A 144,179-nucleotide genomic window follows, 5' to 3' on the forward strand; every position below is an offset into this window, starting at 1 on the left:
TAGACTACATGGAATCTCAGACTAAATGACGGTCTGGTACATATTTTGACAATCTACAGGCGTTTAGGGTATTAATTTAAACTCAAAGTGCTGCTAGACTAAAACATGTTTAGACACAGACAGCATTTATCTGGGTTAAAGGACAGCGACGTATAGACGCAATTTAAACCACCACTTCCGCATGAATAACTATGCTAGACTACATGGAATCTCAGACTATATGACGGTCTGGTACATATTTTGACAATCTACAGGCGTTTAGGGTATTAATTTAAACTCAAAGTGCTGCTAGACTAAAACAGGTTTAGACACAGACCGCATTTATCTGGGTTAAAGGACAGCGACGTATAGACGCAATTTAAACCACCACTTCCGCATGAATAACTATGCTAGACTACATGGAATCTCATACTACATGACGTCTGGGACGTATTCTGACAGTTTAGAGGGGTTTAATAACGGTTTTCATGCATTTAAGATAAGTAGAAAATATAGCCGTAATATAGCTGGTCTATATTGGTTTATATTGTAGACGCGAGGTTGAAAAGACGTCTATTGCTCACTGGGATACAGCCTACCGTATATCAATAATGGGATAATGTAACAATGTTAAACATTCCATGCACATGAGGTTAAAAACAGAACTGGAATAAAAACAAAAATAACAATGAATATTTATTTTAAAAGACTTAGTAGTAAAATAGGATAGTAAAAGATAAAGGATAAAGGAAAAGCTATTGCAACAAGAAAAGCGTTACTTTTTACCAAATGTACTTTTTACCAAATGTTCAAATATAGCCTACCCTGTGTTACAGAATGTCCACCTTGTTACGATGTTGGGAAACTTTCCCGTGAAATGCAGATTTTCTGATGGCTGTATTTAAAAAAAAAAAAAAAAGGATAAAGAAAAATCTACGTAGGATGATGACCATCAATGACAACCAGAAAAACAATGATGTGTTGATGTTACCGCATTCTATACTGTATGGTTCGTTTGGTTTTAACGATCTCCCTATTGGCACAAGGCAGTGAATCAACATCTTTTTACATGTTTATACAATATTTGGATATAGACATTGCATTGCTGCACCATACCATTTTCCGTCATGACCGGCTACAATGATACAACCAACAAAACAATGTTTAAACAAAGTTTTTTTTGACACCGCCTATTTATCTTTTAGGCCAGCATATTCACGAATATATTCATATACTGTATGTTACAGGTAAAATTGTTTAATTGTAAAACCAATGATTGTTTAGGCTACTACTCATCCTTGAAATTGACGAGAACGATTGATCTGATGCGATTGAGGAGATCGTTTGGGAAACACGTCGAGTTGACTCGTTTACATGACGAACTCTTTCTCGTCATCGGCTCTTGGATGTTCTGTAGCCATAAGGACATGGACATTAGGATATGTTAGCCTATAACTGGAAATATCACAGATATCATGAATATGGAAAGGTATTTTTAAGTAAGAAAAACGTGACATAAAATGTGTCAGTGAGCGAGAGGAGGGGGGATGATGAATAGAGGAGAGAGAGAGAGAGAGAGAGAGAGAGAGAGAGAGAGAGAGGGGGGGGGGGGTGATTGAGAGAGAGATTGAGAGAGAGACTGTGTGCGCACGGGACAGCAGCACACCGGCCGTATCTGGGAGTCGCGAGGATGGAGGTCCGACCAGACAGGTTTAAAGCGGTCGCGGGCAAGACTCTGGGAAAGATACACAGGTACTTCCTAACGATATTGATGGTGGTTCTCAATTTGGTTGATTTTAACCCCGTTTGTTGAGAATATTGTCAGATACGGTAGTTCATCCATCACCCCATTCCCAAATCTTATCTCCCATGTTAACTTTCTTGCTGGGTTTCTGACAAGTTGGGTATAGGCTACTTCTTTTGTGAGAGGGACTATAAACAAGCGCAATGTCAGATACTCTACCACACGATCTATACCTGGATATTGGTGAAGCGCACCTGGACGCCCACGGTACGCGCATTGGGCAGGCTACATGTATGTTAACAACTGGTGTGCAGAGAGTGAGAGAAGGAGTAGATATTATGGATCTTCAACTAGAACACTGAGAAATAATGTCATGTTCAAGATAAATATATTCTGCAGTTACATTTGATAATGTATATGGTTTACAGTTTGTTCAGTCTTCGCAGGTGACATGGTGTCACTCATAGAGTGGCTCTGAGAGGTGTGATTGTATAATGTTTCCGTGCGTAATTCGCGCGCCCTGGCTGATTGAGAAGATTGTCCAGATGGAAGGAAACGGAGAGAGTAAGATTAACCTCGTATAGTGTCCCTAAGGCAGTTAGACGGCTCGCACTCGGACGAACTAACCATCACTTCTGATTTAAAGGTTTTCAGCCCTCCATTAGCGCGTTCATTATTTGAACCAACAGTTCGATACAGTTGCTCAAAAACAATACCTTTTAATAATGTTTGGATTTTCACCAACATTTAAGGTAAAGCCCTTACCCTAGGTAAGGTCCTAACTCTAACCCTTCGACACCTTATTTTTTTTACATTATGCAGTGATTCATCCTTAAAAAAATCAAATGAGTTAGTAAAAGAAATGTTGAACGATGAATAATTGTGAACAATTGCATAAAGGCTTCAAAATTAATAGTAGAAATCGACGCATATCCATATGAGAAAATAGCCAACATCTGAGTCAGATAGGCGGATAGGCCTAATTTATGTATTATTTATTTCAGCAATATTGTCCATAGGTCTTTCAAATGACTTCACTTCGTCTAAGCCAGAATAACTCTACTATTTCTCGTGTTGTGTATTCACATGTTATTCACATGATTGAAAGCAATGCGTTTCCAAAGTTGTTACACAAATAGCCTTATTTATAATGGCGATATTGTGGAAAAACATCCATTGGAACCAAAAATCACGATGAGCACGCTTATATGCAAACTTTTAAAATGTCGTTTTTATATTGGCTCATTGCCAGATATGAGTATTACAACGCAAATTAGCAGATTTACAGACAAATAAATGGTTAGGTTTATAATGTAATAGTATTCAATAATAATACTCAATAATAATAATAAGTCAATAATATTCTATCGACTGTAAATTAACATTTCATCGGCAGTGTGATAAGGCAATAATTTAATACAAATTAGGGACACTTAGGGCTACACGCAATAGCAATAATGGCTTCGAGTTTGCGCTGTCTCAGGATTTGGGGTAAAAACCAAACGTATAAATCCTTCCTGAAATAGCACGTTTCTCTGCCCAGCTGTCGGTCCATGTAAATCCCTAAACTCCACCCCTCCCACTCTACTACAGCCCCCTCTACCACCCACTCCACCCTCACCCCCGCCTACATGGTTGTCATCCCATCCGGGACTCCCGGATTAAGAGTGTAAGGCACGAGAGTCAAATATATGTTTTATTGCTCTGCCTGATGGTGTGGTGTCTAATGCGAGGCACTGCGAAATATTTCATTGGATTCAGATCGGCGGGCGGGTGTGGGGCGGAGCGGTGTGGGTGTTTATGCGGGTTTTGCATTTGTGTGTGCGTGTGAGCAGGCATCTCACAGACAAAACCTGGATCCCTCCCACCGAATGCAGCCAGTAGTTCATTTATTATTTAGAGGTTTTCTCCATCAGAATGCGTCCCCTGTTTCTATATTAAACTCTGCTAAGTAAGCAAATACTACAGTATGATAAGGTCAGGAGCACCCCTAACACTTGCATACTTCCCTTATCATTCTCTCTGTATCTGTGCATCCCTCATCATCTCTCAATCATTGGAGGGTGTCCCCAGATTCTCAGCCTACCCACTGTGTGTTCCCCACATACCAACTACGAAAAGACTTTCTAACACTGAAATGATGAGTCATTTGTTTCCTCATATATTCGTCAAAAATCAGGATTTGTCAGCCTGGTCCCTTTAAGACTATTTAAGGCTGTGTAACTCTTATTAATAACGTGGGTATACTCGAAGTAAAGTAGGCTACAACAGTATTTGATTTGGGACATTGGAGTTTCCTTATTCAGAATTAACACTGTTTGTTCTTAAACGTTCACAGAAAGAGCAGTTCTGTTCTGTTTTCTTTGTGTGGTTCTCAAATGGTGGGTCAAGACAGGTAGACAGGTACACTCGATTTCCCATGTAAGTACAATTGATGAGTATAGGGCTTGATGAGTAGAAAGATAGAGCTTTATAGCATAGTATTGTTACTAACCAAGTACTGATGTTGATAGAGTTTGTTTGTGCAGGGTCTCATTTTTCCAAATTACGAAATCAAAGAGAATCTGAATCTCCAGTTTCTAGTGGAAAACGACTGGGAACAAGTGTTGTTTTCATTAATTTGTGCATGCATCTAATGTGCAACCTTCTTGGAAAGAGAACTCAAAAACGATAAACAAAGTGCTTTCATTCTCTTTTATTGTGTATTTTGGAGTAATGTTGATAAATGTTGAAATTATTAGTTTGGAAATTAATGTCACATGTATTTGGAAGGAATGAGGATTATAATGACACAAATGGTCCTTTTTTATGTAAATGGCATACACAATGTTTCTATGTGTGAATAGTCGTGCACAACAGAGTAGTAATGCATGCCAAATATTCATGCGTGCATGCGTTTGTTGAGAGGAGGGTGCCTCTCTAGGTAACACAGTCCCACCGAGAACCAATCTGTTCACTAGAGAGAGAGGAGTGGGAGAGAGAGGGACGGAGGGAGGGAGGGAGGAAGGAAGGAAGGAAGTGAGTGGTAGAGGGCGACACTACTGTTAGCTAAATCCCAATAGCAAAAGCAGCAATTGTTTTAGAGGATCTGATGGGTAATGGGGATTTTTTTTTTTTTTTTATAATATTTTTTATTCCAATATAGAAGATGTCATGTACATTGAAAAAGGGGGTAATGGGGATTTCTGAGATCAATTTCATCAGACAGCGGCTGGCTTTTAAAATGTTGCTAGTTCCATCAAACTAAACCACTTGTGTTAACTGTGGATACGTTTGCCACCTATTCACTTGTTTATAGCAGCATTATACACCAAATGGAGAGACAACAAGCTTTAATAGAGGTTTAATAGAACCTCTAAAATGTCATTGGATAACTGGACAAATATTGACTAGAACGTCTGGGATTACGTAACATTTTTGCCACTATCGACTTTCTCTCTCTCTCTCTCTCTCTCTCTCTCTCTCTCTCTCTCTCTCTCTCTCTCTCTCTCTCTCTCTCTCTCTCTCTCTCTCTCTCCCTCCCCCTCCCCTTTCCCCATTTCATCCTCTTATGGGGGATTATCAGGAACGCTCTGTGAATTGGTGAATTTAATATAAAAGGTAACAAAAGAGTCTCATATCGTCAGCTCATTTACCCTCATCACTCTTACATAGGACTGAAGAGCTGTCTCCATTATGGCGTGCAGTGCTGATTGAATATTAATGGATATTGCTTCTTAGATTATAATCCACAGCAATTATTCCCACATATTGTTCTTCTCAATCAACATACCCAGTAAAAAAAAAGAAAAATCTACAAATTTGATTCCAATTAAATTCCCTCTCCTGGTAATTCCATTAATTCAATTCCCCATTCAATGTCCTCAACAATTACCTTATTTACATTCTTGACCAATTTAGTTATAGTACCTTAAAGGGATCATTATTTTTATGTTTTGATTTGATGTTTTTTATGTTTTTGCTGTTGATATCAGGTTTTTTTAAGAGGAGAGTGGACATCCACCCTCATTCTGTATTCTAATAATGCATTCAGGCAGATAGAACTTGTAGAGATGGGGTTACAGTGAAACAGGGTCGGGAGCAGGATTTGACCTCTGTTGGCCCAGGAAATACAATGTGGTGAAGATACCCATGGTCTGGTGGGGTCAAGGGGTCGCAGACCTCAGGCAGTTATTGCATGTAAAGGATTATCAACCACTAAACATAAGTGCTTTATTTTGACATTTTATGATTTCTTTCCAATACTTTTGGAGCCACTGAGGAAATGTGTATTTGTATCATTTGTTGAGTGCCTTTTACTAGTTTATTGTTGCTGTATCTACCCTAATAATAATAATCATAATCATAATAATCATAATCATAATCATAATCATAATAATAATATATTTTATTTTATAAGCACTTTAAAAAACACAGCAAACAAAAACAGAAATAAAGATACAGAAGATCAAATCGTATTCAAAAACAAAAAGGAAAAAATAGAAAGAGCTCATGCAGCTATGGGTTAGTCAGGGCCATGCCATGCTCTACGAAGGCGAGTCTGAAAAGATGCGTCCTGAGTCTGGTCTTGAATGTGTTGAGAGTATCAGAGAATCGGATGGCTGGTGGAAGGGTGATCCACAGCCTGGGTGCAGCAGCAGGTGAGGAGGAGGATCTTGAAGGAGATTCTATGTTTTATGGGGAGCTAGTGAAGTTGTTGCAGGGTGGGGGTGATGTGCTCCCAGGGTTTAGTGCCAGTGAGGATCCTGGCAGCTGAATTGTGGACATAATTGTAGCTGATTCAGGGCCTTGCTGGAAACACCACAAAGGACCAATAATCCAGGCGGAAGGTGACAAAGGCATGTATTAATGTTTTGGCAGAGGTATCAGAGAGTGAAGGTCGGAGACGGGAGACGGTTTTGAGATGGAAGAAGGCAGACTTGGTGACTGATCGTATGTGGGGTTCAAAGGAAAGGGTTGGGTCCAGCAAGACCCCCAAGTTCCTAACCTCCGAGGAGGGGCAGATGGAACAGCCATCAATGGTGAGGACGAGGTTACTGATCCTTTGAAGGAGGGTCTTGGGCGCAACAACCAGGAGTTCTGTTTTATTGCTGTGGAGTTTGAGAAGATTGGTGGTCATCCATTTTTTTAGGCAGGAGATGAGAGGAGTGAGGGTGGCAGGGGGTTTGGTGTGGCGGTAGAGCTAGGTGTCATCAGCATAACATTATGTGTGGAATTTGAGGCTATGTTTCCAAATGATTTCGCCAAGTGGGAGGAGGTAAATGGTGAACAGTAGCGGGCCAAAAGGGAGCCCTGAGGGACGCCTTGTCTCACTGGTGCTGGGGCGGATCTGGACCCCCCAAGGGACACCTACTGCCACCTGTTGGACAGGTATGATTTGAACCAAACCAGGGGTGTTCCAGTGATGCAGAGGGCCGTCTCAAGTCATTCCAGGAGGATGGTGTGTGAGATAGTATCAAAATCTGCAGAAAAGTCAAGGAGAATGAATATAGTGATATTGCTATCATCAGCAGCCAAGGGGAGATCATTGACCACCTTGACCAGAGCTGTTTTTGTGCTGTACTTGGCCTCTGATCAGGAATGTAGTGGTTCAAATGGTTGGTAGTGTGACATATATTTCTGGAGATGAGAGGCAGCGGCGTTCCACAAGGAAGCATATTGGGACCTTTACTGTTCCTAATATATGTGAATGACATGTCATCAGCATGTGATTGCAATTTGTTCCTGTTCGCGGATGACTCGGCTCTGCTGGTCTCTGACAGGGACATATTGCAGGTGGAAAAAGCGCTAAGCACTGAACTGAGTAGAATCTGCATCTGGCTAGCTGACAATAAACTATCAATACACCTAGGTAAAACTGAAACCATCCTATACGGATCCCCATCTAAACTCAGAAAGGCTGTAAATTACAATATAAAAGTGGGTAACATTACTATCACAAGAAAAGAGGATATTACATACCTGGGCTCCATCTTAGAGGCAAATCTTTCCGGAGATAAAATGGCAGCAAAAGTAATCAAAAAAGTTAACCATAGAACTAGATTATTGTACAGGATATCCTCACTTGTCAGTAAAAACACACTGAGGACCCTATCAGGAGCTCTCATTCAATGTCACTTCGACTATGCCGTAACATCATGGTACTATAGAACCACAAAGGCCCTAAAAACAAGACTCCAGACAGCCCAAAATAAACTGGTTAGGCTTCTGCTAGGCCTCAACCCTAGGACACATCTAACCGCTGCTCATTTTTTGAGCCTTGATTGGCTACGAGTAGTTGACAGAGTGCAGCAGCTTGCACTGGGCCTGGTCTTCAAGATACGCTACACCACAAAGACACCCAAGTACCTGTCAACATACTTCCAAAAAGTGAACAACGTCCACACATACAATACCAGAGGAAGCTCCACGAACCACGTTCAACCGCGTTGCACCACAAACAAGGGGTTAAACTCGTTTGCAAACTATGCAGTAAAAATGTGGAACGCCCTTCCTATAATCTTAAAGGAGTGCAAAACACTGTCCACCTTCAAAACCACTCTCAAAAAACATTTACAGGAGGCTGCAATCCGTAACTGGACCCTCTAAATCAAAAATCAAATTAAAAGACTACACCCCCACCTGGACTACCCTCTATATATTCTTGTTGTTTTGTTGTTATGTCTGTATTGTTCTTCCCATGTTGGATGTATGTTTATCTTGTAGATAGTACTAGTTATTTGTCTGTATTATCTTGTAGATAGTACTCGTTTTTTGTCTGTCTTACATGTAACGATGAATTGAGAATCAAGGACCCCAATTGAAATAAGCCAGTGGCTTTCTTGGGTTTTTATCCTGTTAGTTGACCTTGTATGTAATATGTACTTTCATGTACCTACTTCTGCAAATCTTCTAATAAAGTTTTCAATCAATCAATCAAAGCTACACGTTCTAGAATCTTGCTGAGAAAGGGGAGGTTGGAGATGGGTTTGAAATGACTGAGGTTGTCTGGGTCCAGGACCCGGTTCTTTAAGATGGGTGTGACAGCAGCCAGTTTCAATGCAGTAGGGACAGAACCAGTTAAGATAGATGAGTTGATGATATCTACCATAGGGGGCAGAGGACAGGCAGGCTCGCCTTGACCAGAGAAGTGGGCAAGATGTTAGTTAAGGACGTTAGTGAGGTCAGTGGGGTTGATATTTTCAATATTCCTGTACGTCATGGTGTGCTGCAGGAAGCCAGGGGTGGAGGGAACAGGAATAGAGAATTGTATGGCGAGGTGGTCAGCGATGTGGAAATTGAGGCCACAGAGGTTGGTCATGGTAATGGACTAATGGATGGAGTACACACAAGTACACTTAGGTGTTGAGCAGGAGGAAAGCCATGGATAAGTGGAGGGTCCCAGAGAACTGTGTGCTGGATGGCTGCACTGAAAGAGGCAATCTGTTTGGACTGCCCAGAAGCCACATCTATGAAGCTGGAAAAAAGAGAGTCTTTATTTTGCAATTCATCTGTCTGACTGCAAAAGTAAAACGACCCTAATCACGTCTCCAGACAGATTTCCTGCAGTTCTTTATCAGTTGTTTAATTGATATATTTGACAGAGTATACAGAGTACAATCACGGCTATAACTACTTCATAGGTGTAGCATAAACTAGACCAAGCTCAGTTTTTGGGGAACACGCTCAAAGCAGAGCAAAACAAAAATGTGCAATAGCCCCATCATGTCTTGCACTGTCAGAACACTCTATCTATGTATTTCAGTGTAGTCACTAGTCACCTTTCTGCAGCATCATCTTTGAATTGTATTCCAAAAACAAGTGACAGGCCAGCCATTTGGATTGCAGATTTAAATCACCTTACATCTTACATTATCTGCTGAACTACTGTTTGTATAGATTGTGGTCTTCAACCGGGGGTCCGCGAACCCTAGGGGGTCCGCAGAGGTACTGCAGGGGGTCCGCCAATTTTTGTCATAATAATTCACAATTTTCACCAAAATAATCAGTGAGACAAAAATGATATTGAGTAAAGTACACGCATTAATAGGCAATAATAAACTACTTTTGACAAAAACAATTTACAAAATAAATTATGCCCATCATGCAGAGTCTAACATAAAGTCAGCTGAAAAAAATAACACACCTGTCTAGCAAGCTATGTGTTGGCTAAAACGCTGCAGTTCGGTCTTCATTGCGAAATTAACGTTAATTAATAACTAGCATAACGTTACTAATTTAGTTACTAGTTTGATAATAACAAACCCGCCTCTTTGCTTCTCTATGCGCCGCTCCTTTACCATTCCGAGGTCAGATCCCGTGGATCAGAATGGGCGGGCGTCTTTGAATTACGCACAGCTATCCACGAGATTCTGGTTGGCCAAAACCGCGCGGAGCTGGCTGCGCATTTCAATGCATTTCCGCGGAGCCCTCGCCTGACGTGAAATGCGCAATTGTTGATCACTTGGAGGCACTCGAAAGTCAATTTGAGAAGTACTTTTCTGATGTGCATGTGCCAACGTCTAAGCACAAGACATGGATACGGTTTCCATTCAAAGACAATGCATCCGACCAGGGGCGGCGCTAGGGGGTGGCTACTGGGGCTCAAGCCCCGGATGTTTTCTGAAAAGCCCCGAATGTTTTACAAAAAAAAAAAAAAAAAAAAAAAAAACTCTCGTGAGTAACGTGCAGTACCGGAGTCCAACAGAGAGGCAGCAGCTGCGCGACATTAGCCTGCATACTGCGTAGCCTGCCCTGCCCTGAAGAAGAAGTGATCTCAATCAGTGCCTGACTTGCACAATTGTAAGGAAGGATATCCCAAAGTTGTTTTCAACAAAACAAGCGCCAAGAAGTGTTGCAGCAGCCGTATCAGCAGCTGACAACAATGACTTCACCAGCAGTGATGACATAGATGATGTTTCAGGTTTGTGAATCTTATTAGAAAGGTGACTGACTCACTGACACTACTTTTCCGGTTTGCTAATGCTAGCTGGCTATCATAACATAACGTTATGTTATAATGAAAATGAAACATAGCAAGGTACTGTTACGGTACATGGTAAGAAATCAAACAAAGGATAATACTTATTCAAATAAAGTAATATTATACTTATAATACTTATTCAAATAAAGTGAATAACAGGCTGATAGTCTTTGATATCTGCACTCTGGTTGACTGAGTAACAAGTGAAAAAGAATGATGTAACGTTAATGTTACAGCTAGTAAACATGGAGTAACCACATTAAGTATGCCCTTATGGTAGTATGTATGTATACAGAACATGACTCAAATCTATCCTAAGATGTAACTCTAACTAACTAAGTTTGTTTAATGTCCCAGGGGGGATTTGATTTCACAGTACTATACACAGGCCAACAATACATGTAATATATCGTCATATAACACAGGACAAGACTCTAAATACAATATAAGTGGTGAGCACAGAGTCTGCCCTGATATACATACTGTAACATAACTAGCCTCAGCCCATCAATTATGTAATTCTATACAAATATAAATGATGGTGACTGACAGGGGGAGCTACGTGTGCTGACCTCCCTCTGTGCCCAGAACCACCACAATTAGTTTGCTTCATTAAAGGGTGTGAATGTATATGTGTTCTCCAGTGCCTTTTGTCCGCTTTAAGGTGGTGGTAAGTTGGTTGAAGGTTGAAGGCCAAAAATTTCGGCGCGCTCCGCGCGCACATTATATTCTCCCTCTGGGCTAAGCCCCGGAACTCCTACGATCCTAAATCCGCCCCTGCATCCGACGCCTAAACCTGACAGCCGCTGAGGAAGATCAGCTGATAGACAGTACACACAAGAATGTGTACGAGTCACAGCCTCTCACCCAGTTCTGGATCCATTGCCAGAAATACTTCCCCCAACTGACAGCAAAGGCCATGGTGAGCCTCTTGCGTTTTGCAACAACTTATCTTTGTGAAAGAGGATTCTCCTCCCTCACCTACCTGAAGAGCAAATACAGTTCCAGACTGCAGCCTGAGGATGACATGATGCTCTGCCTGACAACCTCCATCTCCCCCAGAATAGACAGGGTGTGTACCACCCACCAGGGCCAGTCATCTCACTGAGGTAGGCATACCTGGCTTCCTGAAGCTAAAAGTTTCATTGTTGAAAAATTATAATAATAATAGAAAATATAAGCCTGTATATAAACACTGGCGGACTCAAGGGGGGGCAGGGGGGGCGACCGCCCCTCCTGGTGCCCCCACGGTTGAAAAACATCTCTCTTAAGTGCCCTTTTGAGTGGCGAAAATGAGAGGACGTGCTCTATTGGTGCCCCTCCAATGGTCTAAACCTGACCATGAGCCCCCACAGTGGAAAAAAGTCGCACTAAAGTGCCCTTTTGAGTGGCGAAATTAGAGGATGTGCCCTATTGGCTGCCCTTCCAATGGTCTAAACTTGACCATGTGCACTGATGGGGTCCCATGTTGTCCAGTAGCTGCCCTTTTTTTCTTTTCGCCCCTGCCCTTCAAACAGCCTGAGTCCGCCACTGCTCATCAACAACAACAACAACAACAACAACAACAACAACAACAATAATAATAATAATAATAATAATAATAACCAATCATAATTATGCATTAACGGTTTATCAATCATAAACACATATAGGCTAATAACCCAGTTTATAAATAGGTTAATACGGTGAAATAAAAGGTGAATGAAGTAAATATAAAAGTTATTATAGGCTTTAAAATGTGAGACATTTAAAAATATATATTATTACATGTGGGGGTCCCTGTTCCATTTGTCTCTCATCCAAGGGGTCCTTGGGTTGAAAAAGGTTGAAGACCCCTGTATGTTCTATACTATAGAACATAACTCAAGGCAGGCATTAATAGACTACTACTAGCTGCCCTGTATTTGCATAGGCTCCCTCCATCTTCCTTTGTTCTGTTAGGATCATAATGATACTGTACAGTGCCTTAGGTCATCTGACTACCGCCCCCCCCAACTCAAATACTGTTTCAGTCTTAATTGCTGCCAGCTGAGATTATTCAGGTCCTCACTATTCTAATGAGATATGAACCTCGTCAACTGACTGAGAATGCAGTAACCATCGCAGGTGTGTGTGTGTGTGTTTGTTTAAAAATGCGGTATATGGGGATGTATGGATAGCATTAAACAAATGACTACCTATAGTCCACCCACCGGATGGCATTTCATAGGTTATCTGTACTCCTATGTCTGTATTTCAGCAGTGCAATTGTTTTTTTTGCGGTTTTAGCACAAACGTGGGCATTGGGGCGGGGGGGGGGGGGTCATTTCACCTGTTACCACCGACACAAAGTACCAATACGCCAGCCTGCATTTGTGCTGGCTGAAAACATAGCCTCTACTGTCTCTGAGTCATCTTTGGAATCTGTAGAACAACTGGAAAGGAGAGCATGGTGATGATGATGATGATGATGATGATGAAGATGAAGATGATGGCGATGGGGGTGATGGCAGTGGTGATGACGATGATGATGGTGATGATGGTGATGGGGGTGATGGCAGTGGTGATGACGATGACGATGATGATGATGATGATGATGGTGGTGATGATGATGATGGTGATGATTATGATGATGATGATGACGATGGTGATGGCGATGATGATGAAGATGATGATGATGATGATGATCAACATGATGGTGGTTGTAGAAGAGATAGAGAAATGGCAATTCAAGAATTGAGAAGTATCACTTATTTGAATATATTGAATCTATGTACAGTACCAGTCAAAGGTTTGGACACACCTTCTCGTTTAATGGTTTTTCATATTATTTTCTACATTGTAGATTAATACTGAAGACATCAAAACTATGAAAGAACACATATGGAGTTATGTAGTAAGCAAAAACGCGTTAAACAAACCAGAATATGTTTTATATTTTAGATTCTATGGAATGCCAACTATGGCTACGTTCGTAAATTCGCCCTGAGAGCGGCGGAGCGCAGACTGGGTTCAACGTCATAAAGGGACCAAGTCATTTGATTGGACGAGGCATTCCATGAGTGCTGATCAGATTTCCAGAGCGAATTTACGAACGCAGCCTAAATGTTAAAATGTCAGAGCAACAAAATCAAAGAGATGTTGAGGAATTTAAATGTAGTCCATGAATAGATTAGTTAGTCCAAGTCCATGTCCTGAATTAGTGTATGACTGTAAATCGCCATGGAGTCCACCAACCCTTTCAATGACGTAGAACTATGAACATCTTTACAGTCTCTACAGACTACTGGTCCTCACTAGGGCTGTGGAAGGCACACACACACACACACGCACACACACACACACACACACACACACACACACACACACACACACACACACACACACACACACACACACAGACAAAGAAATACACAGTTACACAGTTAAACTAAATGTAACAGTAATTAGCAGTAATTGCTGCCATGGGCTAGTCTCATTAGCAGGTAGCATATGTGCCGATGTCAGGCTGCAATCTGTCTCTTTAGCAGAGGCTGAGGTTTAATGAGGCCCTCCTGCAACATAGGTCCAGTCAACTGTGTTGGAGCTCTTCTCAGGTGTTTAGTCACGGTTTCCCTTTGGCATGTTTTGGTTTGTACTGAGAGCCTACCGGTGTGCGAGTGGTGATGTGGGGGGATGCAGATTATGGCTGCGTTTGTAAATTCGCTCTGAGAGCACCGGAGTGCACATGGGTTCAACGTCATGAAGGGACCAAGTAATTTGATTGGACAAGAGGCATTCCATGAGTGCTCAACAGAATTCCAGAGCGAATTTACGAATGCTGCCTATGATTCAGAAGATTAGCAGTGGGACTACCATCCAGGGATCCACTTGTACAGGTTTGCTGTTTAAGTCTCCATACTGTATTGCGGTAGTCAGTATCAGTTTTCACCAAATTCCAAACATCACTTTTAGCTAAAACTGCAATGCAATGGTTAGGACATCTTTCACCATAATAGAAATATAGGGTGATGGTGAATCAGAATCAGAATTATTTTTATTGTATTTAAATATATTCGCACATACAGGAAATTGACTTGGCTGGTGGTTGTGTGGTTGGTGCATAAGACATAAAGACACAGACAACAATATAATGAAAAACAACAACAATGTAATAAACAACACTATATAAGCAAAAATAGTAACAAAAATAAATTTAAAAAAACAATGACAGAAAGGGGCAGTAGAGCAACAATTATGTAGGTTGTAAATTAGTGTATGTAAAACTAATATAGATAGAAGAGAGAAAGAGAGAGAGAGAGGCAATTGAGAGAGAGAGCGAGAGGGAGAGGGAGAGAGAGACAAGGCAGTATATAATGCACTATAGAAAATCTCATTTGTCAGAGAAACAGTAAAAGATGAATTGATAGCGAAGATGAGTAGAGTTAGTAGAGTTCTACTACTAGAATATAGAGGATGAGTCACTTTGGTAGTCTGGTAACGTCGCATGTGGCGCATTATGTTCCTTCCTCCATATTCATTTCCGGAAGTGTATAATTTTTGTAATCCTAATCTGAATGTTGTGACAGATTAAGAGTGCGTGGGTGGACAGAGTGGAATCACGCCCACAGCACATGTGACACGAGATCAAAAGAGAGAGAGAGAGACAGAGACAGAGAGAGAGAGAGAGAGAGACAGAGGAGGGAGTGAGGGAGGATAGAGAACACGCCGGAAGAGGTGGCAGAGGATGCAGGAGATAGGGAGAGAGAGATGGAGTGAGGGAGGGAGGGACGGTGGACACAACCTTTAATCCCTTTTACAGAGCCCATTGCTTTTCCCAAGAAATATATGATATATTCATCACCACCTTATCAGTACAAGTATAAAACAGTATCTGTTCACAATCACTCTGACTAACAACTGTACTGAATAAAGCTCAAACTTCATTGGGGAGTGTCTTTACACTGTCTTTTCTGTACCAGTCGTCATTCTCAGACTGATTGCGTGTATTTAGTGAGGGGATTACACTGAATACTTCATGTTGAATGGGGGAGGTACAAGCTACAAGATTAACATGAGTGTAGAAGATAGATAGATAGATAGATAGAAAGATAGATCACACAGTCCTTGCTTTTGAACACGTCATAAAAAGTATGTTTGTTTAAATCCTGTATATACTGTATGTATGTATGTATCACCAACCCTTTAGCTTTTTGGTCATTTGTGCGATTTGAGAATTGCCGGGATGCGGACCTTTTCACCAGACCGTGTCAAATATAATAATGATCTTAGTTGATTCTGTGCATTTCAGCAGGAGGCTATGGACACACGTGTGCTCACTGCACAACACTTGAGTGAAGTCTGTGTCTTAAATGTTCTGCTCGAGTTCACGTTGAACATATTTCACATGATTGAAATGAGAGCTTTTGTGAATCAATCAAAAGAAGTTGACATGCCACGTGCAATGACGAGAATTAATCTAAGAAGGGCGTCATGGGATAATGGGAGCAGGCAGGTGGGGCTAGCATGAGCGACGGCGAAGGAGAGGATAACAGAGATCAGCTTGCTATCAACCCTTCTCATCTACTGTGATCAGTGAAAGTTAGCTGCCATAGAAGAATACTGTATATAAAACTCACAGCTGTTAATCTGTAAACAAATTGTAAATATCTTGTACTGCCCATATCCATCGAGTGATTTGTAGTTGCCTAACTGTCGTATTGTATTGTTCTTTTTCGCCCCTGTCCGTTTCATGTATTGTAGCTGATAACAAATGAATAACTTTCATATACAGTACAAGCCAAAGGTTTGGACACACTTTCCCATTCAATTGTAGGTGTCATACCATTGCTGTAGCCCTGGACAATTCTTGATGTAGGCCTATGACATTCATGATCTGTAGGCTACACATTTTGCTGCAGCTTCTGTGTGTGCTTTCTTGAGATCCGTTTACAACAACCTCAAATTGTTTCCCATTAAGAAAAGTGTGAAATTGTATCGAGCCACTGGGGGTACAATTTGAATGATGAGCACAATCCAATCCCACTCCTCCCCTAGAACAGTCAATTTCTTCATTTAACGAATTCTGTTAGAAGACTGACATTGAGAAACATATAGATTTTAATGTAGCCAAAATGTTGCATATTTTAGAGAACTGCTATCCATCCAATCCATTTTACATCACCCAAAAAATGTAATGGTTGTGTTAATTTATGTTTTTTTTAATATGAATGAATGAATGAATGAATGAATGGTCTTTATTGTCATTGATATAGTACAGGTACCATACAACGAAATTTGGGAGGGGGGGCTCCCCTGGTGCTAGGAAAAAAACCTAAAAACAAGAAGGGAAAAGAGCTGGTTTACATAAATAAAGGCTATGAATGAATGAATGAATGGTCTTTATTGTCATTGCTATAGTACAGGTACCAAACAACGAAATTTGGGAGGGGTGGCTCCCCTGGTGCTAGGAAAGAAAAAAAAACTAAAAAAACAAGAAGGGAAAGGAGCTGGTTTACATAAATAAAGGCTATGTACGCTATCCACTATACTATACTGTACAGATAAGACGACTAGGGTTGTCATATTGCACATAGTGTTATTGCACATTCATTTAAAGTGTCGCAGTTTGCAGGCTTGAAATGTACACATTTGTGCCTCAGCACTACACCTGATTTTTTTCAATCCAGCAGCTGCCATCAATCCGTCCAGACTGTCCAGGGCCCAGAACCTAGGTCTTTGCTGTGTTCAGGGCCTGGATGGCCCTGGGGTAGAAGCTGAGCTTCAGTCTGTTTGTCCTTGCGGCCATGGTCCTGTACCGCCTTTTCGAGGGCAGCCGGGCAAAGTGTTCTTACCCAGGGTGGGATGGGTCTCTGGAGATCTTGGAGGCCTTCCTGAGGCAGCGTGTGTTGTACAGCTCTTCCAGAGAGGGGAGGGGGGCGCCGGTGATCTTCTGGGCTGTTCTCACGACTCTCTGTAGCGCATTTCTCTCCGCGGTTGTGCAGCTGGAGAACTAGTTGCAGATGCCGTAGGTGAGGATGCTCTCCACTGCGCCGCGGTAGAAGGCCACCAGTATCTCCTGCTTGTTGTGTTCCTTCCTGAGGACTCTCAGGAAGTAGAGCCGCTGTTGTGCCTTCTTGATGGTGGCTGCTGTGTTGTTCTTACGATGGAGTTGCTGGGGTGGACGGGGGTGAAGTCGTAGGTGTAGAGGTTGTAGAGGATGGGGCTTAGCACGCAGCCCTGGGGGGACCCAGTGCTGAGTCTGAGGGCTGTGGAGGTGTGGGAGTCCACCCGCACCCTCTGGGGGCGGTCGGACAGGAAGTCCTTGATCCATGCACATATAGGGCCCTATTATGCACTTCATAAGTCTTAAGCAATAAGACGAGGCGGTAGATCTAAACTTAAGACGTGGAGGCGTGGTCAAGGCCACTTTGCTATTTTGCGTGCGGTAGTGGAAGCCTAAAACCCGGCGCTAAGCAAAGAAATTAGTCATGGGTGTGTTTTGGGCGTCTTCTCAATCAACCCAATCAGCGTGCCAGGTGCCATTCCCTTTAAGAACCGGCTGCGTTAAGTCATTAGCGCTATGCTATTATGGAAGTCCTAAGAAGGAGGTCAGCGCGCTTCTCTGCCTCTCCCTTCTGAAATAAAGCATTTATACTGTGACCGTAATTGACGTCTTGCCGTGGAGCCACGTGCGTGTTCATGTGTGCCCACATGCATGCGCAAACCGCGGAGGTGCGCTCGTGTTTCAAAACGTGCATGAAGTCTAAACTTAAGAACTTTTCAAACCACTTCTTAGCGCTAGGAGCAAAGTCAGATCGCATAATAGCAGGGGCGCCTAGTGCACTTCATTAACATATGAACACTCCCACAATGAGTAATATATGCACGGGAGTATTACGTCTTATGTGTGGGCGCCTATCGACACCGGCATAATAGCAGTAGCGCGTATGAAGCGCATAATAAGGGTGGCGGTAGGTCTTAACCTGGCGGTGCGTCTTAATTAAGACTTAAGACGGCAAGTTAAGAAGTGCATAATAGGGCCCATAGAGTGTGATAGTCCCAGGTCTAGTAGTTTGGTCACTAGCCTGTCTGGAAGGATGGTGTTGAAGGCAGAGCTGAAGTCCACAAAGAGCAGTCTCGCGTAGCTGTTTCCCCTCTCCAGGTGGGATAGAGTGGCGTGGAGAGTCGTCGCGATGGCGTCCTCTGTGGACCTGTGGGCTCTGTAGGCGAACTGGTATGGATCCAGGTTGGGCGGGAGGCGTGTGAGTATGTGGGCCCGGACTAGTTTCTCGAAGCACTTCATGATGATTGGTGTGAGTGCCACCGGGCGGTAGTCGTTTAGGCAGCTCACCGTGCTATGTACACTATCCACTATACTATACAAATAAAACACTGTGCTGTACTCTATGCTATGCTATACCTATTCTAACATTTCCTATCTCTGAACCTTATGTACCCGAGGGTTGTCATATTGCACATAGTGTTATTGCACATTCATTTAAAGTGTCGCAGTTTGCAGGTTTGAAATGTTCACAGTTGTGTTTCAGTATTGCACTTGATTACAATCTAGTAGCTGCCATCAAATTGTCTAGATTGTCCAGGGCCTAGAACCTAGGTCTTTGCTGTGTTCAGGGCCTGAATGGCCCTGGGGTAGAAGCTGAGCTTCAGTCTATTTGTCCTTGCGAACATGGTCCTGAACCGCCTGTCCGAGGGCAGCCGAACAAAGTGTTCGTTCCCAGGGTGGGATGGGTCTCTGGAGATCTTGGAGGCCTTCCTGAGGCAGCGTGTGTTGTACAGCTCTTCCAGAGAGGGGAGGGGGGCGCCGGTGATCTTCTGGGCCGATCTCACGACTCTCTGTAGCGCTTTCCTCTCTGCGGCTGTGCAGCTGGAGAACCACACGCAGATGCAGTAGGTGAAGATGCTCTCCACTGTGCAGCGGTAGAAGGTCACAAGCAGCTCCTGTCTGATGTGGTATTTCCTGAGGACTCTCAGGAAGTAGAGCCGCTGTTGTGCCTTCTTGATGATGGCTGCTGTGTTGGTCTTCCAGGACAGGTCATCCTGTATGTGCACCCCCAGGAATCGGAGGGTTGAGACTCTCTCCACGCTCCCTCCATCGACGAGCAGGGGCTGGACCTCAGATTTTTTCCTCCTGAAGTCCACGATGATTTCCTGGGTCTTTGACTGGTTCAGCAGCAGGTTGTTAACCTTGCACAGCTTGCCCAGCTGCTCCACCTCATCCCTGTACGCCGCCTCGTCCCCCCCCGAGATGCAGCCCACCACGGTGGTGTCGTCTGCAAACTTTACGATGGAGTTGCTGGGGTGGACGGGGGTGAAGTCGTAGGTGTAGAGGTTGTAGAGGATGGGGCTTAGCACGCAGCCCTGGGGGGACCCAGTGCTGAGTCTGAGGGCTGTGGAGGTGTGGGAGCCCACCCGCACCCTCTGGGGGCGGTCAGACAGGAAGTCCTTGATCCATGCACAGATAGAGTGTGATAGTCCCAGGTCTAGTAGTTTGGTCACTAGCCTGTCTGGAAGGATGGTGTTGAAGGCAGAGCTGAAGTCCACAAAGAGCAGTCTCGCGTAGCTGTTCCCCCTCTCCAGGTGGGATAGAGTGGAGTGGAGAGTCGTCGCGATGGCGTCCTCTGTGGACCTGTGGGCTCTGTAGGCGAACTGGTATGGATCCAGGTTGGGCGGGAGGCGTGTGACTATGTGGGCCCGGACTAGTTTCTCGAAGCACTTCATGATGATTGTTGTGAGTGCCACCGGGCGGTAATCGTTTAGGCAGCTCACCGTGCTTTTCTTCGGGACTGGGATGATAGTTGAGGTTTTCAGGCAGGGTGGGATGGTGGCCTGGGACAGGGACTGGTTGAAGATGTTGGTGAAAACCCCGGCCAGCTGGTCGGCGCAGTCCCTCAGCACCCGTCCCAGGACGCCATCCGGCGCTGAGGCTTTTCTGGGGTCCACCGCCTTCAGCACGCGTCTCACTTCATGCTCTGTGAGGGTGAGGCTGCTGAGAGCTGGAGAGAGTGGTGTTTGTGTTGCGGTTACCTCCGTTCGCCCCTCGTCGAACCGGGCATAGAAGGAGTTCAGCTTTTCCGCCAGCAGGGGGTCGTCCTCCGCGACTGTGAGCCTGTTGGCTCTGAAGTTTGTCATGTGCTGAACCCCCTGCCACACCCGCCTGGAGTCGTTGCTCAGGAAGCATTCCTCAATCTTCTCTCTGTGGTCTGCCTTGGCCTCCCGGATGCCACGCTTTAGGTTAGCCCTGGTTGTGCTGTACAGCAGTATGTCCTTCGCTGAGTAGGCGTTGTCCCTCTCCTTGAGCAGTTTTTGGACCTTCCCAGTCATCCATGGCTTCGTGTTGGGGTAGACCCGGACACGTTTGTCCACGGTGGCTGAGTTGGTGCAGTTCACTATGTGGTTCAGAACCGACGACGTGAACTGTTCCAGGTCCTCATGCTCATATTCCTGCCATGAGGTGTCATTCAGGCAGATCTGCAGTGGAGCGGACCCTGCTGGCCAGGTTCTGACAGTCTTAGTGGTGATGGGAGCACTTTTCCTCATGGGAGTGTAGGCTGGGATCAGGAGGATTGACACGTGGTCAGACATGCCTAGATGAGCTAGCGGTCTAGCCTTGTAAGCAAGCTTGATGTTGGTGTATACCTTGTCCAGTGTTTTTTCTCCTCTTGTTGCACATTTAACATGCTGATAGAACTTGGGTAGTACTACCTTCAGGTCAGCATGATTAAAGTCCCCGGCGATTATATGTACTGCCTGTGGGTCTGCGCTCTGTCCACCACTGATGACGTCATGTAGCCGCGCCAATGCTAAGCTAGCATCTGCGTTAGGTGCGATGTAAACAGATGTTATGTACACCGCGTTGAATTCCCTCGGGAGGTATGTGGGTCGGCATTTAACAGTCAAGTATTCCAGGTCTGGGGAGCAGTGGCTACTTACAGTTTTCGTGTTTAAGCACCAGCTGTCCTTCGTAGAAATAATGAGGCCGCCTCCGCGCGTCTTCTCACTAAGCAGCGTCCAGTCCGCTCTGTGTAGAGTGCGGCCTTCTAGCCCGACCGCGGAGTCGATGATGGAGTCGTTGAGCCAGGTCTCTGTGAGAATAATCACACAGCTATCTCCCACGGTGTTGTTGGAAGCTACCTGCAGTCTCAGTTCGTCCATCTTGTTAGCCAGAGACCTGACGTTGGAGAGGAATATACTCTGCAAAGCAGGCTTATCCGGGCTTCTCCTCAGCCTAGCTAGCAGGCCTCCTCTGCGGCCTCGGCGTTGCTTACGATCTCGACGCCGTCGCTTGCGCCTGAGGGTTGGGATAGCGTACCATTGTTCACCCGGTGTCCGAGCGATATCGTGTGGGATGTTTTGCTGTTTCTAGTAAGTCTAGTCTGCTGTAGGTACTATTTACACAACAGTTCCCTATAAGTACTGACATAAAAATGTACATACAAATGTGTTTAAAAACGCTAAAAAGCACCGACGTCGGTAGCCCCTCCAGCCTCGCGTGTAATCGCGCCGCCATCTTGGAACATTTTTGACATTTATGCTACCCAACATTTATGCTACCCAGCTTGGAAGAGTGGGCTTTAGGAGTAGCCTAACCATTATGATATCTGGGCTACTAGAGCGCAAGTTACTATCAGTATATTAACTTAATATACTATATCTAGTAGCCCAGATATCATAATGGTAAGGCTACTCCTAAAGCCCACACTTCCAAGCTGGGTAGCATAAAAACAATGTCAATGCATAATGGTATGCATGGTAGGGAGGGAGGGAGTCTGGTGGAGTCTGGTCATAATGGTATGCATGGTAGGGAGGGAGGGAGTCTGGTGGAGTCTGGTGCTGATTGGGCGGTTTTCACCACCCGGATGCTCTCAATGGTGCAGCGGTAGAAGTTGGCTAGAATCCTGGGAGACAGCTGGGCTTTCTTCAATCTCCTCAGAAAGTATGGGTGCTGCTGCACCTTTTTGACCAGGGAAGAGGAGTTGAAGGTCCGTGAGAGGTCCTCGGTGATGTGGACACCCAGGAACATGAAGCTGGGTGTGTACGCAGCCCCATGTTTTCCTGAAGTCCACAATGATCTCCTTGGTCTTACAGGTGTTGAGAGCCAGGTGGTTGTTTGCACACAACACTGCCTGTTGTGGACCTCCTCCCTGTAGGCCGACTCATCATTGTTACTTATCAGGCCTACCACCGTGGTGTCATCTGTCTTGATGATAGTGTTAGAGCCATGCATCAGCACGCAGTCGTAGGTGAAGAGGGAGTAGTGAAGAGTGGAGAGGGCTCAGCAGACAGCCGGTCAGGGTGAAGGAGGAGTGGTTGACCAACTTGACAAGCTGGGGTTGGTCGGTTGGTCAGGAAGTCCAAGGTCCAGCTGCAGAGGGAGGTGCAAAGGTCACTGAGCTTAGTGACCAGCTTGCTGGGGATGATGGTGTTGAATGCTGAGCTTCCTTGCATAGGTGCTGCTTGTATCTAGGTGGGTCAAGGTGGAGTGAAGTGCCGCTGAGATGGCATCCTCCATTGACTGTTCTTGCGGTAGGCGAACTGGTAGGGGTCTAGTGTGGGGGGTAGGTGAGTTTGTAATTGGGCCAGGACCAGCCTCTCAAATCGCAATGGGGCAGAAGTCATTCAGGCCTGCTGCAGCAGAGTTCTTTAGCACCGGCACGATGGTTGTTGACTTGAAGCACGTGGAAACAACTGCCTGGGCCAGTGACAGGTTGAAAATGTCAATGAAAACCCAACTGTGCGTGGTATGAGAGTAGATAGGAGTTGGTCACATTGCTTGGTCCTTGCTTGGTCCTCATTAAGATAAACTGATATTTAGTTGCCAGTGAAACCACAGTCAAACAAAACACATCACCCATCATGAACGGGGTTGGATATAGCCTACATCAGGGGTCGGCAATTAAGTTTGGCCTCGGGCCCAAAATGTTTTGACCCACTAGATGACGGGCCCGAACATAATCAAAGGCTAATTTAAGTAATTGATAGTTAAAAAATGTGACACGTTCTAATGCTTTGACTTTTCTTTCGAAAAATGTACACATCGCTAGTCAACTAACACAGCTTGTTTTGTGAGCCTGCTAACAATGTAAAGTAGTGTTCTAGTTAACTAGGTAGCAGTCCAATCCATTACGTTGCAGTATTTTGGCTTGACTAGCGAGTTTGTGTTGTGATTCTCAACAACGTTGAAACGTAGTTTCACCCTTTTCCATATTTTTGAATAATAAATGTGTGGACTGACGATGTAGCGCAGCCTAACTTATTCTAATAATTATTTAACATAGTTTTGTTCTGATAATTATTCCCCCCTCCTCCCAGACAAGGTCACATTATTATTGGATTGGTTGTTTGCGTGTCGGGTGAAGTTAGCTAAACATTTAACCTGCTAGCTAGCAAGAGAAACATAATGTCACTCTCCAAAGGTCTAAAGAGGAAAGTTGACGGTGAAAACAGGGCATTTAAAGAGGAATGGACAGTGAACTATACGTTCATCCTACCTGGTTTCATCAATGCAAAGCCGACTCACATTTTACGTGCTCACAATGTTCCCTTTCTATACATGCGAGTCGTCCTTTTCGTCAATGAATGTGATAAAGACGCACGAGAGGAATCGATTGATGCATAAAAACCTTGAGAACTGCCTGCGGATTAAAGTGACGTCCATATCACCAGATATCAAGCAAATAGTGACCGATGGGAGATGCCACTTTTCACATTAAGTGACTACCAAGCCTGTCGTTATTGTATTTAATAACCTAATTGTATTTTGTATATTTTGAATTAATGGCTCATTGTAATTATTACCCCTAATAGCGTGTTTGCTCTGTCGCTTTAGGAGCATAGGCCTATGCACCACCACCCCTCGCCCTCCAGGATCAAGCGGATTCTGTTTGTTTTTTTGCGCCGATTTTGTTGTCAATGTTTTTCAGAAAATTAAACTGAATTTGCTTTGTTACTGTTCATATGTGTTGCAGTCACATACTGTATACGTAAACATTACGTTTGAATGATTTACTGAGCTGGTGTTATTTTTTTCAAACCACACACCACATGTCAGCTATTTCAGCACCACGCGTTGTCCACCTACTTATGATTCACTATGAGGGGTTCAGCGTCAGTGCGCTTCGGTGCACCCCGCTGCCTGATTGTCTGTCCCTGTGTCATTCACTCTCAACATGGATAAAAGTACAATAAGCATTATTCAGGTGGAGGTAGATTCTCTATTCGGACATTATAGGCGCTATATGTGGGACTGTCGGTCCGATATTGTAAAAAAAAAAAACAATTAAAAAAAATCTATAAATATAGGCTGTTATTTTTTTTTATATAGTGTTATTTTACTCTCTATCATTAGTTTATTTTTGTTCAAATGTGTGTTCACACCAAGTACATTCACATTACATTACATTTTTGGCATTTAGAAGACGCCTTATTTCAAAGCACCTTACAATCAATACATTTGACTAAATAAGTGAATCATCAATCAACCAGTTGCAGCAGGAAAAGTAATCTAGCTCAGGCCAGCGGCCATTGGCAGTCGTCGTGCTAGGAGAAGAAGGTTTTGTTGTTGTTGTTGTTGTTTTTAATAGTAGACACTGGATTGACATTACAAGTGCAAGGGGGTAGTAGACATCTCAGGAGAAACAGTCGGAGGGGGGGAAGCAGGTGTCTCTGGAGATACAGTGCAGGGGTGTAACCAAGTTTTCTGCAAATCTACTAACTAAATGAAGAATTCCATTAATGAGTAGAGCTGGCAATCCTGACAAAGAGGAGCATATTTTCATTGGTTCTTCTTCGGCGTATGGGTAGTTGTTTTCCTCTCCACTCCACCAGGCTCGGGGCCGAGGGGCTACCCTTTTACCACCCCGAGACCTGGTTGAGGGGCTCACCCGGGCTATATTTCTGGACACCCCTCCAGAAGCCACGTCATCGTCTCGTCATCTAATACCGACAGACCATGCATCCCGTTGGGTGGGTGGTACACCGGGCAATCCAGGATAATATGGTCTGCGGTTTGGTCCTCTGCGCCACACTCGCACGACGCATTTGGGGCCAAGCCCCATCTGTGCATTGATGAGCGGAAACGCCCGACGCCGGTCCGGAGACGATTGAGCCTCACCCAGGATACCCAGGATATCATTGGTTGACAGCCAATAATAAAAAGAAGAACTAGCCTACGTACAGTATGTCATATATGTTTTATGTTAAAATCGGTCTGGAAAGGCCTTAAGGCGATCTGCGACTGGTGAAACAGTAAATTGTCTAACCCACCACTGGGTATAAAACAAGGACATGGTGTTTTGCTTGACTAAAAGTAACAAAGAGGAACTTGAGAAATGATAGGGAAATAACAGCATACAGTATTGTAAGGTTACCGGTTTGGTATGTTACTATAGTCCATATCCACAAACCTTGCTATACATTCACCTAGAACTACATTCATGAGGGCAGTCACTTTGCTTTTGCTCATACAATCAAAAAGTACATTAGATTTGAACTGCAGAAGCATACTTTTCTTTGCTTTTAAGTAGTAATTTATTGACATCAACACTTTAAAAGCCTGTGTCTGCTTGCAAAATCTTGTATTTTTTCGAAAGCGAAACGCTGTCTTTTTTGTGTTGCTTATTACAAGTGGTGGGACTCCTTTGGAATTCGACCATCATCCCGGCTGCTTCTCTCTACATAATTCTCCAGCTCACTGAGTAACTGGATCACCCCAACGGAAACGAGGCAACCTGTGTGTCCCTGTGTACACACACACACACACACACACACACACACACACACACACACACACACACGCACGCACACACACACACACACACACACACACACACACACACACACAGTATGTGTTTTTGTTACCTATTTGCATTATTTTCAGACCATGTAGTTTCGACCAATATTGTTCAATGTTCTATTTTACTCACAATCATCTACTCTCCCTCTGCCTCTCCATCTCTATCTCTCCCTCTCTATCTCTCCCTTTATCTCTCCATCTCTATCTCTCCCTCTCTATCTCTCCCTCTATCTCTCCCTCTCTATCTCTCTCTCCCTCTCTATCTCTCTCTCTGCTTCTCCATCTATATCTCTCCCTCTGCCTCTCTATCTCTCCCTCTGCCTCTATATCTCTCCCTCTGCCTCTCTATCTCTCCCTTTGTCTCTCTATCTCTCCCTCTGCCTCTCAATCTCTCCCTTGCCTCTCTATCTCCCTCTGCCTCTATCTATCTCTCTATCTCTCCCTCTGCCTCTCTATCTCTCCCTCTGCTTCTCTATCTCTATCTCTCCCTCTATCTCTCTATCTCTCCCTCTCTATCTCTCCCTCTGTCTCTCTAACTCTCCCTCTCTATCTCTCCTTCTGTCTCTCCCTCTGCCTCTCTATCTCTCCCTCTGCCTCTCTATCTCTCCTTCTGTCTCTCCCTCTGCCTCTCTATCTCATTCTCTTCCTCTCTATCTCTCCCTCTGCCTCTCTATCTCTCCCTCTATCTCTCCCTCTATCTCTCCCTCTGTATCTCTCCCTCTCTATCTCTCCCTCTATCTCTCCCTCTCTATCTCTCTCTGCTTCTCCATCTCTATCTCTCCCTCTATCTCTCCCTCTCTATCTCTCCCTCTGCCTCTCTATCTCTCCCTCTGCCTCTCTACCTCTCCCTCTATCTCTCCCTCTGTTTCTCCATCTCTCTCTCTGCCTCTCTATCTCCCTCTGTCTCTCTATCTCTCCCTCTGCCTCTCTATCTCTCCCTCTGTCTCTCTATCTCTCCCTCTGCCTCTCTATCTCTCCCTCTGTCTCTCTATCTCTCCCTCTGGCTCTCTATCTCTCCCTCTGCCTCTCTATGTCTCCCTCTGCCTCTCTACCTCTCCCTCTATCTCTCCCTCTGTTTCTCTATCTCTCTCTTTGCCTCTCTATCTCTCCCTCTGTCTCTCTATGTCTCCCTCTGCCTCTCTACCTCTCCCTTTATCTCTCCCTCTGTCTCTGTATCTCTCCCTCTGCCTCTCTAACTCTCCCTCTGTCTCTCTATCTCTCCCTCTATCTCTCTATCTCTCCCTCTGCCTCTCTATCTCTCCCTCTGTCTCTCTACCTCTCCCTCTGCCCCTCTCTATCTCTATCTCATTTTCTGTCTCTCTGTCTCTTTATTTCACACAGCGGCATCCATACGTATTTAAAAGAGCAAGCATTTTGATTATTATATTATTCGTTTTTTTATGTTTGGCATTTTGCAGAATATGAATTATTATTATTTTGGCTCTATACTCCAACAATAAATCAAATAATTACCATGGAGTCAAAGTAGAGATTCTCAGCTTTAATTCAATGTGGTTGTTTTTTCAGATTGGGTTCACCATCACTATTTCAGGGCTCCAAAATATTGGAAAAAATAACAAAATAAAGTACTCATGTTTAGTATTAGGTCAACAATAATTTGCATGCAACTGCCTGAAGTCTACTACACATAGAACCCACCAGAGCCTGTACTGTGATCTTCAGTTGTTGTTTGTTTTGAGGTCTTTTTGTCTAAAGTCTTATCCTTGGGAAATTAAATCCATGTTCAATTGACTTTTCCAGTCAAGAGCTTTTTGGCCCTGAAAAAATTCCTAGTTGCTATGGCAGTATGTTTGGGGTCATTGTCTTACTGTATGATGAAGCGCCATCCAATGAATTTGGAGGCATCTGCTTATACTGGAGCAGACAAGATGTTTCTGTACACTTCAGAACACATTCTGCTGCTGCCGTCATCAGTTGAGAAACGTTCTAGTGGCAGCTATACACGCCCAAACCATGACCCCCCTCACACATGCTGTAAATACCAGGTGATATGCTGCAGATCCTTTTTTCTCCAAACCTTCCTCTTGCGATCACTCTGGTACATGATAATATTTTTTTATTTTTTTGAAAGACCGTTTTCCAGATCTCTGCATACTTATCAGGTCCTTTTTAGCAAACTGTAACCTGGCCATTCTCTTTCACCTTGCAGTGAAGCCTCTGTAATCCGTCTGGTGATGGTATACTGAGGATGGTAGTCTCTGACACATTCACACCTACATCCTGGAGAGTGTTCCTGATCTGTGGGACAGTTTGTTTGTTTTTCTTACAGTTTTCCTCTATTGCTCTTATTTTCTTTGTTCTATTGTTTGTTCTGTATGAAGAACACTTTACAAATCCAACTGTTATTGCTGACATGTGTACAGTATTTCAGAATAAAAAATATAACACTGAAAATGCAAAAGGCCTACTGATAATCTTATCATAGCACTGTTTTCCGCTGATCATAGTGTTTTCCATTGTGCACGTCAGTGTTCAATTGGTTCTTACAAGTGTCTATGCATTTGATGGTGTGTGTGTCATTTGACAACACAATTGTCTGTGTGTGGTGTGTGTGTGTGTGTGTGTGTGTGTGTGTGTGTGTGTGTGTGTGTGTGTGTGTGCGTGCGTGTGTGTGTGGTGTGTGGTGTGTGGTGTGTGTGACAGAGTGGGCAGTGCCAGGGCAGCAGCAGGGACAAGGCCTTGTGAAGAGGTGCTGTAATGGGTACCCACCTACCTAGGGGCCATGCCAACGACAGCTGCTCCCACAAAGGGAGAGCTGCTGATTCAGAAGACGTTAACATATGCCGAGCACGGAAAACTGCTGTTTGTGTCACCATGCTTAAAAGCTTTTGCACGTCAAATATTCCCACATACGTAAGTCCCCATTTATGATTTTCTTTCCTTCCCCAAAGAGTGAAGGACAGTAAAAGAAGAGATCTGTGGCTTCAGGTCAACCGCAGAGAGGATGAAAATGGTAAACAGTGGGACCCTTCCAGTCAAGTCAGACTTGCCGCGTAAATCCCTAGATGAGAATGTTACATTTGTTTTCTTAAGATAGGATAATGAATAAATCTGTTCAATGGGCATAGATGATGCATTTGCCAATGTGATGAACTGTTAATCAGTATATAGCCTGCATAGTATATATAGTATACAGTGGTATTATATGGGGTTGAGATCTGGAGACTGGCTAGGCCACTCCAGGACCTTGAAATGCTTCTTACGAAGCCACTCCTTTGTTGCCCGGGCGGTGTGTTTGGGATCATTGTCATGCTGAAAGACCCAGCCATGTTTCATCTTCAATGCCCTTGCTGATGGAAGGAGGTTTTCACTCAAAATCTCACGATACATGGCCCCATTCATTCTTTCCTTTACACGGATCAGTCCTCCTGGTCCCTTTGCAGAAAAACAGCCTGAAAGCATGATGTTTCCACCCCCATGCTTCACAGTAGGTATGGTGTTCTTTTGATGCAACTCTGCAACTTCTTTCTCCTCCAAACACGACAAGTTGACTTTTTACCAAAAAGTTATATTTTGGTTTCATCTGACCATATGACATTCTCCCAATCCTTTTCTGGATCATCCAAATGCTCTCTAGCAAACTTCAGACGGGCCTGGACATGTACTGGCTTAAGCAGGGGGACACGTCTGGCACTGCAGGATTTGAGTCCCTGGCGGCGTAGTGTGTTACTGATGATAGCCTTTGTTACTTTGGTCCCAGCTCTCTGCAGGTCATTCACTAGGTCCCCCCGTGTGGTTCTGGGATTTTTGCACACCGTTCTTGTGATCATTTTGACCCCACGGGGTGAGATCTTGCGTGGAGCCCCAGATCGAGGGAGATTATCAGTGGTCTTGTATGTCTTCCATTTTCTAATAATTGCTCCCACAGTTGATTTCTTCACACCAAGCTGCTTACCTATTGCAGATTCAGTCTTCCCAGCCTGGTGCAGGTCTACAATTTTGTTTCTGGTGTCCTTTGACAGCTCTTTGGTCTTGGCCATAGTGGAGTTTGGAGTTTGACTGTTTGAGGTTGTGGACAGGTGTCTTTTATACTGATAACGAGTTCAAACAGGTGCCATTAATACAGGTAACGAGTGGAGGACAGAGGAGCCTCTTAAAGAAGAAGTTACAGGTCTGTGAGAGCCAGAAATCTTGCTTGTTTGTAGGTGACCAAATACTTATTTTACAGAGGAATTTACCAATTAATTCATGAAAAATCCTACAATGTGATTTCCTGGATTCTTTCCCCCCATTCTGTCTCTCATAGTTATAGTTTAAGTGTACCTATGATGAAAATTACAGGCCTCTCACATCTTTTTAAGTGGGAGAACTTGCACAATTGGTGGCTGACTAAATACTTTTTTGCCCCACTGTAGGTATATGAAGAGGTTATAGCTAGCCAGCTATGATTTAACTACAAAATCATGAACAGCAAACTATAGCCAAAACATGGCCTGGTGGAGGGGGACATGTGAGCTAGTCACATTGAACAGACTACCAAAACAGCAAAATAAAGTGTCTTAACGTCAGAAAAGTGATAGATAGTCAGAAATACATTACCGGGAGATTCATTACGGTAGTTGTATATGCCAGGATATGACACCTCAGGCCATTGGGTCGGGTCATTCTTCGATGGAGGCAGACTGAAAGGAAACTCATCAACCACTATTTTGTAAAAAAAAAAAATATATGTCTAACGACACCGATCGTTGATCGGCAACAACATTACATAATTGTTTGCCTGACTGGTCATTTGAGTTGAGCTGCTAATAGTTAAAAAGCAATACTGTTTACTTATTTTATTCTATTAAAGACCTCGGATTTGCATTTACTGCCAGTCAAACTAAAGGGAGTGTTTCCCCCAAAAAGGGGCGGGGGGCATGACACAAGGGCAAAATACCCGGATGTGTTGCTCTGATGAATTCATGAGACTCACCCTGCTAAATCTGAGCTGCTCCACCCCAAGCACACTGGGCTGACAATGTTAACACCATTCACTGCATAGCATAGAGGGCACACACGGGTAATAACGAGGGCACACACAGGTAATAACGAGCAATAACAATACCCTTCTGTACAAACGAAGGAGAGTATCCTCATCTAATTCCGTCTTTCAACCAATGATGTATACCCATTGATTTGAGAAGAAAATGGTGTATAATGCCTTAAAGGGATAGTTCAGGTTTTGTTGTTAGACCTAATTTCCCATTTACTTGGAGTGATCCCATTCATGTACACTGATATGGCTAAATGCTAGTCCTGGAGCTAGCCAAAGAAATCTCAAGTATGGAAATATTACTGAAAAAAGTGTCTGGATGAGCCTCCAACACGCCACGGTCCAACATATATATATATATATATATATATATACAGTATATATATATATATATACAGTATATATATATATATATATATTTTTTTTTTTTTTTTTTTTTTTTTAACTATCCCTTAAAAATTCTTTCATGATCTGTCTCCTAATCAATAACCAAAATCGAAGAAATCCCATGATATTTAGGTTTTTGTCATACAAGACACAACTGACAGAGCTGTTGTCTGTACCCAGGTTGCTGGAGAAGCGTCAGGCCAATGGTGAGACCATCGAGCTGTCTGCGGAGGGCCGTCCTGAGCTGGTGGAGGAAAAAGAGCTGCCTGTTGTGGACTGCACTTGCTGCGGTCTGCCCCGGCGCTACATCATTGCGATCCTCTCTGGTCTGGGCTTCTGCATTTCCTTCGGCATTCGCTGCAACCTGGGCGTGGCCATCGTTAGCATGGTCAATGACCAAACCGTCTATAAAGGAAACAAGGAGGTGCTAGTGGTGAGTGTCGCTGTAGTGACCATGGCAGATCAACAGTAAACGGTTTTGCAATAGAAAAGATATCTGAAAAAGACATCAGAAATCTGATCGCACAAATTCAGATTAGTGACGTTCACATTTCACTCAGTGTTAAAACATTTACTTCAGACTTCTGTGCAATTGGGGTGTCTAGCAGGTTGTCAACTCGACAGGAGAAGGACTAGAAATTGAAGGTAACAGGGGTAAAACTAAAAACAAAATAAAAAAAAGAGCAAATAAACCAAAAGAACTAAGGCTCAGCTAAAATTAAATCAACATCAAAATCTACATCTACATCTACATCTAAAGCTAAATCAAAATCTAACGCTAAATCTAAGGTTACTAAATAAGAACGATATTCCATTTGTTCATTTGCTTCTTTAATGAAATGACTCTGCAGAATGACAATAATCAAACAAGTCCTGAGCAGGGCGAATGCAGGTGTACACATTATAACAGTAGTCTATCCAATTCCGTTTCCGGTGCGTGCACCTAAATATATGTCCGTAGTGCAATATTCCCTATCTCCCCCCGAGCCTTTAACACGACAACAATAAAGGCTGAAACAACAACAAGCCTATAAGAAGAGAATAACTCAAGTGTCCGTACAAATCACGAATCAACAAGCAAAGTGCACAACACAACACAACACAACACCCATATAACCTAGAAATGTCAACCCATGGAAAAGTCTCTGTGCCAGGCAGGCACGCAGGTCGCCCTAGCGGAACGGCGTAGGCCTGACGGCGGCGGCGGCAGCGACGTGACCGGGACTGGCGGGGAAGAGACCACTGTGGCCCCAGGGGCCGGCAGCGACATCTGGGGGACGGCACACCCTGGCGAGTCTCGAGCTGGTGTCACAGGCGAGGCGGATGTGGGGTGTGTCCCACGCCGGGGAGAGCCCGCTGATGGCAGCGCCAGCGGCGGGGTGGACCCAGGCTCCGATACGGGTATTCCAGGGTCGCTTGTGGGGTCAGGCAGCCGCGGCGCAACAATAGGCGCCGGCCTGGCGATGCGGATCGCCAGATCATCATAGATCGATCGGGGCGGAAGCTGGTCATTGCGAACCGGGTAGAACTTGCGCAGGAATCTCCTGTTCCGAAGTGTGATCCTGCCCGAGCCGTCAATCTTGATCACGTATTGATCGTGCTGACGCACCTCCACGACGCAGCCCGTCCTGTCCCATTTGTTGGGGTGGGGTCCTGTCTGGTTCTGTACACGGACCAAATCCCCAACTACGAGCGGCGGAAGGCGTTTAGTGTGCTCCGCCCAGGTGCCCGCTGTGCGGATATGGCGTTTGCGGAGGGCCTCCTCCCTCGCTGTCAGTGTCTCACGCCAAGTTTCATGAGGCCTGTATTTTCCGGGGGCGATCGGGATGAAATCGCGTATCGGGCGGCCGAACACACACATCGCTGGGGAAATCTTGGTGTCCGGGTCAGGCGTGTTGCGGTACTGCAGTATCGCCCTCTGCACGGCGTCAGTGTCGAGTTCACCCTTCGGGCCAGTGTTGTCAGTGATCAGCCGTTTCATCGTTTTCACTCCTATCTCTGCACGGCAGTTGCTGTGGGGGAAAGCCACTGATGAGAGGCGATGGTGGACCCCCCATCTGCGCAGGAAAGACCTGGTCTCGGCGGAGGTGAACTCAGGCCCCCCGTCCGATGAGAGCTCCTCAGGTGTCCCGTATGTCGCGAAGGCGCGACGTAAGTGGCTTATCAGGTCGAGAGCGCCACCCGATGACCTCGATACGATCGGCCAGTTCGAGTAACGGTCCACCGTCACGAGGTAGTGTACACCTCTGTGCATGAAAAAGTCTGAGCACACCGCCTGGAAGGGGTAAACGGCCGGGATGGGCGGGGTCGGCGGTGCCCCAGGTTGTGAAGGCGCCATCCGGTGGCAGTGCTCGCAGTTGTTCCGAGCGGCGCTGATGTCGGCTGACATGCCTGGCCAGAACACAGAGGACTCCGCGCGGGCGGTCATCATCGAGACGCCCTGGTGGGCAGCGTGTAGGGCACTCAGTACCTCAACGCGGAGTGAGGGCGGTATGACCACCCTGTCCTTGAACAAGACCACCCCGTCAGTGGATGTAATGTGGTCACGGTATTGGTGGAAGCCACGAATTGTCACAGGCATCCCGATCCTTGACTCGGGAAAGCCGTCCACCGCCATCTCCTCCAACGTACGCATATCGCTGTCACTGCTGGTGGCATCCCTGACGCGGTCCCATGTCACTGATCGCAATGACTCCAGCCCCGCGGCGCACCATGCCAGGTCACCATCCTCGATGTCGTCGCTGTCCTCCGGCTCAGTTTGGCGTAGGAGAGACAGGATGTCAGTGTGCGTGCTGGGCGAGAGGTAGGTCACCGCGGCAGCGCTGTCGTCCGGAAGGTTCATGAGCGGTGGTCGAGAGGTGCCGACCGGCCTGCGTGACATGGCATCCGCCGCCTTGTTCTTCATGCCCGGGACATGTACGATGCGGAAGCGATAACGCAGGGTCTTCTCCTTGAGGTTCCTGAGGCGGGGGTTGGGTACGTCGTCGAGTGCTCTGTCTGTAAGGAGTTTCAGCAGCGGCTTGTGGTCAACCGCTATGATCAAGTCCTTGCAGCCCAGCACAAAGTAGCGCGCCTTGTCCAAGGCGTCTGCGACTGCGAGGGCCTCACCCTCTACAGGTGCGTATCTGGATTCCGCTGCATGCGTGAACCTGCTGCCGACCAGGGTTATCTTCCATCCATCAGTGCAGCAGAAGGGCCTGACTGGCATGCACCGGCAGTGCTTCTGAAACAACCAGAACCCAATGCCCTCCTTCGACCAGTCTGTGGCGAGGCACGTCGGCTTGGCCTTATCAAAGATGCGCACACCACGCTCGATCTCCTGGACGATCGTGTCCTTCGACTCGCAGAATATGTCCTCCAACTCCGGGGACCATTCGAAGCGTGCCCCACTCTGCAGGAGCTTCCGGAACGGCTGCATACGTTCAGCCATACTGAAGGCGTAGGCCACTTGGTTGACCAGTCCAAACCATGACCTGATGTCAGTGATATTGCGTGGACGTGGGAAGTCGTGGATCGCCTCCAGATAGCGGCTGCATGGCCGTACGTCGTTCATGGTGATCGTGAAGCCTGCAAAGTCCACCGTGGATGCGCCGAAGACGAACTTCTCCGGGTTGAGGATGATTCCGTTCCGGCCGCATACATCCAGCCATTGTATTGCCTGGAAGTAACTCTCCTCGATCGTGTCAGCCCACAGCAGTGTGTCATCCACGCATTTGGTCTTGCTGCCGATGTCTGCAACCACTTCGTCGTACCTTCGTGAGTAACCGTCTCCCGACGCCATATACCCTTGCGGGGCTGAACGGTACCGGTAGCGCCCCCATGGAGTGATGAATGTCGTCTTGTGGCGGTCATCGTCGTGCAGTGGGACGCTGTGATAACCGTTCCACGCGTCGAACACAGTCTTGCGTTTCCCGCTGGGTACACGTCTCGCCTGGTGGAAAGGGGACTGTGTGTGGTGGGTTTCGCGGAACGCATGCTTGTTGAGTGCTTGGAAGTCGACTGTGCGGCGTGGTTTGCCGTTCTTCTTGGCACAGATCACCATGCGGTGACACCACGTCACCGGTGTACCGACGGGTACCTCCTCTAACACGCCAAGGCGAACGTCCTGGTCGAGGCCTGCCTTCACCTCATCCTGCCAGTGTATGGCCACGGGGATGGGGGTGTGATGGGCAACTGGTGTCGCATTCTCATCAAGCATGAGACGGAGCGGCGGGCCTGACATCCTTGGTAGGGGCTGGTGGGGGCACGTATTGAAAGTGCTCTGGGCGTACGTTTTGAGTAAGTGCTCGCGTAGAGCTTCCCTGTTAGCTTCGGTCGCCGGCATGGGGAGCGTGGTTGATTTGGCTGGCGGCTCTGCACGCCGTGGGCAGTCACATAGTTCTGAGGCCGCCAGATTCACCTCCCCAAGTGTTGGGAACCTGTCCGAGATCATGCCCAGATCCACGCAGGCTGAGCGGGAGAGGAATATGCGGTCTGAAGTGTCCGTCACGTATGCAATTTGGCGTGTCTCCAACCTCCGAGCGTCGTTGCTGTCACCGGCGAACCTGACCACCGCGGCACCAAGAATTCGAATTCCCTCGTTGTTCGCCGCCCTCATGGTCATGGATACGGGAATGAAGTCCTCCGTACTCAACCCCATGTGTTGGGCGACCTTGATACCGATCAGGCAGCTCTGGCAGCCCGTGTCGGCCATGGCAGGCAGGGTCACTGCACGGGTGCGTTTCAGGAGGTCAAATCCCAGTGCTCTGTAATCCTCACGTTCGACGGTGAGGGAGAGGTTGATGTAAGGCTGCGGGTTGGATGTACGCTTCATCCACTTGTCACACATATCGTCGTATAGGTGGTGAGCGAGGGGAAGTGTGTGTAGCTTGTCATCCGCGCTGGCCACGGTGAGCGTGCACAGCTCGACGAAGGCTGCCGCCTGCTCGTCGCCCACCACATCTGTCTTCTCAGGTGGGGGTTTGGCCGGCCGGCTACCCAGGCAGACCTTCTCAAGGTGATTCTGGCGGCTACATTTCCGGCATGTCTTGCCATAGCCGGGGCACTCGTCACGTCTGGTGCGCCATATGGGCGTTTTTCCGTGGCCCATCCCGCCGCAGTAAACGCATGCTCCGTCAGGCTTGGCCTTCGGTGTCTCCCACCTGGCGGCCCCTTTGGTGCGAAGGTCCTGCTGTTTCCCTCGCCTATATGAACTACTGATCATGTCTGTGCTCTGAGGGTCGAGTAGGCGCGATGCTGAGCGTTTCCCGGACTCCTTGGCTTCGATATACTCTATCATGTCCTTTAATGGCATGTCCTGGTTCTTTTCGCCAAGCAGGTCGAGCTGTATTTCTTGGTCCGCGATGCCGCGGGCGATCACGTCACGTAGTATTTCCTCTGTGAAGTTATTGATTTGATCGCACCCCGCCTTAGTGCAGTCCATCTCATACTTGCATGTGTCTGCCTGCCCCTTCAAGCGGGCGTGGAATGATCGGATGGGCTCCTCATGTCCCTGTCGCATGTTAGATAGGGCCACCCGAGCCACCATGGTGTTTTCCGCACGGACGGCGAGCGCCTTCATGGCCGCGAGGACCTCTCTCTCATCGCTGTCTACCAGGCTTCTGCCTGCAGCGCGAGTGAGGTCTTTCCTCAGATCCTCCTCGCAGCACTCTAGGAGCTGTGTGACGATGTCGGGTCCGACCAGCTTAGTGCCCCTCTTGTATTCACTCCAGCGGGTTACGAAGTATGACCAAGTCTCTGCCGTCCCGGCCAGAGCTATAGAGGGGCGCCTGAGTTTCTCCATTTTACTGTTACTGCTCGGCGCTCTGGGAACTGCAGTGTGTGTTGTGGCATGTATGTTCAGCATGGCCACTACCACTGCTGCCTCTTCATGTCTAGCTACATAGTCACAGCCCTCGATCGGGCAATCCACTATTACAGGTGCCATTAGTACAGATACTCCCAAAAAATATTCGGTTAATTACCAGTTCTATTCTTTGACGAGATGTCCGTATTCAGATTCCCGGGTAGCGTTATTTGCCGATGTCCGTGTCACCGTGTGAGTCGTTCGCGGATGCGTCTTCCTCTCTGTTGGTTTGTCTGCTTGACTGCATCACGTTGTTTGATTATAAATAAGAACGATATTCCATTTGTTCATTAGCTTCTTTAATGAAATGACTCTGCAGAATGACAATAATCAAACAAGTCCTGAGCAGGGCGAATGCAGGTGTACACATTATAACAGTAGTCTATCCAATTCCGTTTCCGGTGCGTGCACCTAAATATATGTCCGTAGTGCAATATTCCCTAGTTACCAAAGACGAGATGGTGAATACATTTTTGCACTTTAATTGACAGTGCAGTAATGTGACATTCAGTTAGGAATAATCTGGTCATTGTAATGACACATTACCAACCCTTGTTTCTTTCTTTCTGAATCATTATAACAAGCACAACAACTTAGTTTACATGCAGTTATGGGAGTTAAACGAACTGAATCGGAACAGGAACAATCTATACTTTAACCCTATAATAATTGGAACTTTGATTACCAATCCAAACGTTTGGAGTATAGAGCCAAAAGAAGAAGAAATTGTTCACTGTTACTAATGCAGAGCACTGTACAGCCAAACTGTACAGCCAGTTTCTGTATTGTGTCTGGTCGCACTGCTAGCTAGAACATCTTCGCCGAGGGTCGTTTCACCCGAAATCTCGTCAAGTCGTCATCTTCCATTGAAGATTCCAATGAATGACCACTGGTCATTTTGTAGTGTCGCGTCACCCATGTGTGTACATAGCTGTTTGTCCCAAGCATGATTTGAACCAGCCACTTTGGGCTGCAAGTCAGTGTGTTGCTGACAAGGACAAGGACCAACTGCAACCCATGCTTTGGTTAGGTTTACCAAGCCACTGACACAAACCGGTGGCAACCACTTACTTTTACATTTTCTACCCACAAACCATAACAAGTCAACTGGAGGCTAACAGTTTCTACATGTATAATGTTACAACATAGCAGATGGTGGTGGGATGTTCAGCTGCAGTGCAGAGGCTTCGCAGAGTCAACACATTTCAGCTGGGCAAGACACTGCAAGCATCTTCAGCCAACAAATATATATATGTTACGGTACATGTGGTAATGCGGTACATGTGGGAAAACTAGGGTTAGGGTTAGGTGCTACGGTGCTAGGGTTAAGGTTAGGGGTAGGGGTAGGGTTAGGGTTAGGGTTAGGGTTAGGATTACGGTTAGGGTTAGACATGCCAGCATGTACCAAGTCGACGTAGCACCTAACCCTAACCCTAGTTTTCCCACATGTACCGTATTCCCACATGTACCGTAACATATATATTCTTTTGGTTCATAATTTCGTCACTTTGTTCGCACAAACACAGCAAACATTTTGTCAGCCAGAAGCATGCACCAAGCTTTAGTCACAGGCTAAGATAGCAGAATGTAGCCATTTTAAATATATATTTTGTTGGGTTATATGGGCTCCCAAATAGGCTAGACTTCTAGATATCCCAGTTAATGAAATTCAGAGCTGAATTACACCCTGTATTAAACCCTGAATTACACCCTGTATTAAACCCTGAATTGCATTTCAATGTTTTAGCAACTGACAACATTCAGCATGTTATGATAGGGTACGGAGGCTGGATAATTTCAGTGGATTTGAAAGAATGCCTCTTCAGAGTATTGAGATGCACCCATAGTCATAGTCTCGGCCTCTGCCTTTCTCTTTCTCTTTTTCCTTCTCTCTCTCTAGGCGGCACAGTTCAGCTGGGATCCTGAGACAGTTGGAATGATCCATGGCTCCTTTTTCTGGGGCTACATTGTCACACAGATTCCGGGTGGCTTTATATGTCAAAAATTTGCTGCCAACAGGTGAGCACCTCTGAAACTTTTTTTTCTTCTCTATGTATGAATATGTGGTAACATTTTCTGAGGCACACACAGAAAATATTGCATGGGGGCATTTATAGAGAATAACATCTGCTATAAGCTCATAATTAGTTATAACATCATTATAATACCATGACACGGCCAAAGTGCATAATGTATGATAATCCTCACTGTATTATATATATATATATATATTATGCATTATAACACAGATTAACTTTATAGATCTACTCGTTCTGACAGTGTAGGACATTATAAACCCATTTCATATTATGTATAGTGTATTAGAACATTACTTGATGTCTGGGTTATTTCCTCAAATGTCCAATTATGACTTCAGCTGTAATTTTAGAGCAACTCCAGTGAAGAAATGGATGGTGACTCAAAAGTTGAGGTATCAATCCTGATGCTAAATTTCACTCTAAAAATGGCGGAGAGATCACAGATCACATCAATAAGGGATATTGTTTTTGTGCAGCTACGAAAATTAGGCTGACGAATATACAGTACATGAAAGGATGACGACAAAACCATTATGATTAAGGTTGTGTGAAGGTGCCCTGCATAGCCTGTATGTGCTGTAATACTGGGACACTCGTTGATGGCATGATTATTGTGTTATTTCCCAAGGAGCTCTCTATTGCTTTCGTTGGTTGATATGAAAGCTTGTTTGTTTTCCTCTGATCGTGTCTCTTGGTTTTGTTTTAAGAGTGTTTGGCTTCGCCATAGTGGCTACGTCCACCCTGAACATGCTGATTCCTGCTGCAGCCCGCTGCCACTACAGCTGTGTCATACTAGTCAGGATATGCCAGGGCCTTGTTGAGGTACTTTGTGTGTGTGTGTGTGTGTGTGTGTGTGTGTGTGTGTGTGTGTGCGCGTGTGTGTGTGCGCGCATGTTGGTTATAATGTGTGTTTAGCTTCTGCTGTATGTCATCACTTGTTTCCATCCACAGGGCGTATCATACCCGGCCTGCCACGGAATCTGGGCCAAATGGGCTCCGCCCCTAGAGAGAAGTCGATTGGCCACAACAGCTTTTTGTGGTGAGATATTTAACCAAATGGTTTAGATTAGAACATACTTTCACTCTCCTCTCCCATCCCTCTTTGTCTTTTTCACACCGCAAATGTATGCCACACAACATTATTTACAATGGTCCTAGAAGATGTGAAGATATGGCAACGTAACAGAGGTGCATTGGTCACACATGTTTGCTTCACAACCCTTGATACCTGAAGCTCTCAGAGATGAGGCCAAGGCTTTAGCTCAATGATGACATGATTGTGCCATGCAGATGTCACAGGATCAAACCCTGTCGGTCACCTGGTACAGTGACCCAGATGGGTCTATGTGAAGAGGAAGAGGTAGTATAACCGAGGGGCTTCTGTCAATTACAGAATGACTTGAGAATGACAGTGAGTGGGCCGGCGCCTTGCATGATAGCTTGCCGCCATTGGTGTGTGAATGGGTGAATGAGGGGCCATTGTAAAGCGCTTTGGAATAAGGCGCTACCTAAGTCAGTCCATTTACCATTTAATGACTTCGGCCCCAACCCAGAAACATCCCCTTGTCCAGGCCTCTTCTTTGTGTAACTTTGTGTAACTTGCGTGATCCTGCATTATTAGCCTAGTCTACATCCAACCAGTGACTCATTCATTATGCAGTAGTATACAATAGTACTAGTGCTGTCATAATTGGTGGTGTCGTGTAAACTAGTTGAATATTATTCTATTAAGCTTATTTCTAATTCCAGGCCTATGATATTCTGTTCATGTGAAGCTCACCAAGGTAAATTAATTTGCCAAAATAGCTCCCTAAAACAAATGTGTCATGACCACTACCGTAGTCCCTTCTCCCTGTACACCCTTGAAGATGTGAAAGGATTGGAGGTGGAGGTACTGTACAACCACCTTTCCTACACCTATTCAATGTTAGATCCTATCTAATCTTCAAGTGTGTCCATTATATGAGATCTACGTGTGTTCAGGGCAAAGGGACTACGGTTGTTAGCCTGGTGGATCAGCCTGTGTTCTGTTTCACATATTTTATTATTATTATTATTATTATTATTATTATTATTATTGTTGTTTAGATTGTTGTTTAGAAGGCATAGGAGCTTGCAAATTGACAAGATGGTAAAAGGCTGTAGGCCACACCCTGTCATGCATTTTCATGCTATCTGACTACAATTTCTTAATGAAAATACAAATTTGAAGTCCACACCCCTCATGCAGCATGACCTAGAAATAACAAATGGTACATACGTCTGTCAATGTACAAGGAACAGACATTTTGTATGTATTTGTATGTGTGCATGCCCAATACATCTGGTAGAACGTGTTGCAACTTGTGTTGCGCTATACACATAATTGACTTCAAGAGACTAGTAATTTGGTACAGAGGTTCATCTCCACGCTAGGAACATATTTCCTCAGGGCCAATGACCTCGTTATGATGGATCGTACGTGTTTTTGAAAATTGTATAAAATGTAAAAGAACATGATTACATCTCCTCCTCCTTAACTGAGAAATGTATATCTTAAATGAAATGGCCACAGTGAGTCACAAGTTAAGTGAGGGCATGGCCTGACACTTCAAGTCTTTCAAAGACAAAATGCTTGTAGTATCCCAGAGTTTACAACTGAGCTAAAATGTAAAATATTCCTAATATAGGAGGCATTCTTTTATTCATACATGCGTACATGCTCGTATGTACATAACAGAGGAGAAAGTGAGAGACTGGAAAAAACAGTAACTGTTTAAATTTTGCCTGGTCTGTAGTGGTGGAAGGCATTGTCATTACCACTGGGGAATGCCCAGCAAACACAGTACATAACATACATAGCTGCAATGTTTGCAGGAAAAGTGCTATACAAATAAAAAGTTATTATTATTATTATTATTATTATTATTATTATTATTATTATTATTATTATAACCGCAACCTTGAAGTTGGGCTGTGGTGCGGTTGTGGTGGCGGTAGTGCCAACGTAACCGCGTTGTGGTGGCGTAAATGTTGGCGTAAATTCAATGTGACACTTGAATCCAAATACATTTGAAACTCGAAACTTGAAACTGATTAATCACTGTTCCCTCCTTTTGTCCCAGGTTCCTATGCAGGGGCAGTGGTGGCCATGCCCCTAGCTGGAGTTTTGGTACAGTATACAGGGTGGTCTTCAGTCTTCTATGTGTATGGTGAGTAACAACAGTCTTACTATACTGACTTCCATTTTGTATAACCATCATGTGGCAGCAGGTACCTAAAAGTACCCCAAACAACAACCAAACAATCCCAAACAACCACAGACAGGTACCCAAAACTATCCCAAACAACTAAACAATCACAATGAACCACAAACAACCCCAAACAACCACAGACATTTAAACCATTCATTGTTTTGTAATAAGATTGTATTTGTTTCATTGAAATTTAATAAACACAACTTGCAATTTAATAAACACAAGTTCATGAAGTTTACCTTAGAAGTTGAAACTGTTGAAAAGACTGGATCAAAGGTTAATTAATTTAATTCATCATTAATTATTTGTGAGTATTATCAACAGTTTATTTGATATTATTGTCTCTCTTGCCCTCTACTGGCCTTTGTCAGGTCAAGTCAAAGTTAATTGGTCATATGCACAGGATACAGGTGTACTGTACAGCTTAATGCCGAAGCCTAAAAACATTCTAAAGTTTGTGGTGGCTTGGGGTTTCTTTCTTCTGTTGTTGGGGTTGTTTGGTGGTGTTTTGGGGTACCTGTTTGTGGTTGCTTGTGGTTGTTTGTGGTTATTTGGGGTTGTTATGGGATGTTTGGGGTTGTTTGGACTACTTTTGGTTACCTGTTTTGGGGTTGTTTAGGGTGATTAGTAGGACCCACAAATCGTGCAAGGTCGCAACTTTGCATTAGCACTTTCTCTTTAGATTTCCCTACTAGTGATGATAGGCTTGTATTATATTTCAGGGTTTTAAAGATGTTTTGGTAGACTATTTCAGCATGTAGGCTATACGCTTGCTTCTCTCATTGGTTGTACTCAGCCTATCCGCAGAGCCATATGAAGGAGGTGATTAGAAGGTATAGTCATATGAAGGAGGTGATTAGAAGGTATAGACCCATATGAAGGAGTTGATTAGAAGGTATAGACCCATATGAAGGAGGTGATTAGAAGGTATAGACCCATATGAAGGAGGTGATTAGAAGGTATAGACCCATATGAAGGAGGTGATTAGAAGGTATAGACCCATATGAAGGAGGTGATTAGAAGGTATAGACCCATATGAAGGAGGTGATTAGAAGGTAAAGTCATATGAAGGAGGTGATTAGAAGGTATATTCATATGAAGGAGGTGATTAGAAGGTATAGACCCATATGAAGGAGGTGATTAGAAGGTATATTCATATGAAGGAGGTGATAAGAAGGTATAAACCCATATGAAGGAGGTGATTAGAAGGTATAGACCCATATGAAGGAGGTGATTAGAAGGTATAGTCATATGAAGGAAGTGATTAGAAGGTATAGACCCATATGAAGGAGGTGATTAGAAGGTATAGTCATATGAAGGAAGTGATATGAAGGTATAGACCCATATGAAGGAGGTGATTAGAAGGTATAGTCATATGAAGGAAGTGATTAGAAGGTATAGCCTTCTAGGCCATGCGAGGCCAGTGGAGGTCCGTGTGCAGAGAGACGGAGAGACACACTCAGTGGTTACAAAAGACGAATGATCAAATCTGATCAAATAATTCATATGCTCTTATAATATTAATGAATTGCATTGAGACAGCTTGTTCATTTCAGGGGGCATGGCATTATCGAAGTTGCCCAAATAAAATCTAAATAGCAAAGTTGCCAAAAGGTTTGTACAAATCCATTCATTGCATAGTGGAGAGTGCACCGAAGTGCAGTGTCTAGCTGTTGAGCCGGAAAAAATCCTCTATAACCCGTACATGGATTGTGTATGACCTCTGTAAAACATATACCCTTGGTTACACCCCTGTTTGGCACATAGGCAGCTATTGCCTCTGTAACCATACTATAACACCAAGCAGTTACCTTTTTTTTGCCTTGATTTTGTCTACTCACTCTTTTCTCACTACACCTCACTTCAACTCTCTACCTTTATTTCCCTCTCCTAACACATCAATTGTCTTTTCCTCCATGTGCCTCTGTCACTCTCCCCCTCTTTATCAATTTCCTACTCCTCTCCTTCTCCAAACCTCTCTCACTCTCCACCCCCCATGTCTACATCTCACCTCTCTCTCGCTCTCTCTCTGTCCCCTACTTCATCCGATCCCTCCCTTTCTACCCATACCTCTACCTCCATCTCCATATCTAACCTTTCCATATGCCCTGTCCTCCCTCCTCTCCTCTTATCTTAAACTCTTTCTCCACATACCTCTCCCTCTCTTCCTATCCCTACCTCTCCATCCATCTCCCTCTCTCACCATTCCCTGTGTCCTGTCCTTTCTCCTTTGTCTCCCACATCTTCTGCTTTCACCTCTACCCCTCTCTGTCCATCCTGTCCTCCCTCCTCTCCCACCTCACCCTCTGTCCCATCTCCTGCCGCTCCCTCCATCTCCCAGGCTCTTTTGGGATATTCTGGTATCTCTTCTGGGTCCTGGTGTCCTATGAGAGCCCAGCAGCTCACCCCACCATCACTCCTGAGGAGAGAAAGTACATTGAAGATGCCATTGGAGAGTCGGCAGGCTTTGTCAATCCTAACCAGGTATGCTCCATATCTCAAGTCTTACACATACACATAGAATTGATGCCACTCACATGCTGTAAACACCTAATATCTAATACTTAGAAGTACTCACACATAGGGTTGGCATATTATCAAATATTGTTCTATTACATAAAGTGATCTGTAAAACGCTTTAAACAGCAGAAGCATATGCGCTGCAGATCAGTAATTTTTCTCTGACCCTTATTTCAGCAATTAACAATATTATTGCATATCTTCTAAAGGAATATAGTGAATAAAAACATTTGGATATTGTCCAACCCTACTCTCTCACACACACACACACACACACACACACACACACACACACACACACACACACACACACACACACACACACTGTCCATCAAACACCTTATCTATCTCTTAATGTTTGCTTAGTAACACAGACACACCCACATACACACACACACACATACACACACACACACACACACACACACCTCATTCCAAACATGACCTCCTCCGGTGGAACTATTGGTGGGGCTGGGTTTCCCAGAATCCTCACCAGCTTCCCCACCATCCTTTTGCCTGTCACTTTGTGCTGTGTCAGGGTTGTCAGGCAAACCATCTCACATTCCCTCCTGGTTGCAGAAATTCAAAACCCCGTGGAGACAGTTCTTCACCTCGATGCCCGTGTACGCCATCATCGTAGCCAACTTCTGCAGGAGCTGGACCTTCTACCTGCTGCTCATCAGCCAGCCGGCCTACTTTGAGGAGGTGTTTGGTTTTGAGATCAGCAAGGTGAGACAGACAGTTTCAATTTCAAACAAGAACAAAACGTTGATGGATGAGACAGGAGAAATGGAACCACTCACTCTGAAAGGGCTGACCATCCATGAGATTAACATGATAGTTGTAACCATGTTTTCAAGCCATAGGCTACAGTGATTGTTTACAATTACATTGTTTACAAACAATATCTGAATCAGGGTGTGTAGAATATGAATACGCTGAAACCAAGTTGTATAAATATTTACGGATGTGAGAGAGTGGTGCATGTGTATGTGTGCGTATATGTGTGCGTGCGTCGAGACAATAACTTATAGCCTATATGTCATGAAAATGTTCTCTAAATATTATATTTTAGGTTCTGATGGGATAAGACAGTTGAACATTCATGAAGCATTTATAAGTTATATTCTTCAAGAATCAATGACTATATATCATTAGTCTAAAAGTAAAAACAAAAAGTTGTATCAATCACAGATTCCACCTATAAGTACACAACAGTGTTTTTTTCTTTTTTGCTATGTTTTCTGTTGTAGTATTGACTAGGTCTTTATTGCAAATTAGATAATATACAGGTGCAACTCAAAAAATTACAATATCGTGCAAAGGTTCATTTATTTCAGTAATTCAACTTAAAGGGATAAACTTAGATATTATATAGACTCATTACATGCAAAGCGAGATATTTAAAGCCTTTATTTGTTATACATTTGATGATTGTGGCTTACAGCTTATGAAAACCCCAAATTAAATATCTCAGAAATGTTTAATATTACATTAAATCAATAAGAAAAGGATTTTAAATACAGAAATGTCAGCCCTCTGAAAAGTATAAGCATGTACAATGCAATGAGTCTATATAATATTTAAGTTTAACCCTTTACGTTGAATTACTGAAATGAATGGACTTTTGCATGATATTCTAATTTTTTGAGTTGCACCTGTATATTAATAGATTACTAGATTACATTTGCAATGGATTGCATTTCCCTCTCTGTCTCTTACTCTCTCCCTCTCTTTCTTCCCTCCCTTCACCTTCTCCTCTACTCTCTCTTTCTCTCTCAGGTGGGGTTAGTGTCAGCCCTGCCCCATCTGGTGATGACCATCATTGTGCCCATCGGGGGTCAGCTGGCAGACTACCTGAGAACACACAACTTGATGACCACCACCAATGTCAGGAAGCTCATGAACTGTGGAGGTGAGAGGACAAAGAGAGAGGGGTAGGGAAAGAAGGGGTGGAGAGGAGGGAGAACAGAGTGGGAGAGGTAAAAAGGAGAGGAGGGAGAGGAAAGGAACGGCAAAGATAGAGGGGGGGGGTAGTTCTGAGAGGGAAAGGGGGGCGGCGGGAGAAGGCTAGATTAAGAGAGGAGTGGACAGGATATGGAAGGGCAGAGAGAGAGGAAGTAGGGAGGAAGGGAGATAGAAAGGAGTGGAAGGAGGATATTTTAAATTAAAAATATATCCATTGCAGCAATTCACATTAAATTTAGACCAGACATTGGTATTAACTCAATAAAACTACACAGCTAAAGAAATTATAACATTCCAATCCATAAAAAAGCTATGTGCAATGAAGTGGAATGACACAGGAAAAAAGTATTGAAGAAATTGAGAAAAAGCACTAAACCAGCTTATGCACTAATGAGTTCTTCTAACTGTGCTCATTAGAATCAGCTGGGTTAGTGCATGTTAGTCAATAAGTACTTCCATGAAGTCAAGAGCCAAGGACCACTTGCCAGCGCTCCAGAAAGACCTGGAAGCAGCAGGTACAAAGAAAATAATAGGCAATGCACTCCACCTCCACAGTCTCCATTTGGAATCACCCCAGAAGACTACATTACTGAAGAAAAGGCATGTTGAAGCTTGTTTGAAGTTTGCTACAGAACATGTAGATTACTGGGAGAAGGTAGTCTGGTCAGACGAGAGGAAATTTTCGGGAAACAATATGACACACCATGTTTAGAGGAGAAAATGGCTCTGCATGTGATCCTAAAAATACCATACCTACAGTGAAGTTCGGAGGTGGAAGCATCATGGTATGGGGCTGTTTTTCTTCACATGGTACTGGTGGAATCCGAATTATTGAAGAGAAGATGAATGTACAGGAAATTCTTGAGAAGAATGTACAGGAATGTACAGGAAATTCTTGAGAAGAATGCCATCCACCAGGATGATGAGGATGAGACGCAGGTGGATCTTCCAGCAGGACAATGATCCAAAACATACTGCAGGAGGAGACTCTCAGTTGGTTAAAGAGGAAGAAAATAAAGGTGGACTCGCCAGACTTAAATCGAATAAAACATTTGTGGAAGGAACTGAAGATTAACATTCACCAGCGGGCCCCCGGAATCTTCAATATTTAAGGACTGTCTGTGTTGAAGAGTGGGCCAAAGGTGAGAAGTTAGTTTTTTTCATACAGGAAGATTCTTGAAGCTATCATTGGAAATAAAGGCTTCTCTACCAAGTATAACATTCATTTTAAGGAAGCATATAGTGGACTAAATTCAAATGTTAATGCAATTTGAGATTGCAATTGCATGTTCCACTTTTGCATGCATTCTTTCAGTCAATATTCAAATTGAAATGCAATCATATGGTTTGCATTTTCATTTTCATGTACCTGGTATGCACATTCGCTGTCAATATTTAAATGATACTGCAAAGCCATTTGACATTTCATTTTCAAAATCATGCGCTGCTTTGTAACTGACAAAATTCAAAAGTTCATTCTAAAGTGAAAATTACTATGCAATCCCACAATAACATTTTCATTTTCCTCTTTTGCCTGCATTATTTGAGTCAATATGACAATTGTAATGCAATAATGTGATTAGCGTTTGCATTTCCATGTTCGAGTAAACACATCCACTTCTTAGCTGACAAAATTCAAACGTTGACCATTTCATGCAATAATGGCATTGCATGAACACGCTTAGGCCTATAGGCTAATATATTAGAATATATTATTCAAATTATCCCATTCTCATGTTCTACCGGCCTGTCAGTGATTCTCTGGGAGCAGGACAATGTGGCAGGACTAGAGCAAGTCATTTCGCAGATCAGATCGAAAGCAATTTGATTCCCTGGTCAGATGCTCATGACAGAATAGAACTAATAATTGAAAATGTAGCTGAATTCTCTGCGATCATGAATAATGATAATCAGACTACATGCACAATCACTTCACTTCTACTAATACGGCTCATTAGCTTCCGGTCCAGCGCTGTTCCCCACCAGCTGTTTACAGGAGCTCTGCAGTGTTACGGACGTTACGGACAAGCTTTTTGACAGCGTCATCCCCGTATCACATGCCTAATGTCAAATAATCAGAACAATGCATTCATTAAAAAAATGGCTAAATGAGAGAACACATGGATTAGGGCTGGGAAGACATGGAAAGACTCGGATGGATGGATCCGAAATCCCAAATGACTTGCGCTAGTCCTGCCATTGAACATTGTCCTGCCCCCAGAGAATGACTGACAGGCCGGTAGAACATGAGAATGGGATAATTTGAATAATATATTCTAATATATTAGCCTATAGGCCTAAGCGTGTTCATGCAATGCCATTATTGCATGAAATGGTCAACGTTTGAATTTTGTCAGCTAAGAAGCGGATGTGTTTACTAGAACATGGAAATGCAAACGCTAATCACATTTACAAAGCAGCGCATGATTTTGAAAATGAAATGTCAAATGGCTTTGCAGTATCATTTTAATATTGACAGCGAATGTGCATACCAGGTACATGAAAATGAAAATGCAAACCATATGATTGCATTTGAATTTGAATATTGACTGAAAGAATGCATGCAAAAGTGGAACATGCAATTGCAATCTCAAATTGCATTAACATTTGAATTAAGTCCACTACATACAGTATATGCTTCCATATCATTTCAGGTAGCGTGTTCCATACATATTTCCTGTGTCATTCCCCTTTATTACACATAACTTATTTTTATGGATTGGGTGTTACAACTTCTTTAGCTTTGTAATTTTATTGAGTTAATATCTTTGTCTGGTCTAAATGTCATGTGAATAGCTACAATGGAAATATGTTGAATAAAAAAAATATTTGTGTTGAATACTTATTTCTCACAGTGTATATACTCACTGAACACTTTATTAACAACACCTGTATACATTCTCATTCATATAATTATCTAATCAGCCAATCATGTGGCAGCAATAACATGCATAAAATCCTTCAGATACGGGCCAGCAGCTAATGTAATGTAAGTAATGTTCACATTTGAATGGGGAAAGAACATGATCTCAGTGATTTTGACCGTGGCATGATTGTTGGGGCCAGACGGGCTCCAATGAACGGCAGTTCTGCGGATGGAAACGCCTTGTTGATGAGAGAGGTCAACGGAGAATGGCCAGACTAAGCAAGACTCGAGCTGAAAGAAAGGCGAGCAGAAAAGCATGTCAGAATGCACAACACAATGAACCTTGAGGCGGATAGGCTACAACAGCAGAAGGCCATGTCGGGTTCCACTTCTGTCAGCCAAGAACAGAAAGCTGAGGCTGCAGTGGGCACAGGCTCACCAGAACTGGACAGTTGAAGACTGGAAAACATAGCCTGGTCTGATGTATCTCGATTTCTGCTGAGGCACACAGATGGTAGGGTCAGAATTTGACGCCAACAGCAGAATTCCATGTACCCAATCTACCTTATGTCAACAGTCCTAGCTGGTGGAGGTGGTGTGATGGTGTGGGGAATGTTTTCATGACACACTTTGGGCCCATTAATACCAATCAATCATCGCTTGAATGCCACAGCCTATTTGAGTATTGTTGCTGACCATGTGCATCCCTTCATGGCCACAATTTACCTATCTTCTAATGGCTACATCCAGTATATTAATGCACCATGTCACAAAGCAAAAGTCATCTCAAACTGGTTTCATGAACATGACAATGAGAACACCTTTGGGATGTGGTAGAACAGGAGATTCACAGCTTGAAAGTGCAGCTAAAAAATCTACAGGAATTGCGTAATGCAATCATGCCATCATGGACCAGAATCTCAAAGGAATTTTTCCAACATCTTGTGGAATCAATGCCATGAAGAATTTAAGCTGTTTTGAGAACAAAGAGAGGCCCTACCCTAATATTAGTATAGTTGTAAAGGTCTCTAAGCACAGAGGGAGGTCGACACAGAGGAACTGTTGCAGAATAGGTCTTTATTTATGCCTTGCATAGCTCAGCACCGTCACTGACGTGCTGAGCGAGTCTTTTCAAATAATAACACATCGCACTGGAAACTGCGCCGCTGCGTCCCCTTTCGGGACTCGTTCAGTTTGCCCGGCTCTCACTCTCCCGGTCTCACGGTGTGTCTCCGCGCGGCAGGTACTTCCTGCCTCCTTCCTTCTCCCGAGGGAACAAACACACACAGGTTAAATAGACCAGTGGGATAACGAGTCTGATCACTGACACCTGTCCGTAATCAGCTCATTAACCCCCTCACAACGGCAGTCTGGCTCCCTCTGCAGGCCAGAACGCGCCATGCTCCCCACACACCCCCACCGCCAGTTCGAGGCCGGGGACACAACCGCAACTGCACGGGAGAGGAAGTCGGCCACGACCATCTGCGCCCCCGGCCTATGAACCACCGTGAAGTTGAAGGGTTGCAACGCGAGGTACCACCGGGTGATCCTCGCGTTGGTATCCTTCATGCGGTGGAGCCACTGTAGGGGAGCATGGTCGGAGTAGAGGGTGAACGAGCGCCCCAGCAGGTAGTACCGGAGGGCGCCGACCGCCCACCGAATGGCCAGACACTCCTTCTCCACCGTGCTGTACCTGCCCTCCCGCTCCGACAACTTTCGGCTCAGGTACAGCACCGGACGGTCAGCTCCCTCCACCTGCTGGGTCAGCACCGCCCCCAGCCCTCTATCCGATGCGTCTGTCTGCAGAGAAAAAGGAATGTCAAAGTTAGGAGCATACAAGACTGTCTCCCCACAGAGGGCGTTCTTAATCCCATCGAACGCTACTTGGCACAGCTCACTCCATTGGACCGGATCTGGGGCCCCCTTCCGGGTGAGATCGGTAAGGGGGCTGGCCAGCTCCGAAAACCCCGGCACAAACTGCCGGTAGTAGCTGGCCAGTCCCAGGAACCGCCTCACGTCCTTCCGGGTCCTGGGCCGCGGGGCGGCGGCGATCGCAGTGGTTTTGTCCACCTACGGTTGCACCTCCCCACCGCCCAGGATGTACCCCAGATACCGGATCTCCCCCCGCCCGATCACGCACTTCGCCGGGTTAGCCGTCAGCCCCGCCTGCCTCAGCGACTGTAGTACCGCAGCCAACCTCTGCATATGCTGCGGCCAGGTGTCCGCATAGATGACAATGTCATCTAAGTACGCCGCAGCATACGCAGAGTGCGGCCGCAGAATACGGTCCATCAGCCGCTGAAACGTGGCCGGGGTCCCAAACAACCCGAACGGAAGCGCGGTGAACTGGAATAAACCCCGCGGGGTAGAGAATGCTGTTTTTTCCCGGGATACCGGGAAATGGTATCTGCCAGTATCCCTTTGTGCAATCCAATGTCGTGTAATATTTAGCCGTGCCAAGCCGGTCCAGGAGCTCGTCGATCCGGGGCATAGGGTAGGCATCGAATTTTGACACTGAATTCACCCGTCTATAGTCAACACAGAACCGTACAGACCCATCGCGCTTTGTCACGAGCACGATGGGGCTGCACCAGTCGCTGTGCGACTCCTCGACCACGCCCAGTTTCAGCATAGCGTCTAATTCCCGGCTCACCACATCTCGTTTGTGAGCCGGCAGCCTGTATGGCCGCGTACGTACCGTAACACCCGGTTGCGTAACTATCTGATGCTCTATGAGGCGAGTACGACCGGGTATAGGGGAGAACACATCTGCGAACCTATGTTGCAATTGATCAACGTCCGCCCGCTGGTTCGCCAAGAGATGGTCGCCTAAGCAGGCCGGGGCGCTAGTACTAGTTTTTTGGACCTCCGGCCCGAACTCATCCTTCTCGGGAAGTAGCGTCACCAGGGAAACAGGGACCACGTTGTTCCATTTTTTTAAGAGATTAATGTGGTATATTTGTGTGCTATCCCCTCTATCCGACCGCACTACCTCGTAGTCTACATCCCCAATTCGCCGTGTGACCACGAACGGCCCTTGCCACTTGGCGAGTAATTTAGAGCTAGATGTGGGCAGTAATACGAGGACTTTGTCTCCCGGTGCGAAATTGCGTAGTCTAGTCCCTCTGTCGTACAGCCTTTTTTGACGCTCCTGGGCCTCGAGCAAATGCTCCCGTGACATAACCCCCAGTGAGTGGAGCTTTGCTCGTAGGTCCAGGACGTATTGTATTTCATTTTTACTGTCACTAGACCCTTCCTCCCAGCTTTCTTTAATCAGGTCTAGGACGCCCCGTGGCTTGCGCCCGTACAGGAGCTCAAAGGGGGAAAACCCTGTGGAAGCCTGGGGTACTTCCCGCACTGCGAACAACAGAGGGTCTAACCACTTATGCCAATTACGACTATCTTCGTGAATGAACTTACGGATCATTGACTTAAGCGTCCGATTGAACCGCTCACACAGCCCGTCGGTGGCCGGGTGATACACGCTCGTTCGGACCGCCTTAATGTCTAACAACCCGTAGAGTTCCCTAAGTGTTCGTGACATAAAGTTAGTGCCTTGGTCGGTGAGGATCTCTTTCGGGATCCCCACCCGGGAGATGACCTGGAATAACGCCTGTGCTACACTCTTTGCAGAGATAGTACGAAGCGGTATTGCCTCGGGGTATCGAGTCGCGTAGTCTATGAGGACTAACACGAACCGATAGCCCTGTGAGCAACGTTCAAATGGCCCGATTATATCCATCCCAATCCGATCGAATGGTGCCTCTACCGGGGGGAGGGGGCACAACGGTGCCCTGGGCACGGCCGGGGGATTGACTAATTGGCACTCGCGGCAGGATGCGCACCACCGCCGCACCTCTGCCCGAATCCCCGGCCAATAAAATCGAGCCATTATCCGATTGAGTGTCTTGTCGTATCCTAAGTGGCCTGCCATAGGGTTATAATGCGCCGCCTGGAATATAGCTTCCCGGCGGCTTCTAGGTACCAACAACTGGGTCACTTCCTCGTCCCTGCGAGTGTCACGACTCACTCTATACAGTCTGTCCCTAATTAATACAAAATACGGGTGGGCGCGCACAGCGTCTGGCCGTACCAGCACACCATCAATACTAATCACCTGGTCAGAGGCGGAGCGTAGAGTGGCGTCGCGAGACTGCTCGAGGGGGAAGTCGGCCACTGGAGGGAACGCAGGCGGCGGATCCGCGGGTGCGGGACCCACCGCCTCCTCCGGCTCCTGGGCAGCGTCGGACGCCCTCGCATCAGCGCAGAGCACTGCGCACGTCTCACATGTCCCTGTCGGTCATGCACGCACCCCCGTAGTTTCCCCTAATACCTGCGGAAACCCAGCCCAATCTAAACGCAAAATTAGAGGGTACGTGAGGCGCGAGCTAACCGCCGCCCGAACACTGTTTTTTCCCCCCATAAAGAATTTCGATGGTGACTACCGGATACTCGTGAACATCCCCATGCACACACCTCACCAAAACCCGCGATGCCTCTAACAATGCCCCGGGCCGAACCAGGCGCTGGTGGATCATGGTCTGGAAGCAACCAGAATCCAACAGCGCCTGGTGCGTCTCGCGCTGTACCCTTACTGGGATGCGAAACGCCTGTCCCGGACACGGGGGAGGGGTTGGACCGCCGACGACGCGGACTACCTGACCCACCTCCATCACGGGGCAGTCCCGACGGAGGTGGCCAGGCTGTCCGCATCGCCAGCATCCCTCCTCTACCGTTCGTGGGGCCGTCTGTGGGGTGGAGGTTGGCCCCCTGTGTGCGTCCCTCACCCCGGTGGCCCACCCCGTCCTCGGGGCAGGCGTTGGTGGCTCCCGCCGCGGCTCCACCCCAGGCCGTACCCCAGGCCGCGCCCTGCCGGCCCATCGGCGCGGAGCCGGGGTCGGGGTAGGGCGCGGGACCGGGGCTGGGCCCGGGGCTGGGCCCGGGGCTGGAGCCAGCAGTCGGGGCAGGTGGTTGTCGGCGAGGATCACCGCGGAGGCGAGGTCGCTGGGTCGATGACACGAGACCCAGGCGGAGTTGCGCGCCGGCAAGCCCTCAATAAAGCGCTCCAGCACCAGCGCCTCCACCACCTCCGCCCCCGACCTCACCTCCGGGTTCAGCCACCGCCGGGCCTGGTCCCGCAGCTGCTGGGCTTACAGGGAGGGGCGGCCGCCCTCCGGGAAGGCCAAGGCGCGGAACCGGCAGCGATGTTCCTCTGGGCTGAGCCCCAGCCGGTCTCGGATCGCCTCGGCCACGATGGTGTAGTCGGCTTGGGCGGCCGCCGGGAGCCCGTGCGCCGCGAGCTGGGCTTCCCCGGTGAGGAGGGGTAGCAGCTGGGACGCCCATATCGGCTCCGGCCACCCCGCCGCCCTGGCTAGCCCCTCGAAGGTGGCGAGGAAGGCCTCCGGATCATCCCGCTCCCCCATCCTCTGGGGCCGGACCCGGGGACCCCCCGCGGCTGGTTCGGTCCGGTTGAGCAGCTCGCGGAACCTGGCCTGCTCCTCCGCCTGTCCCCGCCTCAGCTCCGCGTAGCTGTCCGTCTGGTCTTGCTGCATACGGGCCAGGTGCGCCGCCACCTGGAGTAGTGCCTCTGCCATCCTCTTGGGTGCGTGTGCCGACCCCCTCTCTGTGCCCCACCTTGGGCGCCAGATGTAAAGGTCTCTAAGCACAGAGGGAGGTCGACACAGAGTAACTGTTGCAGAATAGGTCTTTATTTATGCCTTGCATAGCTCAGCACCGTCACTGACGTGCTGAGCGAGTCTTTTCAAATAATAACACAGCGCACTGGAAACTGCGCCACTGCGCCGCTGCGTCCCCTTTCGGGACTCGTTCAGTTTGACTGGCTCTCTCTCTCTCTCTCACGGTGTCTCCACGCGGCAGGTACTTCCTGCCTCCTTCCTTCTCCCGAGGGAACAAACACACACAGGTTAAATAGACCAGTGGGATAACGAGTCTGATCACTGACACCTGTCCGTAATCAGCTCATTAACCCCCTCATAACGGCAGTCTGGCTCCCTCTGCAGGCCAGAACGCGCCATGCTCCCCACAATAGTGTTCCTAATAAAGTGTTCGGTGAGTGTATAAATACTCTCTACTATGTAGAGAGAGAAGGAGAGAGAGAGACTGAGAGACTGAGAGAGAGACAATTCAGTGCATACATTGATACATAGTGCTGATTCATCAAAGGTGTGCTCATCATTTCACATTATGCCCCACACCACAACAGCAAAAACTAATGCATGTGCAATTAGGAAGTGCATGAAAGGCCACTCACAGTATATGAGCAGTCAGTGACAAGAATGTGTGTGTGTGTGTGTGTGTGTGTGTGTGGACCCCCCGCGTGTGAAAATACAGTTTGGCAGCAGCTTGTTTAAAAGGGCAGCATATGTGTGTGTGTGTGTGTGTGTGTGTGTGTGTGTGTGTGTGTGTGTGTGTGTGTGTGTGTGTGTGTGTGTGTGTGTGTGTGTGTGTGTGTGTGAGATGACACAGTGTGTGACGGCAGAACACATAGTCGGCATGTTCCGGTTTGGTTGGTGCATTAGCCTAGCTACAGCCTGGTCTGGTCCCCATCACAGCAGCTGGGACTGCATGATGTGTACGCATCACTTACCTCCCTGTTAATGAACTTGGTCACACAGAACAGGAGACAGGTAACACTCAGTACCAAAACCACGGCTGTTCATCCTGACCGAATCTCACCTACAAATCATGTCAGAGGGGGGAAAACTTAAAGGGATGGTCCACTGTTTTTACACTTAGAGTACCAGTATATCCGTGTGGCGATGTTACATCCTCAGATATTGCACATACAGTCCCCTCCATGCGTATTGGAAAGAGGAAGCATGTCTTCTTTTAGCTCCATACTCCAACAGTTGGATTCAAAGTCATACAATTACTGTGAGGTTAAATAGGAGGACTAGTTTTTATACACAGTCCCTCTATTTCAGGGCACCAAAAGTATTGGAAAATTTGCTTGACTAGTGTTTCTGGTTAGTCAGATGTGTTCCGTTGTGCAGGCATAAGAGAGTTGTCAATGTCTAGTATTCTAGGTGTTGCATTTGCCTTTGGAGTCTGCTATGGATGATTGTCAACATGAGGACCAAAAAGACGTCTATATAAGTCAAGGAAGATAGCCAAACCGTTAGACTTACCAACATCAACAGTTTGTAACACCATTAAAACATAAAGAAAGCACCGGTGAGCTGAAATAGGTGGAGTATGTTTAAAAAAAAAGAAAATGGTACTTTATGGTGAACACAATCTGATAAAAGGACATTGAATTAAAGCTGAGAATCTCTACTTTGACCCGATAGTAATTATCTGTGGAGACATTATACCAGTCTATGATTTTATTTGATAATGTAAAATAAAGATACTGTGTGCAAATGTAATCTGTGAGTGTTTGAGTGCTGTGATTGAATATTTTCTAATCTTTTCTTTTAGGTTTCGGAATGGAGGCCACTCTACTGCTTGTGGTGGGATTCTCTCACACAAAAGTCATGGCCATTTCCTTTTTGGTTCTTGCTGTGGGTTTCAGTGGATTTGCTATCTCAGGTATGAATGTATCTTCAAATATATTTACTATCAAGTGGCAAGGTTTCCTCCCAGGGCTCAAAGAGAGCAGATTCTGTAAACCAGCGATGGGCAACTCAAATCCTTGGGGAGTGTGCACGCCTGGTTTCTCAGCTTTAAATGCCCCAATGATTTGAAGGAAGGATCAAAAGAAACAGAAACAATAACCCCCCAAGACAACAGTTGCACAGCCTTTCCATCATGCTTTATTGACGACATGAATCCAAAAGTGCATTCTTTCAACACTAGGAGTCTGATTTTGATTGGACCGAGTTTCTAAGAGGACACACAATTTGTAACATTTCAATTTACCTCACACAGGTTTTTGATTATTGTAAAGCCAAAGCAAATAATTACAGTACTGTACATGATTACCTCAGCTGAATTGCAAATATTTGTGTCTGTCAATCAAAGGCTCCGCTCCCACATATCAATCTCTGAAAAAAAACGACCCTTGATTGCTTTGAATCTATCAAAAAGCAACCAATGAGAAAGCAGTCTGCCACTTAAAGCCAGGCAGACACTGTGATTTCAGCCACGAATTTGCCACTAGCTACACTCTCACAACAACATTTACACATTGTCATCTCCATTGAAACTCTATTGAAAGTCTTTAGTCCAGGACTAGACTTGCCCCTGAGAAGAATAGCTACATCATACATTATACTTCTCAGTTAAGAACCATCAAATTTAAGAAAATGTTGTGGAATTCTGGCAGGACCAAAGATGCCTTTTTGATACAGTAAATCTAGAGAAAGCTATATTGTTACAAATTGCTTTTTTGAAGTTTAGACAGCCGTGCTTGTTTTACCCATCCAAAATCTCCCTATGTTTCTTAGACTTTTTCCCGTTGCAGAAGACTATGGCTACAGTTATGGCTGCGATTTATTATATTTTATTATTTGGAATGGTCTGTGTTTGTAAAAATGCCAATCATACAGTAAGCTAATACACCCTAGCTATCCAATAACATTGCATAGATTGTAAGATTGTATCCAGTAGATGGACATAGCCAATGGACATAGCCACTGTTCTGAGGCAGGGGTCAAAGCTGTGTGTTGAAAAATAAGTTTCTTATTTTAATATCCTGTCTTTTAAGATCTAAGATTTAAGAATTGGCAATTTGTGTATAAAACTGTCCAAGTAAACAAAGTCTGACAAACAAGATGATCGATTGTACCAACGATTGATATTATAGTGGGTAGTGGTGGTCTAGTGGGTAGTGAGTTGGACTTGTGATCGGAAGGTTGTGAGTTCAAATCCCGCCTGAAACCACACCACTACTAGTGTGCCCTTGAGTAAGGCACTTAGCCCTCAGTTACTCTAGGGGGAATGTCCCTGTAATTGTAAGTCGCTTTGGATTAAAAGCGTCTGCTAAATGGCAAAATTAAATTAAATTAAAATGATAAATTCTCATTTGCAATGTAGATTGAAATCTCCATATGTAGACATGTAACATGGTCAAATACTGAGGCAGAATCAGACATACTATAACATTTGGCACTTGCCAAGCAACATACATTAGAGAGGACAGAATAGAACTCAAAATATGTCACCCGGTCTGGTGAAAAGGTCTGAATGTTGGCAATTCTCAAGACGTGCAAATGACCAAAAAGCTTCTCTTTTTTGGTTTACATGTGTTTTCCGTTTTTTGTTCATATTATGAAAATGTTTGATATAACAAACAACAGTTTTAGGATCACTATATACTTATAATTTGTGAATTGGATTCACTGTATCATCTGACGTCCTGCTTCATAGGCTTCTGAAGTAGTGAAGTAGTTACATGGCTTGTAAATGGCTTTCGTAAAACGTACGTTCAAAAACAAGGACCATGTGACCATCTAATTATGTGTAGTTATGTGTTTTTAGCATATTGATGTTCTATCAGCATTTTGTGATGTGCTAAACATGCAGTTCGATAGCGATCATAGCGATGTTCTTTCTTAGATGCTAGCTAGCTACCAATGCAATGGTAGAAAACGCATCTGTTTTAATGGTGCTGACAGAAGTTGTCCAGAACAAGCACCACAACCACCACACTGTTAAAGTAACACAGTCTCTGCATTTCACGTGTGCCTTTTTCCTCTGGTCCCAGGGTTCAATGTGAATCACCTGGACATTGCCCCCCGCTATGCCAGTATTCTGATGGGCATCTCTAACGGAGTGGGCACCTTGTCAGGCATGGTGTGCCCTCTCATAGTGGGGGCCATGACCAAACACAAGGTACAAACACACTCAAGGCTCAATCTTACTGACGCCACACTGCAGCACTTATTTACTGGCATATAAACATATAATTGTCAAACATATTTGCATTGTAAATTGTTGTAGGCACTGTTAAAAAATCACGTAGGTTTAGCTTACCTTAACGCTTCAAGATTTCAGAATTATAAGGCCCAACATCTGTGCACGTGTGTACAGTATAGGGTTTATAAGAATCACACTAGATTCATATTGGTAGTAATTCATAGGATAATGTATATACTGTAAATCAAACTGGATTAAAAATGCAACTCACTCACATTGGATTCAAATATAATTATCGCTAATCCCGATTCTATAGTCCCATTCACACATCTGTCTGGAATTCGACAATTAATATTTTTGTCCAATGACTGTCAGTGTGCGTATGTGTGTATAGTATGTACGTGTATGTACTGTATGTACTGTATGTACTGTATGTGGTGTGACAAGACAAATGCAGATTGGTTTAGATTAGGTGTCGTTTCCAGACTAATATCTCTATTCCTGTTAGTCATTTTCTCCACCTCCTCTCTCTCTCTCTCTCTCTCTCAGACACGTGATGAATGGAAGTATGTTTTCCTCATAGCCTCTGTGGTTCACTACGGGGGAGTGATTTTCTATGGTATGTATGACTTCTATGTTATGTGTTTTAATGAATGACTTTCCCATATGTCAATTAGCCTAAAGTTGAGGCGTTATCGGAGTTTGCACATTTGTAACTTTATAACAAATCATGTCTGAATGGTTTCTATACCACATTACGTCTACTTTACAGTGGGGGATATAAGTATTCAACACATCAACAATTTGTTGCAGCTATTCACATGAAATTTAGACCACACACACACACACAAATACACACATACATACACACATACACAGCTAAAGAAATTGTAAAACTCCAATCCATCCAAAAAAGTAATGTGCAATAAAGGGGAATGACACAGTAAAGAAGTATTAAACACGCTAACTGTGGTACATAAACCCTATACAAATCATAATGTGAATATGGTGTGACACAAAATCTGCTGTGATTCACAATTCACAATGTGAATCGGATGAGAACAGAAACTTCAAACAGGATCCTGTGTTTTGCTCTCCCAGGACTCTTTGCGTCGGGGGAGAAGCAGCCGTGGGCGGACCAGGAAGACACCAGCAACGAGAAGTGTGGCATCATCGATGAAGACGAACTGGCGAACGAGACAGAGGAAATGTACCGCACGGGCGGAGGAGGGGGGCAGTACGGGGCCATGAGCCAGCCGGTCGCCGGCCCCAACGGAGGGGGGGGCGCTGGGGGAGGGGGGGGCGTGGGAGCTGGCTGGGTGTCCGACTGGGATAAGACAGAGGAGTATGTTCAGCCTCCTGGACACAACAGTTATCTGTACGAGGGAGAGAGGGAGCTGACTTAGAATGTGAGAGGATATAGGTGAATTGATGGTGGGGAGATGTTTTTGGAAAGAGATATGAAGTGGAGGGAAGGGAAGATTGGCATTGTTGATCAATTAAGCGTCTTTGTGTGTGTGTGTGTGTGTGTGTGTGTGTGTGTGTGTATGAGTGTGCATGGCTGTGTGCACACATGTGCGTGCGTGTAGATGAGAGGGGTTGTTAATGTGTGTATATTGTGTACCAGAACCTGAACTTATATACTGTATATCCCATCATTCCCCTGCTCCCTGAGCCCTTTGTGATTGGTTGGGAGTGGTGTATCATGGGAACTAAATCAATGTTGTGGATGTTTTGCCTGAACTGAAACTCTTATTTGGCCACTGACTCGACAGTCACGTGGCATTTAACATGTACCTTACTTTGAAATGTAAACCTCCATGCACTGATGGCTTTATGGGAGTATCTGTACATCTAATGGACTAGTGTATTTTGAAAAGCTTGTCATTTGAAAGCATGGGTGGGATGATAGAAAGCAGGGCTTATTATGTGCTTCAAAGCATTGCTAATGGCTGTGAGCCGCACACATCAATCCAATGATTTCCAGCATCAACAAAGCGTCCAAGAGAATCTGTCACTTCTCACGCTACACTGAATCCTGAGTCAGACCACCCTGGTAGAATGGAGGTAAATGGTGCTCAAGAATGATGTCATTATGATATGTATTAGTATTTTAGGTGTTTCGTCAAAATCACTGAAAGCATGTAATAGAAAATGTTGATATGTGTACCGTTTCATTCTGTGTCAGGCTTTCCTTTACGTCACAAAACTATCCTTTTCAAGTGTGCGTGCGTGCGTGTGTGCGGCTGGCTAAAAGCTCACCTGGGTAAGACTTAACTAGGTCATATCCAAGTGGGCCTATGGGTGAGGAAGCATACATCATCCCATTCTGTTTGCTGTATTGTGAGCTCTATTGACCAACATTTATGTATTCATTATCATTATTCATTATTGCCATAACAGTGGTAATAGTGGTAACAGTGGTGACTGATGGTTTAGCTGTTGTGACTCTCCCTTTGGTATACAAGAGAGATGCCTAGACAGAACGTTCTGAAGGATACAGTAGTGTGTGACATCAAGTAAATGTACAGATGTGAGCATGTCTGTTTATGACTTTATGTGTCTCTGTGAGTGTGTCTGTCCACATACTCACACACTCTCTCTCTCTCTCTCTCTCTCTCTCTCTCTCTCTCTCTCTCTGTCGCTTTGCTGTTTTAACGTCTTTAATCCCTGGTTGTCAGTGATGAATGAGTTGGTAGGTCAGGGAATAGAGGTTAGTGTGTGTGTGTGTGTGTGTGTGTGTGTGTGTGTGTGTGTGTGTGTGTTGGGTGCAGGTGGTGAAACATTGCGCAGTGAGCATGCTGTAATGATGGGTCCAGGAGCACATGCAGTGCTCCACTCTCTCTCTCTCTCACACACACACACACACACACACACAAATACACACACCCACAACAACTGGAGAAAAAAAACCTTCCTGTGTGTGTGTCTGTGTGTGGATTGAACACCGGAGGGGTATGTCACAAAGCGAGTTAAGGGAGTTAGCTAGATTAGTTTGTTCAAATTCACCTCAAAATTGGGATATAACCCACGTCACAAAAATTGCTCATCTTTTAAATGGTAAATGCGCTTTACAATTGCCCCTCATTCACGCACAACAATGGCGGCAAGCTACCATGCAAGGCGCCGGCCTGCTCATTGGGAGCAGTTTGGGGTTCGGTGTCTTGCCAAAAGGACACCTCAATATGCAATCAGCCGGGGTTCAAACCGCCGATCTGCCAACCTTGCGATCATTAGACGCCGGCTCTACCTCCTGCGCCAAAGCCGCCCCTTACCTTTTAACCAGGTAAAATCCTGAAGCTGTAATCTGCTCCCTCGATGCCCCATGCCAATCATCTCCTAGATCACCCCTCCCTCTCACAATGACTTGCATCATTTCATTAAAAGCCATCCCCAATTTTGCAAACTGAAAAACAATAAACATATTGTAAAAAAAAAAAAAAAAAAGCCATCCCCTGGATATTCACAATATGTCTCAAATGTGATTATGCGCTCATACATGGTAAAAAAATCTCTGCTGCTTCACATCCCTCTTATTATATTATATATACACTTATATATATAGGCCACGATGGCATCTTGAATAGAACAAAGAAGCTTCTTGACCCTGACAGCTGCCATTCATTGATCAAGGCAACAATAAAAATGTGGCACGGATTCACTGCTTTTTTGTATTGATATCAGTGCTTGATTCGCTGAACATAATGAGCTGCATGCGTGCAAAAGTATCTTCACTTCTCTGGGTTGAATTAGCAGTACCTGTTGGATCAGAACTTAGCCTGAAGCCTCAACTTATAGTTGAAGTTATAGCTGAAGTTATAGTTGAACTTTGGATAATACTGAATGTGCATACCTTGCTGTGTGACATACCCCTCAGGTCCCCTTATTGGGATTTCTTTCATAGTGACACACATTTTAAATGATGAATTTAGATATTACAGGTTGGTGTATGAACATACTGTAATATTTGATTAAACGTATTACCAGATATTGGATGACTGTTGGTGAGTTGTGTTATCCTTTTGTGCAGTGATTGGAATGTGCTGTTGAACGATTACCATTGGAATACACCCTATCATGTGTCTCAGACTAGTCTGTAACACAACTTATTTTCATGTGGATGTTTTTGTTGTATTATGTGGACTACAAGTATGTCTTTCTAGGAGGTTATGCATATATGGGAGGTTAAGACTGAAATGACTGATTATACAGTAAGGAGAGATGTGTTAGAAAGACCTGTCCTGGACTAGAGAGATGTGTTAGAAAGACCAGTCCTGGACCAGAGAGATGTGTTAGAAAGACCAGCCCTGGACTAGAGAGATGTGTTAGAAAGACCAGTCCTGGACTAGCTTCTTTTTGTTGCTGTATTTCCTGATGTTTTTTGTTTGTTTGTTCGTCCTGGTTTCTTCCTTCCCTGTGTCAAGGTTCTCTTCCAATGACTTTATCTTGATGGAATATCTGATTAACTGTGGGGAAACAAGATGTTTAAAAAAATATATATAGATATATACATACAGAATTATGAAAACATGTATAACAGATGTATGTGTGGGACATCCTTGTGTAAAATTAAATGACATGTTACAATGATGTGGTTATTATTGCAACCCTGAGATTTTACAGTGGTGGGTTCCAAGTGATTTATTTCTACCGAATAGATGGCACCTAATATAATACTGATGAATGGTAGACGTGCATGGGTCGCTTACAATAATTAGTGCAATAACAAAAGAGTAATCACACAATTTTGACCTTTTACATAACGTGTAGTCATATTCACAAACTCTACCTCTTTTTCTCTATCTCCCTCTCTCTTTCCCTCCCCTCCCATGACAGATGGATGCAGGATTATCTCAGTGATTTTTGTGATTAGAGAGGAGAGCAGATGCACTCAGTAGGAGAGATAGAGAGAAAGAGGAAACGTCACAAAAAGAGAGAGAGAGAGGAGAGAGGAGATGCAGGGATTGGCTATGCTGTGGCAGGGGATGGGCTTGGAGTCCGTATAGCGTCCATATAATGACTGATCCCTGTGAACTCAAACTGTCACTGTTTCAGTGCTGACCTTCCACCCCAATCCACTCTTTAGATATTGCAGTTCAGTGACTGTCAACAACCCCAAGAGAGGTGGTGCTCTTACTGAACATTTTATTCTATTTTCCTACATTTCTTCCTACCCAAACCTTATTTGCTGGGTTTATTGAGCCATGAATTACAATTGGGGAATATTGCAATTCAATGACATCAAAGGCACAAAGTCAATAGGTCATCAAGAGAAGTGGTGTAAGTAGTTTTTTTTACTGTCTATCCGATGTACATACCAGTCTGTCTACACAGATGGCTTTTTGAAGAGCTCTTTGCCAGTATAGTTGTTTTATCTAGTGGCCAAGTTTTATTATTACGCCCTATATTCCAACTATACAAGCAGACCCGAGTGCTGTGGAGCTGCTCACAGGCTGCACAGAGCAGCAAGAGCCTTAATTTGACTAATCATGAATGTTTTCCATCAGGAAAAACCCTATATGCCGTGATGTGCAGACTGTAGTAGGATATACATAATTATGGTATTGCACGTATACCTGTAACAGAGAAGCAAATTCTTCTTTTGTCTCGCTTGGATTTGAAATCAAACAATTTCTGTGAGGTTAAAGTAGAGATTCTCAGCTTTTATATTGATGCTATTTGTGTACATATTGCTTTCACCATTCAGAAATGACACAAAATAAGCACTTTCTATGCATAGACCCCTAATTGAGGGCACCCAAAAGTAATAGGAAAAGTGGTTTGACAGGTGTTTCTGGTAAGTCAGGTGTGTTCTGTCATTTGTGCATAAGAGAGCTGTATTGATGAAGTGTTGCGTTTGCCTTGGTGTCTGTCAACATGAGGACTGAAGATGTGTCAATGGAAGTCAAGGAAGCCTTTATTACGCTTAAAAAAATTACAGAAACTTGCCAAAATCAACAATATGGAACATCATTAAATGGAGAACAAAAATGTGATCTGTAGTGTGATTTAATAATGGAAGATGACAAGAAACCATGTGGATTAATGCTGATCTAGACTAGACTAGAGTATAGCCCATGACTATGCAGTTTGGATAATTGTTTGTTCCTGATTCTCTATAGGGAAAGGCAAACAGCTTGGAATCAGAGAGAACTATATCTCCCTTCTTACCTTCTGAGTAATCCAGCCGAGATCCAACGGGACCTGTCTCCATGTCCACAGTCAAACAGAAACACCTCCACCTTGCAGAAAGAAGTCACAATTCAGTAGTTTAGAAGTAGATTGTACATTTAATATCCATCATCAGAGGTTATGAACAGTAATGTCAATTAGACATCAATCTGATGCCACAGGATCCACTCTAATCTGAGGACTGTACTCCCAGAATTCCACCAGCATGTCCCTCTGTATACACCATACTGTACATTAACTTAACCTTAACTGTACATAGCTTACTACTATCCTCTCTTGTATATATACAAGCTATATATACCGCTAACTACTGTACTTTCCATACTGTACCCATTACTATCACTATCCTGTTTTCTAACACTATTTGCATTAGCATGTTTTATATCACTATTTGCACTTCTGGTTAGATGCTAAACTGCATGTTGTTGTCTACTACTTGTACTCTGCAATGACAATACATTTGAATCTAATCTAATGGAAGGCTATTTTATCTGTTTTTAATTCAACGAGGCATTTTATATATATTTTCAGATTTTTAAATGTTTTTAAATGCATTCCTCTTAAAGCCATGTGTGAACGTGTATAACTTTTGACATGGGTATGTGAAAAACTAAACTTTTTCTTCTATATGCCTACATGAAGTTTAGTCTTTTCTTCTATATGCCTACATGAAGTTTAGTCTTATTTGGTAGTTGGTGATTGGTGTTTTTTTCACCACTAGATCTCAGCACTCTACAGTATACAGATAGTTGTGAAGCAATGTGTTTCCTTTTAAACTTTTATTTGTATTATTTTTACTAAGAGTGTGCGTGTGTGTGTGCGTGCCTCTGTGAGTGTGTGTCACCTACGTTTAAGATGTTTCTTTCCTCAAGTAGGTATGACTTTGCTGTTACCTACGTATGTCCCAGAGGGCATGGCTATTCAGTCCAGGCTTGGTGGGTCACACACTGCTGGTTTTCATTCTTGCCTTCTAGGCCAGGGACTGATTGGTCTGAGATAAAAGATGAATGACCAATTAATGATTTAACCCTTAGATACCCCGACCCACTTTTCCTTGCATGAAAATTAAGAAGTGACTATAAGACTGCCCAAGAAGACCCCACATAACCCATTTCTGGAATAAATACACATTTCAACACATATACAGGTGGATCTCAAAATATTTGAATATCGTGGAAAAGTTAATTATTTTCTGTAATCTAATTCAAAAAGTGAAACTTTTAATATATTCTAGATTCATTACACATAAAGTGAAATATTTCAAGCCTTTTTTGTTTGAATGTTGATGACTATGGCTTACAGCTCAAGAAAATCAAATATCCAGTATCTCAAAATATTAGACAAACAAACAGTTTTAGGATCACTAAATACTCATAATTTGTGAATTGGATTCACTCACACAAAAATAAAAAAGCATAATTGGGCACATGATTAAATAAATAATAAATTATTAGTTTATTTGCTGAAAATGTCTAAAATGGATGATGTAATACTGATCAACTGCTGAGTGTAAAATATCCTAATGTGTAAAGAGGTCTTGGAATGCAGAGCAGCTTCTGTGACCTATGACCTCCTCTCTTTTGGTGAGGCGTCGGAGGGTGGACAGTGACACCTGGTGGGCTTCAGCAGCTGTGCAGGTGTCTGTCTCACTCTGCGTCCTCCACGTTGTCTTCTTATCATCTAATGGCGCTTTTCCACTACAGGGCCAGCCCGGGCTGTTCTTTGGCACTTTTCCATTTGTTGGCTCGGGTCAGCTCGGCACGGCACGGCACGTTTTTTTAGCTACCCTTCACGAGCAGGAAGAACTACAGGGCCGAAAGGTACTTTTTTGCCAGGCTGCGTGTGACGTGTGACGCTGCACACCGTTGATTGGTCAATGGAAATCGTCATCCCATGTTCATAGATTTCATCGCTAACCACCATTTTTAAATACCACAACAGATTTCCCTCTCGGAAAATGTCACTTACTGTTTCTGTAATAACGTATTAATAAAGATTTGAAAAAATATGATAACCATCGTATTATCTTAGTTTAATGTAATTTCAATGCATCATAGAACTTTTATTTACAACAAGCATAACAAAAAGAAATCGCTATTATGGCGATGTGCTGTGCCTATGCTGTTCCTCAGTCCAGCGCTTCATCATCCCCCTTCTAAAACTGCCATCTCCCCTTTCCATCCCTTATGTCATTTTATCAATGAACATTGTATTACTGTTATTTCAACATGTAAGCCTCTTTCATATGGAGGACCAGGTCTGACAAAATTAACAATAAATATATACACACATAAATGAATGTATGAACAAATACACATACAAATACACACACTATATCGCAATACATTTCTATATGCATTTATTCTTTTCCACATTTATTCTTTCTTTTCCACATTCATTCTTTCTTTTCCACATTGTTTTCCACATTCATTCTTTCTTTTCCACATTCATTCTTTCTTTTCCACATTCATTCTTTCTTTTCCACATTCATTCTTTCATTCTTTCTTTTCCACATTCATTCTTTCTTTTCCACATTCATTCTTTCTTTTCCACATTCATTCTTTCTTTTCCACTTTATCAGACCTGTATGCAAATATATGGGGGCGTATCTTGCATGTTGTCCACGCCCCTACGCATTTTCATTGGTTGATACCACGCGTGACGTATGAAAGCAGCGACACTGTTATTACCACAGACGGGTAGAGAGTCTATAGCCCCGTTCTCCCTATAATTTCCATGGAATCCCAAACTATGTCTATGACATCCCAAGGTCATACAGATACAGATCTATTCTAGTATAGTACATGATAGTAGCCTTTAGCTACGGCGCTAGTTGTTGTGCTAAGTTGATTGATTGACTGTGTTCGCGAATGCTATGCTATGGTATGCTACCATGTGCTGTACTCGTTTTCACTGATTAAATCGCGATTTCTTTCAAAGAAGGTAGCAGGTGTGTATGTCCATGTCAAGGAGAAGGTACGACTTGTATGACAGTAGTGTGATTAGGACATAAGTTAAGGATATTAGTGTAGTTGTACTTTAGCCTGTGGAGACGATAGCATTAGCTCCACACGGATTTAACATGAACAGTAGTAGACTACATCACAAGATACTTTATGCATATATAAACGGGTTATTTTGATAAACTGGACACATTTTGTGAATATATATGGTTACTTTCTCACCTGAAAACATATAAAAACTTCATAAAATGACATATTAACACTTGTAGAGCCAAATTACAGATTTTTGCCACAATGGCGGCCAAAATTGAGGATTTAAAATCTGCGCAGGGGCGTGGACAACATGTTGCATACATTACTGATAATGCATACATTACTGATAATGCATACATTACTGATAAAGCGAAAGACAATGTTGTTTTCACCTAGCTATTCACATAGAATGTTTTGTCTTTGTCATTGTCAGATGTGTATGCAAATATAGGGGCGTATCTTAGACTCACTCTACGCATTTTCATTGGTTGATACTGCGCGTGACGTGGTAAAGCACTCAGCCAAGATCCAAAAATATTTTTTTACGAGTGCACACAAAGAATATACGTGCTGCACATATCTTAACTGTACATATACACTGCCAGTTTACATTAGGGATAAACCTCAGCAAATATGTTCAAGTCAAGACTAAAAACCCATCTTTTTAATATTTTAATAAGAATGACTAAATAATTAAATTAAGATTATATAATGATTAAAGCACTTTGAGCTGCAACGTTTGCAGGAAAAGCGCTAAACAAATAAAGTTGTTATTATTATTATTATTATTATTATTATTATATATTCGGCCTTGTCCTGTACCCATCACACTGTACATATATCTTTACTGTACATTTCATATTGATATTCATGCAAATATATTGCCTTTTTACATTCATATTCAATGCGCGTAGTGCGAGGCTTGACGTGAACAAGTTGAGCACCATACGCATTGACTTCACAGTAATGAACATCTTCATAAGGGTAACGTTCCCGATAAGTCCAATGATACACCATGCAATGTCCATACAATGATACACCATGCAATGTCCTTACAATGAAGGTGATGATCCATACATGAACAAGCCCACTGTAGACAACTGACTATCATCCCCAAACACACCCCATGTATACGGACTACGAAAACCTTGGCGCACAGCCACTTTATTTACTGAACTCTCTATTATCACTAGTTGCACCACAATTTTTTTTTTTTTTTTGCACTCCCAATTTTATTTGGCGATGACGAGACCTGAATTTCAATTGAATGAATGAATGAATGGTCTTTATTGTCATTGATATAGTACAGGTACCAAACAACGAAATTTGGGAGGGGGGGCTCCCATAGTGCTAGGATTTTTTTTTATAAAAACAAGAAGGGAAAAGAGCTGGTTTACATAAATAAAGGCTATGTACACTATCCACTATACTATACTATACAAATAAAACACTGTGCTGTACTCCATGCTATGCTATACCTATTCTAACATTTCCTATCTCTGAACCTTGATTTCAATCTAGTAGCTGCCATCAATTTGTCAAGATTGTCCAGGGCCTAGAACCTAGGTCTTTGCTGTGTTCAGGGCCTGAATGGCCCTGGGGTAGAAGCTGAGCTTCAGTCTGTTTGTCCTTGCGAACATGGTCCTGAACCACCTGTTTGAGGCCAGCCGAGCAAAGTGTTCGTACCCAGGGTGGGATGGGTCTCTGGAGATCTTGGAGGCCTTATCCTGTATCCTGTCTTACCTGTAATATTGTCACCTTTATCTTGTATAATAATAATAATAATAATAATAATAATAATAATAATAATAATAATAATCATATTAATAATATTAATAAGAATAAGAATAACTTTTTATTTGTATAGCGCTTTACCTTTACGTTGCAGCTCATTATGCCTATAATTGTATTAGTTTATATACAATTGTTTATTAGTAGGACCCAGTCAAAAGACCCAGTCAAAGACCCAGGAAATCATCGTGGACTTCAGGAGGAAAAAATCGGAGGTCCAGCCCCTGCTCATCGACGGAGAGAGCGTGGAGAGAGTCTCAACCATCCGAAAATGCACAAGGTGTCCTGCTTGAAGGGAGAAGTGTTTTTTCAATGAATTCTAACTTTATTGGGGGCATATGGCACTCTATATTGGGGTAAAAAGTTAATTGGAACTGCTGCTCTCATTCGATGTAGGCCTCCATAAATGGCTAGACGCTGCACTCTTGTGTGCAAAAAGAATATTCAATAAAGAAACCTGAATTTGAATTTGAACTTGTTACAGTTTTTCTCAGTCGCTTTGGTGCATTTCTCACATCACTATTAACATTTGCACAACAGTTAGTGCATTTCTCAGAACAATTAGTACAAACTGCAAAACCTAGGTGTTAACCTGCAAAAGCGTGTCACTTGCTCAAAATGGATAGTTAATTCCTCAAAAGCAAGTATTCATGTCAATGAAAGTGTCAGTGTCATCAAAATGAAAAGTCCTGACACCATTGTTTATGAACAAGATAGTCAAATGGCTTTGTCATGTTTTCATTATGACAGTTCACTCTGTAAGTGTTTTCCAATGCAAAAAAGTCAGATCTTGGTGACACTACCTGAAAATGCTCAAGACAGTACTATACACTATTTGCACAGCCATTTGAAATCTACAGTGGGTTACACATTACTGTATTTAGTGAGGTAAATGAGTACAAGACGCTGAATAGTTATGTTTCACATTTTTACTGCATATGCTCTTTGCAATTCTAATTTGTTCACAGCATTGTGCAAAAGAAAAATACAAACTTGTTTACCACAAACATAAGAAACACCCTTTGGGTAGAGCTGTGCACAACTGTAAACAATATTGCAGTACATATTGGAACTGAATTGGAACATCCAACATACTGTAAATCATTCATTGACATCCAGACGTTCCTGTCTGTCTGGCCACATATTTTCATCGACATCACAGCGAATATCATCCCTGGTAATGCAGCGAGGAAAGTATCTCCCTGAGTGGCGAATCCACCCTCTGCTAGCAAGGCCATTTGGGTATGTGGATGCCGGTCATTTGCCTTCCACCTCCAGGCAGAGAAAAACTCCTCTATTGGATTCAGGAATGGGGAGTAGGGAGGGAGATATTCCACCAGCATCCTTTCATGTGCTGCAAACCACTGTCTGACCAGATCTGAGTGGTGAAAACGCACATTATCCCATACAACAACATACTTGTTTAGATGGTCTCCATTTAGACCCCTCTCATTCTCAGGGATTATGTCCCTGTAAAGAGTGTCTAAAAAAGTCAGCAGATGTTGTGTTGTGTGGACCAAGACAGGGTATATGGGTGAGGACGCCGTTTTCTGAGACGGCTGCACACATTGTAATATTCCCTCCTCGTTGGCCTGGGACATCAATGGTTGCTCTCTGTCCAATGTGATTTCTGCCACGCCTTCTACCTTTTGCCAGATTAACGCCTCATCAACGTATATGAATGTGTGCAGCGGTTCCCTGGCCTCCAGCTCCAGTACACACTTTATCCCAGAATAGAGAGAGAGAGAAAAAAACTCATTTTGGACAACATATTGTACAGTATGAATTGTCATGTAAGTGTACTGCATGGCACTACACAAAGTAACCAGTTTACAGCACTGGACATTAGAGTATGCATAGAACACATAAATGTTTTACCTGTACATACTGGTGACGGATCTCCTTCACTCTGTCGCTGTTCCGTTCAAATGGCACATTGTACAATTGTTTCATGCGCATTTCATTTCTCCTGAGCAGTCAATTGTAGCGATTGAAACGGATTCAATATTCCCAAAGATATTGTCATCCTCTATAACAGCGCTTTGTATCTCTCTCAACCTTATGGCATTGTTTGCAATCACCATTGCACAAATGGCTTCCTCTTGTTGTGGAGTAAAAAGGGGCCCTTTTCCACCTCTGCAAGGTTGTCTTGCCTTGTCTTGTCTATGTGGTGCAGAGTAAAATTACAGTAATGTACAGTAAACATGAGATATACGGCTTTAACCCATATTACTGTAGTGAACAATAACAGAGAGAAATTGTTCAATTTGGGAGACATTTTCAGGAAAAATGATAAAGAAATGTATACAATTTGCTTGACAGATTTTGACAACTTGTTCAACATTTTTGGATGTAATGACTCAAGCAATGAAATGAGGACTATTAGTTTTATAGGGAATGACTATTAAGCATCCAAAAGTATAGTTCATTTTGACTGACATGACATAAGCAAATGATAATGTTATAAAACAGCAGAGAATTGTATGACAGCAATTGATGCATGTCCAAAAGCATTTGCAATTTGTTTGAAGGAATGAGAAACTGCTACTATGATGTGCACAAATGACTAAATGTTGTGGAGGTTGAACTAACAGTTATGAGAATTTCAATTCTGATCAGAGAAATGCACCAAAGTAATTGAGAAAAACTGTAATGTATTCATTGTTGTTTATTGTATAAATTGCTACAGCTCACCCGTTTTTTTTGGTTTTGGTCCACCCTCTGGTCTGCATCTGGTCACATCTAATGTCTTCCCTGGCAATGCATCTAGTCTATTTCATTTCATTGTATATATTCTGCTAATATTTTCTAGACATGTCAATATGATTACTGCAAATAGTGAAAATACCACCGCTCATCCCTTATCAGACTTTGCTGAGGTGCTGGAACTGAAGAGTATCAATAGAGTGCAAAATAACAGTCACTCAAACACTGTGCAAAAAACTGTTTATTGTGAGCTTTCTGTCATATATGATAGGAATATGATTACTGCAAAAATACGCCAAATCATTTTGTTTTGAACGTGTTCTTCACCGTTTTGAACACAGTATGTTAACAATGAAAACATGTGTTGCAAATACATAGTGTTTTGCAGGTGGGGGGGTTTGAATGAGAGAAGTGTTATGGATTTTGGAGAACGTGGTCATTGAATGCATTTTGTATGAAAGCAATGCACAAATCACAGAGTAAGAGTCACAGTTTTGTTCACATGGGCTTCTGCTTTGCTGACTGGATGAAGAGTTGTGACTCTGTGACTTCAGTATTGCACACTGTGACTTAGCGACCGTAAAAAACTGTAATAAAATGATACACACAAAACAGATCTGCAGTTTTCAGCTATATAATAATTTTAATTTTGCCATTTAGCAGACGCTTTTATCCAAAGCGACTTACAGGGACATTCCCCCTGGAGTAACTGAGGGCTAAGTGCCTTACCCAAGGGCACACTAGTAGTGGTGTGGCTTCAGGCGGGATTTGAACTCACAACCTTCCGATCCCGAGTCCAACTCACTATGCACTAGACCACCACTACCCCCTATTTCAATACACACACAACTCAATTTCAATGATAAAGACTCACACTACTGTACATATTCTTCCTTAGATTATGCTAGTTAGTGTCTCTTTTGTGTCATTAAATACATGCAACGCATTGACCAAAGGACCTTGGGGATCAGGCAAACTCTGAATCTCTGCATCAGTCAGTGGTCGTGGAAGCTGGATGTCTGGGATGTGGACTCCTTCTCGGTGGTGCCCGTGTGGACCTTCCCAATCAATACCATACTCCAGGTCTACCTAATGTTATAGTTGCAAATGAAATCTGATTGGATTACTGAGATGATTATTTGATATTAAGAACAATAAATATAAATTGTACATTTCCAATGTTGGGACTGAAAGTGTGTTGTGCAATTACATGAGGTTGGAATTGTGCTTCCTCTGAGTACAAACCTGGGTTGGGTCCTCATCTCCTTCCCGGGGGTTGAAAGTCCACAGCTGCAGTGGTGTCCGATTGCCCTCTGTACGCAAGCGATGGTGGTTCCAGCCATCCCGGAAGGAGTGTAGATGCCTTCATTACATTTACATTACATTAGTAATTTAGTAGACGCTTTTATACAATGCGACTTACAATCAGTGCATTGGGCATTGAAGTTCAGGAGAACTGCCAGTCATCAGAAATCGTAAGTAGCTTATGTTAAACCAGCATCCAAGAGCATAACCAGTGTTGAAGTACCCGTGCCAGAATAAGAAATAACAAATGCATGCCTTCGGATGTGTGGCATGAAGGTCCAATGGAGGGCATACATGTGGACCTCATCATCAGGATCCAGCAAACCCTCCCTCTCCATACGGTTGAACATGGTGTAGAAGAGGTCCAACACTCCCACAAACACATCCCTCCACAATCTCTCGATTCTAGATAGGGTATGGAAAAGGTGGGAGGGGGGAAACACACATATTACACAAAACAAAAAACATACTTAAAAAAAGAGTTTTTGAGAAATGTTTGGGACATGTATATTTTGGACGTTGATTTGGAGAAGCATGATATACCTCTGGTTGTGTGTGCTTCGGCCTGTGAGGTGCGAATTCCGGCCTGGGCCTCTGGCGGACACCATGAAGTGCGCAACCTTGACATTCTCCCCTCCCTTGTCAGACCTGACACGGGACGGCACTCCAAAGATATGAACTGCTTCAAGGAAGCTTGTCAATACTGTGGAGGCACGGTTGTTGGTGGCAGGATTCAGGAATGTCACCAGACGGCTAAAGCCATCAATGCCACCGTGAATTACGATTCGCCACCTGTAATGTAAGAAATTACAAATTGTGTATACAAAAAGAACAATTATACCATCCCCTTACACACATGGAAAACAGTATTGCATAATTTTGGTAGGCTACTGTATCATATGCAGTGTATCTTTCAAAACCATAGCCTTACCGTATAAGTTTATGGTTGCCATCGATGTGCCATAAACTATTGGGGGCCGGAACAGAATACCTTCTGCGCCTTACTGTACGCAGCTGGAGAGTGCGGCTCGCAATTCCCTCTGGACTGACACGGCGCATGGTTTCTTGGACACGCTGTCCTTTATAGAAGCAGAAAAAAACAAAATAAGAACCCAAAGCAAATAACGATTGCTTATACAAAGTGCAAAGCTTTATTGTCATTATACTGTAGCCTAGTGTATTAGCATGGTTGATGGGGAAGTAGCCTATAGGCCAAGTAGTCAATATAGGACAAGTCAGGTGGATTTATGACCAAATACAGGAGAATCTCCCTATTTGAATAGACCTGGGATACTTTCATTGATCTTTCAATCATATACTAATACAGGTAGCCTATTACACAATATGACTTCATACAACCTAGAAAATTCTTACCTGGCTACGGTTAAATGGTGAGTAATCCATCAACATTAGGCTAGACGTTAGTGGTAATTCACTTACTTTGTATCCGTATGCCTCGAGCATCAAGGTGAGAAACCATTGCTTTATAGCCGGAATTTGGGTGATACTCGAGGATTTCCTGGACTACTTCATCCAACTCAGCATCCCCCATGTTGGCATACATGCCAGAAACCCTAAAGAAGAGTTTTTATGGTCAGACTCAGGACTTTTTGGGATAGGTAAATAGGTAGCCTACGTTATTGATTTACATAGCAAGGCCAACTGTAGGCTATGTATCCATAGTATGATAGTTTATAGCATAAACTAGCCCCGTACGCCTTCAGATGAGATTAGATGAGATTAGATGGAGCAACAGTGGTTCATCTGAAGTCACTACGGGGCTAAACGTGAGCTACTCGTAAATCGGAATATCATACCGGTAAACAAGACTTACCTTAGGCCAATGTCTGCCATTCGTCGGTGAATTGTACGGTCACTGACTCCAAAAAGCCTGGCAATGTCGCGTACAGACAACCCCGATGATAAATAACCCTCAAGTGTCTCCACGGGCAGTACATACGAGGGCCTACCCACTGTCGTGGTGTTAGCTGAATGCAGCTGCGCAACATTAATCTCATGGACGACTTCATTCAACATGCGGAAGATGTCAGGGTTAACTTCTTCATCGGTCGATGCCGCAAACTCCGCCAAACGATCAACAACAGCCTCCACGCGGAAAAGTACATAATCAAGAGGAGCAGTGTCGGCCAGGTCAGCTATGGCGACCAATTCTCTGGCCAGCAAGGCTCTCTGATTCTGATTCTCAGGTAAGGTGACAGCCATTGTGCTCTTCTCTTCAACTTTGCAACTTTGTCGCTTTTACCACGTCACGCGCGGTATCAACCAATGAAAATGCATGGGGCATCAACCAATGAAAATGCGTGGGGCGAGGACAACATGCAAGACACGCCCCTATATTTGCATACATTACTGATAATCGGGGAAAGAATGAAAGCTTGAATGTGGAAAAGAAAGAATGAATGTGGAAAAGAATGTGGAAAAGAATGTGGAAAAGAAAGAATGAATGTGGAAAACAATGTGGAAAAGAAAGAATGAATGTGGAAAACAATGTGGAAAAGAAAGAATGAATGTGGAAAACAATGTGGAAAAGAAAGAATGAATGTGGAAAAGAAAGAATGAATGTGGAAAAGAAAGAATAAATGTGGAAAAGAATAAATACATATAGAAATGTATTGCGATATACTGTGTGTATTTGTATGTGTATTTGTTCATACATTCATTTATGTGTGTATATATATTTATTGTTAATTTTGTCAGACCTGGTCCTCCATACTTTCACACATAGTTCCCTGTAACTTCAATGGAATCCCAAGCTGTGCCGTCCAGCCATTTTCGCCGCTCACTCATGAGTCAAATGCCGGTAGATTCCCGTCTTGCTCCCTTTAACACATGTCGGCGTTTCCCTGGTTGCGAGATCTAAAGAAATACATTGCTCCGTTATATATCTAACGTTACATGTTTTAAGGCTGATCTGTGCATGATAGTGCTGCATTATGTTGATCTATTTATATCGATCTATTCTTGCCAATTCCTTATTACCAGTGGAAAGGGGGAAGGCTAAAACACTTTGAATGGAATAGATAGGACTTTCCGTTCAATAGAGGAAGCATGATACTCGCGAGTTCATCTCGCTTTTCCCCCCGTTGATGTATTAAAAAATCTAAGCAATCTAATCAGAGCAGTTGTTATTATGTAATATTATTGATGGATGTGCCATTTTTGATGGAGAGCAGTGAGCGGATGACTGGATGTGAGCATGTATTTGACTAATGCCGATAGATTCGCGTCTTGCTCCGAAACCGGAGCTGTCGGTCGCAGACAGGATTTTACAGCGTTCCTTCAAACTATCGTAATTCATGAACTATATGCCCAATCTAAAACATTCTAACAGTTTCTGAAAGCAGAGAAGTTGCACTTTTTGAACAGTTGAACTTTTTTAGGCTTATTACGGTAGTTCACCAACAAAAAAAAGCAGTGCTCAATGTGTCAGGAGAAATAAATATAGAATCGTGTTGGCATTTCATGTCGGCATTTCCCTGGTTGCGAGATCTAAACTAGTCTACTAGAACTGAAAGCGGCAAGTAACAGGCACTTAACGTTACATTTTGTAAGGCTGATCTGTGCACGATAGTGCTGCATTTTGACATAATTCTTATCGCATTTCCCACCGCTGATCTGTATAGCGGGGGGAATCTTATGACACGTAACTCCTCCTATTAGTCCCGGGTCGTTTCTGTATAGTGGAAAACATCTCTTACCCGGAACTGTTCAAAAGCATGCCGAAGCGAGCCGTGCTGACCCGGGCTGGCCCTGTAGTGGAAAAGCGCCATAAGGAAGAAGAGATTACATGGTAAGTGTGGAAAGTGTGTAAGACAAACCCATTGAACCCAGTTTTTGGTGAACAAAACCTGACTTGACCTCAATTACAATGTACTGCAAAAGTCACCTCACTTTCCACTAGGGGTCAGTGCAATTGTGTATCGTCTTAAATCTAAAGCAATAATAGCAATAGCAACAGAATACAAAATAAACAATAATAGAATAAACACACGCTGTCTCAGGAAGGCCTCCAAGATCTCCAGAGACCCAACCCACCCTGGGTACAAACACTTTACCCGGCTGCCCTCGAAAAGGCGGTACAGGACCATGGCCGCAAGGACAAACGGACTGAAGCACAGCTTCTACCCCAGGGCCATCCAGGCCCTGAACACAGCAAAGTCCTAGGTTCTGGGCCCTGGACAGTCTGGACGGATTGATGGCAGCTGCTGGACTGAAAAAATCAGGTGTAGTGCTGAGGCACAAATATGTACATTTCTAGCCTGCAAACTGCGACACTTCAAAAGAATGTGCAATAACACTATGTGCAATATGACAACCCTAGTCGTCTATCTGTACAGTATAGTATAGTGGATAGTGTACATATACTTTATTTATGTAAACCAGCTCCTTCCCTTCTTGTGTTTAAAAAAAAAAATAAAATCTTTCCTAGCACCAGGGGAGCCACCCCTCCTAAATGTCGTTGTTTGGTACCTGTACTATAGCAATGACAATAAAGACCATTCATTCATAAAGTAAAATGAATAAGGTGATAATAGAAACAAGTAAGATGAGGTAATAAGATGATATGGTGATAGTAATAGTTGTACTACATTGGGACCAGTCGTGCTTCTATAGAGCAGTAGTGCAACATTCTGTGCAGGTTACAATGACATGAAATGCAATATCATACAGTGTGCAATATAGTACAGATATGTACTGTATGTAATGTATATATATGTTACGGTACATGTGGGAATACGGTACATGTGGGAAAACTAGGGTTAGGGTTAGGTGCTAGGGTGGCTTGGTACATGCTGGCATGTCTAACCTTAACCTTAACCCTAACCCTAACCCTACCCCTAATACTAACCCTAACCGTAGCACCCTAGCACCTAACCCTAACCCTAGTTTTCCCACATGTACCGTATTCCCACATGTACCGTAACATACTGTATATATTAGATATGACGTAGATTTGAGTAAGCAAGTGCATTCACACTGTACAGTATGCGAAATTTGAGTATTGAGAAATCTAGTATGGGTAGTAGATTTTGCAGAATCTTTGAGTATGCGATCGATGCATGCTATTCCTACTCAACATCCCCAAAATGCATTGCGCATCTCTTCAGTCTCGTCAAACTGCGTCATACAAACTCATCATACAGCTGTTGTTTACATGGTGAGAGCCTGGAGACTACCAGGTGACCTGGAGAGAATCGCTGTCTTCTCCACAGACCCTCACCACTGGGGTACCCCAGGGCTCTGTCCTAGGGCCCTACTGTTCTCCCTCTACACAAAGTCTCTTGGCTCGGTAATCTCCTCACATGGGTTCGCCTACCACAGCTACGCTGATGACACTCAACTCTTCCTGTCCTTCCCCCCCTCTGACCTACACGTGGGACATGTGTGTCTCTGCATGTCTCGCTGACATTTCAACATGGATGTCAGACCACCATCTCAAGCTCAACCTTAACAAGACTGAGCTCCTCTTCATCCCCGGGAAAGCTTGCCCTCTCCAAGACTTCTCCATCACAGTGGAGAACTCTACTGTAACCCCCTCCCTGACAGCCAAGAACCTTGGAGTGATCCTGGACAACCACCTGTGCAGAGAACATTGCAGCAACGGCACGCTCCTGCAGATTCTTCCTTTACAACATCAGAAGGATATGACCATTCCTCACGAGAGAAGCAGCCCAACTCTTGATCCAGTCACTCTCCCGCCTTGATTACTGCAATGTACTCCTGGCTGGGCTCCCCGCCTCCGCCATCAGACCTCTGCAGCTCATCCAGAACGCTGCTGCCCGTCTGGTGTTCAACCTCCCCAAATTCTCCCATGTCACCCCTCTCCTTCGCACCCTGCACTGGCTCCCGATAGCAGCTCGCATCAGATTCAAGACCCTGGTGCTTGCATACCAGGCAGATAAAGGGACAGCCCCTGCCTACCTGCAGGAAATGGTCACCCCCCAAACTCCAGCCCGTTCACTCCGCTCCTCCACCTCTGCTGGCCGACTGGCCCCACCACCTCTACACCAACATGGCAGTCATGCTGCCTGATCACGTGTCTTCACGACACTGGCTCCCCGCTGGTGGAATGAGCTTCCCATGGCTGTGTTCGGAATAGCATACTAGCATACTACTCATACTAGATATGACGTAGATTTGAGTATGCAAGAGTGTTCACACTGTACAGTATGCGAGATTTGAGTATGCGAGAAATGTTGTATATATACTATATTTTATTTAAGTGTGATACGACTCTACACTTCTGGAGTACTGGATCCCCAAAATGCATTTCGCGTCCAGGGTTGCCAGATGGGGCGGGTTACCGCCGAATGGGCTACTTGATTTTGAGGTTATAGAAAGTTTAGGCTGTAAATTGTCAATCCCATCTGGCAACCCTGTGCGCTTTCAGCCTTGTCAAACTGCGTCATACAAACTTAGCATACAGCTGTTGGACCGAAAGTTTGCAATAAACATGTTTTTTTGCACAGATTTGAGTGTGCAGATCAGGGGCGGATTTAGGATCGTAGGAGATCCGGGGCTTAGCCCAGAGGGAGAATTTTTGGCCTTCAACCTTCAACTTACCACCACCTTAAAGCGGACATAAGGCACTGGAGAACACATATACATTCACACCCTTTAATGAAGCAAACTAATTGTGGTGGTTCTGGGCACAGAGGGAGGTCAGCACACGTAGCTCCCCCTGTCAGTCACCATCATTTATATTTGTATAGAATTACATAATTGATGGGCTGAGGCTAGTTATGTTACAGTATGTATATCAGGGCAGACTCTGTGCTCACCACTTATATTGTATTTAGAGTCTTGTCCTGTGTTATATGACGATATATTACATGTATTGTTGGCCTGTGTATAGTACTGTGAAATCAAATCCCCCCTGGGACATTAAACAAACTTAGTTAGTTAGAGTTACATCTTAGGATAGATTTGAGTCATGTTCTGTATACATACATACTACCATAAGGGCATACTTAATGTGGTTACTCCATGTTTACTAGCTGTAACATTAACGTTACATCATTCTTTTTCACTTGTTACTCAGTCAACCAGAGTGCAGATATCAAAGACTATCAGCCTGTTATTCACTTTATTTGAATAAGTATTATAAGTATAATATTACTTTATTTGAATAAGTATTATCCTTTGTTTGATTTCTTACCATGTACCGTAACAGTACCTTGCTATGTTTCATTTTCATTATAACATAACGTTATGTTATGATAGCCAGCTAGCATTAGCAAACCGGAAAAGTAGTGTCAGTGAGTCAGTCACCTTTCTAATAAGATTCACAAACCTGAAACATCATCTATGTCATCACTGCTGGTGAAGTCATTGTTGTCAGCTGCTGATACGGCTGCTGCAACAGTTCTTGGCGCTTGTTTTGTTGAAAACAACTTTGGGATATCCATCCTTACAATTGTGCAAGTCAGGCACTGATTGAGATCACTTCTTCTTCAGGGCAGGGCAGGCTACGCAGTATGCAGGCTAATGTCGCGCAGCTCCTGCCTCTCTGTTGGACTCCGGTACTGCACGTTACCCACGAGAGTTTTTTTTTTTTTTTTTTTTGTAAAACATTCGGGGCTTTTCAGAAAACATCCGGGGCTTGAGCCCCAGTAGCCACCCCCTAGCGCCGCCCCTGGTGCAGATGCTGCTTTTTTGCACTCTATTTGATACTCTTCAGCTGCAGCACCCCAGCTAAGTCTGATCACGGATGAGCGGTGGTATTTTCACTATACTGGGAATTAACATGGTGAAATGCATTCTTAGACATGACTACATCGTCATGATTACAAAGATGCCACTTGAAATGCATAAAATCCAAGTTTATTTGTGTCTTACACACATGTTCGCCTAGTATTTGACTGCTTGTAGCCCAATCACGAATGATCCCAGTATTGTAGCTTCAGATGGACAAGTTGGTTGTAGTGCTTGCTGCAGCAAGCCCACGATATGTTATTGCTCATATATATTTATTTTAATCATGTTATTTTACCAACTGTTAAGACAACAATATAGTAAGCTAGTTACTTGAGCTAGTTAAAGATATTGGCCCCCCAAATCATTTTACAACTTGTTGTAATTATGTTACAACTTACTCCGTAAGTAAGCAACGTTATTATGATTTTGGTTATTTTGATAAACTGGACACATTTTGGGAATATATGTGGTTACTTTCTCGCCTGAAAACATATTAAAACTTCATAAAATGACATGTTAACACTTTTACACCTTACACAAATTACACCTTTTAGCCAATGGAGGTTTAAAATGGAGGTTTAAATCCCCCGCTCCCGGCGAAATGCATTCTGGGAGGCAGTATGCATACTGTATAAACGGTCGGCTGGTTTTCGCATACTTATTATGAATTTAGTAGGCAGTATATGCCGTATACTCATTGAGTATGCTAGTATGCAGTATGCTAGTATACCATTCCGAACACACTTTTTGTTGTTTGCTTACATTTTCCATTAATGAGTAACTGTAATCAGTTTATTTTGTTCTTACTTGTCAATCTCGGGATGTGTGGAATAAGCCCTTTCTCAGTAGAGATAGAGATAGACTTTATTTGTCATTGCTACAGTACAGGTACCAAACAACGAAATTTAGGAGGTATTCTCCTCCCATTCTCCTCCCATCCCATTTAGGAGGTATTCTCCTCCCATGCTTTTTGAGAAGGAAGCGAGTGGAGTTTGCAGAGGAGAGACTATTGGTACGCAGCACAAATCTCTGGTCGAGTTGAAGATGTGAGTGACGATTTAGTCGGTTGCTGATTGGAGAGCTTCAAAATCAAAATCAGGTAGCAAACAGGAACTGGAAACTGAAACCCATTCTGATTGGTTTAAAACAGCATCTGTCTACTTTACGACAACCGTATTGGCTCGTGACAGCCCTACCCATTTTCAACCACAATGGAGTCCAAAGAGATTTACTCCACTACCACTAATTTAGATCTTTAAATTGATTTGGGATTTGTACAGCATCCCCCCCCTCCTCACAATTATTGATTTGATATTTTTGGCCTTTAATTACAGATTGTAAAATTTCTGCTTGTAAAAATCTATCAATTTTCTTAGCTTGCTTCAATTAGATTTGTCTCAGGCTATGTAGCCACCAATCTCATTTTACCATTCAACAGCTTCATTTTTATTAGCGACAATTCTACGACTCTCATTAAGGTACTGTAAAGTCTTTGACAGATAATATTTTTCTCATAATCAGTGGTGACATGTATACATTATTTGCCTAATTATTTCTACATTCCGCCTTCTATTATGTATGCTATGCTATGAGCTAGCTCCCTTCAAATCTGGGTCAAATTAGGTCCAGACTCTTTCGCTGTAAAAGCCAGAAACTGTCGGCGTTGTTGTGTTTGTTGCACATGTAGTTGTCGCGATCATTATAGTATTCACATGCAGCTTCATCCTACCCGAGGCCACGTTTACATGCACATCATTATTCCAATTGCATTCTGTTTAATTCGGACATGGCCCATGTAACACTCATTCCACTTATTAAGCCGTTTTGCCGATTGCGATAGACCTTCGTCAGAGTAGCAAGTACACTGGGCACCCAGCAGCGACTAGTAGTAGTTTAACCTATCCTTTACTCCACGGTAGTAGCGCCAACCTTTACAAATTAAACCAGTGTCAGACCAGTCCATGATAAATAGTGGATTAAAAGATCTGGTGGGTATTTTGACTTTTATTTCAATTATTTGAATGGGTGGATTTTAGCAGATCGCTCCACGGGCTTTTGTAAATCTAACATGTAGACCTGTAGTGTATCATCCCTACCGCCCGGCCAGCACGTTTAGAGTCCCGACAACCATCTACCAGTGCTTAGGCTAATTCGGATTTTAAGGTGTCTGTACTCCTGTAGGTCGATATCTACGTATCTACTAAGTATGGTGTGTGTTAGAGGGGATTTTTCTAAATTCAGAGATTCAAGATTCGAAAAAATTTAGGCTAATCTATGATAGACTCAATGTTTAATGGAATTTCCTAAACAATTATGCCTGACTTTGATCCCCATTTAGCATCTGTTTCCGTCGTATGTTCACACACTGAGGTCACAGATCGTTCCCACCTGGCATGACGCTGACAAGTCACTACCTTTGCCAATAACTTTCACCAGTTTTGGATATATATATATTTATGACCCGAAATAGACTAATTAATGCATTGAAATGGCTGGTTTCAGTGTGTGTTATTAAACTCAGATTTGTTTTCTAGAACCATAGACACAGCTATGGATGCTGGAAAGACAATCCATTCGATTTTTTACATTCCATTTTAAAACGTATGTTGCTCAACAGTTGTTTTTACATACTAAAGAACCACAAACAATGTTGTGTCATGTTCTTAGAGTTTGTGTCATGATGGTCAGGCACTGGCAGTTATAGGGCACCTAACTCTCCCCCCCCCCCCCCCCCCCACACACACACGCCACGATTTTGACCCACGCCACACCTCACAGTCATGTGATTTGCTGAAATCACATAAGGACAAATACTTTACTTAGTAAATGTATTCCCACTAAGGCCTTTGAGTCACTGTGGCTGCAGACTTACATGTGCTGTGTGCAATACCCTGGGCACGGGGATACAGGGCACTCATTGGACACTCACAAGCTGTGATGGGACACCTATGAACTGTTCAATGACAATCCCATATAATTTTTCTATTGGTAATCCTATGAGCCTTTTCCATCAAGTAAGGAGGATAAAAAATATATCTTATTCTTCAAATACTGTATGTTGTACATTGAATTGACCGTTGAGCAGCAGGACATCTTCGAGATTGTTGATAATGTCTCTTTCTCCCTCTAGACATGACAGAGTATAAGCTTGTGGTAGTCGGAGCGGGAGGCGTGGGGAAAAGTGCTCTAACTATCCAGCTCATCCAGAACCACTTTGTGGATGAATATGATCCCACAATCGAGGTGAGCCGTGTGTGTGTAATTTAGTATTTTGTAAAGTAATTATGGGCACACAAGTTTCACTCCCTCCTTTGGCAAAGGTCTGAGTGAGAGGTGCTTATCTGGCTGTGTTAATGTTTAGTGTCCTTTCAGATCTACAAGAGTGCTAAGCTGCTAGGGCGTTTGAATTAGACACCTATTATATAGCTGTTCTTCAGATTAGACCAGGCATAGTCATGGTACGTCTCGCCACATGCGCGCAGAGCCTTAAATGGCAGCTTGTATGTAAGTTACCTACTACTAAGTCAAATTCCACAAACATAAACTGCGCTGATCTCGCTCGGTCAATAGATGGCAGTATAAGGTCGGTGCTGAGCTTGAATCATGTTGTGTTCTCGCCTCTGAGGTGTGAAGAATTTTAGATTAGCCGTCCTGGTGTGCATTAAATTGGATGGGAGAATGTTGTTGCAATTTCATTGGATGACACATTCCAACCCCCCCCCCCCCCCCCCCCCCCCCACACACACACACACACACCCACACGCCCGTAGAATGGTTGCTTGTTGTAATATGCATAATCTTATTCAATCGGGTAGGACTATTTTGCAGAGAGTTGTTGCCTATGCTAGCTTGCAGCATTAAAGAAAATCAAAGAAAACGTGAAGGAAAAACTGAATTATTTTTGGTGCTCCGCCCAAGCAAGATATTTGATTTGACGTGTGATGAGGTGTCACTCATTTCAAACGGGTTTCCACCCCTTTGTAGCTACATTCTGCAAAGGATATCTCCAGGCTTTCCAAACGAGGAAATCTGGCCTCAACACGATTAGTGGTCAAGTAAACTCAACGAAGCTAGCTACGGAGGCAGAAGGCTGCAGCAAACAGAAGTGTATCCCCCTCAAATGCGCCTGTTTTGAGCCACATCTAAATCAGTTTTGAGGACGATCAAGGAAGAGCAGGCACACTTCCACTCATAAAACCATTAAGTGTATGTTAGCTCTTTCGACAGGGATGTTTAAAACATACAATGTTACACATACAATCAGAACAGTCAAGGACCTGTGACCCTTTAAATCAAGGTCTTGAATCAAAAAAAGAGTAAGGGTGTTAACCCCAGTGTTCCCATGGCCACCTTGTCGTCTCCAGTATCCGATTATCTCATTCAGTCTCTCCTCTCCCCTTAAACTTTAACCCAGGTCATTCATTGTTGTTAAATCCATTTTTGGATTTAATGTAATGATTTATAGCCATTGAGGAATATTATAAATGCCTCATAAACTGTGTTCAACTGTCTTACCCAATCAGAACACGAAAATATAAGCTTGTTTACTCTGTTGATTGTAAACAATGTGAAAAAGAAATAAATGAAAATAACACTGTTCACTTGCTTCACAACATGGTTGAAACTTATTGATGGTCAGTCCTTGCATCCATTGCTCGGTCTATGAATCGGAGTGGTTACATTTCTCCAGCCCCATCCTCCACTGCTTACCAAAACAAGTGGCTGGGTGACCACTTTGTTGTTGTTTGAATCCCAGATTGCCCCTTCAATGAGTATGCATTCAGCCAACTTAAATGAAGGAATAGAACCAACAGTGAAAGACCGTTGCCCTCTGCCCTGTAGGACTCGTACAGAAAGCAGGTGGTGATCGACGGGGAGACGTGCTTGCTGGACATCCTGGACACGGCAGGTCAGGAGGAGTACAGTGCCATGAGGGACCAGTACATGAGGACAGGGGAGGGCTTCCTCTGTGTCTTTGCCATCAACAACAGCAAGTCCTTCGAAGATGTGCACCTCTACAGGTAGGAGGCATTTGAGAAACCAAACGTCCAGGCATTTGTTCCCAGTCAGGTCTACTGCTTATGATCACCTCAGTGTTGTTCATGAGACATCAGCAAGTTCAGCTTTCTGTCCATGAGGCTCCTGTCAAATGTACCTATTGAATTGTGTGATTGGTCGAAAATCTCCCTTTGAGAAATGTAACAGGGTCTGGTGAAAAAGTCCCCAAGTAGGGCATGGTAATTTTTCAGTTTCTTACAGATTATGAAAGCGTAGATTGTAAGCTTTCAAATGATGTCATACATTTAAATAAAATGATTTCAATGTATAACACAAATGAAGTGAAAACATATAGTTGAAGATATGCTTATTTGAATGTTGGTACACCTCAAACCAAATACCGGAGAAAATCACCTTTGCTACTATCACGTTTGTAGATAGATAGGAGCTAAGAAAGAACATCACTATGAACATCTAAAGGAGCTGTTCGTAAATTGCAGCTCGTCCAAAATCACGCTGCTAGGGTCCTAACAAAAACAAAGAAGTTTGAATACATTACACCAATCCTGAGATACCTGGGGGGTATTCCTAGAACGCAGATTCAATCAAATCCGGGATATTTGCGATAATTTCAGCTCGAGTTCCGTTCCATGAATGTGGCTCAAATAATTCACTAACCAATCCTTCAGAACAAACAGGCTGGTTTAAGTAATACATGTGTCAAAAATGTCTCACAGGTGGGAAACTAAATCCCGAACGACAGTTCCATCAAGTGTCTTTTAGGAAATATTAGTTCCCACTTTTGACGAGATAGATAGATAGTTTGATATTTTGAAAGTGTGGTAGTTTGATTGTGTGATAGATAGATAATTTGATATTTTGAAAGTGTGATGGATAGATAGATAGATAGGGTTGGGTATCGTTTGGGTTTTATTCGATACCGGTGCCAAACCGATACTTTAAAAAAGGTGCCGGTACCAAAACGGTACTTTAAGCGGTACTTTTGATTTTAAAACATGTGTATATAAACTCCTCAAAAAAGTTTGGAAACGTTATTTCGGTCGATTATTCCTCCCCTTTAATAATACTAATTGGTATTGTATTTTATATCGTTGGAAAGCCTGATTAGTCACTTTTACAACGAGGTACAACTTGTAAGGGTCATGCATTCGTGGAAGGAGCAACACAGCTAAACGTGTGGGTAGCGGCCCAAAAATATTTGCCAAAATCCCCTGCAATATTCTTCTGTTGCTATTCACTCTCGTTTTGAGTTGCTTGGTAGATTGGATGATTGCACTCTCCCACAGTAATAAGGAAAAAACTACACATATTGAAATGTTTATACTTTATTCATTTTACACTGTCAGGGACCTCAGTAGCGTGTGGAAGATCCATACGCAGTCACAACAGCTTGGCACCTCCTCCTCATGCTGGTCACCAGCCTGGTCACACACTGCTGTGGGATGGCATCCAATTCCTCAACCAGGATTTGCCGCAAGTAAGCCAATATGGTTGCGTTGGTCACTCTGGTCCTGGCTCTGTGGGGGTGAGCGTTGTCATCCTGGAGGAGGGAGTTTGGTCCAAGATTCTGGAGATATAGGATCGCCACTGGCTCCAGAATATCATTCCGATATCTTACTGCATTGAGATTGCCTTCAATGATGACAAGTTCTGTTTTGCAGGGGGTTTTGGCAAATTCTTTTGGGTCTCTACCCACACGTTTAGCTGTGTTTCTCCTTCCACAAATGCATGATTCTTACAAGTTGTACCTCGTTGTAAAGGTGACTAATCAGGCTTTCCAATTATATAAAAAACTATACCAATTGGTATTATTAAAGGGGAGGAATAATTGACCGAAATAACATTTCCAAACTTTTTTCGAGGAGTTTATATATAGCTCAGTGTTTCCTCCAGGATTTTTCACATTAGTGGCGGTTGTGGTCACTTACGCACATGCGCGCTCAAAACAAAGACGTAATTTCACCCCCAAAAAATATATAATAATTTAACAGCGGTTAAGCCATTAATGCCGAGCGGCAATGTTTCATATAGCAGGTGATCAAACCAAGATATCCTGAGGCTACAGCTGCAGCAGAACATGGGGAACACACATACAGCACTGAACATAGGTTGGCGTACGGCGTACGGTATAATATACATGTGACTGACAGATACGCCCAAGACACACACACACACACACACACACACAGTGAAAGATAATCAGCTCATCGAATATGAAGTACACAATAGGGATGGACGGTTTTTCGGTTAAACCGAAAACCGGGGTTTATAAAAATAGAAACGGTTTTTTATCAAAACCGTCTGAAACCGGATTTATTTTTATTTATTTTTCCCTATGTTGTTCAAAGAATAAAACTGGAACATGTCACATGTTTGTCGTGTGTGAAAATAACAATGATACAGTCTGAATCTGCCGCGCAATGAGTGAGAGGTTTGGTCAGTTGTGAAGAATAACTGAGGATTAATATCTAATTGGGATTATATTTAAGGGTAACGAATCACTCTATGGGAAAGATAGTTGCCTTCAGTTATTGGTAGATAGGAAAGGTTTTTTACAATTACTCGCTTACATTTAATAAGATCATTTTCGCTGCTCTCTGTAAAGCGCATTGGGTCACTTTTGTGAGAAATGCGCTATAGAAATAAAATGTGATTTGATTTGATATCAATCAATCAATCAAACTTTATTTATGTTCTATAGCACAAATCATGCATTGAATGTAACTCCAAGTGCAGTATTTACTAAACCACAATATAATAAAACAAGAGCTATACGGATCAAGAGTGTTTGTGCACAGCACCACTGTGTGTGAAGGCGCTACTGAAAGTGATGACAGAACGCATGTCTCAGAAGATACGCGGTCACTTAGTGACGCAAAGGTAGTTCTGTATTTATCTCTATCTGTATTAGTACATTTATTTTGAAAGCTCTATTTTGACAGCTCTACCATGGGCACTTTTATTTTGATGGGGCATTCTTTGTTGATTGACTTACGACAGTTCAGGACGAGTCAGTCTCGCGGCATGTGGTTTTTATGAAAAGCTTTAAGTATGTTCACTGCATAATTCTAAGTCTAATATTTCAGTGATTATTGAGCAGTATTCAAATATTTCAATACATTGAGCAGCAGCTGAAACTTTGTCTAAGAACCAAGATATTGAGAAAGCAGTTCATTCAATGAAGACGCTGTTCCAAGAGATGATCTTCCGTGCAGGCGTGCACCCTGGATCAGCGGAGCTGGTGTGTTAAGTGTTCATGTGTTTTCATGTATGGTGTAGCTTACAAAAGTCTGCCTTTCCACTTATATTTGTGAAACTAAGTAGCCTAAATGTGTTGCGACTGTGCTTACGGTGTTTTAATGGTGTTCGACATGAGTGTATTGTAGCAGTAGGGCTCAATTATTTGAAATTGTCGCTCTCTTTTTTTTTTTTTTTTTTCGGTCGTTTTTCGGTTAACCGGAAAACCGCGGTTTTAGTCTTTGACGGTTTTTCGGTTTCAATAATTGGAAACCGTCCATCCCTAGTACACAAGAGTACACACAGAACCGCATACAGCACTGAACAACATCCGTAGAATATAAACTTGTGACTGACAGTCACATACATACACACACACTGAAAGATCATCAGCTCATCAATACGAAGTAGGCCTACAAGAGAGTACACGCACAAAACCAGCTAATGTTACTCATTAACTGTTTACACAAGTAAAATCACAGTGTGACAATCAGATGGAGCATTCGGTGAACAACCAACAGCATGGTAATGCATATTATCAGCTGAGAACCAACTGACATGAGCCCTGTTTTCCTGTACCTCCGCCGTTCTGTTCCTAAATCGGAACGAAATGTAGGTCTGAAAGCGGCCTAAATCTAGCTTCAATCTGCTTTTTTTCTGTTCTCCGGTCATAATACCTTGCTGCCTTTCTCGTTGCACAGCCTGAGGAGAAAACGTCGACTTAGTGGACTGAATCAATTAGTGGCAGAGAAAATGTATTTGTGGCGGATCAATGCATAGAGGAAACACTGTAGCTATATAATAACGGGCGATGTCACGTGCGGTTGACTGTTGCATAAAAAGTCTGTTACGGATAGTGTTGTTCCGATACCATTTTTTGATCCCGATCCCGATACCTGACCGTGCAGTACTTGCCGATACCGAGTACCGATCCGATACCACGGCGTTTGAAAAAACTAAACAAAAAAACATGTTTTTTGAGCCGCATACTCACCTCGATGTAAAATTATTGCTAACACTTAGTCTGGCACTGCTCAAAACCTTTGTAAAACAGGAAAAAACACCAACAGAGAGTGAATGCTATAGAACTTTTTTTTATTGTCTACCTGGTATGGTGACAAGAAAATCAACCCCTTATAAAACCTGAAATGTGGCTCTCACAGATGCCAATCAGTGCAATATCCATTTAAGATATAAAACAGTCATAGTAGTAGTGCAACAGCAAGTGAACATTTACAAACAAAATAACTTTAAGATATAAAACAGTCGTAGTAGTAGTGCAACAGCAAGTAAACAATTACAAACAAAATAACTTTAAGATATAATAATAATAATAATTTATTAGATTTATATAGCGCTTTTCCGAGGCTCAAAGACGCTGACAATATGGGAAAAACGGAAAACACAGAAACAACAAGCAACAGATAACATGAGCACATAGAACACAGAGTTAACGAACGGGGAAGGGGAGGTTGTATGCATGTCCATGGGGGGAGGGGGGTGGCAGGGTTAGGGGAGATGGTTAGGGGTAGGGGAGGTTGTATGCATGTCCAGGGGGGCGGGGGTGGCAGGGATGGGGGAGATTGCTAGGGGTAGGGGAGGCTGTAGGCATGGGAGAACAGGTAGGTTTTGAGGTGGGATTTAAAAGTGAGGAGTGAGGGTGAGTCTCTGAGTGGTTGAGGGAGAGAGTTCCAGAGGCGGGGTGCGGCTCGTGAAAAGGCACGGTGACCGAAGCCTTTGAGTTTATAAAACAGTCGTAGTAGTAGTGCAACAGCAAGTGAACATTTACAAACAGAATAACTTTAAGATATAAAACAGTCGTAGTAGTAGTGCAACAGCAAGTAAACATTTACAAACAAAATAACTTTAAGATATAAAACCGTACAAGTAGTGCAACAGCAAGTAAACATTTACAAACAAAATAAGGCCCATTTGAGACTAACATAAGATGTAGACCTACCTGAGGGAATAATAATATTTTAGAAGTGCAGCCTGAATTTGGTAAAATAAATAAAAGGATATTTTAAATGTTAGGAAATGTTATCACAAATGTAAACAAACTCCACTTTAAAAAACAAAAGAGCTGGAGCAAAATAAAGTGCACTGCACATTAGTGCAGACATGTCACATAGCAGCACTCAGTCCTCCAAATTAAAATCCTTAGGCTTCAAGTTCAACTACATAGGCAGGTTCTTCTTTAAGAAGATGAGCATTTCTACTCTCTCTCCTAGCAGCCTGTTCCTCTTTTCATCCAGTATGTTGGAAGCTGTGCTGAACAGTCTCTCACTATCTACACTAGTAGAGGGAGCACAGAGAAACACTGCAGCAGTAGCAGCCAGGGTGGGGAACCGTTCCTTATTCTTTCCCCAGTACTCAAATGGGCTCTCTAAGCGGTGGATGGTTTTCTCAGCCAGATATGTCTCTATCTGTACCTGTGTAGCTGTGCTGCTGGCCCCGCCTTGTTCCTCATCATGCTCTTGCAGGATTTCCTCATACAGCCCCTTAAAGCAGCTCTTGCTGGTCCTGCTGCTTGTGTGGGGCTCTGCTTCCATCCGTGAGGCCTTGTTGGCTGGCTCTGCTGCCAGTGATCGAGACTCCTCAGTCTTCTCCACCTCTTGGATCAGTGCACTCTTTGCAAGCTTGCTGCTTTCCACACTTGTGAAGTATCTGCAGTAACATAGTAAACAAAATACACGTGTTGAATAAAGTAAATATTTACACTTAACGTTTATACTTAATCAGCACACTATTATACACACCTGTCTTTGTAACGCGGGTCCAAGAGGGTTGCAACAGCATACTGGGGCTCCTCCTCGACGGTCTGGAACCTTTTGTCGACAGCCGCTAGTAGGGTTGCTTTCATTGTTTTTATCCCGCTGTCCTCCTCGGTCTCTCGGGTCAACAGTCGCTTCAGTACCACCACCGTGGGGACGACTTCAGACGCGATGGAGGTGCTAAAGCTGATTTGTTTCGTAATCTCCTCGAATGGAGCCAGGACGATGTTTACTTTTTCAAGTAAAGCCCACTGGTTGGTACTCAGGGTGGCTGGGAGGTCGTAGTCAGCCACGTAGGCTGAGAGAGATCTCTTCTGCTCCAGCAGACTCTCTGTCATGTAGAAGGTGCTATTCCACCGGGTGGGCACATCTTGTTTCAGCCGTTTGATTGGCATTCCAAGTTCAGTCTGTACAATTTGCAGACGTGAAGTGGCCAGTGGGGAATGCTTGAAGTGGCCGATGATCTTTCTCCCATTGGCCAGCGCGTCGCACACACTCCGCTGTGACAGTAGGCCTTCCTGCACCACTAGCTGGATCAAGTGGGCAAAGCATCCCATTCTCGAAACACCCAAGTCCATCATCGCCTTCTTCATGTTGCTGGCGTTATCACAGAGAATGGCGTGGACCTTCAATAATAAGTAATAATACATTATTAAGTAAATATAAACGACAAGTCTCCGTGATGTATTTGCGACCTGGTATTTTGTATTTAGGTACAGCGTGAGCCATAAAAAGGCGGAATCCCACATTGTCAACAAAGGAGAGGGGCAGGTCACAGAGCACAATCATTTCAGACATTTTCTCAGTCATCTTTCTTGCCATTTCACTCGTCGCGTCCCACTGGTCCTTTTTATGGAATGAGCTACTCAGCGTTTGTTGTTTTGGTCCATCCGTTCTCTTGCTCGCTGTCGCAGCTGCAGTAGATGACAGAAACTCTTCGTGCTCTTTAATATGTTTTGCCTTTAAATGCTTAATTAAGTTGCTAGTATTGAAACTGGCAGCTTTAGTGCCACCCCTCGACACATTGAGACCGCAAATTGTGCATTTAGCCGTTGTACACACCGGACTATCCACCTTGAAATATCTCCAAACCGCCGACATGTTCTCCTCACTACACCTCTACAGCATGCGTGTTTGTTTTTCCGCGATAGTGAAAGTTTGGTATCAGGTGTTATTATTTGTTAGTACTCGCCGATACCGATACCAGCATTTTTGTGCGTATCGGTGGCCATGCCGATACTAGTATCGGTATCGGAACAACACTAGTTACGGACCCCAGGGGGCAAGAGAGAGGAACCGAAACGAGGAACAGAAATCTCCGTTGCAATTCGGTTCGTTAGGTACCAAATGTAAAGTAACTGGTACCATACCGGTTTTCGGTACCCAACCCTAGTGATAGATAGATTGATAGTCAAATCAAATCAAATCAAATTTTATTTGTATAGCGCATTTCTTACAAGATGCAACTCAATGCGCATTACATACTGACAGAGCCGCAAGCAGGCAAAAGTAAAAACCTGTACACTTTGTAGCCAGGAAAATTCCCTTGCAGCCCTCTACTCATAGAGCGACTACTAACCAGTTTGCCTACCAGCACCCAGCGGTGGACCCCACACCCCTCCCCGGAGAGCCCCCGCCGCCCCACACACCCAGCCCGCCCCACCACCAGCACACCCGGCCCAGCCAAGCAAGCTCAGAACATAAAGGCCCCACACAAGGACGGCCAAGCAGGTGCCCCAGCGGCGGAACAGACCAGGCACACTGGGCAGCCGGGGGCCCCCAAGGAGCGGCCCAAGGACCACCGGCGCATAGCAAGCAAGCAAGGGCGAAAAACCTGTACACCATGTATCCAGGAAAAGTTCCCTGCATATTATCGGCGTACACACTGTCCATAAATGTAGTGTTATATCTGCATCGTTCTGCATCCAGCATGGGCACAGGTCCTGCCAAAAGTGAATCTCAAGCGCAGTTATGATGCAACAACACAATAAAGATGACAGCAATACAACCTGATGGTGGTCCAGGTACAGCCTGGTACCGGTTCTGGTACTGCTCTAGGTGCTACTGGCAGCTAACAGTGCCTCATCAGCACCCAGGTCCTTTTTTCCTGTCAACACAAGATCTCAAGCACGAGTATGGTGTAATAGCACAGTGATCCTAGTTCTATAATCTCCAATGTCTTCCTTAGTTTCAAAAGGCGACATTGAATAAGTAGGTCTCGCTTAAAAAATTCCTGAGTTTTAGACAACCTCAGGCCCTCAGGTAGGGTGTTCCACAATCTAGGAGCATATATGCTAAAAGCTGATCCTCCAAATCTCTTAGTCCTAGCTTCTGGTACTATCAGAAGTTCTGTGCCGCTAGACCTTAGGGGTCTAGCTGGTGTGTATCTTATGAGCATGTCCACCATGTATTTGGGCGCGTCGCAATGGAGTGATTTATAGACTAATAAAATTATCTTAAAGTCTATTCTATAACTGACAGGGAGCCAGTGTAGTGATCTCAGGACAGGTGTGATGTGCGCTCTTCGTTTGGTCCTAGTAAGGACACGAGCAGCAGCATTCTGAACCATTTGCAGTCTACTAATCATTTTTTTGGGGAGACCTGTCAGGAGAGCATTACAGTAATCTAGCCTGCTAGTAACAAACGCATGCATTAGTTTTTCAGTGTCTGCCTGGGAGAGAAAGGATTGTACCATAGTGATGTTTCTTAAATGATAAAAGGATGTTTTAATAGTATTATTCATATGGGTTTCAAAATTTAGATCTGGGTCAATTATGACACCTAGGGCCGGTTTCGGAGACAAGGTTTAAGCCTAGTCCCAGACTAAAATGCTGTTTGAGCTGGCTTAACTGAAATTCACTTGCACAGACGTAGTTTAAAATAGTTGTGGATTAAGCATGTTCTGGATTAAACAAAGCCGATTGCAAAATTGAGGATTAGAGCTACTCCAGGACTAAATTGGACTGAATTGAAGCTTAAACTAATCTGCCAAGGAGGCAGGTTTAACTCCCGCTTAGTAGGCTAGGCTACTGTTTGTGAAACTGAGCTTGGATTGTTTGGGAGCATGGACTATTTGGAATATCAAAATGAGGACCAACATGCACGACAAAGGCCAGCCAGACGAATACTGCTGGATAGGAGTGATCCATTGAATCAGTTTGATGAAATAACTTTTCGAGACCGCTTTCGTATGTACAAGGAAAATGCATTGGAGATAATTACTTTGCTTGAGCCTAGACTTTCCTCTCTGTCTCAAAGAGGAGGGCCTGTGTCCAATCAACTGCAAGTTCTGATCACTTTGAGGTTCTTGGCATGTGGAATCTTTCATCGTGAAACTGGTGATTTGTGTGGTGTCAGTGAACCAACTGTATGTAGAATAGTTCACAAAGTCTGCAGTGCCATTTGTGAACTGAGGAGTCTTTACATCAAGTTCCCTGATGCTGCTGGGCAAGCCAACTATAAAGTGCAATTCTATGAATATGTATGGGCACTTCCCAGGAGTGATTGGCTGTATAGACGGATGTCATGTTCCCATCAAGTGTCCATCAACTCCTGATGCAGAGGAATACAGGAATCGTAAGAACTGGTTTTCAATCAATGTTCAGGGTGTATGCACTCCTAATTTGGAGTTTTCAAACATTGTTGCCCGTTGGAAAGGTGCAACCCATGATTCAAGGATTTTTCTCAACTCTTCATTGTGTGCACAATTTGAGAGAGGACAACATAGTGGACTACTACTTGGTGATAGTGGATATGGTCAGAGTAACTATTTATTCACACCACATCTAAATCCCACAACAGCTGAGCAGCAAAGGTACAACAGAGCTCATATCCGTACTAGAGGGATGGTCGAGCGTATGTTTGGAGTATGGAAAAGTCGATTCCAGTGCTTACGAAATACGCTTCGTTTCAAGCCAAGAAGATGCTGCAAAGTGATCATTGCTACAGCTGTGCTGCACAACTACCTGAAGCAGCATGGCTGTCCTGATCTGCCAATGGAAGATCAGGAAGATGCAGATGTGCCCATGGCAGAGGCAGCCAATGACCAGCGAGGACTTGCACACAGAGCTGCTTTCACAGTGCAGCACTTCAGCATTTGAATATGGAATGTATTCATTATGGTATAGTTTTGCTTGCATACTGTTTCTGTACAAAATTACAATAATGTAAAGCAAAATTAAACGAGTGAACCAAGGCTGGTTAAAATGTAGTTTGTGATGATTAATACTCACTCACACTCACATGCCAAATGACAATACATTTATTTTTAGTTTTCACAATTCTTCATATTCACCATGGCTACTGGTATGCAGAATTCTTTTTTGGAGCATAGCCCTCTGTCCCAATTTCATATCCAGTTCAACCTCTAGAATTCTCATTTTCATTTCATGTTCTTCTTTTAAATATGCAATTTTATGCTCATGAAATTCTCTGGCTAACTTTTCATGCATAGTTATCTTTTTTGGTCTCTGTTGGATGGTAGCAGCTTCATCTCCCAGGGGTGCCATAGCAGATGTGGAGGGTTCAGGCTCGTTGTAAACTGGCTCTTGATTGGTTTCCTCTGGAAAAAAAGACCACTGTTACAAACTCAAATAAACTAATATGGTGCTGTAACCAATTTACTTCCTGAGGTATATTTACCATTTGTGCTCAGTTCTCCATGTTCACTGTCCAAATGGTCATTGTCTGGTATACCATCCAGAGGTTGCTGGTGCTCTATTATACCAGACAGCAAGTCACCCAATTCATCAGATGTGTCCTTTATTGGTGGTCCACCACCTGTAATAAATCGCTCTCTTCTGCTTGCTGCATTCTCTTTTTTTAATCCCAGTTTAATGTTCTTCCATAGAACCTATGAAGGCAGATATCATTCATTAGTTTTCTTTTTTGATGTGACAAAAATAGTAATATGGGAAATCTGAAATACTGGTACTGATAAGGCATAATAAAAATAAGTGTGTCTCCTGATAATTTAGGTCATGGTGGAGAAATGGTTTTATTTTATATTTCTTTCCCCCTCACATAGGTATGGATCTTCCTTTGTGCAACATATCTTACTCTACCACCATGTTTAACATTCATATGGCCCCTTAAAATAGGTTACTATCGTTTTAAAACAGGATATTCATTCAATGTGAATGCTACAAGCAGCAGGAGTATTGTTACAGTATATGAGAGCCAGATATGAGAGAAACAGATTGAACTTGACATAAATGTCATGAAATAATTTGGGTAGGGCATAAATAAGCAGGGTATAGGCAACAGGAAACAAACACATATTTTTGTGCCTAATAATGAAGAATAACTCACCTGCAGTTGTTGTACTGTTCTTGTGGTGACATCTTCATTTGCATTGAATTCATTGCCAATTGCAGTCCAAGCACTTCTTTTCTTCTGTTCAATAGCAGCAGTATGGATTTTGCTTTCAATGACTGGATGGTTTGATACAATTTGTTTTAGTAGTGTTTTTTCATGCTCACTCTAATCTTTGGAGCGAATTCTCTTTGCCTCTGCCATTGTCTTGTCTCAAAATTCACTGCAACAATGGTGATTTATACTCCATTTCGGGTTCATGAGCACAATTGGACCAACAGCCTATGCTCCCACTTAGTCTAATGAGGCTTGAACTAGGTGTTCTCATTAAGCTTACTCCAGGACTCCATAGTCTCAGACTAACTAAGCCAAATTTAAGCCATGTCCATGCAAGCCACTTAAATAGCCAGGATTAACTAGTCTGACTTAGGCCTACTCCTGTCTTAATTTAAGCCCTGTCTCCGAAACCGGCCCCTATTTTTTTTTTCTAATCTTATTTAACATGCTAACGCTCAGTGTCCCACATAGCAGGAAAATATGAATACTTAGACCTAGCCCAATATCTTCAACAGCAGAAAACCCCCATTTGTCTGCCATTATCTTAGCAGGGCCAAGAAGTGGTGTTACTCTCTCTGAACGACTTGATTCTATACTAATTTTAAACTCAAAATCAAGTTATTTTCAAGGGAACAATATAGATACAAATAGCACTATTAGTTAAAATGGCCTAAAGAAAACACACAAGGAATGACTAAGAACAAAGAAACAGCTGTAATGTCTTATCACAAATAAGAAGACAATTACTTTAACAATACAATTAACAAACAATCTTGTAAGATCAGCACTGCCTTTTACATATGCACTGAGTCAACAGATAAAGAAAAAAAACGGAAGTATTAACACTGATTAACTTATTAAAACTGGAGTTCAGAACTTTGGTTTAGCTCAATGAAACTCTATTATCATACATGGAAAATTCAGAACTCCTGACTGGCTCAATGAATTTTATGGATAAGTACTGAAAATGTGTTCCCACCTCCCCACTTTTACACAGAACTAAACCTCTTTTCAGTTCCACTAAGCTTCTGTGTAATAAACCTCCCCACTTTTACACAGAACTAAACCTCTTTTCAGTTCCACTAAGCTTCTGTGTAATAAACCCAATCCTAGATTAACCTAGGATTCACTGATTTGGACCTCTGTTAGCCAAAAACAGCATCTCTCCCTGGTTAGGCCCTCTCTGTAACCAGGTGAACAGCAACTCCCCCTGATTAGTCCCTCTCTGCAATCAGGTAAGCAGCCACTCCCTCTGGTTAATACTTTTTCTGTAACCAGATAACAGCAACGTCAAAAGATACACGTATATATATAACTAAACCTCTTTTCAGTTCCACTAATCATATACACAAAAATAGCAGTCTTATGGTTTTGCCAGGTGCAATTATAGCCACGATAACATGTAAATCGTCTAAAAACGCCACAAGCCATGCATCACAAAGTGCACCCGGAAACAAAGACCTCTCCAATCAGGTATCTTTCTCCGATTAAATACCGTTCCGTATACAAATGAAAATCGACAGGCTTACCGTTCGTGTGTTACGTAGACAGCGTGCTAAGGCCCTGATCATCCGCTCTCAGCCAATCAAAAATAGAGGGGATCTCTTAACCGCGTCACTTGCTAGGTGAAACGCGAGAGTTCGTTTTTCCTCAACTTTTCATAATTAAAAAAACCAGCTCGTCAGCTGAAAATGGCTGAAAACGGACAAAACAGGATACCTTCGCAGCCGCTCCCCTGTTTCCTCGTCGCCAAACTGTTAGAGCAAATTATTCAATAATGGCAGCCTGTTTCATTTCAAGATGTATAAGAAAAGATATTTAATATTCTTCTGCAGAAGGAGGAAGTTTACAGGTTCGTCAGACGCATCTGAACGATTCAAAGTTCCTCTCAAAGTCCAGATCATTCATTTCATCTCAGTATTTATGCACTCAGGTACTCAAAGAAAAGAAGTCCGCCCTCGGGTGAGGTCTAGACCAATCATGAGCAATGGGTGTGGATCTGTACATTGAGGAAGATGATGGGGGATGAAGGTTAAGGGGGAATCGGCCCCCACTTTCTCCTAGACACACAAAGGTGGAAAAGGAACACAAAAGGCTACAACTGGTTCAGTCCACTTCTCGAGTACTGGGTCTGGGGAACACAAAGGTCCAAAACTGTTCTAGATGGCTTAGTCCATCTAGATGTAGGTCAGAAGTGAAAGAGAGCAATCAGGTCATTGTAATCATTTAAATGTGTCTGTTGTCTAGCCCAGGGGTCGGCAGCCGCATGCGGCTCTTTTGCCCATCTTCAGTGGCTCCCTGTGGCTTTGACCACAAATGGAAATTAACAACGATTATTTATTTTTTACGTTGCCGCGGTGTCTCTCCTTGAACTACAACTCCCTGCTTACGCTGTAATGTTGTACAAGGGCCAATAGGATTCGGATATGTTGGCACATGACTAGTATTTTGACTGGACCCAACATGAGACTGGATGTGACAGTTTTTTTTCAAGAGTAGACCTATATCCACAGGGATTGACGAAGTACTGCGGCAGGCAAAGCAAGAAACTATCCACATTGTCTACAACTTTGTGGCTAGATTTATATACGGACATCGGCGACGAACATCGATGAACGGGAGCTTCCCGGTGAGCGCTATTTGCCTACTTTTAAATGCAAAAAGCGGCTTGTCTTTAGCTCAAACCATTTCCGAATTATGAACTTCTAAAGAAGGTATGATATTTGGGAGCGCTGTGGGTCTGAGAGGGTTTAACTTAAAATAGTGAAAAGAAGACGAGGGAGGCTAGTTTTCATTTGGTACTGGAGTCTACAGTCTGTCGATTTGTCTATTTTTTGGCTGATGATCTCTTGGTTTGCTCACTTCCTCCGGATGAAATTACAAACTTATCCATATTTTTATCCATAAAAGTATCAACCCACCTGTTAAAAGGCACCAGAATACACGAAATTGCATCTACTCTGGGGGGGGGGGGGAACCCCTTTACGCTATCCTAGTGTTTCACTTTTGTAAAGCACAATACGTTTGCATTCGGTTGTATGCATATGTGCTAAGGCTTATGTATTTGTAGCCTACTATTTTGATAGTAGGCTAATATATAGACACTTACAGCATGTGTTGCCTTCATTATAAGGCTTATATAAGGCTTTACATTTTTTGCGGCTCCAGACAGATTCGTTTTTTTGTTTTTTGGTCCAATATGGCTCTTTCAACATTTAAGGTTGCCGACCCCTGGTCTAGCCAATGTCAAGCTTCAAGTGGAGAAACTGGTTTCATTGTGTGGTTACAACAGGAAATCAGTTTATATAGCTTTGCCCTAGATATCCAAATGTTGAATCTTAAATGTAGAGAATGTCTTTTACATATAATAATTTTCTCTCACACTAGCCTGACACTTAAGCCCAATGCACACGGCCCCGATTTTGACGCACCGCCGAATTCGATTCCATTGTTTTGAATGAGACAATGCACACGGCGTGCGATGCGATTCTAATGCACGACAACATTCGATTCTCCATTCACACCAATTGAAATCATTCAAAGAATTGAGAATCGAATGTTCGGCGGTGCGACAAAATCGGGGGCCGTGTGCATTGGGCTTTAGTGTTAAGAGCTAGTGTTTTCAAATGTGCAGATCATTTCTCTCCCAGTTTTCTCGCCAATGATCAATACTAGGGCTGGGCAAACGATCGAAATTTCTTTTTCGATAATCGCAAGAATTAACGATCAATTATCGATTAATGGATAAGCTTTTTTTTCATAAAAAAAAGAAAAAAGAAACTAGGGCAGAAATAACAAGCATGTTTTCCTTGGGGAAAAAACTTTATTTGTGTTGCTATTGCACACATTCATTCATTCACATTCAAACTAGACACTACAGTCAGATAACAATCCTCTTAAACAAGGCAGTGAGTAGCCTAAATTGTTTAACTTAAAAACACATTTTACATTATAAATAAAAATATAGAAAATAAGTAACTCACCATAGGAGCAGTAAAAAAACAGTTACTCACAAATAGGAGGATGACTGAAAACGTTAGTTTCCTTAAGAGCGTCCAGCTTAACTTAAATTTAAACTCCAGCGAGAGACTGTAGGCGGCAGGCCTACTGGTTCTTGTTCAAAAAGATGATCATGTTAACATGTTCAGGGGTGAGAGACGAACGCAATCTGGTGACAGTTAGGCCAGCCGCAGAAAACACTCGCTCCGAGCACCGAGGTTGCGGGGATGCAGAGGTAGGTCGCGCTAATTTGGCCAACCGAGGAAACCTTCGCAAATTCAATGCGAAGGCAAATGCAAAGTTCATTTCTCACACATAACGTGGACAAACTAATTTCCATTATTATTATTATTATAAAAAAAAATAAAAAAAATCCAATTTATTAACGATTATCGAGCAAAATATTTTGTGATGGACCAAGATCCTTATCGATCAATTATCGATCGTCGATCAATGATGCCCACCCCTAATCAATACCTCTGTTTTTTCCTGATTGAGTTGGAGAAAATGTTGTGTCATCCAAATATTAATATCAGCAATACAATCTATCAGGTGGTCGACCATCTCGTCGTCGTTGGGAGTTACTGAGATATAAAGCTGAGTGTTGTCAGCATAGCTATGGTAGTTAACGCTATGCCTCTTGATGACAGAACTGAGGGGTAGCATGTATAAGCTAAAAAGCAACGGTCCTAAAATGGACCCCTGGGGAACTCCACAGGTTGCGCTATAGTTTTTTTTACTTATGGTCACCAAGGGCTACAAAGTAGTCTCGGTCAGCCAGGTAAGTCCTGAACCAGTTTAAGACCGGACCAGAGAGGCCAACCCAGTTTTCAAGTCTCTCAATAAGTATGTAATGGTCTACTGTATCAAAGGCTGCACTTAAGTCTAAGAGTACAAGAATCAAGAGTTTTTTCAAGTCTGCATTAATCCTAAGGTCATTAGTTACCTTGTGCTGTGGTATGATCGGAAGCCTGACGGAAGTGGGTCATATCTATTATTTAAGACTAAACATTTATGAAGCTGTTTGTACGCTGCCTTTTCTAGAATTTTGCTTAGAAAAGTGAGATTGGATATTGGTCTACAGTTTTTGGGGTCAAAAGGATCTAAGTTACTTTTCTTCAGGGTGGGTCTAACCAGGGCAGTTTTAAGCGCCGCTGGAAAAATCCCTTTAAGTAGGGAGTGATTTACAATGCCTAGTATGTCATCAGACACAGATTCAAAAATATCCTTAAAAAAGGTGGTAGGAATTAGGGCTGCACGATTAATCAATTTTAAATCGAAATCGCGATTTGAAATGATGCGATTAGCTAATCGCAAAGCCTGCGATTTGCCTGCGATTTGGGATCCGTCATACAGCGCGTCGGATTCAACGTCAATGAACGTCAACGTCAATGAACGTCAACGTCAATGTCAATGAACGTCAACGTCAATGAACGTCAATGTCAATGAACGCACACCAACAACATCGCACGTGAAACGCCCACGTTTCGGTAGCTAGCAATAGCAACATTCATGGTGGATAATGGCTTCAGCAGAACCAGAAGCAACGTTGGACGATTTAGTCCGGAAGAAAAGCAGCACTTCTGTTGTGTGGAAGTATTTCGGATTTAGGACGACTGATGTGCAACAAAAACAGGTGTTGTGCACGACCTGTCGTGGAACAGTCGCTACATCCAGAGGCAACACCACAAACCTATATCAGCACTTGAAAAAGTACCACAGGCAGCTGTATGACGAGTGTGCGGTCAGAAAGGGAGAGTTGAGTGAACGTCCCGTAGCCCAGTCTAACAAAGTTAAGCAAACTAGTGTTTCAGAGTCGTTTGCGGCTGTTACGGCATATGAAAAGGGCTCACGAAGGCACCGTGAAATAACAAATTCCATCACGCACTACCTCGCAAAAGACATGGTGTCTATTAACACTGTGAGCAACTTAGGGTTTAAAAAACTCATCCAAACGCTGGATAAAAGATATACGATTCCCTCCCGCACGTACTTTAGCCATGTGGCTATCCCAGAAATGTACGCGGAATGTAGGAAGAAAATTGAGACGGAGCTGAAAAATGTCCAGTACTATGCGACAACAACCGATCTGTGGTCGAGCAGGACGACCGAGCCGTATCTCAGTCTCACCGTGCACTTCATAAATTCCGACTTTGAGTTGAAGAGTCATTGCCTGCAAACGGTATACTTTCCTGCTGACCACACGGGAGAGAATATTGCCCGTGGACTAAGAGAGTCCTTGTCCAACTGGGGTCTGAAGGAAGAGGATCAGACGTGCATCACCACTGATAACGGATCAAATGTTGTAAAAGCTGTGGAACTGAATCAATGGACAAGGCTTCAGTGCTTTGGACACAGGCTGCATCTTGCCATTGGTAAGTGTATTTAAAAAATATTTTAAAAGTGTAAAAATGCTATTCTCTCTCTCCCTCCCAATTTTCTCTCCTCTCTCTCTCTCTCACCCCTCTCAGTTTCAGAATTATTGTTATTACATTTTCAATCTGAAAAATGCAATACTGTACCTTCCACAAATAATGTTTTGATTCATGATTTTCTTTTTCAGAAAATGCTCTGAAAGAGAAGACCGTGAAAGACCGTATAAGTCGGGCAATAGGACTTTGTAAGTCTATTGTTTGCCATTTCTCGCACAGTTGGAAAAAGAAGGTTGCACTGAGTGAGGCCCAGCGAGAGTTGCATCTGCCGATGCACTCGTTGATCACAGAGTGTCCAACAAGATGGGGCTCAAGGCAGAAAATGGTCGGGAGGGTGTTGGAGCAGAGAAAGGCCTTGTGTCAGGTTCTCTCTGAAGACAGGAAGACGCGTCACCTGGTCCCCAGTTGGCAGGACATAGATGTCCTTGAATCCATCAACAACGTCCTGCGTCCTCTCCAGGAGTTCACAGATGCCCTCTCTGGTGAAGCTTATGTAAGCGTATCGTACCTGAAGCCAGTCCTTCATCTCCTGAAAACATCAACTCTGGCTGCAAATGACGAGGACACAGCCCTTACCAAGGAAATAAAGTCAATGGTCCTTGGCTACATGGAGAATAAATACAGCGACCCAGCCACACAGGTAGGGGGATGGGAATTGATATGGTTTCAACTGTTTTATTATCTCTGAGAATGAAATTAGAAAAACATGCCTATATTAATGAAAGGAATTGATAAGCTTGGAGGCATTCAATGTAGATTCTCTGAGTTAACTATTCTCTAATGATTCTACACACAGGAGCTTATGGACATCACTTCGTTCGTTGATCCAAGATTCAAGACAGAATACATGAGTGCAGAGAATGTCCCAGACATCAAAGCAAAAGTGAAGATCGAAATGGAACAGGTGGCACGAAAGGTAACTTGTATTTATGTGCAGTTTAGTGAACACAAGATGCCACATGCAATGATATTGTATTTTGATTTCATTGATCGGCAATTTTTTAAATGTTTACATAAAATGGCCAATTGCTTAGAATTACATTGATGCAAAACTTAAAAGCTCTCATCTCTACGCTCATCTCTGTGTTTTGCAGGAGAAGATGGCTCATGCCAGCACCACAGACGCTGTGCTTCAGAGTGCAGGAGAGGCAGAGCCATCCACTGCAAAGAAGGCAAAGCGGTCATTGGGCAGCTTCTTTAAGAAAAGCACTGCTGTGCCCCCTGCTTCAACCACTGCGCAGTTGATGGGTGCCATAGAAGCTGAGGTGAACACCTACCTAATGATTCCCACCATCGATGGAGAGGAGGATCCCCTGGCCTGGTGGAAGGTTCACTGTGTTAACTTTCCGATGCTGAGCATGCTGGCTCGCAAATTCTTGTGTATACCAGCCACAAGTTCCCCATCAGAAAGAGTGTTTAGTGCTGGAGGCAACGTGGTCACTTGTCAGCGTTCATGTCTGAAACCAGCAAAGGTTGACATGTTGGTTTTCTTGACCAAAAATCTGTAAAGATAAACATTTGTGTTGAGAAGTAGAGATGACAGGGAATTACTATTGTATTTGTTCTGCGTTTTATCTATTTCAATGTTTACAGAAAGGACCTATTATTTTTTACTGGATCATTTTTATTATCACTTTATTTAATTTGATTGCAGTATGTGCAATATTTAGATGCTGCTCCTGAGCCAAGCCATAACCTTGTTTGTAGAGGTCCTATTTTATTTTGATATTGGAATTGTTAAAAAAAAATACACTTGTTGAGAGAAACAAAATGGTGTTGCTGTTTAAAAAACCCATAAATAAATATGTTATCCCAATTCATATCTTTTAAGTTCTCATCCTTGCATTAGAATTAGAGCAGTTAATAGTTTGATGGTATCATGTGGTAATGCTCTCTGAAAATAGGTGATAGATAGATTCATCCAATCACCTGCCAAGTATTTTTTTGAAAGTACCTGCCCTTTTCCAAACAGCTTCCAATTAAGCTTTCCTAGATGGTTATGTGAAACAAACCACCTGAGTCAGGTTAGTAATGCTCCATCACATGTTTTAATCTGAAGCTTGATTTTAAAGCAACCCAACTTTAAAGCAACCCAATGTAAGTTTAGTTCTTTCACTCGTAGCTCGGGCTGTGGGGGTGCTAGAGGAGGGAGCCTCTAAGTCCCCTGAAGACGTACAAACAAACTGCACGTTGATACGACCTTCCTAGCCGGAGATATGGCCACACTTGACAAAAACTTCCTTTTTTTTTTTTTTTTTTTTTTTTTTGCTATTTAAAAAAATAATAATCGCAAATTAAATCGCAATCGCAATATCTGTCCAAATAATCGCAATTCGATTTTTTTCCCCAAATCGTGCAGCCCTAGTAGGAATAGGGTCAAGAGGACACATAGACGGTTTAAGCTGTGACACAATTTTGCCTAATGTTTCAGAACTAATCATGGTGAACATGCTCATAGTCATGTTCTGTGGTGGCGGATCTACAGTGTTACACAAACCTAGTCTTGCCTGAGTAATACACATTCTAATATTTGTTATCTTATCCCTGAAGTGGGCTGCAAATTCCTTGCATTTAGTGACAGAGGCTGCGCTGTCTAGTGTTCTAGGAGCAGGGTTTACAAGGCAATCAATTGTCGAGAACAAGACTTGGGTTATTCTTGTTCGTAGATATTATATTTGAGAAGTGATTTTTTTAAAAGTTAAAGGCAGATAGATGTTCTTTAAAAATATTCTGATCAACCTGTAATTTGCTCTTTCTCCATCTGCGCTCAGCTTTCCTACATGTTCTCTTAAGGAGATTAATTTCACTGTTTCTCCATGGTGCTCTCCTCTTGGCTCCAACCTTTTTTAGTTTGGTAGGTGCCAGAGAGTCTAGGGACATTTTTACTTTATTGTTAAAGGTAGTTACTAAGTCATTATCATATGAAGTTGGAGTTATGTGATCACTGTTCATTAAAGCTTTGAAATTCTCAGCCACTGCAGGGGTAAGATAACGTTTTTTAACAACACGTTCAGCATTTTTTCCAGCTTTACGTGTTACAATGGTAAGGAAAATACAGAAATGGTCACCCTCACTGATACCTGATATTGAGACCTCGAGACCCTTTGTAATCACTAGATCAAGGGTATGGCCATGATTGTGAGTGGGTTCTTTGACATGTTGGATAAAATCCATAGATTTCAAGAGGTCAATAAAATCCCTAGCCCTCGAGTCAGCCTCATTATCAACATGAAAATTAGTCTCCGGCGATAATAATCTTATCATAGTTGGAATGGATAATGGACAGGAACTCAGAGAAGTCAGGTAGGAAGGTAGAGCATGGTTTCGGTGGCCTGTATACAGTTACCGTTAGAATAGGTGGTTGGCATGCCAACCACCTATTAGGTTTCTCATATTTAGGTTTCTCATATTTGCGCCATGTATTACCTTATTTGTGGTGGTGGAAGTCCGGTGGGAGACAATAGTCTGGATGGCATGTTTGGTGTTAGAGGAATGGAGAGGAGGAGACACAAACTGTAATCTGCTGGCGGTGTGATGGACCTGTAGGGGGCATAGGGGGGGGGAGAGAGAGAGAGAGAGGGGGGGGGGGGGGTGCAGGGCCTGGCTCTCTTTGCCTTCGGCGTGGACTAGTGGTTCTGCAGCGCCCCGAAGCTGTTTCGCAGTGGGAGGGCATCAGGGGGGGTGGTGCCAGAGGAGTCGATGGTACGACTCTCTTCTTGACGGTAGTCCGACCTCTTCTTGACAGTGGTCCAGGTGCCTGGTGGTATAGGGACAGAGTGAGTTACACCTGGGATGGGGCTTACATGTGGAGGCTTTGATGCAGCGGGAGCAAGCCATGAGAGAGAAGAGTAGTGTTATTCGCAGAAAAAGAGAAAAACTATCAGATTATGGTGAGCTAGGAGTATTATGGAAACGTGTGATATAAGAGTATATAAGGTTGTTAGTAATTCGGGGTGATATCCCGATAAAAGATGCCCGTTTAAAGATGTTACGGTGGCTAGCTAGTTAGCCGCGGTAGCTAGCTAGTAACGCTGGTAGTCCCGACTCAGCCTCCCGGCGTCGGATTTCGGAGGAGCGGGGTCCCGATGTTGTATATGGTAGGAGATTATTTATCTACAAAAAAACTTTCTCAATAGAGCTCGGTTTAAACAGCAGTTTTTAAGATTCTAAGAGCTGTCGAAGTAGAGCAGAAACAAACACACGCCGTCCGATAGTGTGCTAGATAGATGGATAGATAGTTTGATTGTGTGAAAGATGGATCATTTGATATTTTGAAAGTGTGATAGACAGATAGATAGATAAATAAAAAGGTGTAAAAAAAGAAATAGATAAATAAAAAGGTGTAAAAAAAAAAAATAGATAGATAAATAAAAAGGTGTAAAAAATAATAATAATAGGTATGTCTATCTCAACTTGCGTAATGGTGTGTTTGGTGCAGGGGTTAAGGCAGCCAGCTATAAGTCCGAAGGTTGCCGGTTCGATTTTTTAAATTTATTTTTTACATTTAACCGAAGCCTTCATGCAAATCGATTTACAATATATATATCGATTTACAATATATATATATATATATATATTGTATATATATATATTATATATATATATCTGTCTAATTAAGTGAATCATCTATCCATCAGTAATCATAAGAAAAAATAATCTATGCCAAATCCAGGGTCCAGTTAGAAGAACATAATTTACTAGTTAGAAAGGCACCATTGTAATCGTGTCAGTTCTCGTAAATTAGCCTACACCATCATTTATAGCCTACATACATTTTTACATTAGGTTCAACTTTATTGTTATAGAGTACAAGCATCAGACAACGAAATGCAGTAAAAAGTGTGTCAGAAGTGGGATTTGAACCACGTCTTAAAATGTCGATTTGATACCATGGCAGTGGTTAATACCACTGCACCATCATGACTGAATTTAGCCTGCTGCTGATATCACCACATTGGTGAATATTCATTTATTAAAATATTAAGTAGTAAAGTAGTAAAACATAAAAGTAGGGGCTAGTATGACCTACGCATTTAATCGGTCAGCAATTTCTTGCCAAACCATTTCCCTCGCCTTGTTAATTGCGGCAGTATTGCACTATTTTACATCTTATTTTTCGTCTTCATAAAGATCCATAAGTAGGACCGCAGCGCTGTCACAGCCAGTCTAGTATCTTCTTTAGTTCCAGTCTAGTATCTTCTTTAGTTCCAGTCTAGTATCTTCTTTAGTTCCAGTCTAGTATCTTCTTTAGTTCCAGTCGAGTATCTTCTTTAGTTCCAGTCTAGTATCTTTTCGACAATCGGTTCTTCTGGGCTCCTTCTGCCTGCGAGCAATCGACAATTTCCAAACCGGTCTTGTGTGACACTGACGACACAAGGCTGATTCTAGAACACTGACGACACAAGGCTGATTCTCATTCGAGGAATCACTTGAGGCTTGAATCCCAATCACGAGTTGCCTGAACAAGGCTTTTCTTTCAATCGCGAATATACTAATCCAACGTACGTGGAATACCCCCCTGCACTGGCTACCAGTCTCTCAGAGAATTGAATTCTAAATCTTCCTAATTTACATACAAATCACAAAATGGTCTTGGACCAAAATACATATCAGATCTTCTCCCACCCTATATTCCAGCAAGGCCCCTAAGGTCAGCTGAGACTAATCAGCTAATCATTCCAAGAGTGAAAACAAAACATGGTAAAGCTTCATTCAGTCACTGCTGCATGCTCCTAGAACAAACTCCCTGAAGAAATCAAACAGGCCCAAACCCTACAAATATTAAAACCTAAGCTAAAAACCTGTTGCTAAAAACATGTTCTGCAGCAACTGTGGTTAAACACTACACTCTATCCCTTTTATCCATTAACTATGATCTTTTTTGTTACTTTTATCGTTTTATCTTTTTACTTGCAAATGTGTCATTTTACAATCTCACACACCGAATCTGCTAGGATAGCAGTTGAACCCAGATGCAGTATCAAACGTGTCATTTTACACTGTGATCTCACACACTGTCGGCCAGGATAGCGGTTGAATACAGTTGCAGTATAATAACAATTTTATCTATATCTTTTTATTAATTGTCTTATTATGTTAAATGTTTATCTATTTCTTTTCTATATGTATCCTTGCCATTTTTTTTATATATTTTTTTTTCTTACTATCCTTTTCTTTTTTTTAATGCTATATGTAAAGCACTTTGAATTGCCCCAGTTGTATGAAATGTGCTATACAAATAAAATGTAAACGTAATGTAAATGGGTGTTGATTGAGAATAGCGACCTTTGAGTGAAAACATATTCTTTACAGGCCTCCAAATAGGTCACAGCGACAATGATGATATCTGGTCAGATGAGATGTTCCCCCGAGACAAACGTGTCGTATCACACCGTCTGTTTGACGCGTTGTGTCTTTCTCCGCCACAGGGAGCAGATCAACCGGGTGAAGGACAGTGACAGCGTCCCCATGGTGTTGGTGGGGAACAAGAGTGATCTGGGCTCTCGCAGTGTGGAGAGCCGGCAGGCTCAGGAACTGGCTCGTGGCTACGGGGTCCCCTTTGTGGAGACTTCCGCCAAAACCAGACAGGTCAGTCAAGTCTGCTTGATTTCACGTCTATTTAAAAGGTATTGTGTGTGCGCACATCCAAGATACCATGACAGGTGCAGGGGAGAAATAACGCAGTGAGAAAATGTAAAATGATATACCTGCACGTTGTTTGAATGGCAATGTTTAAACCTTTTTGGACTTTGTCAAGATATACAGAGTAACTGGCCACTGGGGAAAACGTTGTAAGTGGAAATGTTTGTTCAGATAATTCTGCAATTGATCCACTGTGATTCTGTATTTCTTTCAGGGAGTGGAGGAGGCGTTCTACTCTTTAGTCCGGGAGATCAGGCGGTATAAGGAAACCAACCGCAGCAACAAGAAGAGCAAGAAAAGCACTCAGAGACGCTGCACTATACTATAGCACCACGCACGCACACACACAGAAACACATCTCATTTGTCCAATAACTCTCTTTTCACACACGCTGCGCTTCATTTAACGACATCGGAGATGCCACCTCACGTTTGGCAGTGAAACTGTAATGGTGAACATGTTAGTGTCAGTAGTAATGGTGACATCACCTCCTGTTTATCATTGACTGCCCCCATTAAGACTTCAGGGTCCTGTTCAGGAAGGCAGAATGTTGCAGAAAGCAATACTTGTGTAGACCATGTATAAATGTCTTGCATAGAATAGTCATGTCAGATCTGCATTACATTTCTATTTGCAACATTCTGAACATTTTACCTCTGAATAGACCCCAGGTGATGCACATTGTTCTGACAAACCGACTAGGGACTAGAAGTTGTAGCATTAAGAGGGAATTTTATTGATTTGTTTTAGAGCCAGAGGTCTACATTGTTGAAAGGTATGTTAACTGCCCCTCGTGTTAAAATTTGTCTGAGAAACGGGTCCAGTAATAGTCCCAAACTGTAGTGCTACACATGGGACCCACACAATGGAAGAACTTGCTATTAATCGATGTCCTATCTGATGTCTTTAACCTTGATATTTGTTCTTCTGGCATTAGAGTCACTTTCACACATTTTAATGCTTAAATGTAGGACCTATTGAGCACTGTTTGCCATCGTTTGAAATCCTTGGCCAGTTTGATATCACGTAGGTCCAAAAGCATGAAAATTCATTGTGTTTAAGTCGCCACGCACACAGAGACCATCTATTCGGTAGTTTATTCTAATAAACTAATAAACTTTTATTTCCCTGGTCCGTAAATCTAGCCAATATCTTAATTGGTTGGCCCTGTTAAAGGGATACATGGTATGCCAGTTTCTCTGGAGTAATTCAAAGTTCTTTTAAATCAGTGACTAATCTCGCGAGTGAATCAACACTTTCATGAAAATTGAATGGCAAAATGAACAAGAAAATCTTGGATACTGAATGACGAAAGCACCTCACCATTCTGGTTGTGTCTTTGTTTCATTTACCCCCAAAAAAACATCGTAGGTGAGAGTGGTTGCCAGAAGTTGGTGAGAATTCTCATTGTGACTCGTCTGAAGAGGTTACTGATAACGACCTCCCCGGGAAGATTTGACACTCTAAACTTTAAAAGAGGCTACTGCAATTTTAACGTTCACTCCGTATTGGGAGTTGAACATAGTTGGTAGCATTAGGAAGATCATCCCCTAACCAGGGTAGGTTACAACTCTAGGATGACTGCTTTATTTTATTTTATTTTTTGTATCTGCTGAAAAAAACCTGACTTGATCCATGGCCAACCAATATCATGCAACATAAGAAACAATCCATACTTCCAACAGTTTGGATTTGGAATCAAACAATCACTATGGAGTCAGAGGAGAGATTCTCTGCTTTAATTCAATGACAGGTTTCTTTTTTTCAGATTGCCTTCACCCTTTAGAAAGTCTACCATTTTTTTTATAAACATACTCCCCCGTATTTCAGGGCTCCAAGTAATTGGAAAGGCAAGTATTGGAAAAATTATGTAATGTCCAAATAAAGTACTGATACTGTTTAGTATTTGGTCGACAATCATTTGCATGCAATAACTGCCTGAGGTCTGCAGCTCACTGAGCCTACCAGACACTGGGTGTATTCTCTGGTCTCTGCCAGGCCGGTACTGCAGCCATCTTCAGTTTGTTTTGAGGTCTTTTTGCCTTAAGTCTTAGCAGGAAATGAAATGCATGCTCAATTGGATTTAAATCTGAAGATTGACATGGCCAGTCAAGAACTTTCCGCTTTTTGGCCCTGAAACCTCCCTAGTATGTTTGGAATCATTGTCTTACTGTATTCTGAAATGCCATCCAATGAATTTGGAGGCATTTGCTTGTACTCAAACAGACAAGATGTTTCTGTACACTTCAGAATACATTCTGCTGCTGTCATCAGTAACATCATCAATTAAGACATGTTAGACAGTTCTTGTGGCAAGCATTTTGGTGCCCTGAAATGTATTAAAAAAAACACTATTGACACTGTATAAAAAAGGTTGTAATTTCTAAATGGTGAAACCAATTGTTTTATTTGAAATCCAAACTCTTGGAGTATAGAGACAAAAAAAGACTAAATGTGACTCGTTCTAATGCTTTGGTCCTCATATCGGGATCCAATGTAAGGATCTGACTCTTCTTTCTAACAATGTGAATACATTTCCGCGTTGTTGAAAATCATTGACATCGCTAGTCAGCTAACACAGCTTGTGTTTTGTGAGACTGCTAACAATGTAAAGTAGTGTTATAGTTAACTAGGTAGCAGTGGGGATTACTCACCCAATCCATTGCATTGCAGCACTTTGGCTTGACTAGTGAGTTTGTGTTGTGATTCTCAACGTTGAAACGTAGTTCCATGTAAAAAAGAAAAAAAGTGTCATTTTGATTGGTTGCCGATATGAGGACCAAAGCATTAAAATGTGTCACAAATGCTTCCCCTTTCAGATACTTATGGAGGGCACTGTGTCACACAACAGAGCTGACGTGATTCATCCTATGGAGATAACACCACAGATTATTGTACAGTACGTCTCTCTCTGCAACACCCGTTTTCACTCTTCTGAACACACCCCTGATGTCTGTCTAAATGGAAATTGTCAATGGAATTTTAGACCAGATACTAAGGGCTTCAACTGTATAGAAGGATGCTGGGGTGTCATTATGAGACTGATCTCACTCATCTCTGCAGTTTGTGCCATTATCACCTTTGAACTGCAGGGCTCCAGGTAGAGGCTGTCACTAAATGCAGACTGGAATGAGGACCAACAACGTGGTATTTGTTGCGGTGCAATCTGTAGGATTCCTCCTGCCCATTGTTAATTTCAGCTGCTAAAAGATGCTCCTTGATTATTATTTTTTTAAGAATGTTGTATGATAAATAAAAATGGAAAAAGTTGATGGATATCCTGTAATTATCTGACAAACACGTTGACATGCAATTGTATTATTCATTACATAACAATTAGGGTTAGTGACTAGGCTAAGAGCTAGGGCTAAGAGAGTTGGTCTGGTGATGGGAAATTGTGAGTTCAAATCCCACCTGAAACACCACCACTAGTGAGCCCATGATTAAGGCACTTAGTAAGTAAGTAAGTAAAGCTTTATTTATATAGCACCTTTCATACAAGAAATGCAGCTCAAAGTGCTTTACAACAGGAATAAGAACATAAAGTGAATATAAAAACATATACATGCATAGAATGAATATAAAAGCAGGAGAAAACACTAAAAAGAAAGGGTAAAGATCTAACTTTCCATATCCCTTTCATCTCCCTACCTTACACAGTCTTTCTGTACTTCCCACTGGCTTTCCACCAGCACCACAAACAGTTTTTGGAAAAGGTCTGTCTCAGTCTCTGTGTACGTTCTCAGTCTCTGTGTATGTTCTCAGTCTCTGTGTACGTTCTCTGTCTCTGTGTACGTTCTCAGACGTTCTCAGTCTCTGTATACGTTCTCAGTCTCTGTGTACGTTCCCAGTCTCTGTGTACGTTCTCAGTCTCTGCTAGACCTTGCACCAAAAATCCAACTACTCAGTATCAACATTACAGTTTCTTTCTTTTGCACACTTCTTTCAACTAGTCAGTCTGTACGTGAATATAAGAGCAGGGGAAAACAGTAAAAAGAAAAGGTAAAGAAAATACAATACAAATACATTTAAAAAAGGGCTAGTTGATAAAACATTTAAAGTGCAGTAGCTGGCAAATGAGCAGCTGGCTTCCCTGATCTCTAAAGGTAATGTGTTCCAAAGCTTTGGGGCATAGTTGGCAAAGGCTGCGCTCCCGATCTTCTTCTGACTGTTGCTGGGAACCTCTAATAAACCTGCGATAGATGATCTTAGTGTTCTTGAGGGTACATAATTGGCAAGGGAATTAGCAATGTATTTTGGGCCTCGCCCATTAAGGGCTTTGTATATAAGGAGGAGGACCTTAAAATCAACCCTACATGTTACTGGCAGCCAGTGCAGAGTAGCTAGGACTGGAGTAATGTGCTCTCTCCTCTTGGTTCTAGTTAGAAGTCGAGCTGCAGAGTTTTGAATGAGCTGAAGTCTTGCAGTAGTTTTTTTAGGAAGGCCAGTAAAAAGTGTGTTACAGTAATCGAGCCGGCTTGAGACAAAGGCATGAATCAGTTTTTCAGCATCTTTTTGGTTTATAAGTGGTCTTACTTTAGCAATGTTTCTAAGGTGAAAGAATTATGTTTTCGTCACCTTGTTAATATGGGACTTGAAGCTTAGGTCTGAGTCGAAAATAACACCTAGACTTGTAACCTCAGGTTTAATCCATAATGTCAGTTTCCCCAGATTATTAAGCAGCATATCCCTCTTTGCTTTAGGGCCGATCAGTAGGACTTCCTCGTTTAGCTTCAGGAAGTTATTGCTCATCCATTTATTTATTGCTAGAAGACAGTTTGTAATGGAGTCTATAGCTGAAGTATCATTTGGTTCAGCAGAAATGTACAGTTGCGTGTCATCGGCATAGCTGTGGAAACATACGTTGTGCTCTCTAATGATGTCCCCGAGTGGTAACATGTATAGTGAGAATAGTAGTGGACCAAGGCAGCTCCCTTGTGCGACTCCGAAGTCGCTGTCATATTTCTCAGACACATGATCTCCAAGCTTGACATAGAACTTTCTCCCTGTAATGTATGTTCTGAACCAATTTAACACGCTGCCAGAAAGACCAACTAACTCTTCAAGACGATTGATTAGGATATCATGGTCGATCGTATCGAACGCTGCACTTAGATCTAATAGGACGAGAATTGAGACCTTATTAGCATCAGAGTTTAGTCTGAGATCACTCACTATTTTAGTAAGAGCAGTTTCAGTGCTGTGATATGTTCTAAAACCTGATTGAAATTCCTCCATGACATTATTTTCTTTGGGAAAGGAGTTTATTTGTAGTGAAACTTCCTTCTCAAGTATATGAATGTGAGGTTGGATATCAGTCTGTAGTTTTTCAATGCATCGGCGTCAAGGTTGGATTTCTTTAAAAGCGGTCTTACAACAGCTGTTTTGTAGGCATCTGGGAAGATGCCTGTTTGAAGTGACGTATTTATGATCTTCAGCACATGATTTGAGACACTATCAAACACCCGTTTGAAGAATGCTGTTGGTATAGGGTCAAGGCAGGAGGTGGAGGAATTAGATTTAGAGACAGTGTTACAGAGGTCCAGTAGTGTAATACAGGTGAATTCACTCATAGTTGCTGCTTTTGTTTTCCTGAGGTCGACTATGTTTGCGTCAGGGGTGATGCTGGCTCTAATATTTACATTTACATTTTTGGCATTTAGCAGACGCCTTATTCCAAAGCGACTTACAATCAATACATTTGAATACTAAGCATGTGAATCAGCAGTCCACCATTCGTTGCAGGAAGAGTACTCTAGCTCGGGCCCGGGGCCACTGATAGAAGGAAAAACCTTCTCCCTATTATCGCCTTCTACTAAAACTTTTTTTATTTTTTTTATTTTTTTTTATATTACTGGAGAAACTGAGAAACAGTACAAGGGGGGCAATAGAAGTTCTTAGGGACACAGTAGAGGGGAAAGCGGGTGTCTTTAGGAGACGTAGTGGTGAGGGTCAGAAGATGTCTCAGGAGGAGCAGTTAAGATGTAACCTGAAGAGATGGGTCTTCAGTCTACGACGGAAGATGGGTAGTGACTCTGCCGTTCTGACGGCCGTGGGGAGCTCATTCCACCAGCGGGGAGCCAGTGTTGTGAGCGGGCAGGGGTTTGGGGGGTTACCATTTCCTTCAGGTAGGCAGGGGCTGTCCCTTTAGCTGCCTGGTATGCAAGCACCAGGGTCTTGAATCTGATGCGAGCTGCTATCGGGAGCCAGTGCAGGGTGCGAAGGAGAGGGGTGACATGCGAGTATTTGGGGAGGTTGAATACCAGCCGGGCAGCAGCATTCTGGATGAGCTGCAGAGGTCTAATGGCTGAAGCGGGGAGCCCAGCCAGGAGTACATTGCAGTAATCCAGGCGGGAGATGACCAGTGCCTGGGTCAGGAGTTGCGCTGCCTCTCTGGTAGGGAATGGTCGTATCCTTCTGATGTTGTAGAGGAAGAATCTGCAGGAGCGAGCCGTTGCTGCAATGTTCTCCGCACAGGATAGTCGGTTATCCAGGATCACTCCAAGGTTCTTGGCTGTCAGGGAGGGGGTTACTGTGATGGAGAAGTCTTGGAGAGGGCAGGCTTTCCCGGGGATGAAGAGGAGCTCGGTCTTGTTAAGATTGAGCTTGAGATGGTGGTCAGCCATCCAAGTTGAAATGTCAGCGAGACATGCTGAGATACGGGTTGCCACGTGTACATCAGACGGGGGGAAGGACAGGAAGAGTTGAGTGTCGTCTGCGTAGCTGTGGTAGGAGAGCCCATGTGAAGAGCCAATTACCGAGCCAAGAGACTTGGTGTAGAGGGAGAAGAGTAGGGGCCCTAGGACGGAACCCTGGGGAACTCCAGTGGAGAGGGTCCGTGGAGAAGATAGCAATTAATAGATTAATAGACTAATAGATGTTATTTTATTTATTTTTATTTTTTTAAATTTGTTTTTCAGATTTTATCCCCTTTTCACCCAATTTGGTAGCCAATTTAACCCAACTTAGCATCCAATTATCCCCTGCCTATTGCGAAGGATCCGCCGCACGACCCCGTGGCCGGCACTCCCAGAGGAGGCCGCCAGGCAGACTAGGCTGACTGGCTCCTCGAGCCCAGTACCGTTATTCCAGCACCAGACGGGGGCGGTGTTGCGCGACGGATCCTAGTCCAGAAATACTCCTATACCGCCCTCGGAAGCGGCCGGCCAATAATATTATGCCGCTTCCCGTGTGCCTCGGCCATATCTGGATCTGGCGAGCCGGGATACGAACCCCGGCCCCGGTGGGCAGCATGCACTAGTGGCCAGTGCTTAGACCGCTACACCACCGCGGGGCGATGTTATTTTATTATTAAAGAACAGTGCAAGCTCTTCACATTTTGTTGCTGACGGCTGCGGAGGGGGGGGGGGGTAGTGTTAATGAGCTTGTCAATAGTAGAGAATAACACTCTAGAGTTACTAGCGTTGTCTGTAATAATCATGGAGAAGTAATCCTTTCTAGCAAGGCGTATTGTTTTGTTGGAGGCAGTCATCGTGTCTTTGTAAATATCACAGTGAACTGTGAGCCTAGTCTTCCTCCATTTTCTTTCAGCTGCCAGACATTTCCTCTTGCTGTCATTAACACTGGTATTGCTCAACCAAGGGGAGATTCTATCAGTTGCCCGCTTCCTAACCTTTAGGGGTGCAGCAATATCTAACGTAGTTGATCGTGTACTGTGTAAATTTAGGGGCATCTCATGTAAAGAGTATTCGTCACTGCATGGCTCAATTGATCTCATAATGTTAGAAAACTGTGTTTCAGCATTGGTGTCTAAGAGTCTTTTTTGAACTACCGTTTGTATTCTAGTCTTTGTTAAGATTAACTTAGTATCAAAAAACACACAGTAATGGTCAGAGATAGCAGGCATTTCATGTACTGATATGTTATCAATGTTCAGCCCTGTTGTTATTACCAAGTCCAGGGTGTTGCCATGTTGATGCGTAGCGTGGTGTATGTGTTGTGTAAGTCCAAAACTGTCCAGTAGGTTCAAGAGCTCTATGCTTTTGGGGTCATCCTTCTTATTAATATGAATGTTCAAATCTCCATTCAAGATTAATCTATCAAATCTAGTGACGACAATTGAGATCAGTTCTGAAAATTCTTGCAGGAATACTGATAATGAGCATCTTGGTGGTCGATATACTGTAATGATAAGGACTGATATTTCTGCTTTGAGCTCAAGAGCATAATATTCGAACGATGTGACTTCACCCAGGTCAATGTCCTTGAAAACAAGTTTAGCTGAATAAATAGCTGCAATGCCTCCTCCTTTCTTGTTTTGTCTAATTGACTGCTGATAATTATAGTTTGGGGGGCAAGTTTCTATTATGGTCCCTAAACCTTCGGTATTGGTTAACCATGTCTCGACTAAAAATATACAATCTAGCTTATTCTTGGTTATCAGGTCATTAATCAAGAATGATTTCTTTTTCAAAGCCCTGACATTAAAAAGAGCTAATTTCAGCTGCATGAACTTTGCATCACAGTTTGGATACACAGTTGTCTCACAGGTAACAGTTATTAGCCTTGATTTACGTACAGGATGTGCTGAGGGATAGTTGTAATTGTTTTGTCTAGCAGTAATCTGTGTTGGAATAGCAGAGGTGCTTATCTCTTGCTGGATGACCGTGTCCTTGCTGGATGAGAGAGTGTTCTGGGTTTTCTTTGATGGGGGTGGGGAGGAGGGGCGGGATGGGGGGGTTTGGGTGTGCGAATTGGGGGGGTAGCTAGATTCAGGATACAGGATGAGATGAATGCAGAGACCTGTGCATGCGTCCCCTCTGAGGGGGATGAAAGCACGGGGCTTGAAGGGAGGGGGAAGTGGAAGGGTGGTGCCCGGAGGGGGCTAGGGTAGGGCGAGGTGGCGTGTCGTTGAGGGCTGTGAAGGGGGCAGGTGGAGTATCCCAAAGAGGGGTAGAGGCCTGGGGGTTTGTGGGTGGGGGGTTGGGAGTCGCTGGAACTGATACCTCTGCTAGTTGAACAGCAGAGGCAGGGTCCAGTGCTGTGAGGGTGGGAGAGGCCTTCTCCTTGAGGTCCCTGTCTTGTGGTGCATCAGCTGTTGACCTGTCTTTGTGGCTGGGTTGACCGGCATCTGTGGCTGAGTCATTTGATTGTGGCCTGTCCTTGTTCTTATCTACTGTTGGGTGGTTGATGGAGTAAAGTAGGTTAGAGGTGAACAGCGCCTCTCCGGCTCTGTTGAGTCGATTCTTGCTGAAGAGGTCTCTGCATTCCCAAAATAGATTTAATTGTCAATATAGTTTACTTCATGCAGGTGACAAGTAGTTGATAGCCATGTGCTTATTCCGAGTAGCCTGCTGAATCTGTTAACTCTCCGTCCATTTGAAGGCAGGGGACCACTAATGTATGATTCAACATTGAAGGATCTCAACATCTTTAGGAGTTTGACAAAGTCACGTTTCAGTATTTCTGATTGCTGTTTGGCTATGTCATTGGTTCCAACATGTAGAATAATCTTGTTCACATCTTCAGGGGCAGACAGGATTTCTGGGATTTTTTCTGTTATGTTATAAACCATCTCATCATGGAAGCAGTATGCTTTTATGTTCCTCTTACTGCCGATATTGATATGCTTTACAGCAGAGTCACCAATAATTAAAGTTGCTATTGGTCTTGTCGCATCATTACCTTGGTGCTGCTTAAGCCTGGTAGCTGGCTTTAAGGTTGGCCCTGAACGTGGTGGCAGAACAGAGGATGGGGAAAAAACTGGCGGCCATGCTGGCCAATCCCTCCCACCCGATGTACTGCGAGCTGGCAGGGATGAGGAGCAAGTTTAGCCACAGATTTGTTCTCCCCCGTCAAAGTACAAAAAGATTTGGACAGTCCTTTATTCCAGCTGCACTCCGACTCTACAACCAGGCCCTGCAGGGTGGGGGAGACCTGGAGATGGAACTTTTGGAACTTTTTACTTATTGAGCCTGCACTGTTTTATGTATTTTATTGAATGTTTTTCTGTTTTCTGTACTGAATGTTTTCTGCCCTAACTGAGCTGTTTGACAACAAAATTTCCCCATTGGGGACAATAAAGGTTTTCAATCAATCAATCAAACTAGCATTGTTAGCTTGTGCTGTAGCATCATTAGCTTGCAGCCCCTTTAATCCAGGCTCATACAGTAGCTGTTGGGTAGTCAGTGACGGCCAGCCGGTCGCAGTACTAATCTCAGGTTGAGAATCACTGTCGCGGGAAGCAGAGTCAAGGGCGCCGGCTTTCCCCGACTGGCATTCAGAGGGAAAGTATCGTTTTCAGTGGGCCGGGTGCTACTCACGTTAGCAATCTGACTCGGTGCCACTCGGTTCGCAGAGTCCTTCAGTTGAAATATCTTTGTTTCAAGTACTGCAATCTTCTGTAGATATCCGCTGCAGCCTCTGCAAGTCGACATGTCCGCGCCGAGAGGATATTCTGCCCGGTGTCCGAGAGACAAACAGTGGACTGGTGACTCCTTGATTAGGCTATTGCTTGTACACGCCGGTGCTCCAGGTGCGTGAAAATTGTAGAGAGAGAGAAAGCAAAATTAGCAAAAGAGGATATAAAATAATGTAGTAAAAGCTATATAAAAAACGTAAAATAAAGAAATAAAAGAAGTTAAAACTATAAAAAAAGAAGCAAGAAAAAAGGAGAGGAGAGGAGCGAGCAGTGGTGTAGTCTACGTGATACGCAGGACTACGCCGTATACCCACTAGGAAAGGCCAAGGATTTGCGTATACCCACTAAAAAATGCGCGAGGATACGTAACAGCGTTTTGTGACAGAACTTTCACACTTTTATTCATAAAATTCACCCCGATGGTTCTCGAGCCTAACGGCCCTTAGGGGGCAGGAGCCTATCTCCTGTTTCTGTAGCGTGAGGCAGCTTGATGTACAAGTACAGTCCATGCCACCCCCCCCCCCCCCCAAGGCAGCAAACACCGGTGTAGATGCATACTGTATGCATAAGTGAGTGTGGTGGTGCTTATGGGGTGTCGCTACGGGACAGGTGTCGCTCTGACTGAGAGGGCAAAATCACAGTATACCCACTAGAAAAAACTAGACTACACCACTGGGAGCGAGGGAGAAGCACGTCTAATCTACTCAGAAGCAGGATGTGAGTAACACATTACTCTGTAATTGTAAATCTTTTTGGATTCAAAGCATCTGCTAAATGGCAAAATATAATAATAATTAAAGATTGAAAATCTCAGGGCCATAATAGACATTAAAGTGCACTGCTCTGTGTCAGTGTGGAGGAGACTGTGGAGACAGTGAAGAATAGGTGTCAGGGTAGTGTGTGATGGCACCTTTGTTTTTATTAAACTTCCTTAAACTTGTTCCCTTGTCCCAATGTATCTGCTTCGGTGATCCCTGGGGGGTCATCCCTATGTTCCCCGGGTCCTATGTTCCCCGGGGTCCTATGTTCCCCGATTTCTTAGCAAAAAAAAAAAAAAAGGGTTCTATGTTCCCCGCTTCCGAAAAAGGGTTCTATGTTCCCCGCTTCCGAAAAAGGGTCCTATGTTCCCCGCCTGCCGTTGTGTCAAGCGACCCCAGGTGTCGTTATGTAGTACTGCATGAGAGTTTTTTTTTTATTTATTTTTAAACAACATACACAAATACATAATCATACTGTGTTTTTTTTATTTTTATTTTTTTATTTAAAAAACAACATACACAAATACATAATCATACTGTGGATTACTAATTGATAAAGACATTTACAGGAAATTGCAGGAACTATTATACATAGGAACAAAATTATTATGTGTACAACATTATTATATGAACAAAATGATTATATGTACAAAACCTTTTGTAGGTAGGACACTATTCATAGCTTTCAGTCACGTGGTTTCTTCCCTAGCAACCACCAACCTGACGGGCAAAAAGTATCATAGCAACATCGCTCAACATGGCGAGTGGACGCAATTTACCGGCTGCCTACTATTTAGACCACCTCACCCATGAAGAACTATCAAGATACACGACGGTGATAGGAGAGTAGGATTGACACCATTCAAAAAGTTTTTGATTCCCTGTCTACTCCTCTATCCGGACACGTTGGAATTTTTACCGTAACCCACGGTACACCAAAGTTATTAACCCGCAAAGGGTGCCTCCTTGACCGTCTTTGCCCGTGAATAACACCGGTTATGGAGGTGGTACAAACACAATACTATTATTGCTAAATTCACCATCGGTATACGGTCATTTTGAGCCCTTAACCACCGCGCTGACACCCCGAGACGATATACTTTTAACCTTAAACTCGATCAACCGGGCGTTCACCCGCTGCTGGACGAAACTACCGCTGACCGCTGACAGCGGGGCGAGGGAATTTCTACCCGGGAATTCGCTCCTTGCTGTGTCGACGGTGATAGGAGAGTAGGATCGACACCATTCAAATGGTTTTGGATTCCCTGTCTTCTCCTCTATCCGGACACGTTGGAATTATTTTCCTAACCCACGGGAAATCAAAGTTATTAACCCGCAAAGGGTGCCTCCTTGACCGGCTTTGCAATGCTACTGTGTTTCCTGGTGCTCTGCAACTTCACGGGCAGTGCCTTTTGCCCGTCAGGTGGGCGTTTCCACTATGCTGTGACGTCACATGAAAGCTATGAATTGGACCTCGGCCCGAATCTAGTACTGAACCTGACACCCCATGCTAAACCATTTGGAAGTACAGTATACTAGGACTCCAATTCAGACACACTGGGGGGCTGTCACAAATCTACTAACTCTAATCAGCCTGGTCTCACACGGCAGACGTCAGAATTCTACGTTTATGGACAAACGTCGAATTCTGACGTGAGATTGCATCCAAACGTCGAATTCCGATGTGACATTTGCATCCAAACGTCGAATTCCGACGTGACATTGGGGTAGCTCGTTCTGATAGCGCAGGGGTGCGCCTGTTATGTGCGCCTGTCGGGGCTTCTCTCGGGATTATTCCATTTTGAATTGGAAACCCTATGGTTACCCTAACCCTAAGCCTAACCCTAACCCTAACCTTAACCCTAACCCTAACCTTAACCCTAACCCTAACCCTAACCTTAACCCTAACCCTAACCTTAACCCTAACCCTAACCCTAACCTTAACCCTAACCCTAACCTTAACCCTAACCCTAACCTTAACCTTAACCCTAACCCTAACCCTAACCCTAACCTTAACCCTAACCCTAAATGTGGCCTAACTAATTAATGCAAGTGCAATTCAAAATGGAATAATCCCGAGAGAAGCCCAGACAGGCGCACATAACAGGCGCACCCCTGCGCTATCAGAACGAGATACCCCAATGTCACGTCGGAATTCGACATTTGTATGCAAATGTCACGTCGGAATTCGACGTTTGGATGCGATCTCACGTCAGAATTCGACGTTTGTCCATAAACGTCAAATTCTGACGTCTGCCGTGTGAGACCAGGTTGCTCTAATTATTTAAAATACAAATAAATAAATAAACAAGAATGTGTTGTGTAACAACTCCCCCAAGATTCCCCTCCACCACAGAGAGACTAAACTGTCCTTCTGAAAGAGACTACACTGACATCCTCCATCCCAGACAGACTACAATGACCACCATCACAGTGTGACATGGGAGAGTTACTCCATATGAGAGTGGAGAAACCTATTCTTCAGGTAGCATGTGTTCCTGATGTTGTGGACTACTCTTTTATCAACAATTTCACAGTATTGCCCATTGGTGGCAGTTGAATTCATACCTATCCCAACAAGTTGGCGTGGTTCCCCAAAACATTTATGATGTAGGAACAGGAGGGTGTCAGTGATGGCTGAGGGGGGGTCATCCCTATGTTCCCCGGGTCCTATGTTCCCCGGGTCCTATGTTCCCCGATTTCTTAGCAAAAAAAAAAAAAAAAGGGTTCTATGTTCCCCGCTTCCGAAAAAGGGTTCTATGTTCCCCGCTTCCGAAAAAGGGTCCTATGTTCCCCGCCTGCCGTTGTGTCAAGTGGGAGCATGCCTATGTTCCCCGGGTCCTATGTTCCCCGGGTCCTATGTTCCCCGGGTTCTATGTTCCCCGCTTCCCCGCTTCCGACATTTTTTTCTATGTTCCCCGTTTTTTTTTTTATATATTTTTTTATTATTATTATTTAAAAAACAACATACACAAATACATAATCATACTGTTATTTATTTATTTAAAAAAATAAAAAATAAATACATACACAAATACATACACAAATACATAATCATATGTATCAATGTCAATCATATGTATCAATGTCAATATCAATATCAATGTCCTGAGGTTGATACACTAATGTATGCTGACGACACTGTACTATTTTGTACATGGTCAGACCAAGACGGAGGTAGCTGCTGTACTTACCAAATCTATGGCTCAGGTGACTACATGGTTGAACCACTGTCATCTCCAACTTAATGTTTCCAAGACGGTCAGCATGTTTTTTACCAAAACAAACCGTTCTGCTGAAGAAGCATATGTCATTATCTCAGGGGAACAACTACAAGTTGTGAACGAGTTCAAATATCTTGGGGTGCTGTTAGATTCCAACCTCACTTTTAAGGCACATATCAAAAAGGTCTGTAAAATTGTCAAGTTCAATCTGTCCAACTTCCGCTTTTTAAGGGACTACATGTCAACAGAGGCAGCTACCATGTATGTCCACGCCATGATCTTCACACACATCAACTACTGCATAACAAGCTGGTCACAAGCAAATCCCACAACCTGCCTGGTCAGTTAGAGGGGCACGTGAATGGAACCTGATTCCAGGGCACCTTAAAGAATTAGGCACCTTTAAATCATTTAGAAAGCACCTAAAACAGTGGATGATCAACACACACACCTGCCAACATTGAAATGTCCTGTCCTATACCTGTATGTCATGTGTACCGCCTGTCTGTGTACTGCCTAACATGTCTTACCTGTACAGTCTGTGTGCTTGTTTTTAGTCTGCTTACCGTGCGTATATCTTGCTTGCTTTTAGTCTGCTTACCGAATATGTACCCTCCCTTTAACCGCCTATGATTAATGTATCCTCTTTTAACCCTCTGCTTATATGTACCCTCCTTTTAACCGCCTATGATTAATGTATGCTCTTTTAACCCCCTATGTTATGCCCTTAAGCTAGATGCTTGTCCTGTCTACTTTTTTGTGCCATGATGTACATGATTATATGTACAAAACCTTTTGTAGGTAGGACACTATTGGACCTCGGCCTAAATCTAGTACTGAACCTGACCCCCCATGCTAAACCATTTGGAAGTACAGTATACTAGGACTCCAATTCAGACACACTGGGGGGCTGTCACAAATCTACTAACTCTAATCAGCCTGGTCTCACACGGCAGACGTCAGAATTCTACCTTTATGGACAAACGTCGAATTCTGACGTGAGATTGCATCCAAACGTCGAATTCCGACGTGACATTTGCATCCAAACGTCGAATTCCGACGTGACATTGGGGTAGCTCGTTCTGATAGCGCAGGGGTGCGCCTGTTATGTGCGCCTGTCGGGGCTTCTCTCGGGATTATTCCATTTTGAATTGGAAACCCTATGGTTACCCTAACCCTAACCCTAACCCTAACCTTAACCCTAACCCTAAATGTGGCCTAATTAATTAATGCAAGTGCAATTCAAAATGGAATAATCCCGAGAGAAGCCCCGACAGGCGCACATAACAGGCGCACCCCTGCGCTATCAGAACGAGCTACCCCAATGTCACGTCGGAATTCGACGTTTGGATGCAAATGTCACGTCGGAATTCGACGTTTGGATGCAATCTCACGTCAGAATTCGACGTTTGTCCATAAACGTCGAATTCTGACGTCTGCCGTGTGAGACCAGGTTGCTCTAATTATTTAAAATACAAATAAATAAATAAACAAGAATGTGTTGTGTAACAACTCCCCCAAGATTCCCCTCCACCACAGAGAGACTAAACTGTCCTTCTGAAAGAGACTACACTGACATCCTCCATCCCAGACAGACTACAATGACCACCATCACAGTGTGACATGGGAGAGTTACTCCATGAGAGTGGAGAAACCTATTCTTCAGGTAGCATGTGTTCCTGATGTTGTGGACTACTCTTTTATCAACAATTTCACAGTATTGCCCATTGGTGGCAGTTGACTTCATACCTATCCCAACAAGTTGGCGTGGTTCCCAAAAACAGGGGGTGGGAAGAGAAGCTTTGCTCCCTCCTTGTACTCTTCACAGCCTGTCAGGGGATCTTCTCTGTGGAGTGGCAGGAACACGGTCCCTTCAAACAGGAGCTGTGGATTCTCTGAAAATAAAAGACATCAAGTATTAAGGTAGGCTATAGATTCCCATCAATATTTTTTATACAAGGTCTTTCAGTAAGACTATTTTACCTGACATGGTAGCCCATATGCCTGTGATTTTCACCGGTTGCCTGTGGTTCCTGTCTTCACCAAGTAGGGTTGGGTTGAGTTGGGTTGGGGTTGTCTCCACAAATGACCCAACTCTGATAGTCTTTATATCAAATCTGAGAATGAAATTCAGTATGCTAATTATAAAAGGGGTATGCTATTGATAATAGCATATCATTTAGATTGTTTTTAATTTATTATTTTAGATAATTCATTATTTTAAAATATTATTTTCTTTAGATAAACAACTCAAATAAAAAATCTAAATTAGATGCTATTGATACTGCATAGAAACACATTGATATAATATACTTGTATGTTTCAGGGGACAATGTTGCACTCTGATATTTAGTGTGTCTCTGTGCTGCTTGCACAGCAAGAGGGTTGTCAATATTTTGGATGACAGGCTTTCCCCTTTTCCAAACCTAGGAAATAAAACAGCATGCATAATTGCAACCTTTAGTTTCCTGGTTTTTGTGTGACTGCACCCTCACTTGTCCTTTCTGTTGCTCTATGTTGCGCCCTTCTACCCCGAGTCACCAGGGGGCGTAACACCCCCTATCAATTATTTTAAGCTCAATTGTAATTGAGCTTTTAAGAGTTACAAGACTTCCTCACATACCGATAGATTCGTAACACATGTGTAGTGACAATGGCTCAAATAATGACTGGAGACCGAGGAGGTAAAATATTAGTTCTGGATAATTTTAGGTACCACAAACACCGCACAAACTTACAGAATATTCGGTGGCGGTGTTGGAGAGAAGACTGTCGGACAGTACTGATGACCAACATCTTTGATGTAGAGGTAGACAATCCCAACATCGAAGTTCGGGAGGTCTACGAACATGTATATGCCCCCGATACACAAATGGTGAACAATGCGCAATTTCGCCAAGTGATTACTGGAGAGGTGGTGAGAGAACCCACAGTACCAATCAAACGCATTTACAATGCTGAGCGTGTAGGTCTACAGCGGGGCCGTCCGATCCAGGGTGGAGGTCGGGGGCGACCTCAAAGATTTCTGTCAGTTAGGTCTGTTATGGCCAGAGCCAGAGCTGCTGTAATCCCTCCCATCCCAGCTACCGTTGATGATGTAAGGATCGACGGTCCATGTTCTGAGACATGGGGCAGAGACCACTTCCTCCTGCACCAAGACAGTGAGTGGGGCATAGCAGTGTTTTCCACAGAGGACAACCTGAGACAGCTGCAACACTGCAGGACATTGTACATGGATGCTACATTCAAGTTGTGCCCACGCCCATACAACCAAGTATTTACTATACTCGGGGACATTCATGGCTTCGTTGTCCCCCTTGTACATGTCCTCATGGAGCAACGTACAATTGGACACTACCGACAAGTGTTCCAGTGTGTCAGAACGTCAGTCAGGAGAATCACCCACCACCGTTGGCGTCCGCGTAAAGTCATCTGTGAACAAGCGCTGAAAACTGCTCTTGAAACGGAGTTGCCACAAGACAGAATCGGAGGATGCTACTTCCATTTCAACCAAGCCTTGTGGAAGAGGGTACAGGGACTTGGATTGGCTGGTCCATTCCGAAATGACCATCCACTGGCAGCAGTCATCCGCAAGGTGATGGCCTTAGGACACCTGCCTCTGGCTCTGGTCCAGATCAATTTTGATCTTCTCCTCAACCACAGAAACACCAGGCGTGCCCTGAGGAACCACCCTGAGTTACAAGACTTCCTCACGTATGTTTGTAACACATATGTCCATCCTGGAGCGGCCTTCCCACCAGCAATGTGGAATGTGTTCGAAAGAAACATGGAGCAAAGGACCAATAACCATGTTGAATGAAGTGTAACAATGACAGATCTGAACAAAAAAATTATAATTTCATCTTTAACAGGTGGACGAGTTGCCAATTGGTCCGGTACAGGCGCACTAATGATGATGGACGTAACATCAGTCCAATCATGGGCGGGCACCGTGATTGAGAAAGGATTAAGAAAGGATTTAAAATTGTGAAAGGAGGAGACACAGAGGGGAAAATGTTCAATGTCAAAATGTTCATGCCAAACTAATAACATTTAGGGCCTGATTTACTAAGATCCCAAATAACGAATACTAATTGAAGTTCACACACAGGGGAAGTTGTGAGATATACTTGTTATAGGCTATACTTCAAATAAGGCCCGCTATCTTCTACATTGGAAAGATCAACAATCCTCACTGCACACCGTTAGTAGATCAGCTTGCAGATGTAGAACCAGTTTGCACATTAATAGGCCATTAATATGCTAATAAGTTATAATTCTGTATTTTTGTTCTAGCTTATCATCGTACTCTAAACGATGCTGTCCAAGTGCGCCATCCTTCACTTTGGATATTCCTTCGGCACCTGAAGGATCAGCAAACACTTGCAGAGGATAAGCTGGGGATGGCAGACAGAGGCCACGCTCCCCCAACAAGGAGACGGAAGTGGAGGGAGTTGGAGGCCCGTCTACTGAGGCTGAAAGGACAATATATGCAGGGCCTCAGAGATCTGGCTTCGTACTGGAGGGCTGTCAGCCGTAGCGTCCGTATGGGCTAGATCTTTTTGATTTTTTCATTTTTCCACATTTATTTTGATAGCACTTTGGCCTATGTTGTTGTTATTATTATTGTTATTGGCCTAATGTTGTTATTGTTATTATTATTATTATTATTATTGTTATTGTTATTATTATTATGTTATTGTTATTGTTATTTGCCTAAATATTGTTATTGTTATTATTGTTATTATGTATGCACAAACATAGTTTATTTTTTTTGTTGGTTGCAATAAAAGCCTATATTTTGGATTGATATCTCTACTGTATTTATTTGATTCCGTTTGACAAAAATATAGAAAAAATATTTAATAATGTGTATATACTGTATATATATATATATATATATATCACTGGTGTTCTTTTAGGAATATAAGATTTTAAATTCCATCTCGAAAATGATCTATCTAGGAGTTATATAAAATGCTGAGACAATACTATGAGATTATTACATAATATATATTATGTATATTGATACATATGATTATGTATTTGTGTATGTTGTTTTTTAAATTTCAGATTTCAGATTCAGATTCATTTATTTATTCAAGGGACAGTGCATATTAATAAAACAAAAATAAATTGTAAATACGCCAGAGTTAGCCCGAAAGCTAGTTTTCATCCGCAGTCCCTATGCCATGATGTTGTATTCGGCTCCCTGGAGGAAAAAAGTACATTTAAAAGATAAAATATAGGTAGACCTAGGCACAAAAAAGTAGACAGGACAAGCATTTAGCTTAAGGGCATAACATAGGGGGTTAAAAGAGCATACATTAATCATAGGCGGTTAAAAGGAGGGTACATATAAGCAGAGGGTTAAAAGAGCATACATTAATCATAGGCGGTTAAAGGGAGGGTACATATTCGGTAAGCAGACTAAAAGCAAGCAACATATACGCACGGTAAGCAGACTAAAAGCAAGCAACATATACGCACGGTAAGCAGACTAAAAACAAGCACACAGACTGTACAGGTAAGACATGTTAGGCGGTACACAGACAGGCAGTACACATGACATACAGGTATAGGACAGGACATTTCAATGTTGGCAGGTGTGTGTGTTGATCATCCACTGTTTTAGGTGCTTTCTAAATGATTTAAAGGTGCCTAATTCTTTAAGGTGCCCTGGAATCAGGTTCCATTCACGTGCCCCTCTAACTGACCAGGCAGACTGACTAAAGGCACTTCTCCTAAATGGGATGGTGCAGTCCCCTCTGGTGTGCGTGCTGTACTTCCTGGTCGTGAGATGAAGGTGTTAAGTGGTGGTGGGGCTAAATTGTGGATAGTTTTATAGACAAGGCAGAGGTTTGTGTAGGTTTTCAGATTGTCCCAGCTTAGAATATTGTGTTTCTTCAGTATTGTGCAGTGGTGAAAGTGTCTTGGCTTCTTGTCTAGTGTTTTGATTGTTTGTTTGTATAGTGACTCGAGTGCTTTGCAGGTTGTGGGATTTGCTTGTGACCAGCTTGTTATGCAGTAGTTGATGTGTGTGAAGATCATGGCGTGGACATACATGGTAGCTGCCTCTGTTGACATGTAGTCCCTTATAAAGCGGAAGTTGGACAGATTGAACTTGACAATTTTACAGACCTTTTTGATATGTGCCTTAAAAGTGAGGTTGGAATCTAACAGCACCCCAAGATATTTGAACTCGTTCACAACTTGTAGTTGTTTCCCTGAGATAATGACATATGCTTCTTCAGCAGAACGGTTTGTTTTGGTAAAAAACATGCTGACCGTCTTGGAAACATTAAGTTGGAGACGACAGTGGTTCAACCATGTAGTCACCTGAGCCATAGATTTGGTAAGTACAGCAGCTACCTCCGTCTTGGTCTGACCATGTACAAATAGTACAGTGTCGTCAGCATACATTAGTGTATCAACCTCAGGACATTGATATTGATATTGACATTGATACATATGATTGACATTGATACATATGATTATGTATTTGTGTATGTATTTGTGTATGTTGTTTTTAAAAATAAAAATAAATAAATAAATTAAAAACAGTATGATTATGTATTTGTGTATGTTGTTTTTTAAATAATAATAATAAAAAATAAAATAAAACTCTCATGCAGTACTACATAACGACACCTGGGGTCGCTTGACACAACGGCAGGCGGGGAACATAGGACCCTTTTTCGGAAGCTGGGAACATAGAACCCTTTTTCGGAAACGGGGAACATAGAACCCTTTTTTGAAAGCGGGGAACCGGGGAACATAGAACCCGGGGAACATAGGACCCAGGGAACATAGGTACGCTCCCAGAAAAAAGGGGGAAACCTAGCTGGGCGGGGGCAAGGTCATTTCCTATTAATTATTAATTACTCAAACTGAGCTTAATCGAACTAACTAATAGATGTGCATCTGGACCGTCGTAACAGCTGCCCCCTAATCCAGTCGTGGATTAGCTAGCTAAATAGAGACGGTACAGAGTCTCGTCAGGTAAGTCATGACCATCAGTCATCAGGAAGGGAGTCAGGGAATGCAGGCAGTTCGATCAGTTGGGCCACTGGCCTGGTGTGAGTCTTCCCCCGAACGGAAACCTCCGCCGCCCTCACTCTACCATCTACACCTGGGATGATCTTCTCTACGCGGCCCACGGGCCACATCGCTCTTGGCAGGGACTGGTCAACTATCATCACTACTGTTCCCGTGACTAGACGCTCTCTATCCTTATTCCACTTCTGTCTCGCTTGCAGGGAGGGTAGATAGTATAGAAGGAAGTGGGACCAGAACTGGTCTGCCAGCACCTGACTATGTCGCCACATCCTCCGTCCCTGCATCTCAGTTGGGAAGTAAACACTCTGAGGGAGGGTAGGGTTCAGCCGCCCCATGAGGAGATAGTTTGGCGTCACAGTGGTGGAGGAGAGGTCCGTGGTGGGGACGGGTCTCTCTTTAGCATCTTCATCTGAGCAGGGGCTCTTGGTAATGGCGATGGTGGGCGTGGGCGTGGGTCTCTCTTCAGCCTGGGTGCGCTGCCTCTTCCTGGGCCTCTGGCCCTCCTCCGCCTGCTCCACCTTGGCTGGGCTGCCTCTACCACGCAGCTCCCGCCTCTCACGTCAGCTCACGTCTCTCCTTCTCCCTCTCCTTCTCCCTGTCCTTTTCTTTGTGCTTCTTGGACTTCTTCTTGGATTTCTTGCTACTGCTAGGCGAGGGAGGGGTCAGGACAGAGGAGGTTATGTTATGTTATGTTAATTTTATTTATAATGCGCCCCCCATCCAACTTTTACATCGGCCCGGGGCGCAGCCCGGGTAAAGGAACAGATAAAGACAATGACAAGGAACACAGAAAGCAATCAGACACAGACGACTTAAACGTACATCTCAGGCATACAATTCACAACAAATAGGGAGTAGACTTAGGGAATATCATTTACGAAGAGGTGGGTTTTTAACTTGGCTCTAAAGGAGTCCAGAGTGGGGGCAAACTTGATGGCAGAAGGGAGCGTGTTCCACAGGGTCGGTGCTATCACCGCAAAGGCACAGTCACCCTTCCTCTTGAGGTTTGTACGTGGGGCCCTCAGGCTGAGGCGTCGGACCTGAGCCTGGGTCTGGGCCTTGAGGAGGTAGACTGGTCCAGGAGGTCCTTGATGTAGGGTGGGGCGAGACTGTTGAGAGCTTTAAAGACAAAGGTGCAGATTTTGAACTTCACTCTCTTCTTCACTGGGAGCCAGTGAAGGGAGATGAGGACAGGGGAGATGTGATCCCTCATTTTGGTGCCTGACACCAGCCTGGCAGCGGCATTTTGGACTAGCTGCAGGCGGTAGATGGTCTTATCAGGAAGTCCAGCATAGAGTGAGTTGCAGTAGTCGAGCCTAGATGAGATTAGCATGAGGACGACCCTCCTCAGGTTGCTGGGGGTGAGGAAGGACTTGATCTTGGCTATGATGCGTAGTTGGTAGAAACATGCCTTCACGTGGTTGCAAGGTGATGGTGAGGGAGGGTCGGGGAGGGTGAGGATCTCTGGCTAGTCTTCTTTCGGTGTTCTTAAGGTACTTGCTTACCACCTCCTTGGGGACATGCAGAGTGGGCACGTTCTCCCTTCTCAGTAGTGGGGTGGCATACCTCTGTACACCTTCAATGTTGACTCTGACAATCTTCTTCTCCAGGAGGGCGACAGCATATTTATCCTCCTTTGACCGAACCAGTTGCTTATCATTCTTGAATGGAAGACTGTCTAATTGCCACAGTCGCTCCACATGATTGAGCAGTGCCGCGTCAGTCGAAGTCACTTTGCTGTAGAGACACTTGGTCGGCACTGGTCTCTGGTTCGAGATGTGAAACGGACCTTGCAGGGTCCATCCCAGTCTGGTTCTGACTGCGGCAGGACATCCTCTGGGTCCTAAGTAGACCGTATCTACTGGGGTGATGAGATCGATGTGGTCCGAGCCAATCAGCAGTGTTGGCGTTGCTCCACTGATTGGTGGTATCGGCAGGTTGCAGAGATGTCTGTGTTTCTCCCAGAGCTGTGCAATGGGGTAGTCGTACTGGGAGAGAGCAATATGCTTACTGGTAAATGCATTGCTGACCGTATATCGTTTGTCTGGACAATCGGCCGATGAGATAGTAAAGGCAACCTGCTCGCCGTCGATCTCTTTGACGTCTCTGTGAATCGTGCGGATTGTCAGCACCTCTCGTGGGCCCTGGAGACCCAGTTGGTGGGCTGCTGAAGGTAGGAGTAGGGTTCTCTCTGAACCGTCATCGAGTACGGCATTGGTGTCTATCATCCGCCCGTGATGGTGTAGGTGGACTCGCACTACCTTCAACATAACCTTCGAACTGCCGCTCTTTGCTGGGTCCACATACAGACATCGGGACTCGTTAGTAGTAGGCTGGGACCCATCAGTCGATTTCTCCTTGGTCCGTTGGTTGACATCATGCAGGGCGTCCCAATGTACTGCTGAACAACGACTACATTTCTTCTTCAAGGTGCACGCTGACGATCTGTGTCCCTTCCGGGCGCATCTCCAGCACCTTTGGTCGGTCTGAATCCACTCTCTCACCTGGTCTGTGCTCAAGTCCTTGAAGTCTTCGCAGCTCGGGAACCAGTGATCCTTGTCGCAGTAGAGGCAGTGTGGACTTTTCTTGTCTTTACTCTGGTTAGAGGTTCTCTCCTTGACCGCAGCTTGTGGTTGATCTCGCCCGGAGTCCTCGGATGTGTGCATTATACTTGCTGTTCCCCGTTGTCCTTTAGTCGTCTTATCTTGCTTCTCTCGGGAGGCAGGTTCTGGCTTGAGTGTGTCGAGACTGAGACTGCGGACCTCCTCCCTCAGGAAGGTTGCAAGATCGATCAACGAGGACCCGGCTTGCGGGGGTGGAGGTGGTTCTGGCGGCGTCTGAATCTCTCCTGACGGAATGAGGGGAGCTTATCCAGATGCGTTCCACACTGGAACTGCTGTTGAGCTCGTGGAGTCCCTCATTACCTTGACACCTCAGCATCCCCACTAGGTATTGCACCTTGACATACAGATCATCCAAAGCTCGGTTGTCACGAATCGGCGGGAGGGCCTCGATGGCAGAGGTCTCTGCCAGGATGAAGTCCCACGGGCGCCCATAGCGGTCATCTAGGGCCTCTATGGATTCAGAGTACGGGGTGTCTGACCAACCATAGGCTGAGATTAGTGCTCGTGCTCTTGGAACCTTAACGTACTGCAGCAAGATGGCGTACTTGTACTTCTCGTCGTAGGAGTCATTAAGGAGAGAGTCCAAACACATGCGCAACTCCAAGTATTGGGCTCTGTCCTCAACCTTTAAGTCAGGAAAGGTGGGTACCTCAATGCGTGGGTATACTGAGGGATAGGTTGGCAGGGCAGGGGTCACCGGAACCAGGTTACTCTGAGGGTTGATGGTTCGTGGGGGGTGCCGCTGTGCTAACCTGTGCGGGTCCTGACGGACAGTGGGCCACAGGGGCTGCTGTAGCTGGTGGCTGCTGGATCATAGGGAGAGACGTGAGACTGGTGTCGAGGAGTTCATCTCCTGTGGAGTTGAAGTCAAGACTGAGGAGTGGCAGCGTTGTTTGCCTTTGCTCCTCCTCCGTGAGCACTTCTAGACAAAGATTCAGTGGTCTAACTCTGTTTTGTTCCTCCCTCCCTCCCTCCTTCCTTCCGCCTGTTCCTCTTCATCATGCTCCATTTCATTCTGGTTACTTGGGGAATGTTCTCTCGATTCCTGCATGAAGTCCTCCTCGAGGATCGGGCTGAAGAGCGTGGTGTGAGGTTCTGTAGGGCTGCGCCCATTAACTGTAGAGACTGTCTCGCGGTGCTGTCGTTCTGCCTTGCGAGCTCCAGCATAGCCTGGTTCTGTTGTGCCATAGCTTGACTCATAGCTTGGACCATAGCTTGGGTCTGCTGCGACGTAGCTTGGGTCTGTATCCACTCTCTCTGTAAGGCATGTTCGGCTTGCTGTGACATGACATGGGCTTGCATCCGCTCTCTCTCTAGGGCAGCCTCATCCTGACGTCGTTCTCTCTCTAGGGCAGCCTCTTCCTGACGTCGCTCTCTCTCTAGCGCAGCGTCTTCTTGGCGTCTTACTACCTTGAGTAGCCTGGTCTCACTGGTACCTGAGTGGTTTGAGTCTGGGCTGTGAGGTCAGGGTTGAGCTAGGCTGCACTGACTATCGTAGTCCTGGTCTTCATCTAAGTCAAATGTAGATAGCCGTCTGGTCAGCCTAGCTACATTGTCTACACTGCGGCTAGTAGGTATATATTGACTCGGCTACTTGTCATGCGGGGGGCTAAACTAGTAGTACTAGATATGCGCTGCTCCTGTAATCCATAACTAAAGGGGGGTTCAGTTTCATACTCTGCTAGGTATCTACGTCTACGAACATCGCGTTTGGGGCGTGCTGGGGGGGGGGGGGGGCTGGGCCTAGGCCTACTATCTGAGTGTCCACCACCACTAGCCATAGTAGCTCTACTAGATTCTAATCCGTCTCGAAGGACCAAATTGTAGCAGCTCACACTACAATGACTGAATAAAATTAAATTGAAAGGACTGTATAATTATTTTGACTCTCTACACTAAATATTATGACTGCTAAACCTATAAACTAATTAGAAAGGGAGATGTAAAGCTACCGGCATACCTCTATGTATAATATTATATATGTAATTTAGATAGGTGGACACTTGGCTAAATAACTGGGGGAGGGACACAGGGATAAAGAAATAACAAACTGTACATTTAATACAACCTAGAATACATAATACACAAACATAAATGCAATGTCAGATATCCTAGCTATGGTACCAGGTTGGAGCTCTTGGATGGTGACACGTAGAGGGGAGAGTCCAGTGATGTGGGATGATGGAGGGGATATGGGGGATAACAGCGACGTTGATGGGGGAACTGTCGCACACAGCTACCCGGAACGCAGGACGGTGGTCTGAGGCAAGTGTATCTCGCCCACTGTCCCTGGCAATCGGGGTCCCAAGGTCCGCGATACGTTGGTGCGGCTATGGCTAGCTACTGTTGGAAGCTCCGTTAGCAGCTAGCTAGCGCCTCCTCGTCTCTTCGCTGCACACAAGGCAGCTGACAGTCCAAACTATATTTACGTTTTATAATAACAACGTATAATAACGTTGATTACTATTTCTCAGCTGTATCACTCACACTAAACACAACTAAATAATGTACCCCGGCTCTGATCTCCAAACATTCAACTTTCTTCATCTAACAACTCGCTGGTCTCAACTCTCTCCTCAGCTCCTCACATACTCCTCGACATATCTAGACACTCGCGCGAGCACACACACATCAAAGAGCTTGCGCGTAGTTCAAAGAAAAGCCGCCAACTGAACTACGGCATCATTACTTAGACACACAACATGTGTTTCAGACAAATGGCAAGAAAACAATAAACTAAATCAAAGAGAAGAAAAAAGGGGGAAACCTAGCTGGGCAAGGACATTTCCTATTAATCATTAATTACTCAAACTGAGCTTAATCTAACTAATCGATGTGCATCTGGACCGTTGTAACACTATGTATATCAGGCCATAATTAGGTGACTACCTTAAAGGCCCATGGTCCTAGGGTACTTCATAATATCATAGCTTAGTATATCATGAATTCAACTTGGACCATATTAGGTGAGTGGTCTACCCCCCATCTGTCAATCTACAACCTGTCTGTAGATCTACCCTGTGTCTGTCAATCTCACTCCATTTATGGTTATGGGGGTATATCTGTAGATAACAGACTTTTTTTGATGCCCTTCAGTCCCAGCTGTTTCAGCTCAGACTGGTGATGAATGCAGGGAAGACCAAAGTCATGCATTTTTCCAATAACAAGCGGGTGCCAAGTGCTCTTCCTGACATTGTATCATGTCAGGGTTCACCTATTGAGCTTGTGCCAAACTACAAATACCTTGGCATTCAACTGGACGACAGCCTCTCTTTTCAACTGCACAGAGACAACCTTCTAAAGAAACTGAAATTGAAGCTAAGCTTTTTCTTTAGAAACAAGTATTTCTCAGCTGCTGCAAGAAAACGTCTGGTTGCTGCCACCTTTCTGCCTCTCTTGGACTACGGTGATGTCTTGTACATGAATGCCTCTGCTACCTCTCTTCAACATCTGGATGCAGTTTACCATGGCGCGTTAAGGTTTATAACAGGCTGTAAACCCCTTATGCATCACTGTGTGCTATACTCTCTGGTTAACTGGTCATCTCTCTCTATCCACCAAACCCTTCACTGGTATACTTTCATTTACAAATTCATCCTTGGTCTGCTCCCCTCCTACCTTTCTAACCACCTGTCACGCAAGCAATCCGTCTACGGCCTTCGCACACAGGACATCATCACATACTCCATCCCCTTGGTCCGGACCATGAAAGGCAAGAGGGCGTTCTCATTTGCAGCCCCTTCCTCTTGGAATTCTTTACAGCAGAGTCTGAAACTGTCTCATCTGATCCCACTTTCCAGTTTCAAGCTCTTGCTGAGAGACATACAGTGCGAGTTCTTGCAATTGAGTTGACCCTCCCTTTTGCCCATTGCCGACCCCTCCCTGTCCCTAGCTCTTTAGCTGTCCAGTTTTAGGTTTTGTAGTTTTAGTTTAGTTTTAGACTATGTAGGCCAGGTTTTGTATTGTATTTGTTTGTGGTGGATGTTGTTGTTGTATGCCTGTGAACAGGTCACACTTGAAAATGAGCCCTTGGGGCTCAATGTGTTTTTACCTGTATAAATAAAGGTTAAATAAAAAAAAGGATGACAGGATGAACTGTGGACAGATGGAGACCATCAGCCCAGAGCCGGCAGCAGCCAATGGCAGCGTGCAGGATGATGCTGTGACCGAGGTCACACCCTTTATCAACCAGAATGCAGAAAAGGAAGGTCTTTGGATTTAACTTGATAACTTGGATCATTATTTATTGGCAAAGTCACGCAGCTAGCTGTTTACATGTTTTATTTGTTTACAGTTACAGTTTTATAGTGTCCCCTTTACTGCTCTGTAGGTGACCACCAGGGTCTTAAATCTGATGTGAGCTGCTACTGGGACCCAGTGAAGGGTGCAAAGCAAGGGGTGACATGGGACAATTTGGGGAGATTGAACACTGAGCTGCTGAGGTCTGATGGCGGAGTGCGGGAGCCCGGCCAGTTTCAGAGTTGTGCTGCTTGTTTTGAGAGGAATGGGCATATCCTCCTAATGTTGAAGAGGAAGAATCTACAGGAGTGGACCATCACTGTGAAGTTAGCCGCACAGGACAGTTGGTTACCCTTTGATTTGACCCTAAGCCACCAGTAAACTTCACCATTCTCATACTGTAGTTCCATAAACATCTCTCTCTCTCTCTCTCTCTCTCTCTCTCTCTCTCTCTCATTTTCTCTCAGAGCGTAGTTTCATGGACTGTTTCCTGTCCAAGTTCTTCATGTTTCATATGGTCTGGGTGTCTGTCATGCAGCTGCGACACTACCTGTTCATCGGTACACTCAACCCCACCCTACAGCGACTGACCAAGGGCAAAACATCCCTGGGTAACCACACATGCACAATACACAAACTGACTGTTCTCCTCTGAGCTGCTGGGTAACATTGTTCAGAGAAGGCCACACATACCTCAGGATCTACCTGTGCCGTATTTAGATTTGCCTTTCTGTGCTATACTCTAGTAGAGTTTTATTCTCTTTTATCCTCATTGGCTCCGTTTGTCCCTCCAGTGAGCACGTGCACCAATGCGTTTGCAGTGACTCAGCTGTGTGGGGTGCTGTGTGCCCCCTGGAATGGCCTGATCATGGACCGACACAAGGGCAAGCCCAGGGTCTCCGGTATGAACTATCTACTTACAGTACACCCACTAAACCCAACACAACACACATCAAAACACCCTTCTAACCATGTTCTGGGGACAGGAAGGAAATGTCCAAGAAGATGTCCTAACTGTGTGTTTATGTGTGTGTGTGTGTGTGTGTGTGTGTGTGTGTGTGTGTGTGTGTGTGTGTGTGCATGTGTGTGTGTGTCTGTGTGTGTATGTGTATGTGTATGTGTATGTGTATGTGTGTGTGTGTGTGTGTGTGTGTGTGTGTGTGTGTGTGTGTGTGTGTGTGTGTGTGTGTGTGTGTGTGTGTGTGCAGGAGAGAGCGAGTGGGAGGCAGACCTTGAGGTCCTCGGTGCTCTCTCTGTCTCTAACGGCGCTGCAGTGCGTCCTGTTCTCCATCTGTACTGCCACGCCCGTCCTCCCTCACCTTCATACTGCAGGTCATCAACCGCTCCTTCCTCTATGGAGGCAACGCCGCCTTCATCAGCATTGTGTTACACACACACACACACACACACACACACACACACACACACACACACACGCACACACACACACACACACACACACACACACACACACACACACACACACACACACACACACACACACTGTGTAACGGTTCCATTTGGACACCAGGGGGCAGCAGTGTCCAAATCTCTTACTCAGGCCCAACAGGTGCATCTTATTATTTGAATTTGAAGTATTATGAAATAATGATGAAATGAAAATGAAAACGAAAATGAATGAAAATAACACATCTTTTTTATTTTTATTTTTCACCGTCCTATTTTATATGGGGCAGTCCCACTCATATTTTTCATTGGATAGAGATAGTGGAGATAGACAGGAAAGTAAAGAGGAGAACATATGTTAGCATGGCATGGGCCAGATTCGAACATGTTGTTTGAACCCTATATACCACTGCATTCACTTGTCTGCTTCATGCCTGAAGAAGGTCTATGACCGAAAGCTTTACACAGATTTGAGTGTGTGGCAGCTGCTTTTTTGCACTCTATTTGATACTCTTCAGCTCCAGCACCTCAGCTAAGTCTGATCACAAATGAGCGGTGGTATTTTCAACATTCCAATCCATAAAGAAAGTAAGTAAAGCTTTATTTATATAGCACCTTTCATACAAGAAATGCAGCTCAAAGTGCTTTACAACAGGAAAAAGAACATGAATATAAAAACATATATAAAAACATATACAAGCATAGAATGAATATAAAAGCAGGGGAATGCACAATGCACAATCACTTCTTTCTCAACTAGTCTTTTTATATGTCAGTCTGTGTACGTGAATATAAAAGGAGGGGAAAACAGTAAAAATAAAAGGTAAAGGAAAATACAATAAAAATAAATTTAAAGAAGGGCTAGTTGATAAAACATTTAAATTGCAGTAGCTGGCAAATGGGCAGTAGGCAGGCAGGTGCAGATGAGCTAGTTGAAGGCTATATTGAAGAAGTACGTTTGTGGTTTCTTTTAAAAAATATTTAGTGAGCTGGCTTCCCTGATCTCTAAAGGTAATGTGTTCCAAAGCTTTGTAAGTAAGTAAGTAAGTAAGTAAGTAAGTAACGTTTATTTATATAGCACAAAATGTACAACGACAAGAGCTGCCCAAAGTGCTTAACAGATAAAATATAAAGAGAAAAACAAGATAAAAGAGATAAAATACTGATTAAAGAACACTGATAAAATAGAAAAACACACTAAAAGCAAGGTGCAGTACAAATAAAAGTGCAAAGAGTGCAGTGTCGGGAAGGCAGGCTCACCTCAGGTCAAAGGCCAGGGAGAAAAGATGTGTTTTGACTACGGTAGTTTTTTAAAAGCCTCAATGCTCTCGGCGGCTCTGATGTGGAGGGGGAGACTCTTCCAGAGCCTTGGGGCGGCCTTACGGCCAAGCTCCACCTGCTGCGTTGCGTCAACTCACCATCGGCGTTGCGTCAACTTCCCGTTGTCCAAGCTCCACCTGCTGCGTTGCGTCAACGTTGCGTCAACGTCAACGTACTACTCTAGCTCCACTGGCATTTTTTGTATACGGGAGTAATTTCACCCTTGACTGCAATATGTCCACAACAATAACAACATCATACAGAACATTTTCCAATCAGGGTAATATTTTATCTACATATTCCCAAATAGATAGTTGCTAGTTCAGTAGATGTTCAACTAACTGTCAACAACATTTCAACTAACTAACCACTAATCCTAAACCTTGCCCTAACCTTAAATCTAACCCTATCCTTAACCATAAATCTAGTTACATATCAACAGCAACAACTAGTCGCATACAAAAAATAATATTTTTCGACCTCAAGGATCAGCCGTTCGTCGTCCATTCCTGCAACAAGCTTTCAAGCACCTGTGGTGATTGACAGGTGACTCGCGTGAATAGCAATTCGCAATAGCTGAGTAGTTGGCTACAAGCATTTTCAATCTGGTATTATCTCTATTAACCGCTGTGGTGATTTAACAGCTGATAAAAAAATTACAATATATATATCATAATATCAAGTGCACTACAAACAGAGCAAAACTATAAAACAACACCAGAAAACAACCAATAGGCTATACAATTATAACCAACAACTACAATTGTAAATATACATCTCACGCCCCACGTGGGGCAAATATACAATTGGTCTCATTGTGACGTCTGCGTCCACCGTCAAAAATCTAACTTT

General features: G+C 43.7%; 2 protein-coding genes and 1 pseudogene across 3 annotated transcripts; all 3 read left to right on the top strand.

Annotated features, from left to right (window-relative positions):
* Window positions 1-1,669: 1,669 nt before the first annotated feature.
* slc17a7a (solute carrier family 17 member 7a) lies at window positions 1,670-61,539 on the top strand (the record flags this gene model as incomplete). The annotated part of the gene is made up of 13 exons (XM_080522486.1): window positions 1,670-1,731; window positions 32,021-32,273; window positions 39,586-39,704; window positions 40,432-40,546; window positions 40,676-40,763; window positions 42,829-42,915; window positions 45,302-45,444; window positions 46,060-46,209; window positions 47,263-47,395; window positions 57,755-57,865; window positions 59,982-60,109; window positions 60,683-60,752; window positions 61,235-61,539. The coding sequence occupies 13 exons, from the start codon at window positions 1,670-1,672 to the stop codon at window positions 61,537-61,539; spliced, it is 1,764 nt and encodes a 587-aa protein (XP_080378612.1).
* A 22,522-nt stretch (window positions 61,540-84,061) lies between these two features.
* Window positions 84,062-115,496, top strand: LOC308151143 (GTPase KRas). The gene is made up of 5 exons (XM_080523965.1): window positions 84,062-84,320; window positions 85,973-86,085; window positions 87,685-87,863; window positions 112,102-112,261; window positions 112,530-115,496. The coding sequence occupies exons 2-5, from the start codon at window positions 85,975-85,977 to the stop codon at window positions 112,641-112,643; spliced, it is 564 nt and encodes a 187-aa protein (XP_080380091.1). The 5' UTR covers window positions 84,062-84,320; window positions 85,973-85,974; the 3' UTR covers window positions 112,644-115,496.
* Window positions 96,937-97,972, top strand: LOC308151142 (putative nuclease HARBI1; annotated as a pseudogene). The gene has a single exon. The product of its transcript is annotated as a putative nuclease HARBI1 (transcript).
* Window positions 115,497-144,179: the final 28,683 nt, after the last annotated feature.

This window comes from Nansenia antarctica (assembly GCF_963989245.1).
Source record: "Nansenia antarctica genome assembly, chromosome: 2".
NCBI lineage: Eukaryota > Metazoa > Chordata > Actinopteri > Argentiniformes > Microstomatidae > Nansenia > Nansenia antarctica.

Excerpts from the sequence above, each read along its gene's own strand:
- LOC308151143 (XM_080523965.1), top strand. The coding sequence starts at position 85,975 with ATGACAGAGTATAAGCTTGTGGTAGTCGGAGCGGGAGGCGTGGGGAAA. Across the intron at positions 86,086-87,684 it reads AATATGATCCCACAATCGAG|GACTCGTACAGAAAGCAGGT; the intron begins GTGAGCCGTGTG and ends TCTGCCCTGTAG. Across the intron at positions 87,864-112,101 it reads GAAGATGTGCACCTCTACAG|GGAGCAGATCAACCGGGTGA; the intron begins GTAGGAGGCATT and ends TCTCCGCCACAG.